The sequence below is a fragment of the Strongylocentrotus purpuratus genome, unplaced genomic scaffold (genome assembly GCF_000002235.5).
Source record: "Strongylocentrotus purpuratus isolate Spur 01 unplaced genomic scaffold, Spur_5.0 spur5_scaffold_13, whole genome shotgun sequence".
In the NCBI taxonomy this organism is placed as follows: Eukaryota; Metazoa; Echinodermata; class Echinoidea; order Camarodonta; family Strongylocentrotidae; genus Strongylocentrotus; species Strongylocentrotus purpuratus.
In genome coordinates, this window is record NW_022145598.1 from 36,179,268 (window position 1) to 36,323,446 (window position 144,179).

Genomic DNA, 144,179 nt, shown 5'->3' on the forward strand with positions numbered 1-144,179 from the left:
TGGGGCGTTTCCAATACTGGTCTTTACCTTTAAACAAACATGTAGGAGCTTTGTCACGTAATTAAAGCTACTTTCGTTTTGATGCGCGCTTGCCGTTCATTTAGTTCACCGAAAACTGCCACGGTATTGAATATTACATATTCTGTCCTCTGAACGCAGCCTTTTTTATTAAACCTACATCACATCACACAATCTTCTTCTTCTACAAATAAGTCGGTAAATCATGCTCCTTTTATGTTTTGGGATGGGAATTGGTTGTACATGTAGGCCTATTTTATAGTCTACAATTTTTTAAATTGTTTTGTTTTAGTTTTTTTTTTATTTGGGGGGGGGGGCCTAAACAATGGTCTTGGTTCAATAAGGCTTCTTTTGATCTGTTTTTCACATTTCTCAGGAGAAACATAAAATAACTTTATGAACAAATTCTAGTAGGAATCAGGGGGCTATAAACTTGGTAATGATTCATCCGTATACTGTACTACATGTAAATCAGGTCCCTTATGTGTGATAAGGCGGTCTGTACTATACTGGAAGAAGAAGAAGAAGGTAGAGTGGTCTGACAAAAGACATCACACTGGAATCATGAAAAAAGACATCTGTGTAGTGTGTACACATAAATACACATATTGTGGAGGAGAATATCAAAGCAGATGTACATTGTATGTAAAAAAACCTTTGTTTTTAGAAGGAAATGTTATCAAGGTGCGGATAGTCTGGCAGGAAAATTACCAGACTTGTAAGTCAAAAACAACTCTAACCAAGATAACCAACAGACTGCATGGGGTGGGTATGCAAAAAAACAAAAGAAAGATACTAGTACCAGCTGCATTTACAATGCAACCAAAAATCTGGTGTTTCACCTGCAGTTGCATAGTCCGGTAGTCGGAAACTGGACGAATAATACAGATTGAAAAACCCAGAAAGAGGCCATTCAACCCCAGCCCCTCCCCCTTTCTCACCCACTCCCCAACCATCAAATCAATACAATGCACACTAACTAGATACACAATTTCTTTATATTTCAACAGGAACGGGAACAATAAGCTCATGATTAGATGTTTAATGGCTCATGTGATTGTAGTTTGGAATCAGATATATTTTCAAATCACAAAATAATTAGTGTTATTGTGACAAAATGTCTTTTTGTAGGACCATTTCTAATCAATTTAACACTCTCCAGTACCTCTGATTCTTCTTCTCAATCCCACCTTTATCATCAACATTAACTGTGCCGTCCTTCTACCAACTCTGACAAACGACCAATACACCCAGGGACCAATTAAAGTTCTGAGAAGATCATCAATTAGACAGTTTATGGGATCTAATTGAGTGTTTTGTTATTCTCAGCCCCGTTATCTCTTAATTCCTTGACCTTTTCAACAGGAATTGGATTATTTACAAAAGCTGAGGTTGCATGTCTCTTTAGATTCTAATCACTATAGCTGCATTTACACTGCACGCTAAAATCATCAATTTTCCTCACATTCAGGGACCCTTTTCACAAAGTTTTTTTTTTCAATGACAAATCACAAATATCAGTGAAAAATCTGCTGATAACCAATCAGAAGCAAGGATTTCAGTAGCTTATAACAAAAACTGTCATTTGTCACTGATGAAAGTTTTGTGAAACAGGGCTCCGGCGCTTCATCTGTGGTTGCTACCCCGCTAATCAACTACCGATAAAAGCAACTAAACTACAAACCAAGAAAAAAATCCATCTCTGGATCGTGGTTTTTGATACGCCGGCAGAAATGTTACAGATTTTTGCAGTGTAAATGCCCGCCCTCAACACACTGTTGAACGATGCCGGTTCGACTCTGCCTACTTCTGTATGATGGCATGCAGAGCAGCGGCAGGTCACGCATGCACACTAATCACCCAAACATTGGAATGAGCAAACACAGACATGTTTTGTGGGTTTTCCCCAATAGTGTAAATGACACCCCCAAATTCTATGATTTTTATTTAATAGTGTTTTGGTTGTGTAAATGGCCTAAGCTTACTGCCTCTAATAGGATTAAGGCATGGACAATGATACCTATGGATAGTGGTAGGGTAGAGAGATGAAAAGCACCAATTAATAACAAGTCTCATTCTTTTATTCTTGTGATGTTCCTCTAGCCTTTATGGCATGGACTGACAAGGTAATCCTGATCCCAAATAATGGGTCCTGAGCTGAATCTCTAATCCCCCATTAAATGTCCATTAAAGCTACAGTCCCATATACGTCCCGGACCGTCCCGGACCATCCCGGACCCCATCCGGGGTGATCCGGGATTCGGTCCGTGTTGACACCGTGTTGGCACCGGGGTGGTCCTGGATGGTCCTGGATGGTCCTGGATGGTCCTGGATGGTCCTGGGCGGTCCGGGAGTCGACCCCGGATGTTTTTGACGGTCAAAAACTGCCGGGGTGGTCCGGGACGGTCCGGGACAATAGTTTGATCCGGGGTGATCCGTGTAGCCACCGTGCTGGGTCCGGGGTCATCCGTAGTGGCGCCGGGGCGGTCCGTGTTGATCCGTGGCAGTCCGGGAGTGAGTTATTGACCGCCCAGGACCATCCAGGACCATCCAGGACCATCCAGGACCATCCAGGACCACCCCGGTGCCAACACGGTGTCAACACGGACCGAATCCCGGATCACCCCGGATGGGGTCCGGGATGGTCCGGGACGGTCCGGGACATATATGGGACTGTAGCTTAAAAGCATCACACTTTTTTTGAACAAAACATCCCGGACCATCCCGGATCACCCCAGACCATGGTCCGGGATGGTCCGGAGTGGTCCGTGCTCGTCCGTGCTGGTCCGGCTTTATATGGGACTGGGGCTTTAGAGGTTGAAATCTGACATTTTCTCTTCAATAAGGTGAAGATTAATCAAATGTGTGGAACCTTCAAAAGTCATTGTAAAACCAACTCTAGTATCGGCATTAAGAAAATTGAGGTCAGCGGTTGCATGGGTCACACTTGTATCTAGAAATTCAGATGGATGTACTTGCTTGCTTGCTTGCTGTCAACTTTGACATAAAAAAGAAATTGTCTGCTGAGAGCAAGATGGGTGTTTTTAAAGGTATAGACGAGTTTTGGAAACACCCCCCTCTCAAAAAATTACATGGAAACTCTTAATACCAATCCTGTAAAAGAATATGTTTTGACTAATATGTAATGATACAAATACTAATTGATATATTTGATAAATTGTTATATCTATCTATCTAGGACTAGATAGATATCGCGTAGTCCCATACATTTGTTTGTGTACAGTGCTTGTAACTTTACCAAGACTGGCCCAAATTTCTTATCATTTTGATGATTCCAGAACCTTGTAGTACACACCAATATTTATATGCTAGATGATCAACCTTTTCTGATCGATTCCACACCGTTTCTTTCACAATGCAATCGCATTACTAGAACTCACCTTTATCTTTAAAGACACAACTCCAACTTTCACACTTTTTAGAGCATTACTACCTTCCAAATATCATCTGTTTGGACCCAGAAGAGCATTAACTTGTTTCGTTTTAATACCTTCTGGCTCCAAACAGATGATAGACAAATACTCGTAGAATCCCCTTCACCATGCCACATTGCTTTTCACTTTTATTTATTACCATAAATAATATTGTTATACTGTTCTAATGTGTTCTTCAATATGCATTTTGTTTGTATCTGTAAAAAAAGATATATACAATCCAATATAACGGCTGCATGACAGATTTTCAATAAATTTTGAATAAATATCTATTTTTCTAGACATTGAATAGTTTCTAACGTATGACTACAGCCGACTACAGCTTTGAAGCTGGCTTTTACTTTTGCCTACATTGTAGATTGTTTGCACGATATGTTTCACAGGTGGTCATCAATCCAGCCAACATTACAAACCAAGAGAGAGATCTAGGCTTGCTAGATTTAGGCCAGGCCTTGAAGATCAGTATCCCTGGCCTATCTTTGAACTTCATGGCTCGTTTTGAGCTCTGGTATGATATCTGCATTTCCAGAGAAACTAGCAAGTCATTAGGCCTGTCTTCATCAGCTCAAGATTGCCAAATATCCCGCTTGAGTAGACAAGTAGACGAGTTAATGCATGTATCCAATATTCAAAGATGCAAGACACGTGCCACAAAACTACATTAATAACAAAGTCAACCGAAGAAGACCAGAGTCAAATATTTTGAGGGCCTAGACATGAAATCATTTTTGCTTTTATGCTCTGTCATTGTTTACTCCAGATGACAATGTCTTATAAAGTGTAGGGAAAAGATTCTATGTCTTCAAATAATAAACAAATAATTATCCTTTGCTTAGACAGAGATCCCCTTTAAACGTGATCAATCATCTCCTTGACACAGACTAAACAGCTTAGAAAATAAAGCATAATTGGGAGTAGGTCAGCAATAATGACCTCCTTTCAAAGTGCTTCTATCCCCTTGAATAGCAAAGTCATCTCAAGGGAAATCGACCACAAAATTGAAAATGAATGAAGAGCCCCCTTTGTGACGGAATAGGGGTACAAGATGACCCCCTCCAGTCTCCAATAAGCTCCTTAAAAAGTTTAAAGCAAAATATATGACAGCCATCAAATCAAATACATGCATATATCAAAATCAGAACAGAAATCAATTGTCAGTATCACAAATTAACCAAATTACTATTCAATCCTGATCCAAACCACAAACCCCTTACCCCAATCAATCCAAACCTGAACAAAAACCTAATTGCAATTGTGACCCCTAGCCTAAATCTTAGAGAAAATTAAAGCCTGGAGCAATAGTTGCTATTAAAAGCAATTGTAGCTGAAACAAACGTAGGGTCACCATTTATCGCATGCAGATCAGGGCAAGTGAGACGTGCGCACAACTCACAACTACAACAAAATTAGCAAATACCAAAGATTTGTGTGTTGTTGTTTTTTTCTACGGGGGGAGTTCCAGAAGGGTACAGGTAAATGGTAGTTCAAACTACCTGATGGTTTTTCAAATTATTTTGTGTACAGCTTTAAAGTGACCTACTTGAAACCCTTTTATATTCTACTGACCCTCCCTCCTCTTTCAAGGAATAGACTTCATAGAGGCCTGTGGTTTGAAGCAATAGTCTGTAATGTCTGCCCCCCCCCCCCCATATCATATTAAAATTTCCAAATTCATCCAGAAAAATAAATACTATTGATTAGGCCTTCAATTTTTGTTATCTGGAAACATCGAGCACTCCCTATGTTTTCAAACAGACTAAAATAATTGTCATTAATGTCTGAAGGATCATTGGTAGTCCTATATTTCTCTGGAGCTATTAGGGTTCATGGTTATATCCTACGCCTATAGATGCATGCAGCCAGATCAAGAGACATCTGTGCTGTACTATCTCCTAACTATATTAGGTTGCATCAGGATATAGCAGTGATTGGCCCCCTGGGCTCTACCAATTACGCTGACTGCTGCATACATCCGTACACAGATTCACAGTCCAAATTCACTGGGTAATAGTTCCTAATTCTAGCTTTAGAAATGTACAAATTAACAAATTTCTAAATCAAACAAACACATGTACAGAAGTGTCTCTTGAGAGCTACAAGGTTGTTATAGCAGTCTAAATTCATATTTTAACATAGAGTTATCGCCCTTCTGGCTCTGACAAGATGGCAGGCCTTTATTCAACTAATGACCCGTTCAGACTGTAGAAAAAAATCGTCATATAAGAATCGTTATATAAGAATCTTGTATAAGAACTTTCAAATATATTTTATCTTAAAGAGAAGGTTTAGTTCTGGGAAGAGGTGAAAAATAATTTGTGAGCATTACTCATTCTTATTATGCAAGTGTGGAAGAACATCAGTTAAGACATGTTCCCTGAAAAGCATGGCTCTTCAAATGCCTTCATATTCTAAATATGCATGTAACATCGTAAAAATCGAGGAGGGGGCGGCTTTTTACGCCACGTGTTCGTGTAGTCCCATATACATCTTTCTGTGCAAGTGTTTGTAACTTTACCAAGACTTGGCCAAATTTGTTATCATTTTGATGATTCCAGAACCTTGCAATACACACAAATTCTTATATGCTAGAGGATCAACCTTTTCTGGTCGGTTCCACACCGTTTCTTTCACAATGCAATCGCATGACCAGAACTCAACTTTATCTTTAATTGCCCAGCTATGCTCCATCTTATAAAGAGTTGATATTAATCGCAACTTATTTGCAATTGATATCAATCGCAGAGATAGGTGACTGCAAACTTGTGATTGGAGGACTTACATGTATGATTGATTTGGATCAATCGTAACTCTTTATGAGACGGGGGGGGGGGGGGGGGGGGGGGGAGAGCAGCAGGTCTTTTGTCATTCATACTAGTCATCACCTATGACCTACTGGTCAGTGGTCACCTGTATCGCATACCAGGCTAGCTTTAAGTACTTTAAATTCAAGGGCTTCGTCAACACTTGAAAACCAACCAGAGAGCCCTGTGGAGTGGCTAGACCATACTTTTCTTCACAAAAGCAAAGAAAAGGAGCACTTTGAGAGTACTTGGTTCAGCAGCACAGGTGTATGAGGCAGTATCATCATGAACTGTCTAGCAACTAGCAATATTCATATGTATTATCGTTATGACATTCACACATGAACAGTGTGAATTATTACATGAGACGTCAAATAGCTTGCTACATCTGAACAAGGGTTGGCCACTCATGTTACAAGTCCTCTAATGTTAGAACAGAAGTCTGAACCTACAGAGAGACCTATATCACACCATGGAGTCATGGACCCACCCCCCTCCCCCCTTTATGATCATACAGTGCTTCAAAATATAAGAGTAATTCAAGCCATCTGCCTATAGCATCTCACTACAGAGAACTATAAATCATTTGTTCGGAGCATGAAGAAAGTAAACATGGTGTTCAAGTTAATTGAGCTAATGTACTTCTGACTTCAAAGAGGTGAAATATTAACTAAAAGGAATAGTATGGCCAAAGAGATATCTTTGGCATGACAAGCTCTATCAAAACTACACAGCAACTGGTCTGCACAACATAGCAAATTTTCTGACTAATCCAAGAATAACAATGGACAAAAACAACAGACATTGTAAATAGAGACATCCAAATCCTAACAAGTACTTGTCAGCATTCAAAGGCCAATTGTTGATACTGATGCCTAGCAACCACCAGAGTACTTGAACTGATCCTAGAGAAGACACTTGAGGTCAAAGGTCAAAGCTAGGAATGTTACAGTCAGGCTAGGTGGGGTAAATAGATGGAATCAGACAGTCATCACAGACTAAACAGTGGAATCTTGAATTTCTGAACTTCTTTCAAAGGAGTTCATCCAGTCAGAATTCATATTTATGATGTTTTCTGTTCAGAATTCTCATTTATGACTAAATATATTCATATACAATTTATAATTAAGTCTTATTTTGTTTTTCATCCTAATACAATTGTTTTGTTTTGCTTGGAATGCTACAGTAAGGCTAGGTGGGGTAGATAGACAAGATCAGACAGTCACAGACTAAACAGTTGAATATAACCTGGGTGCTGTGCTGTGGCACCCTGGTTGAAAAAAATTGGAATAACTGGAATATTATTTCCTCATCAAGATACCCAAAATATATAAACATGTGCATTTATTTCCTCGCTCACTCGCAAAATTCAGAAACTGGATAGTTTCAGGTAAATAGGTCCATGAATATAAATTGGTGATAGTAAATTTACGTAGCAGTTTGAAATAAACAATGATGCATGGATCTGCTACAGCTGTCGATTGCGTCAAGACTATTTTATGTCTGATTTTTCAGTTCATTAAACAAAAATCAAATGAATTTGAATGTAGCTACATGTATATCACTTACCTGTTATGAGAAGCCATCCAGAAATAGTAGTCAAAGATCATCAGAAGGTGAGCATGAGGAGTAAAAAAAGGAAGGAAAACAGAATGAGTTTTAGAATTTAATCATAATCATCAGAAAAGAAGAATTAATATTTGCTTTTAAAGTGTGCTGAAATAATGCCCTTTCCAAGCACATATCTCTCTCTCTGACAGCCAGAAGGACATTACATTAATTTGGAACTAAAATCATTTTGGGGGAAATAGTTACTATAACTTGTATCATTTAGGATAGAGTTTAACAGAGCAGCTACTGCCCTTCTTGCTTTCAGTAGATACAAGGTGTGAGGCATGATGGCTCAGTGGTAGAGCAGTGGTCCTTTAACCAGGATGTCCCAGATTCAAAACCAAGTCGATGCGCTAGTGCTCTGTGGGAAGGCATTAATCCTCATTACTAAACCCCTCTGAGAGGACTTATAGCTGTTGGTCCCCTAGTCGCTTAATTACAAGCATACACATGCTTCCTTAGCAGTCAGGTAAAACAAACCATCAAACCAAACAAACGTGACAATAACAGACTTCACTACTGCAATGCAGAATACCAAACAAAACTGTCTCTTACACAAATACACAGATTTGTTTTCATTGCTTTCCATATCTTTAACGGAATGTTGTAAACCAACAGCTTATATTTACATTAAACTTATCTCCAATACTCTATCTTGTCCTTAATTTGAACAACAATCATTTCTGACTTAATCTGACACAATAATAACACATTGCTTTTGAATACACGCATATTGAATTCATCAATAGAACACCTGTATTAATTGTCTGTCTATCCGCATCAGTAAGTCTCTGTACATGTAGCATAATAAATCCAATTACACTTACCATTACACCCTAATAAAAAACATTTCTTTGGGATCTTATCTCTTCATAAAGCTCTAAATGCAATACAAATATCAATCATCGCTTATTTGTTCCTGAAGTTGCACTTGTGTCATTCAGGCTTATGTAGTCCAAAAAGATTGGAACCATCACAGACTTATGGCACAAAAAGAAGCAAGTATTCTTACACAGTTGGGAATTAACTTGCAATTTGCAAATATTGACTTATAATGCTGCAAGATGTTGATATCACAGATAATATTTTTGGGTCATCAGACTGTATCTGACCTTATAATGACCTTACAAACTGAAATTCAGTCTCAAAATTACAATTGCCTGCTATGAATATGTGTTATAGTCTGTAAGCACAAAATATCTTTCTTCAATGTTTATGCACTGCATATGAAACAAGGTCCAATCAGCAAAAAGTGAGGCCGGAATTGTTGTTTTTGACAAACGCCTTTTTATGGGCTCCTCATCACAGATAAGCCATCCTTTTCACAGGTCATCACTATATCCAGGCATTGATATAGGAAACATAGGAAGGCAACACTGATAAGGGTTTCACCAATGGGGGTCTAGCCCCCCCCCCCCCCCCCCCCCCCCCCCCCCCACTATCGAAACGGAGGGACGGCATTCATGATCCCAAAATCTCTGGTAAAGGGGTACTTTTCACGCAACAAAGTCTGGCGCGTAATACACCCCAAAATTGGCCTGTATTGACTTTACACACCAGACTTTAATAGGGGAGTGCTTTCAAAGGGAGGGAACAACTGAGTTGGGGGGGGGGTTGCAGGGGTGTGACACTGCTCCTCCCTTAACAATTCCTCTAACGAATTTGAAAACTCAAGAAATCTCTTTACTCTTTGTTTGCAATTGGACAAATGTTACAGGCCTAATCTTTGGTTAACCATTTCTTGCCAGATTTCCCTGTTTTTGTCTAAGATCTTAAGACATTCTAAAGCCTTTAAAGTATACCACCCCTCCTCGGTAAATTTCAAACCATTGTAAAATGGCTTAGAAGTTCAGTTCTACCACTCACATTCACACATCTATATACAGAAGGAAAGAGGTCTGTAACTGAAGATGAAAATATTGAATAGGAATTGGTCACACCTCACAGGCTCAATAAAGAGCAATAGTGTTGTTGAAATATCTAATAGAGGGATTGAGCACGAAAGAGAAAGAGAAGGAGACGGACGGAGAGAGAGAGAGAGAGAGAGAGAGACTGGACGAAAGACATCTATCGTGGCCAAATCAATAGAGGAAAGAAAAGAAAACAACATTCTCTTGAATGAAATAGGTTAATTGCTACTTTCAGGAAGAAAATTGGTTTGTTTAGTTGTTTGTCCTGTGCAGGCCTATATCATTTTCCATTATTGATGGACCTTCAAGTTCAAGGGGTCAGTCCACAGCCCTACATGTACATGTATATCACATCCACCCCCAAAGAATATATTACAGAACTCTAGAAGAAGGAAAACTGGATCCCTTATAGTTACGGGCATGTTACAGGGCAGTTTTTCTGAAGTTGATGGAAGATGAACTCAAGAAAAAAAATCTGCACCCCCTTTAATAGTTACGGGCCTGTAATACAGGGCAGTTTTTCTGAAATTGATGGAAAATGAGCGCTTTATCTATAGACCTACACCTGTATGTGTCTTAAGATAAATTGGCTGTCACCATACAATTTTGCTTCTATGAACAAAGAGAATGCTACAAGTTCAGTGGAATTCTTTCGACAAACATTTCAATAAACCACAATCCACTCAATATGCTACACCTGAGCATACATGCTCACTAAGCGACTAATAATACTAATAAGCAACACCTGAACATGTATACCTGCAGCATCTTCAAGATGTAAAATAATCAAGGAATGCTCTTGAGATCTGTACCACCTGCAATCCATGAAGAGGTGTTTGAGTGTCTGTTTACTCTTCCTTGATGAGTCCACCATGGTGTTAATCAGTTTTACCAAACTACATCCATAGTGTTTACAAGGAAAACAAATTATACCACCCAGTCTAACACAATCCTTGTGCATTTGTTCAGGCCACTGCTGTATCAACATTTCCAAAAATTGAATCATTTGTTTTTTGTATCAAGACTTCTGAGGGTTTGCATCATTTTGAAGGAAATACATGTATTGTTCTAATCAAATTTTGCTACAGCATGTTTAATAGTATAGTCATCAACACTTGAAATGTCATGCATTTCTACTGGAATCTGTAAATGATTGTGCTTGTATTTCTTAAAAGTTAGCTAATGATGATTGCAAATATAGAATGTAAAGCACATATATTGTACCGGCAGTTTTGATATGTTGGGCAGGCCTCAGGCAAACTTTCTCACAAGATCTCAGTGCATCATGAGCAACTTTGAATTTTAATTTTTAAATATCTGAATAGTACTTTCTTTGAAATTCTTTCTAACCCGAGTAATATCCATTCACCCTTTGGTTTGCGAAAATGAAATCTGAATCTCATCACAGAAATATGTTTTGACTTGAAAAAACATAATCTGCCCTTAAGCTTCACCATCCCCTCCCCCTGCCCTGGTTGACCCTATGGCTGCCACTGCCCCCTGCTCAGAAGCGGTCAATTTTCAATAGGGACTGGGTCTTTTCAATCACAAGGAATAAAAACACATTTTCTTTAAAATAAATTATACATTTGTAGGTCTGGCACTTACATGAACATGCAATAATTAATGTCATGCATGGTGTTCTTGCTCCATACAGTATTACATGTACATGTACTCCAGCTAAAACACGGCTACCTGTTTGTGTTCATCATTTCAGCACTCTTTCACTGAAAGAATCGCTTCCTGATGGGTACATGTACAAATTTACTACTCACGGGTCGGGAGTGGCAAATGTATATGTATGTAGCTCTGCCTTGAAACAGGACGTGTATGTGCTAGGCTAGAATGCAAACCTAGGACCTTTCAATTATAAAGTCAAGTGAATGAACCACATGGTCTAGAAAACAATATCTCTGAATTTGAACCTGTGATATCTATTTGTTTATAAAAGTTTGTTATTAGTTCCAACTGCTTAATACATGGAGTTCTCTTCAAATTAAAAAGATTTGACAACCTTGCATCACTGCATGTTTCATCACTTTGGCCCCTTCAAACGAACATGCATGAATGAGAAAATGTTTTTGTGTAGTTGCAAAGATATCCAGTAAAGTAAAGCCAGTTAGGCGTTTGCGTTTAGTCTCCAGAAAAACCAGCCTTGATATGGGTCAGTGTGATTAGGTTAATGCATTACTCGATGACAGTTTTAGTGAGAGATACCTTGTTTACAATTAAACTTCTATTGGCCCAATAAAACTAGTCAAGATCATTCCACTTCTACAAGGACATGGCCATGTAGGTTCAAGAACAGCTTCAGTGAGGCTCATACTGTAAATGTAATATTGATGAAGCTCCTTTACGTTTTTAATCCTTTTTTTTTCATGGAAGGGGGTGAAACCAGTAGGTCCATCGAAATGTAGCAGTGGTGCACGAAACGTCTTGATCCTTTAGATCCCTTGTTGACCATACATTGCAAGACAAACGAATGTCACTAGCGATATTATTTTCAATAAGTTTTTTTGTTTGTTTGACTGTCAGCTAATCGATAAAGGTGGGTTTACAACAGATTACAAAAGATGAAGGTATAGATGAACATTAGAATTAGTTCATATAGGAAGACCCTGTCCCATTTACGGGAGACCTTGAACGGCCAGCTAGGTTTCTGTTTCCTTACAGAGGATGCAACTATCAGCTGAATAAACTATTAGAGACCTTGAGGTCTACATTCGTACCTACAGTAGTCTGCTTTATCTTTTTATCCGTTTTCAACTATGTTCTTACATTTAATAACAACAATAATAGTGGGTTCTTGTATAGTGCTCATGTCTGTCAGACTTGACACTCCTGGCACTCCCGATTATTACCCTGGCTTTAGCACGGCTGCCATACGGTGCTCTAGCATTTCAAGGAATTAATTCCTGCCAGGTACCCATTTACATCACCTGGGTTGAGTGTGGCAAATGTAGATCAATGTCTTGCCAAAGGACATTAGTGCTGCCGCGGTACTCGAACCGCGGACCTTGTGATCGATAGTCTGGTGACATGTCCACTCGACCACGATACCTCTAACTAAAACACTAATGATTTGAAGACTAATGATTTGAATGTTATCATGGATCATTGGGGGGGGGGGGGACATGGAGACCTATTTTGCCTCTTCAGCTGCCTGCTAGTCAACTACAGTGTACATATTCATTGTAGCTGGACTGTTTCTGTATAGCAGCCAATCAGCTGAGAAAATAACACACCCTCCACGCTGGAAAAAATTTACAGGGGGGGGGGGGGTTTTCGGGGGTAGCGCGATCTCTCCAATCAGTGGAGACATCGCGCTGAGTGGGGTGCGTGAAAGGGATTCATAATATAGTTAAAAGATAAAACTGCTTCTCATCATATAATTTCATTCAATCCCTAAAGCAATTCAAAGGAAGATTGAACACTATGAAAATGTAATATACATTTAGCACAATCAAGCATGGAGTAGGTCCATGAATCAAGTCACCTTCTATCTGGAGGTGGCACAGAGTCAACACCTCGCTATCAAGAAAGCACAAAAGACATGTAGCAAACAAGTGGGTGTATCATTGTAGCAAGAACTGTGCGATACCTTTGTTCCTACATTTCAAATTTTTCACAAAACACAAGGAATTTTGTGAGAATCGAACAGGGGATGGAGAGAAAGAGAGAAAGAGTACCTTGTAAAGATTGAACTGTCAAGAAAGATGTTGTTTGTCACTGCTCATTTCATTTGATCCAAACATGTACAAAGGAAGTTAGAGCATTGTAACCCACGATCAATTCATCTTTCATCTCAGGGCGACACTGAGTCAACATCTTCCTAGCCAAAGACCACAAAGGACTCTTTCAAAGGCATCATGGTGAAGAATTGTGGACAGAAATGTTTTAAAGTTCTGTGATACAAATAAGCTTTCTTTAGAAAAGATGCGGATATGTATAGCTGTGACTATTAATTGTGGTCGCTTCAAATTGATTTTTATCCCAGTTTAGTGTCAGAGGAAAAGGGTAAAGAACAAAAAGGTAGAACCATTTTGGTTTTGTGGTAATACAGATCTTAGCTAAAGTCATGCATAATACCTGTTGAACCATAGTTCATTTAACTTTGTCCAAAGGCACCACTGACTCAAACCTCATTGCTGTCTGACAAACACAAAGAGATCCAGATGTGATTCTGTGGCTCTTTACGAAGAGATAATAACCACAAATATATTTGTTATCAGGTGATTCATCAACTGTGTCTTCTTATTGTGACACTGCAAGTCAAAAGTTCATATGAAAAAATGGCACTTGTTGTAGATTCTGTATCTAACAAAGAAAACTTGTTTAATAACGTGGTAGCCTATATCTTGGACATTTTAATTGCAGCAATGCCAGGAGAATCAAGACTCTGAATTAAGATTGATGTCACTCAATTTCCTCCCTATGATATTTCACTCTAATGATCCCAAAAGAACTTTGTAAAAAAAAATCAAGATATACCCGTACATGTATTGTTGTACAAACTACAAAGTAAATCTGAATGCTTGAACTCAAGCAGGTAAATAGTGTGTGCATGTTTGGGCTACAAATTGCTACTTTAATCTTCCTGACAGAGTCTAAATACAAAGGTGGACCCTAGATTGTTAACATACATGTGTCTCAAGTTTAATGATGACAGATACGTGTAGATTAGGGTTTGACTCATGAATGTTTATCTATGATAACTGTTCATAAAACTTAGTGGCACCGGGGGATGTTAAAGTGACTCTGTAACATTGTCTCAAATTCTGAAACAAAATCCTGGATTTACAGTAGCTCATGCTGCAATGATAATTATAAACCTTTAGGTCAGTCAGGAATCCAATGACATATACAAGCAGATCACCTGTCTTATTATCTAGATATTTATGATTGGAAATCGACATTTCATTTTTTTTGTTTTCCTAACTGTTTTTATAACACTGCAGTGACTATTGGAGAACATGAGTATGGTAAAACCAGTCACTCAAAGATTGTTCATTTTTTGAGGCACTTCGTGATCATTTTGAAGCACAATTTTTTAGGGCTTCATATCACAGACACTGATAACACGTAGGGCCATGCATCTCAAATTTAACATTGTTAACGATGCCTTTAAGATAAGATACCATGATTCATGAATTATATGACACACTCGCTGACACTTCTCCTCTAACAAAGGACAACAAACAACAAACAAAGTACTTCTTAAAGTCAGTCCGATTTAGAGGGGTTTATTTTGAGGTACAAACATGTTTGGTTGATTTGAGGTTAACCAGACTTAACCATTGTCTGGATAATACTCTCCTTTTCCTGCATGACTCACACATTAAACCCAGGGCAAGCAACTCTTTGTCCATTGTCCTTTCCCCAGGCCCAGCCCAGGCAAGAAGGCAGTAACACTAAACAGCAAGAAGCTTGAAGTAACTACGAGTACGAGCCTGGTCTTAGCTCCTTCCAAACGCTGCAAGAGCCACATTCCAACAAACATGTGGGCATCCATAGATCTACATTGTACATGTACATGTAGATCTATAACATCAACATGTAGACCTATAACATGACAGCCCTGTATTCATTTCAGTCTACCGAAATTCATACCAGTATATGACAATCGTATAACTTTACAATAAATCTGTATAAAAATATACTACATAATGCTTGCATTTCAATGTAATATTTGGCTTGATATTGGTTGCTTTTAGTTCATGAATCTCAAGGACTAGCTAAAGGAGTGGCACCTAAACTCTACATTCTACAAAATCCTCATTCTGTGGAGGCCAGAGCTACATGTACCATCTTTCAAAACTAAGATGTATACGAACAACTATTTTATGATCCTCATGTCACTATAAACCTGCGTCTGCTTTGGACAGCTGGTGTATCGAAACCTCTCTGATCATCATACAATGATTGTCTGTCACCTTTTGGATGGTGATGGTGAGACTTTTGGGTCAAACTTTCAGTGAAACTATTTGGACGAACAAGCATTACCCGCCCCTTTCATCTCACTTCTCTTCCTCTCCCTCCCCTCCCCTCTCTCTCTTCCAGTCAATTATGTATCCTTCACTTCATTTTTGTACAATGTACATTTTGTGCTTCCTTAAATTTTGTAAAGGTTTAGATGAGAACACCCCCTTCCTTCTCCCCAAGTTCCGTTTATCAACCTCCCACTTCTTCCTCCACTAACCCCCTCTCAATGGCTATTCCACAAGTGCAGGCCTACATAATCGTTTGATGATGCCCGGTCTTTTATTTTAATCTAAATCGGTGAACATAATCATTTCACACTCTTTCAGTTCAGAACACCATATTCAGGGTTTAATTCACACAATTTATAGGAGTTTTCTTTTAAGACAATAGTTTTGTTTAAAAAAAGGGAAACAATTCAATCAATACAATCATCATGGAACATTTCAAGCAAAACCATAGCTGTCTTATTTTTAATCATCTTTGCTCAACCTTTCACTGACCTGTTTCTCTTATTTTTCTGCTTCTATTTAAACCAACTTGATATCTTATCAGGTGGTCAGTCTAGACTGAAAGAGATACGATCTCACAGTCTACTCTCACTCTCACTCTGCCTGCCTCAGACTATATCCAATTTGGTCAACCAAACACTATTTATTTCCACTTTCCACTTTCCGGTATGGGATGATTTGTAAATGGACATTTCTCCCTTTATTCTCTCTAACACCAAGTTCAGAGTTCAACTTCACAATACTTTTAAAAAGCCTGGGTTTTTTAAGAGAGCTGAACTTGAAGTTTGTGACACTATTTATAGAAATAGTAATAGTAATAGTTGCAAAACTGGCAATGCCATAAAACATCAAATATAGATTGCATAAATGTTTAAGAAGGCTAGATTTTGCCCGTTTGGTTCTCACTTCTCAACACACATTATTTCATTTGTATCAAGTTTCTTTAATTCTTATATAGCCTTATACATGTAGGCCTAACATTTCTTATGTTCTTTGACTAAATATCAAAATAAAAGAGAATGAAACAAAGTAATATAGCCTTAGGCTGAGCACTGTGAGATGACTTCCAAATCTGGAGTTACCTGGCATGACTTCTAACCTCTATCTAACAAAGTGTCTACAGTCTCAAATTGAATTTCAGATGCATTCAGTATCAATTTAACACAAGTGCAAACTGTGTCACACAGTTCTCATACAATTGGAGCTTTATTCAACGCTTGAAAACCACGGGTCTAATTCATTCATTTTCGTTGATTTTTGGCTTCTCAAGCAACCTTTCGATTCAGGGTATGCTAGCAGGCCACGAGCTACAAACAAATTAATAGCAAATAAGGCAGGGAGTACATGAACCATTATAACGCAAATCCTAACCAGTTACAGTTTCCCTTTTATTGTAAATCCATCACAATGCGGGACAATTGAGACTATTTCAAGTCTGACAATGTATCAAGGGGTCATACATACCATCATAGTTCCTAACATGACACAAAAAGAGAAGCAAACAGCAGTAAACTAATATCTTGCTTTCGTGATCTGGGGGCAAATGCTGTTGTCCTAACTCATTCTCTTATACTTCCTGTCCCTTTGAAAAGCAAGCCAGCCATTCACAACTAAACTATCACGATGGTTCTGCTTCATTTTAAACACATTGTCTACTTTTCTCTCCAGTGATCGCACTAGGTTATGCACTATTCAGCGTCTTTTGTTTCTACTGCTAGGGTTTCTTTGCAGGCTGAACAAAGTCTTACCCGGTAGATTAAAAGTCAAAGTAGGTTATTTACAGCGTGTTGTCGACAAACAAGTGTGTCAGATGAGCGACAAACAGCTAAAGCTGGTCAAATTCTTTCGAAATAACAGGATGAGTGCTAAAATGTCTGCAACTTCTGTCTGCTCTGTTGAACAACAGACTTGTAGCATTTAATAACTCCTGGTTCTGATGAAGGAGTTCCAAAACACTGTATCATGAACAACAAACAATGGTCAACTTAACGAACAAGTCAATATTGGGGACAAAATATGTACAATACATTGTAGGTTTATTGCCGTTTGACCCAGTTCGTCTACTATTCACATGGTCTAATACTCATTTTGTCTACATCCAGCTCATCTACATTTGTACATGTACATGTACTATCCACACGGTCTAATAATCATTATGTCTACTTATCATTTGGTGTACCGGTAATGACCATTTACTTTAGTTCTATCTGGTCTCATCTCTAATGAGTCTAATACCCATTTGGTTTATTGCTCATTTGGTCTAATCACCAGTAGGTAATCCAAAGTGATCTAAAGTGAATGAAAGAATTATGGTTTCCAGGAAGAATTTCAATAGAAAACTAAATGAACTTCACCTGCACCTCTCCTTCACTGCACAATTGCAGTAATGATTGATCAAGCTAACCAACCAGGCATTCAGTATTCTTTTCACAATATACAAGACTACTCAATATACAAGTAAGACCAGTAGGGGGTTTGAAGTAAAGGCTGAACGACTGTCTGACGATAGCAGGCAGTCCATTCACATCAAGGTCTATTTCTTATTGAACACCTATGAGGCTCTGATCAAATAAGAATGACCCCTATGTAACCTTCCTGATTCTCTTTCAAATGTTTTGATAGTTATCTTACTCACACAGAATACATGTAACTTGATACTGGTATATGTATGATCTATTGTTAAAGTGTAAACACAGGAAATGTCGTGCACTGAAGGGAGAAGTATTTCACACTCATGAAATAATAAAAATGATTTCGGCCCATAATTTTTTAAAGAGAGGGTTCTGTTAATTATGCCCTCATTTCTTAATTTAGAAACTTGTAACAAAATCCGAAAGGGCCTGAATGAACAAAAAGTTCCACTATAAGGCCTTAAAAAAAACATGTTGTATTGCCCTTTAAGGTGCCAAAACATGGGTCGGTCGGTCGGAAATCTTTTTTTTTTCTTCAACTTTTTCTTTTTTTCTCTCTCTTTGGCTGATATTTATCAGTTTTGAATGTTAGATTTTTGTCTTCTAAAAAACGGTAAAAAAAATCAAAAAATAAAAAGCCAATGGTAGATTTCAAGATTTTGGGGTCAGCCGCAAAGGGCAATACAACACATTTTTAAGGCCTAATTTAGCCTTCCCATCAATCATCATCATCATCTCTAATTTTAGTTTTACACTACCAGTACACGCATCATATCCAATACCATCATCAATATCATAAACATGCCCGCCCTTTTAACCATCAACATATCCTTACCATCATCATTCATTTTCTTCTTCCAGTGTATTAAAGTGCTGCTTTAAAGTTCAAGGTGATGAAGGTAAATGCTCATCTCATCTTAATCATCATCATCCTTTACAACATTTGGAGTACACAAAATCTACTAAAATAGGGAGTTACACCAATTAAATGTTTTAATGTTGGTACATGTACCAGGGAGATGGGAGTTAGGATCGGAGTGAGAAATTCCAATCTCCCTTGTACTACTTCATCTTGCAATTGCCTGACTTACATGTACAGTATCAAAGTCAAGTACATTGTAATATGCTTTATAAAAAATTCAGGAAAACATGAAAAATAATGATATGCAAAGTGGCAGTAATATAATCCATCTGAGCTGGAACTGATAAAACATCTGCAAAATTAAGAATACATATAGGCCCTACCTAAAAATACACAAAAACAGGACAAGCATGCAAGCTCAAAAGGTTTTCAACTTCTTAAAAAAAGGTCTGCAACTTTCAGAACTTCACTAAAATAATAAATCAAGAGGCAAACAAAAGACTCAGGATCAGAATGAAGGAAACTTAAGATTTGAAATCAATCACTAAACACTCAAACAATTTACCTCTCTCACTGACACCGAAATCAGCGCTTTTTCGTTGCTTGATTGAACGGTTGAAAAACTTGATAAACTTACAATATCTGAGTGTTGGTCGGGACCGTCGTTGGAATTCGGCGCATATCCAGGTGCATACAGCGAACAGTGGTCCGAAAACACAGGCAGCGGCTCGGGCAAGTCGCCGACACCAAGAGGGGTAAGGTGATAGCCACAACACCGAGGAGGAGCACAAACGAGGCTAGGAATTTAGAATCCATCATGATCCAATATCGTGACTGTTACAGCAGGATAATCAAGCCAAAAATCCTTTAGAGTAGAGCCAAGATGTGGGTGAAATTTGGAAAGGAAATTCCTAAATGTGATCCGAGCTTCTGTACAAGCCAGAAAGCTCGCGAGCTAAAGCCAACGCATACCCGTTCTAAGTCACCGCCGGGAGTAGACTGATTGAACTTCCAAAAATTTTTGCTGTGTTTTGCGCTTGTCGCTTGTACTGTATTATGTGCATGCACCCCAGCTAGCTGCGTGCGGTGCGGTACTCGATTCGACTTGAACAGCTTGCTTTGTCTCGCAAGTGCGGGCAAGTGGTGGGGGTGGTGGTGGTGGAGGAGTTAGTTTTGTTGCTGTTGGTAGTGGTGGTGGTGGTGGTGGTGGTGGTGGTGGTGATGGAGGAGTTAGTTTTGTTGCTGTTGGTGGCGGTGGTGGTGGTGGTGGTGGTGGTGGAGGAGTTAGTTTTGTTGTCGTTGTTGGTGGTGGTGGTTGGGTGGTTGTGGTGGTGGTTGGGTTGTGGGTGGTGCTCCTGATGGTGATGATGTTGCTGGTGGTGGTAGATGGGTGGTGGTTGGGCGGTGGCGATGGTGGTAGTGGTGGTGGTGGTGGCAGTGGTGATAGTGGTGGTGGTGATGGTGGTGGAAGTCACGTTGTAGCATGTAAAGTAGTTTTGGTGATTTGGGTGTGGTGTGCTTTAGGTGGTGGTGGAGGTGCCCCTGCAAAAAAAAATCATGTAAGGGTGAGTTGGACGGGGGCGTCGTCCCATTGTTACTGCAGGTGGTATGGGTAGTAGAGGTGCATGTAGATGGTATAAGAGGAGATGGTGGTGGTGGTAGTGGTAGTAGTTGTGGTGGGGATTATGGTAGTATGTAGTGGGTGTTGTTGGCGTGTGTTGGGTGGTGTTGGCGTTTGGTGGTGGAGATGTGGATGATGGTAGTCTGTGGTGGCAAATATGATGAGGCTGTTTGCAATCCAATCCAATCAAATCCAAAAGATATTTGATAAAGCACCTTTTCCTTGCAGTTACAAAGCTTATTACCCCCTCAAAGAAGCAGGATTGATCAATAAGGCCTTTAAAAAAAGATGTTGTATTGCCCTTTAGGTGCCAAAACATGGGTCGGTCGGTCGGAAAAAACTTTTTTTTTTAATAACTTTTTTTCTCCCATTTTGGGCTGATACAGTCATTTTTTAAACACGATTATCAAAAGTCATGCAGTGACTTGGGTCATTTTTCTCAGTACATGATTTTTTTTTTGTTAATCCAATCTCTTATTAGTGGAAAGAGAAAAACAAATTTGCAGGAAAAAAAGTCATATCCACGATGAAAAAGATCTTTCCCTTCATCAATACCCAAGAAGAAAGATGTTTTCTATTTTACTTACAAGTTAGGCAAAATATTGAAAGTTTTCTCGTACGCAAAACTATAAACATATTTTAACCGATATACTTCTTTCTTACAAGAGTTTCTAAATATTCACATATAAATTGGTTTCTCTCCATGTCTAATGTTATTAAATTATAATATTCAGAGTGGACTCCACCTTTATTCAGCAAAGCATTTGCCATGGGCATATTGTTGCCTGAAACTCAACATTAAAAATGCAACATTTATTTCTAAAAAATGTAAATTGTTATCAAGAGATGGCGGTCTAAAGAAGGGCCACATTGAATGGATCGGCTTTCCTATAGTTCTCGAGTAAAATGTGCTATGTTTGACATGTTTGATAAAATAAGAAAGATTTTGTTTCATACCCTATTTCTAATTCGGGGAAGAGAAATTTGAGTTTCAGTCCATGACATGTCACTCTTCTCTTTTCATTTTCTACGAAGCCTTGAAATGTTGACTTCTTTGGTCATTTCTTGGTTCAAATTAATCGATGATTCAAGTGGCGTAAATATTTGCGGTAAATACCTATCAGATTTAGATGACCCGTCATCTCTCAATCTCTCTTTATCTCCCTTTTCCATCTCTGTCTCTCTCTCTCTCTCTCTCTCTCTCTCTCTCTCTCTCTCTCTCTCTCTCTCTCTCTCCCTGTCTCTTTCTCTTAAAAAAGAGAGAGTGACAGGGAAGCCCATTGTAGGTTGGAAACAAAATCTTAATAAATTAAGTTCGGACCTAAGATCGATAAATGTGGGCTAGGAGGTGAATGACCTCCTAATTGGAGTATCACCTCCCTTTCTCTTTATTTTCGGTGAATCGGGTTCGATTTTAGCGATCCAGTGTTGGGAATATGTCTATTGTGTTTCGGCCAATGTCTGCATGTCGTAAAGTTCGAAGCTGTTTTAATAGATAGACAACGACAGAAACTGTTATCTGTTATGTTGAGAGCATAAATCTTTTAACGAGAGAGAAAGAGGGAAAGGGGGGCGATACCAGGGAAAACACCTCCCTGGCGAGACTAAGAAGAGAGCGAGAGAGAAAGCAAGAGAGAGAGAGAAAATGAAAGAAATATATATATATATATACATTTCCTTCAATTCAAAATATATAAGAGGAAGATAATGAAGCCGTTGTGGTGATTGTGGTGATTATTAAGGTTCACGACAATGATGAGGATGATGACGGTGGTGGTGGAGATGTTGATGATGATGATATTTCTGGTGATGATTATGATAAGGAAAGTGTGTAGAAAGAGTAATTGAAGAAGTAGAAGAAGAAGAAGAAGATGAATTCGAAGACAAAAGAAGAAAAAGACGAAGAAGAAGAAGAAGAAGAAAAAGAAGAAAATGAAGGAGAAGGAGGAGGAGGAGAGGGATGTAATAAAGATGAGATAGAGAAGGATAGAAAGGAGGATTCAGAAGAGAAGGAGCATAATGATAATAGAAGTGTTCTTGTCTTCTCCAGGTTTCGACCCGATCATAATATTTTCTTCGCAGAATTGCACTGCGACAAAATGGATTAAGCGCTTAATGGGTTCGTCTTTCTACATGCATCATTTGATATTACTGTGTATTTTGTATGATATTTTCCAACCATTGTATCATCTGATACGCTTTAAAGCCCCACTGTCCTACTTGTAGCTACTTACTCCCTCTATATACTGAAAACTTCCCCAATCGGTACCTGTTGGTCCCCCATGATCCTCTATTTCTTATGTTATTTGAGAGCTGAGTTGATGAGATAGCCACCTGTCAGTGACCTCGCTGTGTGGTCTAATCCCTCCTAGCCACGCTAGTGTTGATAAGCTTTAAAGGTTTACGAACCTACAAGTCTGGGTCCGACAATATTTCAGATTTGTTTTCATTTTGATACGCTTTGCGGTAATTTTCATCCTAACTTATACACATTTAAACTTGTTGGCACTTCCATAATTCGATTGCCAATTAAATACTGCTGATTGTTCTTTTAATATATTTTCTTTCATCATAAACCTCAATTCGATTGATAAATTCGATACGAGTTTTCCCGACTACCCTTCAAAACTATTTTTTTTTTTATTGTGTTATATCTGTTTTGTTATATCTTATACTTTTTGAAATAAAAAGCTCTCCTATAGTCGATGGTGTTAGAGAAGAGATATGACGTGCGCCCTCTTTAGTTGGGTCTAGTTAACGTGGGTTATATATAATATCTTTTTGTTTTTTGCTGAAGATGTTGTTGTTTGTTTGTTTGTTTGTTTGTTAGAAGTTGGGAAGGGGGGGCACCAGCGAAAAATTACACTTCCTGTTTAATAAAAAGGGTTAACCTCGAAGCAATAAGATATTTTAAAAATTAAAAATAATAAATTGTAGCCATAAGTATCCTAAACATCTTAATTAATATATTATCAGGAATGATTATTCAAGAGTTTCTTTATGTGGTCAAAGATTCTTATTCAGCAACATACATTGCAATTGTGAGTGATGATGTGAAGCGTAGTTTGTGAGCGAGTGAAGCGATTAAGAAAAACAAAGATTGGTGATGTCGCATTGCGCCGACCGATTTTATCTTATTAACGGTTTGATCGTATTAGCTTTAAATACAATCTAACAATGAAAGAATGAATAAGACCTTTGATTTGTTACTTAATAGAACAAAATGTAAATTAAAGCGGGTTTAACAAGCGAGTTTGGGGGAAATTCGAGAAAAAAATGCTCTCATTCGCTTTGAATTAGGGGCACATGATTGTTATGGAGGTTATAACAAATATATATTTCCGGTGGAGATGAGGGGTTACGAAAACATCTTGTTATACCACATATGGTTATTATGTCTCTAAATTTTGTTATGACATGAATGACAATTAACATATTTAATGTAGTTGCCTTGAGTTTGAAAACTCCTTTAAAAAAAAATTGTCTAAACCTATATGTTCATGATTACCTTGGCATTCTGTGACGTTAAAAACTATAGGGTTTAAATGGAAGATACCTCTTTCAACCTGCGCACCTCTGGTGAGTAGAATATGCCATGGTAGCTTAAAGGTACAATGTCCCTTTTGCAGCCAACCTCAAATTCTGTAGAACTTTGCAGGAATTATGAATATGTCATGTATGTCCTGTCTGTGAAATTTAAACGTTAGCAGTGTCCTCATATTCAAATTATGCAAGGAAACCCGTTTACTTGCTAGACTCCACTGTCAGACACTATTGAGTGACTGACTGGCTTTTTGTCTTCTTTGGTAATAACATACATGAAAAGAGTTGTAAAGGGTACATGAGAATTTGTCTACATCAATAACCCACTTCTTGTGATGGCCAAGATTAAACTGATTGAATCTTTGCGCAGCATAAAACGTATGACCATTCGGTACAATTATTGTCTGAAAATCAAGACTATTACTTTTGGGCTCTATAGCCCTAAAGTCGATTTGACAACTAATAGTCGTTATTTTCCAACTTGAAGACATTTTCAAGCCCCACCTTTTTTAGGGAAGATCTAAATTAGTATTATCTTTCAAATGCAGTTGGAATTTAAATTTTTCATTTTTTTTGGCCTGCAAATGGGACATAGTACCTTTAAAGGGACAAAAGTTTGAGCGTAAAAGGGGAGACTTTTTATATCAAATTGTTTAATTTTCGAGGGCCAGGAAATCCTGGATCCGCGCCTGGCTACAGGTCTTCCCGGCGTGGATCCAGGGGGCGGGGGGGGGGGGGGGGAGCGAGAGGGCCTTGACCCCAACCGCCAACAAAAACTTAAGAGAAAGAGAGAGAGAAAGAGAGGGTAAAGCGGAGAGTAAGGGAAAGTAAGACGAGGAAGAAGAAAAGAAAAGGGGGAAAATAAGGAGATCGGGGCGAAAGGCCTTCGCTATCCCCCCCCCCTTTTCAGCAAAAGAGAGAGAGAGAGAGAGAGAGAGAGAGAGAGAAAGAAGGAAATTAAAAAAAAGGAAAGGTTAAGAAGAGACAAAGGGAAAGGAAGAAGAAAAGAAAAGGAGAAAGAAGGAGATCGGAGGGGGGCGAAAGGTCTTTTCCTCCCAGGCTGTTGCCCCCCCCCCCAGCAAAAAGAAAGATAGAAGGAAGAGAAGGGAAAGAAAAAAAATGGAAAAGAGGAGATAAATAGAAGGAAAGACAAAAAAGGGGGATATCAGTTGCAGTTTTCCCGCTAACAAGTTGGGGATCGGGGGCGGCAAATGGCCCTTGCCCCCCCCCCCCTTCTACAGCAAACTTAACAGGGAGAGAAAGGAAGAGAAGGGAAAGGGAAAGAAAAGAAAGGTACGGGAGATCAATTGTAAATTTTCCAACAACGCAGTGTGGATCGGGGGCGAAAGGCCTTCACCTGCCCTCCCCTGGCCCCTCAGCAAACAAAAAGAGAGATAGAGAGAGAGAGAGAAGGAAGGAAAAGAAGTGAAAGAAGAGAGAGGAGGAAAGGAAGAAAAAATGAAAAAGAAGAAAAGAAGGAGATTGGGGGGGGGGGACCAAAAAGGGCCTTGCCGTCAATGCTGTTGCCTCCCCCCCCCCCCCCCCCCGGCAAAACAAGAGAGAAGGAAGGAAAGGGAAAGAAACAAAATAAGAAAAGAAATGATGGGCAAACTTCGCGATGTAAAACAAAGGGTCTTTCAATTCAAGTCTATTCAAGCCAAATATGGGCTGCACTGCATTTCTAATTTAGCTTCAACGGAATGTTACTTTCAACTGCATGTTAGTTTGAATGCACCTGTTTCAAAACATAACAATCATTAAATCAGCATCAGAAAGTGTTAACAACTAAAAGCGAACCAGGTAATCGCAGTTAGGTAAAGTGTGGATAGGCGACCGCCTAGTAATTGGAAGGTATCGGATTCGATACCCAGCCAGTCCATATTTTTGTTTAAATCTTGAAACAAACAAAAAACGTATGTTATTTTAACAACAAGAAGTGAACCAGGTAATGGCAGTGAGGTAAAGTGGTCTAGTGGATAAGACTGATCGCTTCATAATGCAAATGCAAATGTAAATGTACTTGGTTTGATTCACAGCTACTCCTATTTATACCCCATATGTTATTTTTACCATTTTGTTCGTCACCCCATCATATTGACTTGTTTATCTCTTTATAAGTGGACACCCCCCCCCCCCCAACCTCTTCAACAAAGGAGAAAATGACACGTGATACTTTTTCTTTAACAAGCGACTCTCTGATTTATTTAGAATACCTCCTTTGCTACACATACAACAATAAGTATTAACAGGGAAAAACTCATGCTGATTGGCAGTTGGACACATTAGTCTCGTGGATAGGCGATCGCCTGGTAACTGGAAGGTTTCGGGTTCGAAACCCAGCTAGTGTAACTTTTTCCTTCTGTTTTGTTTTACTTAAACAAAAGCTAAAAATGATTTTAACCCATTTTTATGTCACTCAAAGTACATAATTATTGCTATTCTTTTAATCGATCGATACAATGAGCTTATAATGAACTTGTAAACAAAGTAAAGTATTATACGAAGTACACAAAGGACAGCAATATTATTCTGTTTTATCCATCAAACATAATCATATTCAATACCTTTTCAGTCTGAATGAGAAGGTGAGATAGAAAGAGAAAGAAAGAAAGAGAGCCAGAAAGAGACAAGAAAAGAGAATCCAATACCCCCATTAATCAAATAAGGTCTGAGAATCTCAATCCACATATTTACAATTAATTCAAATATTTTGGCGGGAAAGCCAGATATTAAAAGTTAATAATTGTCCAATTTTGGGGTGATAAAATAATTATTGTTGTTGTTGTTGGTGTAACGGAAAGGGTTCCAAAGCACAATATGTCAATGGATTCCTCAAAAAGAACAAATGGGCCTTTGGTGGGGGGAGGGGGGGGGGGGGGTGTGTAGAAAAAAACTGTTGAGGAGCCTCTTTGGGGGGCACCAGGCACGGATCACGGATGCAGGCCCCGCTGAACGTTTCTCTAAGTAGGTTGGGGGAGAGGTATTTACGATAAGGCAGAGCGTAGCGTTAATTGGTGTGGGGTCTAGGGCCTTTTGGCCCCTCTGAACTACAACTTGTTGGCGGCAAAATTGCAACTGATATCCCGCTTCTTTTCTTTTCTTCTTCCTTTTTTCCCTCCCTTTATCTCTTCTTTTCCTTTTTCTTTCCCTTTTCATCATTATCTCTTATTTTTTAATGGTGTGGGGGGGGGGGGGGTGACAGCTGGGATCCAATACCATTTCGGCCCTTGGTCTGCTTCTCCCCCCCCCCCTTTTTTTTTCCTTCTTCTTCCTCTTCCTCTTTTTTCTTTCCCTTTCTCTCCTCTTTCCCTTTTCCTTCTTTTCCTTCTCTCTCTCTCTTTTTTTGCGGGGGGGGGGGGGGGGGGGCAAGGCCCTCCCGGCCCCTGGATCCGCGTCTGCCTTTAGGGGGTAGCTGCGCCTGTCGTCAGCTAGCTGAAAGTGTTAACAACTAAAAGCACAGTGTTAACAACTAAAAGTGAACCAGGTAATCGCAGTGAGGCAAAGTGGTCTCGTGGATAAGCAATCGCCTATATAAGTGGAAGGTATCGGGTTCGATCCCCAGTTAGTGTATTTTGTTTTAAAGCCCAAAATCCAGATATTGAAAGTCCTATTGTAAGGGGGGAGTAGCTGAGTGTAGGAAAATACTGTTAGGGAGCCCCTTTGGGGGGGGGGGGGGTCTTTTTTTTTGGGGGGGGGGCGTCTTTTTTTTTTTTTTTTTTTTTTTTTTTAGCTTGCGGTCGTCAGCTAGCTGGCGGTCGTCAGCGTAGCCGGTGGCCGGTAGCGTTAGCCCCAAAGTCATGTCCAATTTTTAAACTACATTCAAGAGTCCCTTATTGCCAGGTTAAACAAGTTTTTTACATTTTCAGTACTACTTTCTTCCTTTATTCAATCTGTACGCTCCCATGCTATCATTTTCCAGTCTGTAAACAACTTTACAACATGAATTCAATGATGGGCAAGGTTTTACTTCTCATATGAAAGCGCCCAAACTTCGCGAGGTGAAACAAAGGGTCTTTCAATTCAAGTCTATTCAAGCCCAATATGGGCTAACAACTGGCCTGCATACCCGAGCAGAATCATTTTGTGCTCGACAAAGACACACAGCCTTGGGTGAAGAGGTCCATTATTATTATTTTTTTTAGTTATATTTTTTCATTGACAGTATACTATTTAAATGTCAGGAATATTGGATGCTCTGTTTCAAATACAGTCAAGATTGCCGAGCAATGAATAAATTATCTCATGCTTCTTGTCCAAAAACCATATCTAACTGGTTTTTTTAAAAACGGTATCATTTTAATTTCCATTTCCCAGCATTATTTTGAACTGTCTTGAACTGAAGTTGTTTTCCTTTCTTATATTTCGATACCATTACGTCATCTTTCATACGCCTTCCCGGCATGCACCTCGAGCATTGTATACGTTTCTGTACATCAATGTAATGCGCATAGATAGCAATGTACCTTAGCTTGCCACACAAGCCACCTCCAATCCCATATAGTGTAGTTGACGCAAATTAGGCTCCGTCTTATTTCATCTCTCTCGGAGCTTCTGATACCAATCATGTCCAATTATGATGTTTGGTTATTTTGTGCACATCTGCTCCTACTTCCATAATATTAAGTTTTGGTTATATACCAGGCTTATGTTTAGGAATGTCACTAGACGTGAAAAAACTAAATGAGAGAGAGAGAGGGGGAGGGAGGGGGCGAGTTAGAGCGCGAGAGAATTATCACAATCTTTTTTCCTAGATCGTGTAAGGGATTTCTTGACTACTTGCATATTTTGTAATGTTACTAATTTTTACATAAAGTTTTCACAATCTCTACTCTTTACCAATATATCAGATATAATGTATTATAAAGTACCGAAATTTCACGTCATACTGGCCAAGTTATCAAGGTTGCCGGTTCCAAACAATCTTGTTCTTAACAATGGTGTGATGATCACACAAGCCCCATACCTACTATGTTTCATTTTGATGAACTTCGGTTAGTGTTCTCGCTCATTAATTATTAACTCCATAATATCTCCTAGCATGATTTCATTTAAAATTGCCTAGCACCCCCTCCATTGAGCCTTAGAGATATTAGCCCAATCTATCTCCTTGCATGATTTCATTTAAACTTGCACTAACTACACCCAGCCTAGCACCCTCTCCATCTAGCCTACCACCCCCTCCATTGAGCCTTAGAAATATTAACTCCATTTCCTAGCTAGTTTGCCATTAATGCTAGTTTTCAAAACTAATTTATGTATAATACACCTACGTCTTACTTTCAAGTTGCCTTTGATACCAGGTAAGGAAGTAATGTTCGATAATGTCAAAGTCTTCTGCAATATTTTATCGTAAATATTGAGATAAGACTGAGTATATGCAGTGCGTCCCATAAAAAAAGAAACTGAGAATTATCGATGTTTTATCATAACTTAATCACAATTATAAACAAAGAAAATGCAATAATTTTTCAATAATTCATTGCATTTCACCCCGGTCCCCAACAGGAAAAATTCCTCTGTAGGGCTCTGCATTATGGTTAATGGAATGCCCACATAGAGGATTCCTTTATGTTGGGGTCGGGGCAAAATGCAATGAATTATTGATAATTAAATGCCTGAAACCCCTTAGCTTACTGGGACTCTGCCCTTGACCAGTGGCGGATCCAGGGGGAGCCCGGGGAAAATAAATCATAGAATTAATGATAGATATGATTCTATTGATATATTATACAGGTAGAAAATCTAATGATAAGCTTGCTCTAAATAATAGAATAAATTTTTTTTCTACAGCGAGAAAGACATGTACAAAGTTCCTTGGTGTCTATACCATTGAAAAGACTGCAGCGACCATGTAAAACACACCGTTACATCAATCTCCAGAAATATTGGCATACTGTATAGAATAAAATGTTTTGTTTCTGATAGAATATTAGTTATGCTTTATAATAGTCTCATCTTACCACATATATCCTATTGTAATATTTTGTAGGCAACATCCAAGTGTGTGACTAATAATATTCTTTTGCTGCAAAAGAAATCAGTACGCTATTTTGTACCCGAGTTGGTTATCGTGACCATGCTACCCCACCATTTGTTAAACTGAAATGCTTAAAGGTTGATGATATTTACTTCCTCCAAATTTCCATATTCATGTCCCGGGGGTCTCAGTCATGTGTCGCGCACGTGTGCGTAGTCCCATTAACATATTTCTGTGTACAGTGCTTATAACATTACCAAGACTGGGCCAATATTTCTTATCATTTGATGATTCCTGATCCTTGGAGGACACACCAATACTTAGCCTATGTGCTTGATGATCAACCTTTTCTGATCGATTCCACAACGCCTCTTTCATAATGCAATCGCATGACCATAACTGGTCTTTATCTTTAAGTGATTCGCACGCTTCGCTTACTCACCACCGCCCCCAAAATAATAATCTAGCTACGTGCCTGCAGTTAAATATATAGCTCAAGCCCGTACAAGCTTTTAAGGAGGGGGGGGGGGTGGGGTTCTTATAGGGTTGCCACTTTTGAGCCAGAGGTGAGAGTGAGTCATTGCGAGGGGTGTAATGAGCACTTCATTTTTTTTTCGTGAGAAAAAGTTTATCCGCGAATTAGCCGGCGAAAAGGCGGGGGGGGGGGGGTGGGGGAGGTGGTGGTGAGCACTAATTTGTACGGGTGTAGCTACGATGTTGACTATGTTAACGAAATAAATCTTAATATATTTATGTTGTCGAGGAAAATTACCATGTGCCCATATCGCAAGTAGGCCTACTATACAGTGCGTCCCAGAAAAAACGAAACCGAGAATTAATCACAATTATAATTAATAAATGACACATATTTGTAAAGCATAGATCCTCCTCTTCCATTTGATGTAACTCATATGATGCATATTTCACGCATGAGTGATTAAAAACAAATTGAAGAGAGGGTATCAAAAAGTCATTTGGCGGGCGTTATCTGAATTTCAAAGAGAAAATCACATTTCTAGAAAGTTTATTTTCTGCCCTTTCATACGACACCTCCATCAGGAATAACAAAGTTCTGTTTATTTGAATTGGTTTTTACTGGTTGCCTGCCATAGCAACGAGCAGACTTGACAAAAGACTTAACTCCGTTTCGTTGACAATCAGCCATGCACAAAGAGGACGAAAGAGCCCCCAGAAGCTTAGGGGTTTTGGGCATTAAATTTCCATCAGATTAGCATCCAGTGGACCGCCTCAGGGCCCTAGATGGGGTCCAGGGGGGCAAAGCCACTGGATGTTCAGGGGTCTTGTTATGCCGACATGTTTTGATCGAGTTATGAAATAAAATTATTTGAATTTAATGGAATTGAATGACAATACGCAATCGAAGACTCGAATCATATCACATCCCCAAAACGACCAAACATAACTTTAGTGTCGATTTGATTTTAAGTTATCGTATCGCAGAGAAATTTATTTTTAATTTTTAAAGATAACCAGATAGAATGATTAAAAAAAATTATTGGCTGCCATCAAATCTGAATCACGAGACATTCTCGCACTTCCCATCCTCGATATTACACACACTGAGCTTAAATGTGCTAAATATTACTTTGATATACAAAAATCATACTTTCCCTGCGCGTCTCAAATGTCTGACGGACAATCTGTGCGGAAGAGGTCTCGCACCAATAGTCCGCCTGCCGCACCGAATGTCCGTACTCTAGTCCACACGTATACATAGTCAATACAAGTATAATTATACTTAATGAATGAAACGACTGGATAACCCATATTCAGCTTTGCGAGCTAGCTAGGGATGACACTACAGGTCTTCCCGGCGCGGATCCAGGGGTGGGGGGGGGGGGGCAGTGAGAGGGCCTTGACCCCCAACCGCCAACAAAAAATGAAGAGAGAGAGAAAGAAGGTAAAGCGGAGAGTAAGGGAAAGGAAGAAGAGAAGAGAAAAAAGAAAAGGGGAAAAAGAAGGTGATCGGGGGGGGGGGGGGCGAAAGGCCTTTGCCTCCCAGGCTGTTGCCCCCCCCCCCCTCCCAGCAAAAAGAAAGAGATAAGGAAGAGAAGGTAAAGAAAAAAGGGAAAAGACGAGATAAAAGGAAGGAAAGGAAAAAGGGGGATATCAGTTGCAGTTTTCCCGCGAACAAGTTAGGGATCGGGGGGGGGGGGCAGCAAATGGCCCTTGCCTCCCACCTTCTACAGCAAACTTAAAAGAGAGAGAAAGGAATAGATGGAAAAGGGAAAGAAAAGAAAGATACGGGAGATCAATTGTGTTTTTTTCCCACCAACGCGGTGTGGATCGGGGGCGAAAGGCCTTCGCCTACCCTCCCCTAGCCCCTCAGCAAACAAAGAGAAAGAGAGAAAGAGAGAGAGAGAGAAGGAGAGAAAAGAAGGGAAAGGGAAAGAAGAGAGAAGAGGAAAGGAAGAAGAAAGGAAAAAGGGGAAAAGAAGGAGATCGGGAGGGGGGGTCGAAAGGGCCGTGCCGCCCATGCTGTGCCCCCCCCCCCCGCAAAACAAGAGAGAAGGAAGGAAAGGGAAAGAACCAAAAGAAGAAAAGAAAAGAAGGGATATCAGTTACAATTTTCATGCACACAAGATGTGGATCGCGGAGAAAGGCCTCAGTGCCTCTGCTCCCCCCCCCCTCCCCGCCCCCCCCCCCCCAAAAAAAAGAGAGAGCGGAAAGAAGGGAAAGGGAAAGAGGAGAGCTAAAATGGAACACAAAAGAGGAAGAAGAAAAGAAAAGGGTAAAAAGAAGCAGAGATCAGTTGCAATTAATCCCACCAACATCATGTGGATCGGGGGAGGGGGCGAAAGGCCCCTGCCTCCCTCACCAAACTTAAATGAGAGAGAGAGAAGTAAGGGAAGGGAAAGGGGGAAAAAGAGGAAGAAGAAAGGTAGGGGAGATCAGTTGCAATTTTTCCCGATTTGTACCCCTCCCCCCCCCCCCCCTCAGCAAAGAGAGAGAGAGAGAGAGAGAGAGAGAGAGAGAGTGTGAGAGAGAGAGAGAGAGAGAGAGAGAGAGGAAGTGAAAGTGAAAGAGGAGAGAAAGGGACAGAAAACAAAGAGGAAGAAAAGAAAAGGGGAAAAGAATTAGGGAAGATCAGTTGCTTCTTCTATCATCATTGTACAACTATCGTACAAATCATATTGTACAAATGTATTTATATATTCATTTAGTTATTCCTGTTTGATAACAAAAATATGAATATAAACTCATAACAGCAACAAAATTAAATGCAGAAGGAAACTATCTTGCTGGCAGCAAGGGGCGCAAAAAAGATCATGCGAAGGCTAAATTGTTATGCGCAAATGGTCATTTTCGTCGACGACATAAATATACAAATTATTTCGTCAACTTAGTTAGCATCATAGCTATATATTTTAACGCAGGTGCGTAGCTAGGATCTTATTTTAGGGAGGGGCGGTATTGAGCAAGCGAATCACTTAAAGAGCGCGCTTGGGGGAGGGGATGGGTGAAAGGCCTCCCGCGCGAAGCGCGGTAACTTTGACGTTTCATTAAGTTATTATAGAAAGAAGACGATTTGTTGTATACCGTTCTCTACTCTTAACCCTAATTGTCTGAATTCAGTTTCACCCCTCTCGCGCGAAGTGCGGGAGCTTCAACGTTTCATTAAATTATTAGAAAAAGAAGACGATTCATTGTACCGACTCTAAATCATTGTCTGAATTTTCAAAAATGTTTCTTTGTCCGATAAAAAGTCACAGTTCGAAGGGGAAAAAATTGCTGGCCGACCGACATAAAAAAAATCCCACCGACTTCAACCCCACACCCCCCCCCCCCCCAGGCGCGTGCACAGGGGGGGGGGGAGGGGTTAAACCCCCCTTTGGTATTTTTATGTGTGTAACCCCCCCCCCCCCCCCATCACCCCACTAAACCCCCCCCCCCCCCTTTGGATTTTTTTTTTTAAATTATTATTATTATTAAAAAAAAAAAAAATATTCCCACGGCTGACCTAAAAAGGTTACCTTACCCCCCCCCCCCCCCAACGGAGCCAAATGTCAAATTTTCAAATTTCGAGACCAAAAAAAAAAAAAAAAAGTGTCCATCCTTATTTCATGATTGCGTGTGTGTTGAACTGCCCTGGACTTTACAACTTTAAACCTCCAGGGTTTATTTTGCATATATAGGTATTTATCAAATATCATAGGTAGCAAATTACATTTATAGGAGAAGTAAAACCCTGTTCATTGATTCCACGGCTGCAAAGTTGTTTACAGACTGGACAGGAATAGACGGGGCAGTATAGAGAGTGAATAAAGCGAGGAAACTGAAAATGTAGAAAACATTGTAAACCTGGCAATAAGAGGCTCTTGAATCCAGTTTTAAAAAGGAACAGTTTTAAAAGTTTTAAAAATGAACTGCCAGCTAGCTGACGACTGCCAACTAGCTACTTACACCCTCTATAGCAAACTAATGCCTTATCGGTGCCTGTTGGTCCTCAATGACCCCCTTTTCTTATGTTATTTGAGAGCTGAGTTGATTAGATAACCACCTGTCAGTGACCTTGCAGGAGGTATAATCCCGCGGGCCAAACTAGTGCAGACGAGCTTTGAAGTAACAACAAAATAATTGTTTAGTATGAATATAGGTAAAAGGCAAGAACACAATTTTTAATTTATTAATTAAAAAAAAAATCGAATAAAAACAAATCAATGGAACAGTCATATGATTATATTTGTTCGTGATAGGAGGGGGAGCCCCTTCAAACTTCCGATTTACAAGTTGTATTATTGTCATCGAACTTCTTAAAATGTAATGAAATATAATTATCAAAATGTAACTCTAATAATGACGCCTTAAACTACGCTAAATAAGGCAACTTTGGAGACTCCACTTACGATGCAGAGTACGATTCTATTGGCATCATTATAGATCTCCATATACTTTTCAACGGTAGCTGGCGCTATCACCAATATCATTACATCCCCCTTTCTTTAGTTTGAAAACATTTGAAACAAATAAGTGTCATAACCCCGGCCCCCCCCCCCCACTCAGTGTTATTTAGGGTACGCATATGCGTGTTCCAACCGACCCCCCCCCCCTTTTCAGCAAAAGTCCGGTGTGTAAAGTCAATACGGCTCGACCTTTTTCTTTTGTATACGAGCCTTTTTCAGCATCCCCCCTTTTCAGCAAAAGTCCGGTGTGTAAAGTCAATACGGCTCGACCTTTTTCTTTTGTTACGAAAAGGACATTTTGGCAACACGCATGCGGTCATTTTGAAACCTGAGTGGGGGGGGGGGGGGGGGGGGGGCCGGGGTCATAACTCAATCAAATAACAAGTCTTTCAAGGAGTCTGTTCATATGTCTGTGTTCTGTGTCCCACCATCTTTCCTTTTGTACGAGTACTGCTATTGTTGAGTTAGTAAGATGTCATGACCATCCAAATCATGAAGCAATACTGCTTCCTTTGTATTTGCAATAATTGGTTTTATCATTATTTTCATGTAATATGACGCCTTACACTACGGATGCTAAACAAGGCAACTTTGGAGACTCCACTTACGATTCAGAGTATATAGATCTTAAAATACTTTTCAAAGATAGCTGGCGCTATCACCAATATCATTACAGTAACGTTTGTCGTTATCCGGGGGTAGTTCTGTATTAGTATCTTCTGCCCCACTGAGCTACGCTCTACGTTACCTACATGCGTCAGTCATGGGTCCCAGACAATGATCCCAGGTTGCCCCCCCCCACAAAAGTGATAACTTTGGCGTTTAATTTTGTATTGTTCGACACACACAAAAGGAAAAGCGTTTCAATTACAACATCAACAAAATTTTCAACCTATTAGATTTTTGTACCGGATCTGATTGGGGGGGGGGGGGGGGCATGCATGGTAAAGGAATTATGTTTTGATGGAGTGCAATATGCATGGTGCCTTTCATCAGCCTTTGATGGTGACACGACATTTGCTCCTGCGACAATTGTTTATTTCGTCTAAGATGTAGGGTTAGGGTTAGGGTTTCAATAGGGTTTTATGTTAGGTTTAGGGTTAGGTTTAGGGTAGGGTATTGTAACAAATCAGTGTTTTAGTATTGGACGAAGGTTAAGCATTTTCTGTTGTACGAGCATGCGCTATAGCAATATGGTGCATCGTTGATTTAGCAATTACCAAACTGAAGGAAAATGAGCATAAATTACATATTTTGATCATGTTGGTGCAATTATCATGTTTCTTTTGGGGATATTACTTGTATAGTAGTGATCTAATCAGGAATAAGGGGTTATACTGAAGATTATATGTGAAGATTTTATGGGATTAGCAGAAATATTGTGTTGAAGTGTTGTTTTACTAACGAGGACATAATTGTTCTTTTACACGTTTATGTATAGGGAAATTGTTACGATGGTCAAGGTTGTGCATCTAGGGCTTTCCACTGCACTGTATCCGATACAGGCCAGCCTCACCGAGGCTGGCCTGATAGTTGGCCTGATAGTTGGCCTGATAGCTGGCCTGATAGTTGGCCTGATAGTTGGCCTGATAGTTGGCCTGAAAGTTGGCCTACTTGTAGGTGGCGCTGGCCTTAGTCTTTACTTGAAGTCTTACTTCTAGTCCACACTTGTACTTGTTGAACGAGTTTACCCCGAACGTTGATTGGTTTGCATTAAAAGAATTCGACATGCAACTCATGATTGGTCTGATTTCTTAGAACAGTGAAACCGTAGTTAGACATTGAGATCGAGAATCAGTGACAGGAGTTGACAAAGCATGGTGATTGATTGATTGCTTATGCTCGAAGGATGTTCAATTGACTGTTGCTGTGCACAACGATTGGGGTGACCGATTGCAGTCGAAGGATGCATGATTGTTAATACGCCCTCTGACGTGAGCAGTGAAAGAACTCCAGCCATCAAGCTACGGGCATATATTTTGTCCAAACGGACGGAGAGCGCCTGGCCGACACGGGGCATCCTGACAAATATTCCGTGTCAAGCCAAGGTGGCGAATCGTGTCCGCCACAGTATAGTGTTGAATCCAGGGTTGAAGTTAGCCATTCGATTAGTGTATGAAATTTACAGCGGAGCAATTGTCGCCGGAGCAAATGCCCGGCCCCCCCACTCAGGTTTCAAAATGACCGCATGCGTGTTGCCAAAATGTCCTTTTCGTAACAAAAGAAAAAGGTCGAGCCGTATTGACTTTACACACCGGACTTTTGCTAAAAAAGGGGGGATGCTGAAAAAGGCTCGTATACAACAGAAAAAGGTCGAGCCGTATTGACTTTACACACCGGACTTTGCTGAAAAGGGGGGGTCGGTTGGAACACGCATATGCGTACCCTAAATAACACTGAGTGGGGGGGGGGGGGGGGGGGGCCGGGAGCAAATGTCATGGAATCCCTTTGATACCATATGCTAAACTGCATCGGAACCACTGTAGTTTAGTCGAGATCAGTTTTTATGTTAAACTGTTTTTTTGGTGTTATTGGCGTTTCATTCTTTTTGAGAATATTTACGCCTATTGATCAGTGATAGGAACTTTTACTCTTATAGGATCTGGGTCATGGGTCAACACACTTCCAGGGCGCGCATAGGGCATGTGTTTTAGGGGATTCCCCGTTTGCCGTTTTCTAGATGTTGTTACGTCACAATATAGCTTTGAGGCATTGTAATTATCAAAAGAAAGAAAGAAAGACAGAGAGAGAAAGAGAGATTATTGATGTTGTACGTTGTTTTTATAATCATTATTGGTGTTGCATTAATGAACCTTAACGAAAGAAGAATTTAAAATGCCTGATGAATCGATGAATACAAACATGAAGAAAAAAATCTCTATTTGATATGGTAGGCGATATGCCTGGAAATAATCGCCTTTCTGATTTACAGAACTTTCGATTGTGCACATGTGACAATGTAGTAAAACTATTTTTAATAATTTGTTTTAAAATGTTAGATAAAGCAAAATCATGTTTTCTTCTGAAGTTTTAACGGCCGGGTAAAACATTGATAATGATAATTTTGGTCAGTTGATAATTAGCCTATAGTTTCCAAATAAGTTATTGAACTTAATTAACTGTTGATCAGTTGGCAAAAGCCTGTCTTTGGAAGAAATCTGAAAGAAAAAAAGTGTAAAGAATTAAAGAAACCATGTGCAAATCGAATTGTCTGTTTTGTTGGTAGTTGATGTTTTGGAGAGCTTTTGTCCGATGACAGTTTTTCCTTTGTTCGACAGCACATGCATGAACATCGCAGCCCAGGCACTCGATTGCGAGTTTACGTCGTATGCAAATTAGTTCTCGGTATTCAGAGGTCAATTATCTCATCTAAAGGTCAACGGTTGTCGCAAAATGGCGGATAGGGAGTGAGAATTTCTGCAAGGACAATCGACGATGTTTTGAAAGTTTATTACACTGTTCATCCGTATCTTGCGCATTTTAAGCGCTGGAAAATATCCTGAGGTCATGAAGGATAGGAAGAGGCGAAGCAAAGGGAGAACATGGGTCGAAGCAGCGCGCATGGTAAGTTTTAGTAAAATGTTTTGAGGCATCGCCTTGCATTGTTTTGTGTCTGCGGGCGCGGCTTATGTACAAAGTCTATGGGAGACAACATGCAATGCGCATAGCATGTTGATGATAGAGCTATTTTCCTGTTAAACGAAAAATGTGTTCGTAATCACCCATTCTTACACCCGGCCCGACGTATATTGCAAGCTACCTTCAATTAAAAAAAAACATTCTTATTTTCCTAGTATTCCTGCTCATAATGAACCAAGATGTGATTTACAAATTATAAAAATGCTGACTTCTCTCGGTCTCGCCTCTCGGTCTCACAAGAGTTTGCGAGCCGAATGTGATATTGATTCCGCCGGAAAACACAAATACATGTCGTGAGATCTGAGCTGAAATTTCTGATTCGCATTGCTGATTTGATGCTAACTTTACGAGAATGCCGATCAGTTTAGTGTTCATACTCAATTAATACTAGGCACGCTCAATCTCTTGGAGGCAATTTGGCTCAGTCGATAAAGCGTTCGCCTGTCGAACCAAAGATTCCCACCCAGACGGATGACTGCAGCCTGTGTTGTGTGTTAACGTGCCTTGTTCATAGACACAGGTTATGATAAGTGGAAAACACTCCGTCCCTCGGATAGGACGTTAAATGGAGGCCCCGTGTAGAGAAGAGTCACTACCTTTGCACGTTAAGAACCCACTGCACTATTCGTATTAGACCGAAAACTTCAGTCTCTCTAATCGTCGGTTGTTCCACTAGACCTCCGATTATAGAGACTGAAGTCTGGGGACCTCTTTCTGTGAGGCACTGTACAGAACAAATGGTTCGGTTCGACCGGACCGCGATGAATGAGATATGCAACGAGATTTTCACTCTTTACATCCTCATAACTGCTGCAATTACAACACAAATTAAAAATAACATATATATAGCTTATTTGACTTACGATAGCTTGCTCATTTAGATCCTAAATTAATGATTAATCCGAGAAAGTCTCGTCGTCAACATTCTCGTCTTGGTTTTAGTTGATGAATATTCATTTTTTCTCTTCGAGCGTCCAATAGCTACCGTAGCTACGTACGAGTCGGCCCAGCTTGACCAACGAACTCCCACGAAACGAGTGCTCTGATTGGCCATTGGTTATGTTTTGGTAGGTGGACCCGGAAATATATCGGCCGCCGGGTAATATTTTGAATGCATGAACGTACTGCTTTGCGGATCTGAGATACAAATTGGATAATTCATATAAGTAAGTCCGTAAATTATGTATTTAATATTAAGTTATCAAATTTTGATAACTGTAATTAGGACAAATGACATACCGACCTAATTTACATCTGATTTAGAAATCAGAAAATTAGATCTAAATAAAGAAAATCGGGGAGAAAATGTTTTGACAGAAAAAGCTGCCATTGTTGGCTATAGCTACCCCCACGGTACGAGATCTCTGGGTTGCCATCTGTATTGGGGAATGACAATAAATGTCAGTTTTATTAAAGAAATGACCCAAATCAGATGGTTATTGCTGTCTATATTCGTATAAGAGTAGGGGAAACCCCGGTGTAGTGGTCCACCTGCACACCCCCTGTATAGTACGATAATACTCTGTAAAGAGGTATGTACTCTAAAAGGAAGAAGGAAGAAGAAGGAGAGTTTTCTGAATTTGGTGCTCTCCAAAACTTGGCAAAAGTACCCTTCTTTACTTAGTTCTTAGTACATTATGATGTCATTTTTTGTTATTGTTATTGAGGAGGATAATGATGGTGATGATGATGGTGGTGGTGATCGTGATGATGGTGATGGTGATGGTGATGGTGTTGAGGATAATGATGGTGATGATGATGGTGGTGGTGATGGTGATGGTGTTGAGGATAATGATGGTGATGATGTTGATGATGATGATGATGATGATGGTGATGATGATGATGATGATGATGATGGTGATGGTGATGGTGATGGTGATGGTGATGGTGATGATGATGGTGGTGGTGATGGTGATGGTGTTGAGGATAATGATGGTGATGATGTTGATGATGATGATGATGATGATAGTGATGATGATGGTGATGATGATGGTGATGATGATGATGATGGTGATGGTGATGAGGATAATGATGGTGATGGTGAAGATGATGATGATGATGATGACGTTGATGATGATGATGATAATGATAATGATCGTTTTCATCAATGACCTTTTTTTCAGGTTCTAGAGAAGCATCCCAAGACTCCCATGAGTTACAAGGAGATCCTTCGTGATATCCAGGAATACACACTCAAAGACATCAAGTAAGTTATTCAGTCAATCATCAAACATCAGTGATCACTCGTTTTGCTTCTACACGCACGCCCATGTCTTACATGTCAGCCCATATCAGGAAATGATTTTTGAATGTCTAAATTTAATGATTTGTCTTCTCAAATTGGCAACACTTTTGTTTTCATTTTGTTGAAGTCTTTCAAATGAAAAACGCATACCGGTATTAATAATAATAATAATGAAAACGGTGCTTATAAAGCGCTTACAACCGAAGTCTCTTGAAATGGACCTTGGACAGAAGATATAGTTGGAAATAAAAAACTGCTATTTTGTATGGAAAAATAATTGATATTCAACTTTTATTCATGTTGCCAAATTTTGTATTAGTTTAATGAAAAAGGATTTTTAGTCGGTTTACAACTTATCATTCAGATCACTCTGGACCTTTATCTGATGATGCAGGGCAATATCCACACACATCAAGCATGACAAACTTGAATGTCTACTTAAGCTTGGCTGTCATATAGATCTATATTTTTAAAAGAATGATTGATGTTGCTCCCACTACATGTACATGTAGTTGTCCTAGTTGTCACTGACATGCACTTCACCTTTGTTGTTATATACCCCTCTTCCAGTAAATCCCTTGCTTGCTTTGGCAGCTGCATATTTGCCAAAAACAGTTAAGAAAAAGAAACTACATGTACATGTACACATTCATGTATGAAGGGGATTCCCAAGATGTTCAAATATGTGTACATTGTTAAGACTTGTACTATAACATGCATTGTAGAAATGATTTTCTTGTCACATTTGTGCATTCTATAGAAAAGTTACTAGTATGCATTGTGGCTTGCATTTACAGTGTAGTGCTTCACTTTTCGAAACATTGTGTCTTGTCTTGTATCTGAGTACCAGTAGCCATTGATCATGGCTCGGTAAAAATAAGAATTTGGCACTGCACTTGTCTATCACATGTATACATGGCTGTTTAAGATTGAATCTATTGGTTACGGTATATTGTCACAATATGTTAAAAATCTGCTATGCGGTAACAGATGTTAATAAATTTACATAAAGAGCATTTCAGGTAGTCAGGAGACCTACACAATGTGAAACAACGGAAAGTACATTGTAGACATTGTCTACAACCTAACTGTACATGTACACTGTACATGTATTGGAAAATTTTTGTGGGACATCTGTGAGGAAAAAGTACCTGTAATTTAATCTTCAATACTACTACACAAAAATTATTTTAAAGATGAAGTTGAGTTCTGGTCATGTGATTGCATTGTGAAAGAAACGGTGTGGAACCGACCAGAAAAGGTTGATCATCTAGCATATAAGAATTTGTGTGTATTGCAAGGTTCTGGAATCATCAAAATGATAAGAAATTTGGCCAAGTCTTGGTAAAGTTACAAACACTTGCACAGAAAGATGTATATGGGACTACACTTACACGTGGCGTAAAAAGCCGCCCCCCCCCCCGATTTTTACGATGTTACATGCATATTTAGAATATGAAGGCATTTGAAGAGCTATGCTTTTCAGGGAACATGTCTTAACCCTAATAAGGCCGGGCTATTTGAAGTCTTAGTAGGGCCGGGGGGGGGCCATTATGGCCCCCCCTCAAGATCTCGGCCGCGAAGCGGCCGATCGCCGCGAAAATTTGCACGCATGTCAAGTAAAGTGTAAAGAATAATATGATCATTTCAATTTTTTGAAAAATTCACTCATTTGCATATTTATGGTAATTTATGCAAATAAAGTCATAAAAATCACATTTTTACCAATAAATCATATATTATTCATATTTAAGCATTCTTTTTCACTAGATATATTCATTAGACCATTCTGAATAATAATAAGACAAAAAAATTGGAAGAGCCAGCTTATTTCTTATGTTATCCCTTGTTTTGATAATTTCTTATGTATTTCATTGTTTTTTTAACTTATGTATTTCATTGTTTTTGTTGTTTTATTTTATCTTTTACTACAATTCAACTATTTTGACTCCCAAAACAACCACCTAAGCTTTAAACAAGACCCAATAACCCATGTTTGATCTGCTTTTAGGAAAAATGACTTTGCCATACGTTTTGTACACAAATCACGAAAATGAGCGATTTTCAGGCTGACATGCGAAGACAAAAGGTCACGTGACCTTGTAACCGTAGGTCCGATTTTCAAAAAAATTATTTTAAAAGTTGCGCAATACTCGAAAGAAAAAAGTCAGCGAGCGGCGGGGCGCCATCCATATGCGTTCCCGAGCAATCGAAAAAATTGTGGAGGGGGGGGGGGGGCCATAATGGCCCCCCCCGGCCTTATTAGGGTTAACTGATGTTCTTCCACACTTGCATAATAAGAATGAGTAATGCTCACAAATTATTTTTCACCTCTTCCCAGAACTCAACCTTCTCTTTAAGAGCTCTAATTGTTGAGATTACATATTTACATTTGTTTGTGTGAAAACAGTGAAGTATTTGTCAGCACCTTTGTCTAGCACTTTAAAAATGCAATACGCCTGTACATGTAAATGCATCACCGAAGCAATGTTGTTTTCTTTGTTTTTATCCCCCGCCATTTCTTCTATGTGCTTCTGCTTCTGCTTAAAAGAAGGTAAGAAATTGTTTATTTTGCATGTACTGAAGAAAAAAAACATCTCGATGTGAATATGTTTATAAGGATGTTACATTGTACATGTAAATAAAAATGATGTTTCAATAGTCTGTAGAGTGTATCTCCCATGTGATGATTTAGGGGCTTCCCCAGTTTTCCTATTTGATAGTGAATGACTGTTGAAATGTGTTTTTTAATACTGTAGACTGTAGTAGATTTAGCTGTTGACATTTAAAGTGCAAATTACGTTGTATATAAATATTTCACTGTAAATGTTGGACACCTCCACATGCATATTTTACTTCTGCAATTATTCATGTTGAATTTTTTGGTAATGCAATACCCTTTACATGTAGTTGATTGGTTGGTTACTTGACATGAAGGTGCTACACTAGTACTGAATAATATACTGTAGAGTGCAGTGAACAATGGAACTCAGAGAAGAATCAAATAAATTTAAAGTACTCTGTACATGTACATGTACAGTACATGATATCACTGTAATGAAATCTCATTATAATTATAAATACATGCACATGTACTGTACATGTGTACTATGGACCTTGTGTTAGACTAGCTGTGTGCTGATCAAGAATAATGAATACATTCTAGTAATACTAGACAATCTAATAAGAGCTCCCATAACAGTGATACACTTGATCTCAGGGTTCCAGTCCACCCCCCTCCCAATTTCACTCAAGATCCTGTAAGTATTAGGATGTGAGCATTGGCTGTTGTATAAGGTTCCTGGCCTAAATATTTTTGCTCCACACTGAGCACACACCATTGAAAGAAAGGTTACCGGTACTGTCGTTTACCCCTGCTTGTTAAATGTTTCTGCATCCTTTTCTACAATAAACATGTACGATCATGGCGATATGAAAACATTTGTTTATACATGCAATACCATAGAAATACATGTAGCTACTAAACTATTTACTTGTACAGTACATGTTGTTGTGCCAGTATAACATGTACATGTATGTAGCTTTGGAAGAAGACTTTATGAATAAACTTTGTTCTTCCTTCCTTGTGATTGATTTGCAGTGGTACACAGCCCCTTGCCTGCCTGAATGCCATGCTGCACTCAGGATCCAGAGGAAAGGACAGTGCATTCTACAAGGTGGGAGGCTTGATGGGAGTCTATGGGTTAAAGGTGAGTCAAAAGAACATATTTTCATATTGCATCTCAAAGTAGAAATATTTCTTCTTATTCCTCATTACGTGCTACTTTATGCAAGAAAGATTACGCACTGCAGTGTGTACCATGTCCAATATGTGTGTAGGCAACTGGGCATCAATCCAGGTGCAAAATATATACATATACAGTGATGTGCTGTTAAAAACGTGGACAGCGATGTGCTGCCATCAGTTGGACGTAGACCCTGAGGTGTACTGTGGCATTTTTGTGAATTATAGGCCCAAAGACGTTTGCAATAGTTGTTGCTTTTGTGAATAACCCGCAGTCATTAGATTTGTGAAGTTTATAACTCTGAGAGAGACTGAGGTTTTCTTGCTATTTCAGTAATATCACTGAGGGTATACATGTAATTATTGTTTAACGTACATGTACGTACATTTTCATCTGTGTCATGCCACTACCTGCGGCATGTGGCACTAATGTCCTTTGGCAAGACATTGATCTACATTTGCTACTCTCCACTCAGGTGTTAAATGGGTACCGGTAGGAAGGAATTCCTTAAAATGCTGTGAGCGTCGAAATCAGCAGCCTAGCATAGCCGGGTAATGTTGGAGCGCCTTGAGGACCTTGCAAGGTCGATACGTGCGCTATATAAGAATCCAATATTATTATTATTATTATTACCTGATAGGAAGAATTCTTTGGTTGAGAACACTGAATCTTACATGGTTGATTGTATGAACCCAGGGACGAGGTCCAAAGGCCTACTGAAAGAACCCTCTCCTCCATGCGTGCAATCAAGGAGGCTGTTCACACCGGCAGAGATAGCGCGCGCTAGACTGCGCTATCTCTGCGGTGTGGGAGGTACAACGTCGTTTCGGTCCACCCAACAGCGAGCCACGGCGAGCCAAAACGGCGTGCCACTAGAGCACCTCTTGAGGGTGGTCCATGAGAGAGAGCGCGGTCTAGCACGCGCTAGAAAAAAGGGGGTGCTACGATAGACCGCGCTATCTCATTGCGGTGTGAACAGCCTCTAAGTTCCAACTAGTTTTTTTGCGTTATCAATCTATTCTGAATTTTTGTATGTTTTAAATGTTTTTATGAAGAGTGTAAGAAAAAAAACTTTGAATTTAATTGAATTGAAAAGCCAATCAATGAATAATACTGACTGTAATTGTAACTATTTAGCTTCTGAACAGGAAATATTTTTGTTATTATCACTTTACTTCAGACTGATTTGCCTAAGGAAGCTGCAGCCATGTTAGAGATGCAAACTGAAGACGGAACAGATGTCTTCAATACTCAGACATCTGATGATACCAACGCTGATGGATCTGAGAAACCTTATGTACCTATCAAGAAAAGACGTAAGTAATCATCGCTTCTTGAATTACTCTGGATAGAGTCCATGGAAGATGTGTGTCTTAATACCGAATCAAACCATATCTTGTGGGTTAACTGTATTAAATGTCTTGTCCTCTATGGGTTCTTTATCCTGTGGGAATTCCATCATTGCAATAACTCAAAAGACTACTAAGAAACTGAAAGTAATTAGTTGTAAAATTAATAGTTAATGCTTTATACTGGTGGGTAGTAACATTTTGTCAGTGGTGGTATATCCTGTTGAATATCCATTTGGTCTACAAAATCATGTTATAGGATTAGGACATGTTTTGTTTTCCTTATGTTCAAAGGGTGTCATCCTGGTTTGTGGTTTTTGCCTTTGTATCAAAATGTCATATTCAAGATTCAAGATTTAATTCAAGATAATTGATGGTCTGATTTAAAAAAATACGGAAATTTGTCCTCCACTGGTGAGTGACATACATATACAAGCAACATAAACAATATATACATACATTCGAGGAAAGAAAGAAAATACAACAATAATAATAATAATAACAATAATAGCAATAACAAAACTGACATGTAAATTTGAAAACTGGCATTAAAAATTGAATCTCGACAATGCACAAAATGCATGAAATAGATGAAAACTACCTTAACAAATAGTCATATGTCTTAGTAGAAATAGGAAAATCAAGACTACTGTTACTAGGAGGTGAACGCAAGAACCGGGGGTGTCTCACAAAGACTAAGATCGACTTGAAGTTGGACTTAACTATGTCAGGCCATTCATGCCACTGTTTGCTCTCAGCATTCACTGGCATTGGGTTCTCAAGATACGTACTAATCATGGTCACAATCTACAGAATTAACATTTATTATCAACAGATCACAACGATGAGAGCAATCAGTGGCATGAATGACCTACCATAGTTAAGTCCAAGTTAAAGTCAATCTTAGTCTTTTGTGAAACACCACCCAGGAGTGGAATGACCCTGTAAGAGTGTACTGGAGTGACAGATAACAGAGATGTGTGGAAAATGTAGCTACATGTACAAACCTCTGAGCTACATGTAGGAGAAAATACCTTGATAGATAGAATATGTCTTAAAGCCCATCTGTACTTGTGTACAGGAGGGATTATATCACCCTGCAAGGTCACTGGACAGGTGGTTATCTCATCAACTCAGCTCTAAATTAACATAAGAAAAAGAGGATCATCGGGGACCGATTAGGAATTGTTTGATATATAGAGGGCGCATGTAGCTATACGTAGTGCAGTGGGGCTTTAAGAGTGTACTAGAATGGCAGAAAACAGAGACGTGGAAAATGTTCCTACAAACTTCTGAGTTAGGAGAAGATACACCTGTACCTTGATAGATCATATGTCTTGGTATAAACTTAAAATGTGTTTATACGTTTATTTGATGGTAAATGCATTCCTTTCTTGCAGCTGTGTGTGTTCTCCCAGAGAGGGCTCACTTCGCCATCCCATCCTGCGAGCGTTTCAAGCGAGAGGGTGGCTTTGACCTGGGTAGTGGTAGCAGCAGTACGACCAACGGCAGAGCAGACTCCAGGTTAAAGACTGAGAGGAAAGAGGAGAAGGAGGAAGAGACCGGACAGCAGATGTTCCGTGTTCATAGTCCCCCATCATCATCATCATCACATAGACATAGACGGAAGCAAACCATTATACCACGCATCATACTTAAACCATTGAAACCACCTGATAAAGCTGACGGTAAGTACTGTAGCTTAGGAATAAGGCTTATGATTGCCTTCGTGCTATTTACCACATAGAATTAAATAGGTTGGGCAATCAAACAGTTAATTTGTCTCAATTCTGCAATCCCATGTTATGCTATGTGTAACTAGGATGTTTCATATCCATGGACCGCAAAAATCTATTTTTCAATTTTTATTTTGAATGATAAATGTAGGAACCAATTCCATAGAATCGCCCTGCATTGGCCTGGCTGGTGACTGAAGTATCTAATAAACTAGGTAGTTCGTATCATGTGAATTTTACACTATTTACAGTAAATAAACAAAGTTGAATTGAAAATCTTAATGATTAATTGCCAAACAGGCAACCAATATAAAAAAGTTCCCCTGCTGCGAGCCCAGTTTAGGGCTCATACATCCAGACCCTGCAGAATTCCACTTTGGAGGTCTGATAAAAAGTAAGTGTGGAGCCCTCGTTAAAGCATACACCATCGTAGTGAAATCCAGTTATGAACACTTAACGACACTATGATTGTTATGCTTTCTGTGATTTCATTCTTGTTTGTAGGGAGTTATTTTCTACATGTTCCTTCCCAAAGTGACAACAGTAAGCAAATCTACTTTATCAAAAAATGCCATCTTTAACAACCATTTGGTTTATTTCATAACGGAGTTGAAACATTTAAAGAAATACAAAAAAAAATTCATAAATCTGTCAGATATCATGGCACAAGCTATCGCTTATACGATGCCAGCATCTTACACTGTGTCAATGGGAGAGTCAGGCTAGGAGATAATCATGAGTGCAGGCGATGCTGATATTAATGCTTTTCATTCATTCGTGGTTAAACAAATACAAAAATAAATATTTAGCCCTCCACATGCTACTTTGTTGGATAAAGTCAAAATAACAACGAAACAACCTCATAAAAGAAAAAGGACTTTTGTTTCAGTTGTACATGAATAGCATTTATTGCAGATATTTAACTTATTTGGTTACAGGGTGGTTTGAAATTTAATTGACGGCCACTTTCATACATAAATATATATCTTTTGTTTAGGATCATACTGTAATATGTGTAAATTTACATTAGCAAAATATGACTGTTTTCGAAAAACAGCTGCTATACGTGCTATTCATGTACAACTGAAACAAATTTGCTTTTTCTTTTATGAGGTACCGGGTACTTATTTCATTTAGACATTTGTTTTTGAGATTGTAAATTTAAATTTATTATTAAAAAAAAAAATATTACTTTGGCTTGTCAGGTATAATTTGGTTGTATTTTTGAAATTTAGTGTCAACTTAATGTGTTTCTCATCAAAATGTATTCACTAACATCTCCAGAACTTTTGATTTTGTCTCTGCTTTGAGTGATAATTATCATCTGCATGTATCATCCATCTGCATTTTGTTTTGTAAGGGAGGGGGGTGGGAGGGGGAGGGGGGAGGGGGGAGTGGGATAGATATGTCCTGCTTATTAGAGTGAGCAATGAGTTGCTACGGAAGACAGGTGGTCTTAATACAACAGGTTTTGCCTGAGAATGTATTTTCATCATTAAAGGGGAATTCCACCCTGATATTAAGTTGGTTTTAATAGAAGCAGAACAATGAGAAGAAAAGACAGTGAAAAATTGAGCAAATTCTGATTAAAAGTACAAAATTTATGACTTATTGAAGTTGTGATCGATCAAATACAAATTGGCAACACTGACATATCCCGAAAGCTCTTCTACAATTTGCTCTGTACATGAAATTTCATGAGCACATGGGAAGAGAGCATGCAAGATACGTCACAGAGTTGCCACTTCATGTTTGATTGATTGCAACTTTAAAAATTCAAAATGTTCTTATTTTAAATCGCAATTTGCTCATACTTTCACTTGCCTCTTCCTCTCATTTTTCTCCTTCTATTAAAACAAATTGTATATCAGGACAGGATCCCCATGAACAGATCTTATAATCTTGTGAAAAAGAGCTCATTGTACACAGTATACACTGAACATCATTGTTCCCGGAGAAAACCCCTGGGTGCTACCTGAATTTTTGTAATACCAGGGATAAAAACCAGTTGTTTTTAAACTTTTTATGTATTTTGAGACTTGCCTATCATATATCACTAATCATTGTTACGGACTAATCCATCACTAAAAAACATATTTGCAGCATTAATATATTCAAAATCTACCTTTATGGTATACATGTACCATCATCTAAATATAATACCATTTGCATTAAATCTCGTAAGATATATATTGCATTTTTGAGGAATAAGGATTTGTTTTTCATTTTATCCCAAATTGAAGATTTGATTTTTTTAAATAAATCAATATTTCCTTTAAAAAACTCAAATTTGACTCAAATTGACACATTCTTTTCATTTTCATTCATGCTTGCTGTATCATTTGTTTAGCATTCTAACTTAAAATAAAGGATCCGAAAAACAATTGCACAGACTTTGAAGAAATCAATTCTAGGATTATGTCTTGAAACATGTGATGCTTTCAGTCACCTCTAAAGTAATGCAAACATTATTTTTGTTGTCAATACAAGTAACATTGTAAATTAGCCCTATACCAGATTTTTTCAAAGTCCTTGCATTACATGTAGTTTCCAAAGTCCAGCAATAATGCATCGTGGTATGAGATAGGCTGATTAACATGTTACGCATCTTATTTTTGTGTATGACAGCAGATAGTGCGATGAATATTCATGAAAGCATCTAATTTTCATAATTGAAAGTAGACAGTGTGATTCATTTTTTAAAATGCATCTAATTTTCATGATTGATAACAGATTGTCTGATTAATATTCATTTTGCATCTAATTTACATAACTGAAGCCAGATAGTCTGATTAATATTCATTTATGCATTTTATATTCATAATTAAAAGTAGACAGTGTGATTCATTTTCATGATTGAAATTAGATAGTCTTGATTAAATATTCATTTGTGCATCTTATTTTCATAACTGCAGCCAGATTGTCTGATGAATATTCATTTTCCCATATTTATTTTTATATTTGAAAGCAGATGAAGTTGACAGTGCCAAACCAAGTCCCGATGTAGATCATAGACTTCACATGTTACCAAGGTCACAGACTATTAGTGAAATCCTAGCCTCCCTTCCAGGCTTCAGTGGAAAGGTCAGTTTCTATCGTAGCTGAAAAACGTTTTGCAGTAGCTGCATCAGAGACTTGGAACAGCATCCCTCTTTCCATAAGGGAAACTACCTGTCTTGCCACATTCAAACGATCCCTCAAAAATCACCTTTTCCCCCAATGATCTATGTGATATAATTCCTGTACTGTACATCTTTGTCCTCGTTTCATAAATTTGTATTTGTTAGGGCTATGGTACTTATTGTTTTTATCGCTACTAAATGTTTGATATTATTGTTATTATTATTATTTTCAAACAAGCTCTCTATCTCTTTCTTGTTACATAGAAAGTTTGCTGCAGGTAAAAGCATATTCAAGACGTGAAGCAGGAGACTTCATAAAAAAAGAAAATAATAATAGTGGGTTCTTGAATAACGCTCATGTCTGTCAGACTTGACACTCCCGGCGCTCCCGATTATTAACCTGGCTTTAGCACGGCTGCCATTACAGCGCTCTAGCATTTCAAGGAATTAATTCCTGTCAGGTACCCATCGAACCACGACCTTTGAATTTCAAGTCAAGTGCTTAAACCACTCGACTACCACACTTCTATGTAACAACATTGGTTTGGTAAAGTGAGAGTCAGATTCATTTAATTTTTTATAAGTTGATTTTCTGTGATTTACTCGGTTGCAGCATTGTTTGTTGCCTATTAATTGGATGCTAATACTTTTTTTTTTTCCCTCCCTTCTGCAGCCAAGACGGAGACACAAGAAAAACAAGAAATATGGCGCATGTAAGTTGAGTAAATTTCAGAATATTAACAAAAAAAAATTTTTTTTTAGTAGACTGAAGTACTATGATATTTCAAGTTCAGAACTCTTCCACAGAGTGCAAAACTTTCTTGTTGGATTTATGTTGGCTCTCTCAACATTTTGCTTAGTTTTGTTCAGTTTATGTTGTAAAAAAGTTGTTTAAATTTGGAATCAAGGCAATTCATTTTTTTCTTTCTCTATTGCATATACATTGGTTTATGATACAATATAAATTAAACCTGCTTACAGCATACTGCAAAAGTTTTCTCGCATGTCCACTTTTCAAATGAAATCACAATGCGTGCATCACCAGAATTGTGTGATATGCAGATTTTAATGAGTGCAAGGGCTACAATCACTATGAACATGACGGACAAAGAAAGCGGACAAAATATACAGTTCCTCATTCTACCCTCAACAATTACTGTGGTAGACAAAGGAACATCTCTTCACTGCTATTATGTAAAAATGTGTAGAACAGGTGTCGCATGCATATTCACCTGTTCTACACATTTTTACATAATAGCAGTGAAGGGATGTTCCTTTGTCTACCACAGCAATTGGTGAGGGAAGAATGAGGAACTGTATATTTTTTCCGCTTTCTTTGTCTGTCATGTTCATAGTAAATGCATTGTAGATGGATTTTTGCAATATATGTGGTATGGAAAGTTCTAATTTGATAACTCTTTTTATTTTTTTTCTTCTTGTTTTGCAGCACCTTTCCTGGACTTTAGGAGGAAACCACAAGTTGACCTAGAAACCCCCAACTCTGTTCTTGCCAATGTTAATTTAAAGGTAATGATCACTACGTTATATCATTTTATATGTAAATACATTCCTCAGTGAATGGTGTATTAGTAAACACTTGAACAAACATTGTTAGAGTTCTTTGATTTTTTTCTTGTGCAGTGGAGGAATTAAAGCCCCACTCCACTACCGGTACTTGTAGCTACTTGCTTCCTCTATATAGAAAACCATGCCTAAGCTGTGCCTTTTGGTCTCCCATGATCCTCCTTTTCTCATGTTAATTGAGAGCTGGCTTGATGAGATAACCACCAGTCAGTGATCATGCTGGGTGGTCTAATCCTCCCTGGCCAAACTAGTGCAAACAGGCTTTAAAAGTTAAAAATGTTCACTATTGCCTTTTGTTGTAAATCTTCTTTTTCCTCTATTTCTACACCTTCTCTTAAATTTGTACAAATGATGTTCTTGATGTTACCGGTATCTCTCAGACATAATCTTACGAGGTCTAGACTCCTTCCCCACCAAGTACATATGAATACTATGTGCTTTTATGAAGCAATGTTACATTCTAGTTGTGACCTTGTATCTACCTGTAAAAGGAAAAAATATATATACATGTATAGATTTCATACAAACCTGTAGAAAGTATAGTTGTTTTTATTTATCACTTCTTACCCTTTTCAGAATCTGATAAACAAGCACACATTTGCTAGCCTTCCCCCTCATCATCAACATAAACTCTTAAAGATGCTCGCTACCAATGACAGACATAAAGGACCTGATAATTGTCTAAGGTAAGTTCCAATTGGCAACACCAGGGAACCATTTCACAAAACTTGTCATCAGTGACAAATGAAAGTCTTTGTTATAAGCTACTGAAATCCTTGCTTCTGATTGGTTATCAGTAGGTTCGTCACTGATTTTTGTCATTGAAAAAAGGCTTTGTGAAACGGGTCCCTGGAGTGGGGGTCTGTTGATCAAATAACAGTTTAAGCTGAGTTATGGCGAGTGCATTGCATTACTAGGTGATCAGCCTTGAAGTAATTCTGTATGTGTTCATCATGCAGGGAAAAGTTGCATCTGTAAGCAAAATATGAAAAAAAATATATTACAAAAATTGCTGGGAATCCCAGTCAATGAACAGTAGACATGGTCTGGACTGCCAACTTGAATTCCTCATCTGTCTCTTTTCATTACAAATGGCCATTTTTTTTTCTACCAAAATTATTTTGCTGATATAAGGTATGTGTAGGCTTAAAGCATCGAGTATTAGTTTCTTCTGATTTAATGTTAATGTTTTTCTGAACTTTAACGTGACGATTAGCTTTTTGTTTATTTTCTCATGTTTTGTTTTGCTTCTTTAGACCTGTAGGCCCGAATTCACAAAGGAGATTTGTCAACAAATCTAGGTTTATGTGCGTCATATGACGCACATAAACCTAATTTTGTCGACAAACCTCGTTTGTGAATTTGTGCCATTGTATTTGAACTGAACTCATCATTTTTTATGCCCCTTTTTTATGCAGACGATAAACTGAATAATTCTAAACTGATTTTGATTTTGTTAGATTGGGAGCTTCAGCATTGGACAATGAATTCTTTGCCCGGGCCTGTACAAAGTGGCGTGAGCGTCTAGCCAGCGGGGAGTTCACACCTGAGTCTCAAACCAAACTAAAAGCTGAACTGGACAAGGAGAGGGCCAAGGTAGATCCTTGGAAGGTTAGTATCAAAGGCTTCTCCTTGACCCAACTATTACTGAATGGTGAAAGATAGTACAGTCAAACCTGTCTATAGCGACCGCCCAAGGGAAAGATATGGATTCCCCACTACCCTTCCCCCCCCCCCAATATGGGATAATTATACAACCTGTTGGAGAGGTAGTAGGAGTGGCTCAACGTTTTGAACAGGTTGACTATCCGTCGTCAGGAGTGGGGAATAGCTGACGATGGATAGTCAACCTGTTCGATACGTCGAGCCACTCCTACTACCCATCCTCTCCAATCGGCGCTAAAATTCTCCTTAGAACTATATGCTAAGAAAGATAGCCAACAGTCTTTTTCAGGACTACACACACTCAAGAAAGAAAATTACAGAGAGTCCTTTCCAGGTCTCCCCAATCCTCCCCCTCTCTCACACTGTGCAAGCCTACTGTATATTGTTATAGCTGCCAACCTTTCCTATTTTGGAGGAATGTTTCTTATTTTCGGCCTTCAATCTATTATTTTGAACCCTAGATTCCTTTTTTTCCTGACAGATTCTGTGTGAAAAGTATACAAGATAGACCACTTCCTATTTTGCCTTGAGAGATTTCTATTATTAGCTCTTAAAGGTTAGCCAGGTATGCATTGTGTTAGAATTAAGCTTGCTTATATCATGTACATGTACCATTACCACCCTCATACCACAGTAATAATAACAATAGGCATTTATATCACACCGTCTATCTAGACAAACCAATTCCGAGGCGCACAAGAAAAATAGAAAGAATAAGAGAGTTTGGATGGGTGCCAATTACAGGTCTTGTTAAAAAAGATGAAATTTCAGCTTGGATTTAAAGGTCTCTAAGGAAGTTATGATTCTCAAATTAAATGGTAGAGTCACATACATGTACTACTGCCCCTTGAGGTTGGAGTATTGATGATATATTGAATTACCCAATATTTTATTTCTTTATTTTTTATTTTCTAGACTAAGCACTTTGAACCAGTGTGGGGCCAATCATCTGTACCTGAACTTCAGTCCAATTATTCCAGTCCTACAAAGTCTGCCAAAACACCACCAAAGATACACAAAGCCTCGTCCTCTTCAACGTCAGTTTCGTCGACAGCGTCAGCGTCCGTGTCAAGCTCGACAAAATCTGCACCGACCAAGCCTCAGAAGCACATTGTTAATCACAGAGTACAAGAACCACAAGCAAAGATCATCCTTAAGATCTCCGTACCCAAAGACGGCGTCGCAGGAGGAGTGTCTATCCTCAAGAAATTGTCAAAGACTATCGGTAAAGAGAGGAGTTCAAGCAGTAGTAGCAGTAGTGTGATAAGTGGTAGCAGTTCGTCATCGCAGAAAGCAAAATCATCCACATTGACTACAACAAGTATTGCTACTGCAAGTCCTGCTCAGTATTCATGCAGTACCTTGCTGTCGACGATGGCCGCTGCAAGTCAGCGTCAGCAGGCTGCAGCCGGAGGACCTAAGGTCGGTGAGGTCAAGAGATCTGGTCAGCTGATACCACCTGATCTGTCTGTCAAGCGTCCATCAGATTCAGAGGAGTCGCCCGAAAAGAGACAGAGAGTCGACTCTGATGCTTCGCCGAGCGGCTCGTCCAAGACCAGGACTCTGGCTCAGATTAAGAGCCAGGCACAACTCAAACCGGTCCAGTCTCAAACAAGAACGCTCGCGCAGATAAAAGCTCAGATGGCCGTCAAGGCCCATCAAGGACAGACACGGACATTGGCGCATATCAAAGCACAAACTTCAGCCAAGGTACATGCAAGGTTGGTGCCTGGTAATGCACAAGGTGCTGCAAGACCTTCAGTACACTCACCAGCCATTTTAGGTCGACCTCGTGCTACATCGCACAACTGGATGAATCTTAAATCCATTGTGCCAAGCAATGCTACATCCGTAACAGGAGGTGTTGGTGCCAGGATGCACATAGAAGGGTTACAAGGACAATCTAAAAGTGGCTCTCCAAATAAAGTCTTGACCGTCACAGTTTCAAACTCCACCCCCGGCCAACCCGTGATACAGACGGTCAAACCTATTATCATCAAGACACAGCCTGGATTGAGTGTTGTGCTAGTCTCACAGTCAAACATGAGTCTACTACCCGGCAATGCTTCAAGAGTAGTGCAAGGGAATAGTCAGCAGTCGAGTCTAAAAACCACAAACTCTGTAGCGACATTGGTTTCAAGTAAAGTAGGCAATAATTCAAAAACAGTGACATATATAACGCTACCTTCTAGCAAAGCTGTAGCTAGTGTAACTCCGCCCAGTACCGTCACCAGTGGGTCATCCAATGCCTCGCGAGGGAATCAGAGCTCAGTTCCTACTCCTGGGAAGGTGGCGCAAATATCCTCTGCAAGCACTGAAAACAGAACAGTCAATTTAGTTCATGGGAGAGTAAGTATAGCTAATGGTGCGATGCACACATCCACCACCGTTCAGCTCCCGGGCAAGGACTCCCTCTCAACGCACAGTCAGCCTACGGTCGCTAAAGTGGTCCCCCTCTCCAACAACAACTCAACGGTGCAGAACACCGTCTGCTCCTGTCAGAGCTCCGTTGTCATGTCTGGCCCGACCACAAGTAAGAGCAGTATACTGCCCTCTGGTGGCAAGGATAGTCCAGACGGCAGCTCCAGTCTGGCAGGTAAATGCACCTGTCGTCTCAAGGCTATGGTTATGTGTAAAGGCTGCGGAGCTTTCTGTCATAATGATTGTATAGGTCCTTCTAATCTATGTGTATCATGTCTAATAAGGTAACAAGATAGGTATTTATAGTTCTTGTTGGTAGATAAGCATTCTGGACACGGGGCTGTTGTATTTTCATGAAATTTGTGATGCATTTTTTCAAAAAGCATGTGTTCCAAAGTAATGATAGGAAAAAATCAAGTAGGGATAAAAACCTTTTAATGATTAACTGGATACATTTCCTTGTTTGAATGATGTCTGGAAGAGTTTTAAGTGTCCTTTAGGCTAACGGGCACGTCATGAACCGCCTTTGGCTGCATTTTGAAAGAAATTGTAAAAGGATCAGTAATGCAATTACAGAGATGAAATTTCTTGATTAAAGGCCTAAATTGTAATATGTTTTGTAGTTAAAGGTAAAGATCAGTTTTGGAAACGCCCCCCTCTCAAAAATTGAAATTGAAGCTCTTATTACCAATCATGTGAAAGAATATGCTTTGACTAATACGTGGTGATACAAATTTTGCTGAGAAACCGCCTACTAATTGATATATTTGGTAAATTATTATATCTATTTGGACCTGATAGATATTGTGCACGTATTGCTCACATGTCGCGTAGTCCCATATACATCTTTCTGTGTACAGTGCGTGTAACTTTACCAAGACTGGGCCAAATTTCTTATCATTTTGATGATTCTAGAACCTTGCAGTACATCCCAATACTTATATGCTAGATGATCAACCTTTTTCTGGTCGACTCAACAACGTTTCTTTCACAATGCAATCGCATGACCATAACTCACCTTCATCTTCAAATTTGCAATCAATGAGTGATTCGCGAAATTTGCAAAAAAATAATTGCTTATACAGTAATTTTGATTTTTGAGAGTCATCTACCAATGTGGAACCTGTTGCTATTTCCCAAAATCCAGTCACAGTCTTCTCGTAAGTTATCCAGTGGCTTTTAAACATTTGATGTACATGTACGTCAGTAGGTAGATCTTTTTTACACTTCAATCAATTACATCATTGATTATAAATTTTTTCAAAAATAAACATTCTTTTTTGCTGCAGGTGTTGGTATTTAATTCTTTATATCATCTTGAAATAAATCCCTCCTTGTCATATTTTTTGAATGTTCAATACACTATTTCCTTTTATATTCCTTATAAAATGTGTACACATCAAATGCTTAAATGTTGGTACATAATGGTCATACATGGGGATGATTGGTTTTAAATTGGAAATGTGTGGCAGATAAAAAAAGTTTATGTTTTTTTCTTTTGGTTGGTATGCTGTTATGTTTGGAATAGGTTAAATCTTGTCTACATGTATGTCATCTTGTTATTTTTGTAGTGCGATTTGTTTATTTCTAAATTTTATTTGTGGATGAAAAATTAGTTACCTTGATTTAGAAAGCCTCAATGAACTCTTTCCTGTCAATTGAAATTAGATTTATAATATCATTCTTACAAAAGTATCAAGAGATAATGAAATACAATTAATTTCTATTTGAAATACCAAATCCATAGCTTTATCTGATTATCTTTGAGGGTTGAAGTCTATGCACGTAAGTTAACACTTACGGGACTAAACCGCCCAAAACTGCCCCTCCTTTTACTCACTGAACCGCCTGACCGTTTTCAATGCACTGTAGTCTCCTTGCTGCATATCAGAGGTGGGAATACCAACTATATTTCTCTGTATTTAATTTAAAAAAAAACTATGTTTGCAGGTAATCATGGTAACTGAATTTCAAAGACACACTCCTTATGTGCACCATCTCCCCATCCTTTACGATGTTTCTACATGTACCATGTATTCAAATTTTTGACAAATTCACAATTCCAATGGCTTTCTGCAAGTACATATACACAGATTTATCTCTTTAGCTGATATAGAGATTGAGGGGAATGATCAGAAAGCCAAAATACTGTGGTAATCATGATTCTGTTATAGATGATTGAACCAAAGTGTTTGCTTCTTGAAATTTAGAATGATGAATCTTAGATATTTAAATATATAAATTATGATTATTTATATTATAGCTCTTAAACTAGAAGGACTAATGAGGTTTCTATGTATAAAAGTTTCTTTTGTGGGAGCGTTATGACAGGGTTAATTTCGAATGAAATTTTATATTTTGGTATTAATAAGGCTCAAGGTTTGATCAATTTTCTTGGCATCTTAAATTAATTAGGTGATGGACATGGATGGTTTTTATAGTACTAATGAATTACTTTTTATTGCTAATTGGAATATATGGAATATGGGTTTTGATGTTTGAATGTATATGATGTGCTCATGCCTTTGTGTGGATCCACAGACTGGCAATGTCATTCTAAAATTGGAGAGCGGGAGTAAGAGAATAATAATTTTGTGAATATTGTGATATTTTGTAAATGAAAAAAGTATAACAGTAATATATTGTCATTTCTATTTCTGTCTCCTTCCTAAATGTTTTTTTTTTCTTGGTGAATACTAGCATTGTTGCATTTATTGTAGAATTTAATGCAAGTTTCTGATATTGTAAATATTATGAAGGTATGCGGAACATCTCATCGAGTCATTTTCCTCGTTTCTGTGAATGAAATAAAACAAGCAAAAATGCTCTGCATATGAATCATTGTGTGTATTTGATTTGTTATTATCCATGGATTTAGTAAAAAAAAAAGAAGAAGGAGCTCTTAACCCTTACTGTACTGGGCTATTTTGAGCACCTCCTGACTGGGGGGGGGGGGGCCTGGGAGGCCCCCCCCCTATGATCTCGGCCGTCCGATGTCCGATGAACACGAAAATTTGCATGTTTGTAGATATTTACGTAACGAACAAGATGGTGTAATTAGTTTTTTGCGAATATGCAAATTTTTGTCGTTATAGCCTAATTAATTATGCAAAATGCTAATTTTTTGCATTTTACAGAAAACGTGTCAAACTTCACTTTTTGAACGTTGAAACTCATTATTCATATGAAACTTCTTTTCTAACACAAAATATTTATTTGGATGTAATTAATAATGATAATTTATGCAAATTTGATGCGATTTTCAAATAATTATTTTCTTATGTATTTTATTGTTTTTTTAATTTCTTATTATACATGTATCTATTGTTTTTATTTCTTATGTATTCTTTTGTTCTGAAATACATCAAGTTACTTTGAGAAACACATAAAAGCAATTCGATATCAATTCATATCACCCACTTAGGAAGGAATACATCTAAACCTGTATTCACATTTCTGCTTGTACATGAATATATGCAATTATAGCATATTTTTGATGACATGCGCATACTAATTGTTATGTAACACCTCACAGGTATATCCGATTGCGACGAAAATGGTATCAAAACGTGCGTAAGACTTGAGGGAAAAAAGTCATGAAACGACAATTCAAAATTTCAAGCGGTTGCGGCGCAATCTCCGAAAATGTTGAGGGGGGGCCTCCCAGGCCCCCCCCCCCCCCAGTACAGTAAGGGTTAAGGGTGTAGTACTGGTAAAACAGAGTGAAAACTACATAGTTGCATTGAAGAGGCAATTTATACATGAATATAATCAAGTTCAAACCAAATATGAATTTTTTCTTGAAAGATATATTGTAAACTTTGATTTACATCAGTTTTGGCAGTTTTGCATCTGTTTACATGCATGACAATTTGCATAATTAGACAGAAATTAAAAAACCAATGAAAAACAAAGAGCAAAATTCAAATTCTATCTACTCTGCCATTTATCATTCTTTTTATATAAAATATGACACATATATGTAAAAAGGGTTTCTCTATAATGTAATGAGTGAATTTTGTGATATTATGTCTCAGGTTCATTAATTAGTTAATTATGCTAATTAGCAGATTTCACTTCATTTTTCTTCAATAACGTAGGTATGGCTACCCTTATCACTAAAAGCCATCATTATTTTTAAGAAAATGACATTCAGCACGCACTGTCCGAATTTCATCCGAATTGAGTGATTAAATCAAAAGTTATTACAAATTATATGCCAAAAATGAGTTTTTCTGTAATTTGCGTGTAAAGATACCATAATTAAGAAAATATAAGAACAAGAAGGCTCATTATCCAGATTTTGACAATAAAAAGGGTCGCGAATATCTACATTCACTTTGTGCTCAAAGTAGATCCACATATAGGGCCTGTGTGAGAAATATGCCTATATGTACCCTACCAACAGATGGCGCTATCATTTCCTTAGTTTTCTCAAACACTTTTAGGTATTTTTCATGAGTTTTGGGTCCTTATATTTGGGCTTAAATAAAAAATGTTATTCAAAATTTTCGACTTCCGGTTTGCAATAATTCTACTTCCGGTTATAAATATTCATTTTTTTCACATATAGGGGTATTTCCAAGGCTTTCAGTGCCCTGGTTCTTGTCAATAAGGCTACACAGAATAGTTTAAGGGAAAAAAAGGAAAAAAATTGTTTTTGTTTTGTTTTACCAGTTAACCAGCATAGCTGAATATATTTTGTATAAAAGCTGCGCTATATAAATTTATTATTATTATTATTTGATAACATAACAATATGTGATGTAAGTATTGACAGTTTAGAATAATGCCTGAGTCACACTTATGCGTATTGCTGTGTATTTATTAACATTTATTCCTATTTCTCGACATCAAGAAATGATTTTCTGCTGTAAAGCAATGGTAATTTTTGATGTCAAGAAATACAAATAAATGTTAGAACAGCTTGCCATAAATACGCAACAATACGCAAGCCAAATATGCAAAGGTGTGACCGAGGCAAATTCCTCTGAATTAATTATTTCTGCCAACATTACCAGGGCCCATTTTCATAGAACCTTACTAAGCTTGTTTTGAACTCATTATATAGGACTTATGTTGTGCACAACTACTTTTGTCATCCTTACTTGCCAAACCTCTTTGTACACACAGGCACACACACACACAACTAAAAACTCCTGCAGGTTAATTACTTTTTTCCCCAATACCTGAACACTTGGGTGCATGCATGTCATGTGAAGCATATAATTGAATTTCTTTTAGGGGATGACCAAATTTGAGGGCATTTTAAGTTATAAACCCATCCTTTTAGCTTGATATTGCTCGTCCGAATTTGGGGGAATGGGAACCTCGATCCCCCTCCCTTTAAAAAATCCTAGATCCTTTTCTCATTTACATGTACCGGTATTAAACGATTCACATCTAGTAACTAAAGACCAAAACACACTTGAATATAAACAAAATAGATTGGAAACATACTTCATAAGATTTGTGAAATATATAATTAAATCATTTCAGTTACAAAACTATTGCTTTATAAGACTAAACTAACAAAATATATATGATACCCTGCACCACTATATAAACACATAATGATTTCCTTTTGTCTGTATTTCATGTTAAAGTGTACCAATCGCCTAGAAAAATAATTTGTGTGTAGCATGAATCTTTGCACATTTAATTTCAGGTCCTACAAATCCAGAAAATCTGAATATTCTGGAATATTCGGAAGGGTTGGCAGGTATGCAGATATGCAATATTTCTTTATAGATTTAAAGTTTAAAGCTCTTATTTTGAATATACATGTAGTAAGGAGACATTGAACCCCTAACGTACAGAACAAAATATTTTTTTGTGATCAATACACTTTAAACAAATCGGGCAAAACGTAAGTTATGTATACGTATCCATTTTTAGTCCATAATATTTCATACAAAATGCTTGGTAATGATGATGAACTTGTCTTTATAAAATGTAAAAAAGTGTACATGTATCAACACTGATAGATGAGGATGACTATTACAGATAATATTAGTCGGCCCTTTTGAATAGGAAGGAAATGAAAGAATATGATAATATTGTAAGAAAATGAAAATAAAAATTACAACAGCATTATCGTGTTCTTTCATTTTCTTTTTATTATGTTCTTTCAAAAAATGATTTAATGTCAGATTTTATATCATCTTAAAATGAAATAAAATGATAATGATGTCATAATTCCATCCATGAAGACAGCAGGGAGGCCAAACTAGAGTTGGCGACAGGTAGACTGGGAATGATATAAAAAATACCTGCATTTTCCATTTCTCCTAATGAGGCAATAATGATGATACACATGTATGTAACACATAATAGTTAGCACATCCAGAATGTTGACTAGGTAATTGCATATATTACAAGTATCTTTCCAAAGAGACTAGCAGTGCACTTGTTTAAGTACATGTATTGAAATGGTGGTAGCACTGTTCCCTGGGGTACACCATACATGTATGAGTAACTGGCAAGTGCAATGATTAATCTTCACAGAAAATATACAAGTGTATCTGTATGTATATCCATGCCTATTCTAACATACACTAAATTAATCTACATGATTCGTCTTTACATTACATAAACTTTGCAAATACAGGCCATGATCTACATATCAGTTTGGCAAAGAACAGAGGCAGTAAAGGGCAATATTATCATGGCTGACTTGGATACATCTTTCTTCACTTGTCTTTAACAATCTCTATTTTTTTTAAAACAAGGTTTAGAATTAATTACATATTTCTGTTAACAAATAAGCACTACGACCTAAATTTACAGATACATACTTTTTCAAAAAGTCACAATTATTTCAAAGGAATTCTTACAAGTAAATCGGAGAGAGAATACAGTTTATATTAGTATTTAGGAAGCCTATGAAAAATACATTAATTTTCTTCAGTACAGATTGAAAGAGCTATAATCAACTAATGTTTGCACTGAATTTGATCCAATCATGAAGAATTTATATACATGCTGAAAGAATACTACTAACTGATCACAAGTATTTCATTTTATAATTCATTGCTAGTTTAACCTAATATCAACGCTATGTCAACTAACAAATATCTAACTAACATGTAGGTACCCTGATCCTCTACACTTCTGTAGCAGGTGTAGGCACTACTGTGTAGTTTGTGCATCAAGACTTATATCAAAATTGCTATAATCCTCCTTTTAATGGTATGTCGTTGATTAGACAAGGTGGATTCCCAGTCCAAGACCTATTAAAGGTATGTTTTGGAGGTTAAACAATAATAATAATAATAGTGGGTTCTTGTATAGCGCTCATGTCAGTCAGATTTGACCCTCTTGGTGCTCCCGATTATTACCCTGCGATTGTGTTACTATGTACAGGAAGATGTATAAAAAAAACTTTTAAAGTAACTTTTGTCACATGTATATATGTAAAATCACACTTACTGGCCCATTGAATTACAAAAACAAACATTGTTTAAATTCTTGATAGAAAAGACTAGGTGCTCAAGATGCACTATGTAATTCAAAGTTTGTATGTATACATAAATTTACTGTTAATTGAGTAAGTTCCACCCTGTTAAATTTACACATACCTGTCTTTTGGTTTACTCTGTTACAATCCCTGAGTGTAAGATACGTGGGTTCCTGCCCTTGAAAAGTCACATATATTGAAAATCTAGACATCTGAAACAGTTTGCATACAACAGGCATTGTGGTGACGTTAAATACATTCAATAGATTATTCATTACATCATTATATGGAAGCACATGTACCTGTACATGCATGACCAAGTGAAGTATTAGGCAATTATAAGACAAGAACCCCAAATACTATCCCTTCATAGGTAAACAACATTGAACAAGTATACCCTGGACGACTGTAATACCCCTTAGGACAGACAGCTACCTCTTCTAAGACAACTCCATCCTACATGCAGACAACCAACCCTAATTCATTTCCCCTAGCCCTAGGTACACTTGTCCGAGGGAGGGTACCTGGGGGGGGGGGGATTCTGCCCTTCTAGGCCTGGGCCAGGGCTACAGGATACGAGCTACCCAGCTTATTACCCATGAAGTGCACAACGATCTCTACATCGTAATCTTCAATCTCAAGCTGGTTGGGTCCATTCTTTCCCAGGTGGTACAGAATGGTGTACAGCGCTATCTCAAACTCTGGACTGGTTCCAATGAAGGAGCTACCTAGTGGCTTGACTGTATCCTTCCACTTGAACTGCAGGGTAACCAGCTGAGATGTGTTGTCAGCCACTCGCTTCTTTCCCTGGTCACAAAGAAAAAGAAGATGATTAGAGCAACAAAGTTCAAGTCGAGGGTTCAGTGACACAAGATATAACTCCATATCTTGCCAAAATGAGTATCTGATATCAAAATGTTCAGAGAAATGTGGGCTTTCCAGGAAATACAAAGACCTAACTCCACCCAACACCCCATTGAAGTCAATGGCTAGTGAAAAATAGACTTAACTCCTTAAGGCCCAAGTGCTCAGTGACACATAAACCACTTATTCTCAAAATGGCCAAAATGGAGTTACGTCTTTGTGTCACTGACCCCTCAAAGTATACCTTTGAATAAAGACATACTGAAGGTTGTCACCTCATAGTTTTCAGTGTTAAAGTGCATTATCATGTTTGTGGAATGTATGTACATTTTTAGCTTTATAATCATTTTTGTTCACAAAGAAAATAACTAGTTACCTATTCAACATTCAAAAAAGATTTTTTTGGGGATGCCAGTTGATTTTAATAAAATAGCATGACAAGTTCTAATCAAAATTTATGAGCCCTTTATGTTCAATACAACACAAGGCATGAAACAGAGAGACAAGAGAGCCTGAAAACTGATCATCATTTTATGAAACTAGCCAACATAAATGAAACGCAGTATTTGAATAAAGACTTGTCTCAATGGGATATCAACAAACTTGTACTTGTGATGTTTCGTGACACAATGTCCTGGCATCCCTTGCTCGCTTGCTAGGTGCCTTATCTAGACATTGGCAATCAAAACTTTCCATCTACTTCTATCTCTGTTTCTTTGTATTGCAACCTTGCTTCTCTTACCAGTCAGCCCAATGAACTTATCCATGTATTTGATTCACTGTCTCCCTCTGCTTCTCTTACCCCTCAATTTTCCAGTCAGTATCCTGTTTTCTGTGCCTTCTCTTCTAATAATATGCCAAACAAATTGATGTGGTCTTTTCCTCATGACAATAAGGAGGGATTATCGACACATGCCTAGTAATGAATGTAGCTTCATTGGTAGTGGGTGGGTTTTACAGACTTTTGCAAGTAGAAGGGTAAAATATCTATAATTTAGACCTACTGTGTATTATCGACACATGGCTATATCGTAATGAATGTATGTTCATTGGTAGTGAGTGGGTTTTGCAGACTTTTGCAATTGTAAGGGTAATTGGAAGGGGGATCGGTCATTTGCACACGCTGGACCTCACCTATGGAATCAATTGCCACAACATATTTGTTATATTTCAAGTGAACATTGCTTTAAACATGCCCTCAAAACTCATTTGTTCAAAGCGGCTTTCCAGTAGATTAAGATTTGTTTTCACATTGTTGTTGTTCATTTTTGTGTGTATTTTGTGTACTTATAGTTTTTCTTCTCCATGCGCCTCGAACACATTAGTCATGTGGAGTTAGCGCATTACAAATACTCTATTATTATTATTATTATTAAAATATCTCTAATTTTTTTTTTTTTTTTTTTTTTCTGTTTTTATTGTTATTTTTGAAAAATTAACAGAGTAAAAGCAGCAATATAAAATATAATATCATCTTAAAACTACAAAACAGGCACGCACTCATGCACCCATAAACATACACACACACACACACACACACACTCACATACTTTCCCAGAGGGCAAGTTTACATTTCAAAAAGTCAATGAAGATGTTAATGACAACAGAGCTTTGCAAGACTACTCCTAAATTTCAGTTAAACTTGATAGACCATTTCTTAAAATGGACTTGTAACTTATTTTTCTTTTGGGCAATTTTATATTCTATTTTTTGTTTGAACTTTACCATTGAAACAAATGCTTCGAAAATAAGTTCTTTTCCCTGAAACCTACATGAGTAAATATAATATTTTAAACATAAACAGAGAAAATTTATACAAGAGGCGTATTTGTCCCTTGACTGTATCCCAAACAAAAAATTAAATTTTGACAAAGTCAGATTATAACTGTGATCAGTGCCAGTGTTAATCTTATCCACCAATTTTTCCCACAGTGGTACAACTCTCCTACAGTCACAAAACAAGTGATCTAAAGTTTCTGGAAAATCTGAACAAAAATAACAATTAGCAGACTCCTTTCTCCCAATCTTGAACAAAAATGCATTAAAACCAATAGCATTATGGAAAATTTTGAAATAAAAACTCCTTAACTGAGTCTCAATCGTGCAACAAAAGTTACTCGTATGAATAATCGACCAATCCTTCTCTTTGGGTTGATGGCCAAATAGTTCCTCCCATTTACTCTCCCTTTTGGCATTAGTACAACTATATTTCTTCAGCAAAATATTATATGTATACTTAGACATTTTCTTTTGACTTAATAGATCTTTAAAAATTTGATTAAATATATTCTCATCCACATTAAGAGAATTATCAAACCACTCCAAAAATATGCCATTCATGAGGGAGTCATATTTTTTTTGGTCTCTAATAGGAATGTCAAACTCAATTACGAGGTCTTCAAATGTTTTGGGATTACCAAAACCATTATGTAATTGAAAAATGGAATGAATACCCCTTTCATACCAAACTGGATAGAAAAAATGTGTTCTATACTGCAATCTTACATTTCTATTCCACCAAATAAAATCTTGTAAATGAAACTGACATAAACCTAGTTCTCTTTTCATCTCTTGCCTATATAAATACCATGTCTTAATAGACGCTGTTAACTGGCAATTTTTAAGTTTTGCCAAAACCGAATCAGGGGCATCTGCCTTAAAAAGGGCAAGATGGTCATCACAAAAGGTAGAAAGAATATATATTTCTATTGTTTTCCAACAACTTTCATATTTATCGTCTAATAGTTTAGCCATCCACAAAACTTTCTGCGCTTGTGCAAAAACTAAAGGATTAATCATCCTTAGACCCCCTTCTTCATAATCATTGCATAATATATCTCTCTTAACTCTGTCATTGCCATTGCTCCAAATGAATTTAAAAAGCAAACCATTTAATCTTTTAAAGAAAGAGTTTGGCAGGTCAATACATAATACTGAAAACAAAAATAACATTTGGGGGAGTAAAAGCGACTTTACAACAGCAATTTTGCCCAACAAGGATAGGCTTCTATGCCGCCAACAATTTAAAATCTGTTCTATAATGACAAGTCTGGGAACAAAATTCAGTTCGTAAAGCATTTTTGTGTTCAATGAGAAAACCACTCCTAAAGCCTTAAACGTTTTTGATTTCCAATTCAACCCTAATGCATCTTGTGGAATAACTGTACTGCCTTTCAGCTTTCCTATATGAATTGCATCTGACTTACTTAAATTAATGCGACAACCTGAAAATTTTGCAAACTGAGTCAACGTTTCAAATAAATGTTTAAAGGAAACTGTTTCCCCATTCAAAAAACAAGTTGTGTCATCTGCAAAAAGACTTATCTTCTGTTCAAAGTTGCCAACTGAAATTCCCTTTATCCCCGGATTGTGTCGTACTGAAATAGCCAGAATTTCAATAGCTAGTATAAATAAAAGAGGGGATATTGGGCACCCCTGGAATATTCCTCTTTTAATTGCAACCGGATTGGACATAAAACCATTGTTTAACACACAACTAGTTCTATCATTGTAAAAAGTCCTTATCCATCTTATAAAATTGTCTCCAAAATTAAAATAGTCCAAGACTGAAAATAAATAATCATGTTCTATTCTATCAAACGCTTTCTCAAAATCTAACAAAATAATTGTAGCTGGCTCATTCATATAGTCTGTATATTCAATTAAATCAATTATAACCCGAATATTGGCCCCAATGTTGCGTCCCTTCATAAACCCTTGTTGATCTGTATGTATCAAAGAATTTATACAAGACTTCAAACGGGAGCTCATAACTTTGGCTAATAATTTATAGTCAACATTCAGTAGAGAGATAGGGCGATAATTCTTCACTAACAATGGATCCTTACCCTTTTTTGGAAGAAGCGTGATTATTCCACTTCTTTGAGATTGTGATAAAATTCCTTCTTGAAAGGAATAATTATAAGAGTGGAGTAATAAATCTATGATATCATTGAAAAAGGTTAAATAAAATTCACAAGGAAGGCCATCTAGTCCTGGACTCTTATTTGTTCCCATATTCTTTAAAGTAGTCCAAAGTTCATTTTTGGTTAAAGGTCTGTTTAGAGCAGAAATTGAATCATCTGATAAGGTAGGTATATTCAAAGGGGCGATAAAATCCTTGATAGTGTCCCTATCCTCAAGAGATACCTCTGAAGAGTATAAAGCTTTATAAAACGAATGAATTTCCTGAAGTACTCTTTTAGGATCAGTGATGATTTGCTCATTGTTCGCCTTCAGTTGGCGTATAGTTTTTCTTTCATAGGACCGTTTTTCTAAATTGCAGAAGTATTTAGAGCTTTTTTCTCCGTGTTCAGCCCATTTTAATCTAGACCTTACTATAGAGCCAGCAGTTTCAGTATCCAGAAGTTCATTCAACTGTGCTTCTTCAACTTCTAATTTGCTATATAATTCTTGCAGTTCTCCATTTGAACTATTATCCTTTTTCAATGAACCAATTTTTTCTTTAAGTAAGGATATACTCTTTAGTAAATTATTCTTAGTCAAATTCTTTTCTTTTTTCTTTCTACTGCAATACTCCATACAATGACCAGCCATTGTGCATTTGAATGCATCCCAAATAATATGTGGATTTAGATCACATTCAGCATGAAATTCCTTAAATTCCTTAATTTTGTCTTTAATGAAATTGCAAAATTCTGAATGTTTCAAATGTGCAGTGTTCAGTTTCCAGTATCCCTTGCCCCGAGGTGAATCATTTAGTGACAGTGCTAGTGTTACCATACAATGATCAGAACAAATACCAGTCACAATTTTAGATTTCTTTACGCAATTCAACAAATCACTAGAAATAAAAATATAGTCTAACCTGGAGGAAACAAATGGAATTTTCTGATGGCGTGTAAAATTCTTATCATGAGTATGATCTCTTCTCCATACATCTACAAGACTTAGTTCTTCTACATACATATTAAAAGCAATTTTGGCACGAGCATTAGAGTGGGTTGCATTAGAACCCTCATAATCTAAAGGGCCTACCGCAATATTCAAATCTCCTGCTAAAATAACATGAGAGTTACCTATTTCATCTAACTTAGCAAAAACATTAACAAAAAAATCTGGTGAGTCTTTGTTAGGACCATATAAGTTGACAAGAATAAAGTGTACATCATTAACATTAACATGGAGGATAATATATCTTCCCTCAGGATCCAGGTGAAAAGATAAGACTGATATTTTCAAAGAAGCTTTAAACAAAATAGCCACACCTCGGCTATTGGAACAATAGCTGCCAAAAACTGCCTCCCCTCCCCACTGAGTACGCCACAGCTTCTCATCATCTATCCTAGAGTGGGTTTCCTGAAGAAAGATTATATCATACCCAAATTCTCTTAAAAAATTAAAAACTTTCTTTCTTTTAAAATTGTCATGCAGACCTCTGCAGTTAAAAGTATTAATCTGTAACATCATATAACAGTAAAAACCTAGAGTAGCAACAGTGAGTTGACAAAACAAGTAATATCCTAAAAATGTACACAATTTGATTCATGATAAAGGACCCCTGGGAAAAGGGCACACACCACACACTCAGTGAAAAAAGCATACGCACAAACACCCACCAAAAACAAAACAAACTGGAAAGGCAGCCAACGGTATGAGGCAAGAATGAGAAAACCTTAGAGCCTCATAATTAATCATAATGAACCAGTACCAACAAGGATAAGAACAATAAAAACTATTATCCCCAATGGTGAATCGTGGGTAACCAAAAACAAGGCACCTCCAGGGCACCCCGAGAATTCCTAAAAAAGTTTAAGTGAACAAAATATGTTTAAAAAGACCGACATCACTAAACTAATCTGGTGTCCAGCAAGTTAAAACGCGTTAAGTTCAAGGCATGTTATCTTGTAAAATATAAAAGTTTTCTGTGAAAGTCAGACGGTTTGTACGAGACAGCCACTATGATAATCACAGTGTTTTTATGGTGTACTACAGTTGCAATTCAAACACCTGGCTTGTGAACCTTCAGCTGGTGATCTTGGACATACTTAATTGTCGCAGGGTATACAAAGAATGCTCGCTTTCCTTGTTGCTGCAACATCTTTAACTCAGGCAGGAGAGCTTTACGGCGAGCCTGAACGCGATGACTGAAATCCTCTGCAACAAACAACTTTGATCTCTCTTTGTACTTGAACCCCTCCTTGAACGCAGCAACACATGCCTTCCGGACCCTCACTCGATCTTGAAACGAACTGAAGCAAACATGAATTGGACGATCCTTCGGCTTGTACTGGCTGCCATTCTGGGGATGTCCACGAGATGATGGTGGACCTGGCGGCGTGCGGTGAGCCCTCTCGATCTGAACATGCTCAAGATTCTTGTCAATAGAGGCCAAAAAAGATGAAATCAACTCACTGCATCCACTGGCAGAATCAGGCTCCTCACCTTCAGGGAAGTTGAAAAAGATTAGATTGTTTCTTCGAGATCTATTCTCAAGGTCGTCAATCTTATCAAAAGCTGCAGCCAATTCCTTTTCCAGATGTTGGAACTTTTCTTCACAAGCAGCTTCATGAAAATCCAGTCTCTTATGCAGGTCATCAAACTTTGAATCCAAACGCCTTTCATATTCTATGAACCAAACAGGGGCTGCAGCGGCCGCGTCACTCACCCGGGAGCTGCCGGGGCCGGCTGGCGGAGACATGGCGTTGGATCGCTGACAATCAACGGGCAACTTTCTTTGCTTTTTCTCGATCGATCCACCGTTTTTGGACGGGGAGTTTAATCTCTTGTCCGGCATTAGGAAACACTAAATCAAAGAGCAGTAAAATCAGAGCTGAAAAGGCCTTCAAAAGTCCTGTTGGATCAAAACTTTGCTAAAGAGAGGCTCGTGTGTTATTTTCTAGAAAGGCGCCATCTTCCTTTTTCAAAATATCTCTAATTTTGACCTACTCTGGTTCTTGGAGGGATCCATCCCTTGTAGTCTACATGGCCTCTCTTCTCCTGTAGGTAGAACTGGATCCAATTATGGAACCCAATCACATCCGTGCCTCCTTTGGTCTCACCAACAAACACATGCTCAAACCCAGAAGAATCAGCCTCACCTCTCCTACAAACATAAATCGGTTGTAAACAAAAAATAGTAGCAACATATAGTAGTACAGTGTAATATATATATATATATATATATATATATATATATATATATATATATATATATATATATATATATATATATATACTTCTACTTTTACTTCTACGACGATACTCAGCAGGATCCATAAGTCAGGATGTAGTGCTGAGGATGTGCTAAGGATGTAGTGCTAAGGATGTAGTGCTGAGGATGTGCTAAGGATGTAGTGCTGAGGATGTAGTGCTAAGGATGTAGTGCTGAGGATGTGCTAAGGATGTAGTGCTAAGGATGTAGTGCTAAGGATGTAGTGCTGAGGATGTGCTAAGGATGTAGTACTGAGGATGTAGTGCTGTAGTGCTGTATATATATATGTATATATTGTAGTAATGAAGTGAATGTATATATATGCACAAGTTACCCCCAACCCATTTGCTTGATTTATACAGAGGATATATACATTTCTGTTCAATTGAATTGAATTTAATAGATTGATTCATCTATCATATGACAGAAATTCTTCTTCCATTGGTTGAACAATAATAAACAAAGATCACGTCACAGCAGAATTATACATAACAAAGAAGTGTACAATGACAAATACACATTATGTGATCACAAAACAGAATAGGAGCCTTAAAGCCTCACTGTACTACTGGTTGCTACTTGCTCTCTCTATATAAAAAACAATGCCAATCAGTGACCATTGGTCACCCATGATCCTCTTTTTCTTATGTTAATTGAGAGCTGAGTTGATGAGATAACCACCCTAGGTGGTCTAATCCTTCCTAGCTAGCCAAAACAGTACAGACGGCCTTTAATTTCACAAGATTGAGAATTAGTTTCTTGTGAGAGAGAATAAAATTCAAATTTCAAATTTATTCATGTTTCCAACAGAACATTACAAATCAATTATAAGCATTTAAAACAAATTTAAGAAATACATGTTGGAAACAGAGGGGTCCACTAAAAAGCAATGCTTGTACAAGTGTGAACACCTCAAATGAAACTTAGGAATAATAAGTAATTAAATTAACTGATCTGTAAACTCACTCCATGCCCCTTGTTCTTCTGTAGAGTTTGAACCAGAGGTCATAGAGGGAGTGCTTGAACCCTCTGACGTCTGGCGGTACCTTACCCTTCTCTGAGAGCTGTTTGTGTGCATACCGCATTACCTAATGGGGGAGAACAATCAGAAAATTTGGATTTCTATAAAGTGCTATCAACATACCTGCCAAACTTCCATGGCAAGATTTATGGAATATCAGAGGGAAAAATGAGGAAATACAGAGCATTTAACATGCCTATATACTAACCCTGTAACCGATCATTGGATCGGGGTTGATTGTTCGCCGATCAGGTGAAATCGAATCATAAATTTCGATCGTCGATCAATATTTTTTTAATGCCGAAAATTTTCAAGTTTTGGGCTATCACATGCTTTAAAAAAATGCAAAGCTGGGATTATTTTGTCATTTAGAGTTGTTGCAGACCATGTTTGTTGATATTTAGTGCCTTTTCAAGACTTTGAAATTGATACAGGGGTGACAGTGAGCACTAAATTCCCCCCCCCCCCCCCCCTTGAGTAAAAAAAAAAAAGAGAAGAGGACTCGGGGGAAAAAATGGCATCTTACAATATTCCCCCTTTTGAGTAAGAAAATTTGGAAAAATAGCGAAAATCGGGAAGAATAGAGAAAATCCGGGGGAAAAAGAGAAGAAAAAATCAAGAAGAAAAAAAACATTGGGAAAAATAAATAAATCAAGTAATTTTCAGGCCGGTTGATAATACAGTCAAACCTGTCTATAGCGACCACCCAAAGGAAACACAACAAGTGGCCTTTGTAGATAGGTGGTCTTTGTAGACAGGTTTCTTTAGTACAAAATTATTCAATGAGAAACCATTTTGAAGGGAAACAACAAATGTGGCCTTTGTAGACAGGTGGTCAATAAAGCAGGTTTGACTGTATTAGATAAAATAATCCCAGCTATTCCTTTTTTTTCGGCATTAAACAAAAACAATTTATATATGTACCGATCAAAGGTGCGAGGGTGTCGCTTCGATCTTCCGATCCGATCAAAGCCCCAACTTAAAGGCCTACTTTATACACTTATTTTTAGAGGAACAAGAGGAATAAAGAGATATAAGAGTTGGGCTTTCAGATTAAGAATAACTTTAAAATATATCTTTCTGATATTAAATTTATAACCCATTCAACATAACATGACAGGTCTCATTTACATAAAATATAATGAGCAATATTCAAAGGGTTAAAGACCTCACCTCAGTTTCCATGATGCGATCAATAAACATCTGGTTCTCCTTGATCTCTTGGGCTGTTACTTCTTCTGCTACTCCCGTCTCTGTTGCATAGTTGTCTAACAAGGCAACAAAAGCTACAAACAAACACATTTACATGGATTATTACTGCACTGGATGATTATAATAATACTGTTTGGGCCATGGGGGGAGGGGGGTGTTGTTTAAACAAGATTGCATTTGTTTGATATAATACTTGCAAAACCATCATTGGTATTTTGTCATATAATGTTAGCACTTGTTATTGATAAGAAGTCTCATAAAACAGGGCCTAGAACTCGATTTCATCTTTGAGAGACAAGTTTACCTTTGAAGGTTGGTTTTTGTAATGCTTCTGGGGTCACCAAGGCAAAGAGGGGGTACAATCTTTGAGAGATAGTTTACCTTTTAAGGTTGGTTTTTGTAATGCTTCTGGGGTCACCCAGGCAAAGCGGGGGTACAATCTTTGAGAGATAGTTTACCTTTGAAGGTTGGTTTTTGTAATGCTTCTTCGGTGACGAAGGTAAAGAGGGGGTCCTTGGCTTGATCGACCTCGCCCTTGTTATGGTAATGAGTGTAACGTTGAAGATTCATTTTGTAGTCTTTATCCGGTTCCAGCCGGTTCTCATCCAGACCCCATAGCTTGTTACAGATCTCAGACAGCTCACGATCAGGGTTGAATCTAGCAAAGATAAAAGGAAGAATGAATGAATTAACGACAGAAGGCCCATTTACACAGCCCAAACAGCATTTTGAAAATTCATCCATTTTTTTTTTTACTGTCATGCACACTACTGGAAAAAACCAATAAAAACTGCTGGTGTTTGCTCATTTCGATGTTTTGGTGAGGAGTGCACATGCGCAACCCTTCCCTTACACTATGAACATGACAGACAAAGTAAGAGGACAAAATATACAGTTCCTCATTCTACCCTAAACAATTGCTGCTATTATGTAAAAATGTGTAGAACAGGTGTCACATGCATATTCACCTGTTCTACACATTTTTACATAATAGCAGTGAAGGGATGTTCCTTTGTCTACCACAGCAATTGTTGAGGGTAGATTGAGGAACTGTATATTTTGTCCTCTTTCTTTTTCCGTCATGTTCATAGTGTCACCTGCATGTGACGAAACAACAGAATCATTCATCAATCTTTCAAGAGTTGACATTTACACTGCTAAATCAGTGATATTTCTGCAGGCATAATTTTCAGATTTCATTATGTTTTGTTGTGTTCGCTGGAATGCGAAACACAGGAATATGAGAAATGTTTCTTTTTTTTAAACAAGAAGAATTTTCCATTTGCATTCTGTCAACATCCTATCCATCTTAGAAAAAAGACTTAAGGAAAAATAGAAAGTAAATGATAGAAAATTTTAAAAAAACAACGACAAAGAATAACAAAAGGAAAAATAAAAAGAGAAGATTATAGAAGGACTAAGATAAATAGAAGGACTAAGATAAAGAGAAGGTGAAAGGAGGAAAACAAAGGATAGCCTTTATAGAAAATTTAAGAATAACATAATAAAAGGAGAAGAAAAGAAAAGAAAAGAAGGAAAGAAAAACAAGAAATAACATGAATTAATGGATAACATGTAAAAAGAAAATAATTTAACAGAAATTACAAAGAATAATGCAATGGATGATTTTTTAAAAGAAGAATCAAAAGGATAAGATAAAAACATGCTAAGGAATATCATGAGAATTTTTTTTTTCCAAGGGGAGGAAAACAAAAGACTATAATACAGTAAAGATGAAAACAGAACATTAAATGAGGAAAATAAATACCCGGTAGTCATTTTGTGAGGGAAACAAAACAAAACAAAACCATGACTTGAACATCAGGTCAGCAGTACAAACATTGACCTGTGCTAGCAACTGGAACGGTTCTTGTTATGGCATCACAGGTCTTATCAGGGGAGAATTTTTAATGAGTGTGGAGGCAAATGAACTGTAACTTGATCTGGAGTGGTCCAGTTGATTGATTTTACTTTTAGCGTAGACAAGTCCAACAAAGTGAGTGAGAATGTGGTCCTACTCTTTGAGTATGTAAGCACATAAACATTCATTCTAAAAGTAGGAACTTACCCTCCTTTACCAGCCATTCTGACTATGGGTACTGTTACCAAGGTGGAGAGTGTAAAAATCTGAGGAAAATAAAGAAGATGAAATGAAGCATTACTACAAGAAAAATCACATTTCAAAGAAAGTTGGATTGAAGGTACATTGTAAATGATGTAAAAGCATAATTCCTGAATTTCATAGAAAAAAATAAATACAAGAATAAGATGAAGAATTTTGAATTTTTAAATACAGTAGTACAGCTGAAGCAATTTCATAGTCACACTAGGGGTCATATAGGCATTCTCAAGGTTCTTGTTTTTCCATTCCATGGTTTGGAGCCCTTTCTCTTTCTCTTTCTCTTTCACCGTAGCACCGAAGGCCTTTCCTCATCAGCTCGAGATTGCCAAATAACCTGCTATTTTAATTATCCTGATTGCATATTATCCAGCTAATTTGCGTCTTCATCAGCCCGCAGTACGTTGCAATTAGCGGAATATTTGGTCGAGATAATCATCCCAAGATATCTTGGGCTAGTTTGCAAAATATCCCGCTATTTGTCTGGTGCGTCTTCACCAGCCTGAAGACTCGCACTATGCGCGGACGCTGAGCAAAATATCTCGAGCTAATTTCTCGAGCTCGAGTTTCGAGGTCGAGTCTCGAGCTGATGAGGACGCGATTTGTAACTTTGGGCTTATTTCCCCAAATCAGAAAGGCTATTTGGCAATCTTGAGCTGATGAAGACATACATACTGAGAGTTTTACAGAAGCAAATTCCAATAAATTTCTTGTTTATCCAAGGTCTTTCAGGGCTTAAATTAATCCAAGGCCACCAAGGCCATGGCCGTGGATGCCCCTTTGATTGGCCTCAATGCCCCTCTCATTGGCCTAGGAGATTTTTTGTGCCCTTTCCAATTCTTCCTATTTGTGCTGTAATATAGGAATGTGCCCTACAGAAAAGTGGCCTTGCCCTAAAAATATTGAAATTTAAGGCCTGGTCTTTGGTATCTGAACCGTGCATATTTTTGTCATTTGACATTTGATCATTAAATTTAAATTTTTCTTGTTTTTTAGATCAATCACTTCTCGTTCGATTCTTAATCACTAGTCAGGTCTATATATATATACCTAAGTCTAAGTCCCAAGTTAGCCAGCTAGCTAGCTTTGACTTCATTCAACCCCCCCCCCCCCCCCTTCCCCACACACACACAAAAAAACTTCTATCTATGTTCTAGTAGTAGTAGTACTATAGACCTCTACTTTATAGCTTAGATGTCTATCTTTTGAAGTTCTACCAGTGCACCCTGCCAAACTGAAGAATTACTAACATGGAAACATGAAAAGAAAGTTGCGAAATTAAATTCTTACCACTTCACGATCTCAGCTCAGATGATTACCACCAAACTAACAAGCCGAAACCTAATACGTGTGATCTTCAATGCAGGTCGCTAGAGATCGGCGTCAACATCAGCAAGCAAGCGAGTGGGTGGGTGGGTGCGGCTTTCCACGCCTTTCACGTAGGCGTTGTCCAACCTAGTCTTTTCCTATTCCTCTGAATATAAATTAAAAATATATCATATTTGTAAAATTTTCTTTTTAATATTTTATGCATCAAATACTTTTGAATAATCTGTTTGTATCAGTTTAAAACAATATTGGATACCAATTCATTATCGTTACTCGTGAAAATACAGTATGACAAAACATAATTTACTCAAATGTTATGAAAAAAAAACTACTCAAATCGCACGATTGATTTTCACGTGTGCAAGAGCTACACAACTCGGCCAAAACAAACTCGAACAATTAATATTATATTTTTGAAGATTATAGGCCTATAGCTATCATTCAAGAATAAATTTAGGTTAAATCAAAGGAAATATAGAGCATTTAAAAGGCAGGGGCGGATTCAGCCGGCGGCAAAGGGGGGGGGGGAGGGACCCAATCTTGAGAAAATATTTAGCGGCGAATAAGGGGAGGGGCAGGGGCTCCGGAGGGCCCAAAAGTGCAGCGTTTAGACTAATAAAAATGCAAAAATCATGCTCGGTCGCTGTAGGCTCCCTCGCATAATATCGGTTAAGGTAAGGGTAACGGGGGTGGGGCTCAGATTTGGTATTAAGGGTAATTTGTAATATTTTGGTTAAAAATGGGTCAGATGTTTAGGGATTTCCTGTGAAAAGTGACCCAATAGAGCGACACACCCCCGTTTGTCTTTATATGTGAGTACCCCCCCCCCGAATAATATCCCTCAAAATGTATGTAGGTAAATATTGTAGAAAATCTGCACTCCGTTGGTATACAGATTCTGGCCCCTCGCATTTCGTCCCCCCCCCCGTCATGTAAAGAAATCGCCGCCCCTGGGGAGGGCTAAGGAGCACTTTTTTTTCTTTTTTTCTCCCAATTCGTGAGAAAATTTTCAGCCGCGAATAAAGGGGAGGGGGGGGGGGGGAGGAGAGTGAACAATCCTATTTTTTTAAAAATCTCAGCACCCACCCACTCCCCTTGAGCAACAACAAAAAAAGTTTTCACTTCTTCTTTTTTTTGCCGGGGGGGGGGGGCATTTTCATATTTTGGGTAAAAAAGGTAAAAAAAATACTGACGATACCATCTTTTTTTAAACCTGTTTTTTAGCCAGGTGGGGTGGCCCCGTGCCCCCCCCCCCCCCGCCCCTTGGATCTGCGCCTGTTTGATGGGGAAAGTGCCAAGTTGACCCAGTTGCCACCATGCAGAACGGGGAAAGAACAAAAATATATACTTGCTGAAAAACTATTGTGTTCTCTAATTCAGAGTCATTTGGCGCGTTGAGCAAATAAACAAAATCGCACCATACCTAAACATGTTTGCTAAACAATTTCTTCGGGTTTTTATTTGCAGGTGTTATCGCTTATCGGTAATTAATATACAAATAATACACATCAGTGAGGGCATTAGTAAGAATTACCCACACGAGGTACCTATGCATGGAACAGTCGCGTTTGGACTGTTTTGAAGGTACCAAGTGTGGGTAATTTTACTAATGCCCGAACAAATGATGTTTATTATTTGTTTTATAAGATTATGTTTTATTTGTTTTATAAAATGATGTTATCTAACATGATTTTGATAATGACCGGTCATTGCCATTGGCTAATGACCGGTCATTACCCAAATTACCCGCGATTACGCGTTAGGCAAAATAAATGCCTGGTCACGTGTACGCTTTCAACCAATCATTTGATTAGGATCCACGTCATCATCTTATAAACCAAGATCATAGAACCAAAGTTTGTTATATAAATAACTATTACAGAAACTACATTGTAGATCTCGCTGGAGGCAATTCCTACATTATGCTCACCGTGAGGGCAATATGGCAATTATAACACAAGGCTTTTATCAACCCACCAGGTCCCCGGATGGCCATTTCTCTCCTGGGTTTAGAGTGACAAATGCAGGCCAGTTAATGCCGTCCAAAAGGACGTTATAATAATGCGCCGTGCCGTGTCAATTTATAACATGTTTATAAATTAGTGTCTACAGACACGTTAGACGCCCGAGTAGCAAGGATTGCCCACCCCATATTTTTAAAATCATTAAAAAATCGCTCAAATTTCATATTGTTTCAACACTGCCTACTGATTACCTCCATTAAATTCATACATCATACGGATTTCATTTTCCTGCGTGATCATTGGAAATGTGCTAATTTAAGGCTTAAGTCCGAATCTTTACTGTTATTGATGACTTTCCGTCTCTGTCTCTGTGCCCCCTATACAAAATACGGTGCTTAATCTGTAGGGGCGTCGTTTGGAAGACAGAAGCTACAGTCGTTTGGAAGACAGAAGCTACAGTGTCGTTTGGAAGACAGAAGCTACAGTGACTCACTGTGTGAATTATTGTGAAATTGTCTTTTTCGAGGGACAGACTGGTGGGATATATTACCCTACAGACTGGTGGGATATATTACCCTACAGCACTATACATCCTGACTTATGGATCCTGCTGAGTATCGTCGTAGAAGTAGAAGTATATCACCCCCATTTCCCGCTTGCAAGTGTTGAAATTGCCGCCCCTGCCTCTCCTAGTCACACCCCGATCATTGCTCTTGAAAGGCTGCACGGGCACCGCCCCTCCCCCTCCCCCTCCCCCTCCCCCTCCCCCTCCCCTACACAGAACGAGAAGAACGAGGTGCGATTTAGACTTTGGACAGTTTTGACAAGAGGTTTCGTGACGACTCGACACGCGAACTTTGTTTGTGCGAACCGTTTGTGCGACAAACCTAAGTAGGGTCTAGCTAGCTTAGCTCGGAACTGGACTGCTAAATGTCTGCATGGAAAACTGTAATACACATCTATCTTCAAGAATATTTAGTACATATCAGTGATATTAACGGAATAAATCAGAATGGCTGTCAAGTATCTAAACAAAGACCATATCAACGGATTTGATAAATACAAGGTAAGCTGAGCTGCGCGTGCACCTCTTTCTTTATTGCAATATTTGCATCGTTAATGTTGTTGGCTCATTCGTCATTGAACATGAGTAAAATCTAGAACTTAGAAGTACAAATTGGCTGTCCAAAATTTGACCCATTACTCCGGCGTGGAGATACCCTACTAAAACATACCCAAAATGAAGTAAATATTCATGAAATGTCCAAATAAATATCATGTAGGTATGTTACAATGTGTGTGCTTTCGCCATAAAGGTTTCTGCCATGGGGCTGTAGTGTTATGCACTATTGGAGACCAATTTGGATAGCCTAGACCTACGTAAATGTGATCTTTCGATGGGCTGATTAGATTTTTGTTTCATGATTTCTATTGGATGAGAAGAATGACATTGTTATCTTTCATTTCATACTAAACTTTTTATGATTTATGTTTTCGGCAGGTTGTTTTGCTGCACTGTTTCACATGAGCCGTGTTTAGTGCCATTCTGTACCCTGATCCCACCTACAGGATTTGAAAAAAAGTATCTAGGATGATTGGTTAACATGTGAATTTGCTTTTGGTGAAATTTCAGCAAAATCTATCGATTAGAAATATGTTTTTTTTTAGGAGGAATATGAAAATGTCATGCAAAAATGACGGCCCGATTAGGGTTTTTTGTGTATTTACAATACATGCATTTTGGGGTAATTTTATGTAATGAAATAGAATCTTTCGGTCACATTTGAGATCACAACTTTTGGTTTAAAAACAAAGGAAAACAAAGCAATTAAATACATGATTTCCGGGCATTTAAAATTGGCATAACTTTCTTATTACTGGGGCTATTAATTACGATGAATGAGGCATCAAATAAAAGGTCTTATTAAGCTCTGTCTAATGGCATAAAGCAAGAGCTTGAATTCTGAGATTTAATTTTTTTGTAACATCCCTATATCATGAGTTAAAAGTTGTTATGTTTATTAAACTAATTATTACCTGTTTTGTGTCAATTTTCTTGTTATTTTTGGAGTATTTTTCGGAAAAACAATGATATTAGTAGGCCTATACACATTTTCTCATATTTCACGGTAAACCACTACAGAATACAAGTGCATACCGATGCTGGGTTGCTGGCTGGCACGCGCCTGTGTGAAGTTATCTACCGTAATGTCTCAGAATTAAAGGTAGATAACTTCATGTCACAGGCGTCCGCCCGCAACCCACCATCAGTAGGTCTAGGCTTACATCGAAAGGGTGCATTACGGTGCGGTGTGGTGAGTTCAACGCACCCATTCAAGAAAAGCCTGCTTTTCTCAAAAGGGTGCGTTGACTAGTCTTTCACATCAGTTGTTTAAAATTTTAAAGGAATAGAAATGTCATTTTACAAATTGAAATAAATAAAATTGAAACTACTTTTTACGTAGCCTTGCAGATCAGGCGTTTATTACCTTTACCTTTACCTTTACTGCAAATACTGGAAGAATGCTGAGACAGCAGTCGAGCTTCCAGGTCTATCTTCTTGGTCTATCTTCTTGCACTCATACTCTTTAATAATAATTCTCATTATATGCAAGGGAGGCAGAGGGGCAAGAGGTTGTATCTTGACTGGACAATGTACCATGTACAATGTCCCAGGAGCAAAGAAATTGAAAAAATTAGTTCGAGTATTGAGAGATATGCATTGTTCCTTCCAGCAACGATCAAGCCTGGTTTTGAAGGCGTCTATGGTGGGAGCCTGAACTACTACTACTACTACTATTAGAATTAAATCAGTTAATAAAAAGAAACACAATGAAATGATTAACTTAAATATTTTTTAAAATGTCAAATATTATTACTGTGCTTGCATATTTGTGTTTAACATTTTTTTTCCTCTCTGTTTCACAGTATAGCAGCAGGGATACATCACCTGTAGCTGTCTATGTTATGCATCCATTTTGGAATGCAGTTGTCAAGGTAATTTAGAAATCATTCATTATTTTTGTTGGGTGCCTTGCAGGAAGTTATTAGCAGGGAATTCTTAAAGGTAAAAACCAGTAATGGAAACGCCCCAATTTAAAAAAATGAAATGGAAGCTCTTATTACCAATCATGTGAAAGAATATGTTTTGACTAAATACACGATGATAAAAATTTTGCCGGAAAACTGCCTACTCATTGATATATTTGGTAAATTAGTTTATCTATTGGCCTGTGAGAGATAAACGCACATGTCGTGCATGTGTACATAGTCCCATATACATCTTTCTGTGTACGGTCCTTGTACCTTTACTAAGACTGGGCCAAATTTCTTATCATTTTGATGATTCCAGAACCTTGCAGTACATACTTGTATGCTAGATGATCAACCTTTTCTGATCGATTCCACAACGATTCTTTCACAATGCAATCGCATGACCATAACTGGTCTTTATCTTTAAAGATAAACTTGAGTACTGGTAATGCGATTGCATTTTGAAAGAAAAAGTGTGGAATGGATCAGAAAAGTTGATCATATAGCATGCAAGTAATGGGGTGTAATGCAAGGTTCTACATTGTATAGTCATCAAAATCATCATAAATTTGGCAGAGTCTTGGTAAAGTAACAATCACTTACACAGGAAGATGTATATGGGACAACGCACATGGTGTCGGGGCCAGTACTACCCCGATTTCCTTATCTTTCTATGCTCATTACTCGGCCAGTATACATTTTCTTCCAAAATTGTTTGGCACATGACATTTATTTGTAATCTTGAACATTCAGTGTTAGTTTCGTTAGATTCTGTGAGAATTCATTTTCTTTTTTTACCAGAACTCAAGTAGTACAGCGGATAAGCTCCCAATATAATGAAAATTGTGCACTTTTTGATAAAAGCATGAAACTTCTAGCACAGTTAGTTTAGACCATAAGATTTATTTTCAGATGTGGAGGGAAGTCAGATTTGACCTCTGATGACCCTGAGAGGTCAAATCCAAAATGGCCGCCAGTCCGTATGGTCTAATGTACAAACACGCTTAACTTTTGAACCAAATAGTCCAGAAAAACGTTTAAGGTGTCATTTCCAACTAACTTGGGGATGCCAATTCATTTGGTAATACTTTTGAGATCGCCTGAAGTCAGGGTTTTGCATTTAGGTCAAGGTCAAGGTCAAAATTGACTTAAAATAGCAAGTTTTGAATGGTTACAAATGAGATTTGTCATTTGTTCTCAAATTTCTTTAGGAATGGTTCCCCTGCATAGTCCTCCACCTTAATCCTTTTCAGGTAGTTTATTTCACATTTTGTTTTGACCTCTAATGACCCTAAAAGGTCAAATCCAAAATGGCCGCCAGTCCGCATGGTCTAATGTACAAACGCGGTAACTTTTGAACCAAATAGTCCAGAAAAACGTTTAAGGTGTCATTTCCAACTAAATTGGGGATGCCAATTCATTTGGTAATACTTTTGAGATCGCAAGAACTCAGAGCTTAGCATTTAGGTCAAGGTCAAGGTCAAAATTGACTAAAACAAAGCATGTTTTGAATGGTTACAAAAAGTTTTCCCATTTATTTGTCATTTTTTCTCCCCTGTGTTCTCAAATTTCTTTAGGAATGGTTTAACTTTTGAACCACATAGTCCCAAAAAACGTTTAAGGTGTCATTTCCAACTAACTTGGGGATGCCAATTCATTTGGTAATACTTTTGAGATCGCAAGAACTCAGAGCTTAGCATTTAGGTCAAGGTCAAGGTCAAAATTGACTAAAACAAAGCAAGTTTTGAATGGTTACAAAAAGTTTTCCCATTTATTTGTCATTTGTTCTCCCCTGTGTTCTCAAATTTCTTTAGGAATGGTTCCCCTGCATAGTCCCCCACCTTAATCCATTTCACTTAGTTTTTTTTCACATTTTGATTTGACCTCTGATGACCCTGAGAGGTCAAATAGAAAATGGCCGCCAGTTCGCTTCATGGTCTAATAATTGTACAAACATGCATAACTCTTGAACCAAATAGTCCAGAAAAACGTTTTAGGTGTCATTTCAAACTGACTTGGGGATGCCAATTCATTTGGAAATACTTTTGAGTACGCCAGAACTCAGGGCTTTGCATTAAGTCAAGGTCAAGGTCAAAATTGAAAAAAAATAGCAAGTTTTGAATGGTTACATACAGTTTTTCGATTTATTTGTCCCCCTATATAATGTTCTCAAATTTCTGTAGGAGTGGTTCCCCTGCATTGTCTCCATCGTAATCCCTATCAGTTAGTTTATTTCACTAATTATAGCACCAAACCATTTATCTTGTAACTGACCATATGCATAGCATGGTCAGTGGGCAGCTAGGCAGTATACGGCAAAAACCTCAATTCAAGTCAGGAAAACTGCTCCTTTTCATTACTGCTCAATAATACTGGTAAGATGTTTTTTAAGTTACTTTGTGTTTTATTTGGTGCTAAGTACAGGGCTCGAATTACCCACCGGCAATCGGCAATTTGCCGCCATGCCCCTCTCACTGGCCGGAATGCCCTTTTCAAAATCAAACCGTTTACGGCCACAATATTTTAATCCACAAAAGTTTTGCCGACATTATAGTCATCGTAAGCCAACCCGACTTGTAATGTTCAAAAAGGTTTTGTTGCCCATACGGAGCTCTAAAAACAATGATAGTCGGCAAGGTTTTGTTGCCCCTCCGGAGCTCTAAAAACAATGATAGTCGGCAAGGTTTTGTTGCCCCTCCGGAGCTCTAAAAACAATAATTACCGGAAGGTTTTGTTGCCCCTCCGGAGCTCTAAAAACAATGATAGTCGGCAAGGTTTTGTTGCCCCTCCGGAGCTCTAAAAACAATAATAGTCGGCAAGGTTTTGTTGCCCCTCCGGAGCTCTAAAAACAATATTTATCTGCAAGGTTTTGTTGCCCCTCCGGAGCTCTAAAAACAATCATTACCGGAAGGTTTTGTTGCCCCTCCGGAGCTCTAAAAACAATGATAGTCGGCAAGGTTTTGTTGCCCCTCCGAGGCTCTAAAAACAATAATTATCGGAAGGTTTTGTTGCCCCTCCGGAGCTCTAAAAACAATAATAGTCGGCAAGGTTTTGTTGCCCCTCCGGAGCTCTAAAAACAATATTTATCTGCAAGGTTTTGTTGCCCCTCCGGAGCTCTAAAAACAATAATTACCGGAAGGTTTTGTTGCCCCTCCGGAGCTCTAAAAACAATGATAGTCGACAAGGTTTTGTTGCCCCTCCGAGGCTCTAAAAACAATAATTATCGGAAGGTTTTGTTGCCCCTCCGGAGGTCTAAAAACAATAATTACCGGAAGGTTTTGTTGCCCCTCCGGAGCTCTAAAAACAATGATAGTCGGCATGGTTTTGTTGCCCCTCCGAGCCTCTAAAAACAATAATTATCGGAAGGTTCTGTTGCCCCTCCGGAGCTCTAAAAACAATAATTACCGGAAGGTTTTGTTGCCCCTCCGGAGCTCTAAAAACAATAATTACCGGAAGGTTTTGTTGCCCCTACGGAGCTCTAAAAACAATAATTATCGGAAGGTTTTGTTGCCCCTACGGAGCTCTAAAAACAATAATTACCGGAAGGTTTTGTTGCCCCTCCGGAGCTCTAAAAACAATGATAGTCGGCAAGGTTTTGTTGCCCCTCCGAGGCTCTAAAAACAATAATTACCGGAAGGTTTTGTTGCCCCTCCGGAGCTCTAAAAACAATAATTACCGGAAGGTTTTGTTACCCCTACGGAGCTCTAAAAATCAATAATAGTGGGCAAGGTTTTGTTGCTCCTCCGGAGCTCTAAAAACAATATTTATCGGCAAGGTTTTGTTGCCCCTCCGAGGCTCTAAAAACAATTATCGGAAGGTTTTGTTGCCCCTCCGGAGCTCTAAAAACAATAATTATCGGCAAGGTTTAGTTGCCCCTACGGACCTCTAAAAACAATAATCGGCAAGGTTTTGTGCCCCTCTGGAGCTCTAAAAACAATAATAATCGGCAAGGTTTTGTTGCCCCTACGGAGCTCTAAAAACAATAATAGTCGGCAAGGTTTTGTTGCCCCTCCGGAGCTCTAAAAACAATATTTATCGGCAAGGTTTTGTTGCCCCTCCGGAGCTCTAAAAACAATAATTACCGGAAGGTTTTGTTGCCCCTCCGGAGCTCTAAAAACAATTATAGTCGGCAAGGTTTTGTTGCCCCTCCGGAGCTCTAAAAACAATAATTACCGGAAGGTTTTGTTGCCCCTCCGGAGCTCTAAAAACAATAATTACCGGAAGGTTTTGTTGCCCCTCCGGAGCTCTAAATACAATGAAAGTCGGCAAGGTTTTGTTGCCCCTACGGAGCTCTAAAAACAGTAATTATCGGAAGGTTTTGTTGCCCCTCCGGAGCTCTAAAAACAATAATTACCGGAAGGTTTTGTTGCCCCTCCGGAGCTCTAAATACAATGATAGTCGGCAAGGTTTTGTTGCCCCTACGGAGCTCTAAAAACAATAATAGTCGGCAAGGTTTTGTTGCCCCTCCGGAGCTTTAAAAACAATAATAGTCGGCAAGGTTTTATTGCCCCTCCGGAGCTCTAAAAACAATAATTACCGGAAGGTTTTGTTGCCCCTACGGAGCTCTAAAAACAATAAGAGTGGGCAAGGTTTTGTTGCCCCTCCGGAGCTCTAAAAACAATAATTACCGTAAGGTTTTGTTGCCCCTACGGTGCTCTAAAAACAATGATAGTCGGCAAGGTTTTGTTTCCCCTCCGAGGCTCTAAAAACAATAATTATCGGAAGGTTTTGTTGCCCCTCCGGAGCTCTAAAAACAATAATTACCGGAAGGTTTTGTTGCCCCTCCGGAGCTCTAAATACAATGAAAGTCGGCAAGGTTTTGTTGCCCCTACGGAGCTCTAAAAACAATAATAGTCGGCAAGGTTTTGTTGCCCCTCCGGAGCTCTAAAAACAACAATTACTGGAAGGTTTTGTTGCCCCTACGGAGCTCTAAAAACAATAATTACCAGCAAGGCTTTGTTGCCCCTACGGAGATCTAAAACAATGATAATCGGCAAGACTTTGTTGCCCCTACGGAGATCTAAAACAATAATTATTGGCAAGACTTAATTACCACTATGGAACTCCTAAATTAATTGGCGGGACTTAATTGCCGATACGGAGATATGAAAGAATGTCTTCATCCAAATGACTGAAACGTTTGGCACATAAAACGTAATGACTCAGGCTAAGTTTTTCAATCCATCCTTTTTATTTGAACCAATCAATATCGGGAAGTTTTGTTTACCCATCGTTGGTTCAACATTTTTACTTCGCGTTGTGACCTTTTTTGGTGCGTTTTCACAGTTTTTAATCAGTGAAAAACTTGGATTTTTCTCGGGAGGAGGGTCTGGAATTAAATCAGAAAAGGATTAAGAGTCGAGATAATGGTACAAAGAATCGTCTTCTTTCCCATACGTTTTAATTAAAACGTCATAGCTTCCGCCCATTGCGCGGGAGGGGTGTGAATTGAGTTCAGAAAAGGATAATACCTGTAGTCGAGATCGAGACGAATCGTCTTCTTTCCCTAATAATTTATTAAAAACGTAAGCTTCCGCGCTTCCCTTGGAATTCAGAAAAGGATAAAGAGTCAAGAACGGTACAACGAATCTAATAATCTCTTTCTCTAATAATTCAATGAAACGTCAAAGGGGGAAACTCCCCCCCCCCCCCTCTCCAGCTCCCCCCCCCCCCCAAATTTTTTTTGAAAAGCATTTTAAAGAGAAATAGAAAGAAAGAGAGCAAGAAAGAAAAAATAGTTAACTACCAGTTTCTCAACAAAATAAAGTATCAAAAATTGCTCATCCGATCGTAATTAAATGCCTAAAACCCCTGAGCTTCCGTGGGCTCTGCCCCCGGGACCCAACCAAGGGCCCTTTGGCAGGCCTCTTGATACTCATCTGACTGCAATTTAGTGCCTAAAACCCTTGATCTTCTGGGGGCTCCGCCCGCTGGACCTCACGCCAATCAGTGTCCTGCCAGTGTCACAAACAAAGTATAAAAACATGTTCATCTGACCGTAATCAAATGCTTAAACCCCTGAGCTTCCGGGGGCTCTGCCCCCTGGACCCCACTGGATGCTAATCTGACGGTAATGTAATGCTTTAAACCCATGGGCTTCTGGGGGCTCCGCCCGCTGGACCTCACGCCAATCAGTATCCTGCCAGTGTCACAAATAAGGTATAAAAATATGTTCATCTGACCGTAATCAAATGCCTGAAACCCCTGAAATTCAGGGGTTTCCGCACCCTCGACTCCACCAGGGGCCCTGAGGCGGGCCCCTGAATGCTTATCTGACCTTAATTTGCCTTCAACCCATGAGTTTCCGGGGCGAACAAGGTATCAAAAGATGTTCATCTGACCGCAGGCACGTAGCCGGGGGGGGGGGGGCAGTGGGGGCGCCCCCCAAAAAAAGCCAAAAAAAGAGAGGAGAGAAAAGGAAGAGGACGTATGAAGAAAAAGGAGCAGACAAAAAACATTTTTGAAATTCAGACAAGGATTAAGAGTCGAGAACGGTACAACGAATCGTCTTCTTTCTCTAATGATTTAATGAAACATAAAAGCTTCCGCGCTTTGCGCGGGAAGGGGAAAACTGTATTCATGCAGGCGAGGATTATTTTCGAGAACGGTAAAACGAATCGTCTTGTTTCTCTAATAATTAAATTAAATGTCAAAGCTTCCGCGCTTCGATCGCGCAGGAGGTGGGGTAACTGAATTTAGACAAGGATTAAGAGTCGAGAACGATACAACGAATTGTCTTCTTTCTCTAATGATTTAATAAAACGTAAAAGCTTTCGCGCTTTGCGCGCGCGGATGGGGGGGGGGGAGAACTGAATTCAGACGAGGATTAAGAGTCGAGAACGGGACAACGAATCGTCTTCTTTCTCTAATGATTTAATGAAACGTAAAAGCTTCCGCGCTTTGCGCGGAGGGGAACTGTATTCAGACGAGCAGGCACGTATGCAGGGGGGGGGGGCGTTAAACCCCCCCCCCTCGGTTTTTTTTATGTCTGTATTTTGGAGCAACCTCCCCCCTTTTTTTTTTTTTTTAAATGAAACACACACACACACACACACAAATTATGCCAATGGCTGATCTAAAAAAGGTGACCTCACCCCCTCCCCAAAGCGAACAAAATGTCAAATTTTCAAATTTCGAGACCAAAAAACAAAAAAAAGTGTCCTCTTACCCCGCCCCCCCCCCCGCTTATTCAGCGGCTGGCTGAGTCGTTTTTTTGAGACAAAAAAAAAAAGTGGGCCCCCCCCCCCTAAGGAAGAAATCCTGGATCCGCCCCTGGGTGCACATATCCCCCCCCCCCCACCTTGAAAACAACGGTGTCCGGTGATTTTACGCGCACTTTCCACGTTGGCCTTAGTGCCCCTTAGGATAGATTTGTGCCCCTTTCAGTGGATTTGTGCCCTCTCAAAAAAGTGGCCTTGACCCAAATTTGATGTAATTCGAGGCCTGTAAGTAATTTAAAGGATCACTACAGAGTTTGAGGAACAGGCCATAAAGCAAAATAACGGTTCTGCTAACACTAGACAACATCACCATGACCATGCAGCAACCTGGAGTGCAGGCAGCATTCTTGAGGGATGGGAACTTCTGACAGTACTGAAAGAGATGGGGAATCCATTTCTAGAACAAAGTCAAGACCTACTAGTCATTGGCAGTGTACGACACCTGTCACACAAACACTTCATACGAACAAGTTGCCATTTTTCAGTCGGCAGCCGGCGAAGGTTATGTTAAAACAGTAGGCACAGCTTGCAGCACTGCAGCACTTAAGCCTCAAGAAGGCAGGAAAGGGCACCAGGAAAAGGGTGGCTCTTTCTACTGTGCTGCCAGAAAGCTGGAAGGACTTCTTTCGAGTCAATGAGAACAAACCCGAATAGTTGGATTTCATGTCATGTCGTTCATCTTCCTCTACCACAGGGCAAGGAACTGTATAATATGCAACAGATGGAAGTGGAGTACTCTGCTCTCCTGCTGAGTCACACTGTCTTGGCAGGCCTTGCCCCATGGGTGTAAAAGGGTAACCATACGTACTGGTGGTACTGATGCGGTTGAACTGGCCGAGGCTTCATTCAGCAAGACAGCTCCTGATGCTGTGGATTGCTTTTGGTGTCAGATCAAGCTTTCGGTACATAGCTTTTCACAAAATCATGATGGTTGCCACCATGAGTCCGACACAATGTATGACTCTCCCAATCTTTCATGCGTTCACCGGGTGTCAGACTGTTTCTGCATCCAGAGGAATAACTTAGAAGTCTTTCCCAGAAGTGAATGATTCCTTCAGTGAACTCCTGTGCATGCCTAGGGAGGTCAGTGAAGGATCAATGTTACTGCCAGAGCGATTTGTGGTGCTGATACGACCGAACCAGTGAGAGCATGGTAGTGAATGATGCCAGGAAACAGCTCTTCGCACAGAAGTCTAGAAACCTGGAGAACTTTCCTCCAACCCAGACAGCACTCAAGCTGCACATCAAGCGCACTTGCTACCAGGCCAATTGTTGGAACCAGATATTGGCCAAGAATCCAGAGATGCCAGAGCCATCTGACTTGGGCTGGACAAACGAAACAACTGGGTGGCAGCCTCTTTGGATCACTCTCCCGGAAGCATCAAAATTGTGCCATGAATAATTCACTGTCGCTGCAAGAAAGGATGCACTGAACTGTGCTTTTGTTCTGGAGACTGTTAGATTTTGATCGTTACCATTAGGATAATTCATAAGTTGTGGATAGTGCTAAATTCATGGGGTAATGAACAGGTTTTAGGTCGTATTTGGAATAGCTTTTTTGGTCTTCTGGGCCCAATTTCTTAAAGCTGCTTACCGGTAATCAAATTTTCGTGCTACAACTGTAGCAGACAAATTTGGTTAGCAAGAAAACAAGGCGTCCAGCTTGTGCGTTCACAATGGATTTGCATTGTTACAAAATTAATTTTCGTCCAGTAAGCAGCGTAAGGTTAATGCATTTTCGTGTGCTTACGGTTAGCAGTGCTATGAAGTAGAAACTCATACGTAAGCACAGAACCAGCCGATAAGCAGCTCTATAAAATATGGCAGGGAAAAAATTAATATTTATTTTTCGGGGGCTACTTTTCAAGCTTGCCTTCATAAAAATAACACTCTAAAATTTGTTTTGCATTGAACTCTATGCAAATTTACTGGGGCTCTTTTCTGATTTTCGGGGGCTGTTTTAGGCATTTCGGGGGCAAATTCGCCCTGAGCCCCCGTTGGCCCTGGATAGTCAAAGTGGTGGTACACGGGTCTTTTATTGATTTTTTTAAAATAATGACCCCTTAAGTGTCAAAATAGAGGCAAAGTTTATTTTAAAAAAGAAAACATCACTTTTGTTGGCCTAATATGACCTTGAACTTGACCTTATTGCAAATCCCTGAGTTCTGGTGATCTCAAAGTATTGCGTAATGAATTGGCATCCCCAAGTTAGTTGGAAATGACACCTAGGTTAAACGTTTTTCTAGACTATTTGGTTCAAAAGTTACCACGTTTGTACATTGGCCATGCGGACTGGCGGCCATTTTGGATTTGACCTCTCATGGTCATCTGAGGTCACATCAAACTGTGAAATAAACTAACTGAAAAGGGTTAAGGTGGAGGACTCTGCAGGGGAACCATTCCTTAATAAATTTGAGAACATAGGGGAGAACAAAATGGGGATTTAACCTTTAGTAACCATTCAAAACTTGCTATATTTGGACAATTTTGACCTTGACCTTGACCTAAATGCAACACCCTGAGTTCTGGCGATCTCAAAAGTATTACCAAATGAATTGGCATCCCCAATTTAGTTGGAAATGACACCTTAAACGTTTTTCTGGACTATTTGGTTCAAAAGTTACCGCGTTTGTACATTAGACCATGCGGACTGGCGGCCATTTTGGATTTGACCTTTTAGGGTCATTAGAGGTCAAAACAAAATGTGAAATAAACTACCTGAAAAGGATTAAGGTGGAGGACTATGCAGGGGAACCATTCCTAAAGAAATTTGAGAACAAATGACAAATCTCATTTGTAACCATTCAAAACTTGCTATTTTAAGTCAATTTTGACCTTGACCTTGACCTAAATGCAAAACCCTGACTTCAGGCGATCTCAAAAGTATTACCAAATGAATTGGCATCCCCAAGTTAGTTGGAAATGACACCTTAAACGTTTTTCTGGACTATTTGGTTCAAAAGTTAAGCGTGTTTGTACATTAGACCATACGGACTGGCGGCCATTTTGGATTTGACCTCTCAGGGTCATCAGAGGTCAAATCTGACTTCCCTCCACATCTGAAAATAAATCTTATGGTCTAAACTAACTATGCTAGAAGTTTCATGCTTTTATCAAAAAGTGCACAATTTTCTTGCTAAACCGCTGCACTAAAGTTTATCTTTAAGAGTAAGACACTATTGCTATGAGGAATGTCCAATGGCTATGCATAATACTCAAGATTAAATTTAAGAGGTAGAGCTGTTTCAAAAGAAATTTGATCCTAATTTGAAATCGGCAGGGCATATATTTTTTGTTTGTGAATCCAGTGCATTTCATTGTTTATGATTCCAATAAGATTAAGTAAATTTGTTATAATTTGATGGTGCCTAAAAAAAGCGTTTTAACATACACTAATTACAGGAATCAACCGAGTAACTGCAAGACATTTTCTAGCTTCCTTTCACAATAGAATAACGTGACCATTACACGACTCATCTTTAATTGTGCAATTTTTTTTCAATGGTAAAAAGCTTGTTTTTGTTCCTTATTTTTGTCAGTTCTATCCTATGTGGTTGGCTCCAAACCTACTAACCTTTGTTGGGTTCCTGTTCCAAGTCTACTTATTCCTGCTCCTGGCCTATTATGACTGGGACTACTACAGTGGTAACAGGACCAAGGCTGAGTACCCAACCATTCCTAATTGGGTCTGGTATGTAGCTGCTGTCTGCCAGTTCCTGGGACATACGTTAGGTAACAATGAAAATGCTTTTATATAATAATCATAATAATAATATTAATATTCCACTTTTGTATAGCCCTTAATACATCTACAAACCTGTACGATGTCTCTAAGCGCAATTTTCCATAACAATTACCTGAACAGCATGAACAGTGTATAATCTCTGTTTTGAAAAATGGAAACTGACTGATAGTATGGATACTGATTGACAGCTACAGGTGCATGTATGTGTACATATGTGTATGTATGTGTAAAGTTCAATTATGAACATCATTAGCCTCAGTCACAAATGCCATTACGAACCACTACGAACACCGTACAAACAATTTTTAGACCATGAAAATTTGGGAAGACCATGGAAAAACGGAGATTCGTACAAAACTTTGTGACCCTAGCTTTAATAATATTGGATACATCATTTAACATTCAACATCTACCTTCTTGATCGCCAGATGGTACAGATGGAAAGCAAGCTCGGAGAACTGGCTCAAGCACGCCACTGGGGGAGCTGTTTGACCATGGAAGCGACAGCATCCTGTGTGCTCTCATGCCTCTCGGACTCTTCTCCATCTTTGGGAAGGGGATGGATGATTATGGAGGCTCTAGCTGGATATTCTTTGCGGTACAATGGCATGTTATCGGATGCTTCTTCGTCTCTCATTGGGAAAAGTACCTGACTGGTGTTCTCTTTCTGCCCTGGAGCTATGACTTTAGTCAGGTGGTAAGTTATCTTTTCTTTCTCCATCTGCTCGTGCTCCTCCGTCTCCTTCTGCTTCTTTTTTGTTATTTATATGGTTGTTGCTACTGTTGTTGTGGTTGTTTTACTATTATTACTTTTTTGAATTATTATTATCATTATTATTTTTATCATTGTTTATTGATATCATTTGAAAACAAAGTTTAGTAAAAGACTTTATATTTTGTTATTCCCTGTAGTCCATTGTTATAGTCTACCTGTTGACTGGGACGTTTGGCTTTGAAGTCTGGAAAATTACCCTTCCTTATGGAATTCAGTTCAACTACTTCTTTCTTGGGCTAGTATGTGGTAAGTATGTCATTTCTGATTAGTGCTGTAACATCACGAATATCTCCAATTCCGTTTAACCGCCAGTCAAAACCGGACGGTTTTCGGGTTAAACGATTTATATAAAAAAAAAATTAAAAAAAAAATTTGGTTTTTTTTTGGTTGTTGTTTTTGTTGGCCGTGTGAAAAAGCGGGAAGGACTGCAAGGTTATTTAACTGAAGGCGCCGATTTGTGCTTGTGAACTAGTCACAAATAATAGTAACAATGTCGTTTTAGAATAATGTGTAAGATCATTAATGTAAATTAAAAACAGTAGAGGACCTAGGATAGAACCTTGTGGTACACCATGTGTTAAACTTGGATGAATATATATTGAGATCTATTACAAAGATTACTTTCAAACCAAGATGACAGACAAATTGGAGTGTTGTTCTAGTTTCCAAGTGGTAAGTCATCACACCGATTACTGAGCTGGGAGACATTGCCAGGCATAGTGCCAGGTGGAGGGGCATAAATCGAAACTTAAAAAAAAAAACAAAAAAAAAAAACAGGAAAACAAAACCGTCCAATTGAAAACGGAATCCGCCATGGGCGGTCGGATACCGGACAGTTAAACGTTTGACTACAGCACTATTTCTGATCAATCAAAGAGACTAACCTAAAGCCCTCTTTACACACAATGCGGTAAACCACCAAAAATACCAACTGCAGCAAAGCTGTTGTCAATGAATAGTAAAAGGAAGAGCTATTTACTGTGTGCCTCAGGGATCCCTATGTGAAGCACATCATGTTTCTCTTTGCACACAATGCGGTAAACCACCAAAAATAAGGATCATGGGGGACCAACAGGCACCAATTGGGGAGGTTTTCTATAATGTAGAGGGAGCAAGTAGCTACAAGTAGGAGAGTGAAATCATACTAATTTGGATTTAGTTTGATTTTATTTATAAGATACAACATACTGAACACATTAAGGAACTAATCTCGTTACTTTTGTAGCATCTTCTAGATTTTCACTTTTATACACAGATACAGTGTATTTCTATTTCTTGGAAATTTTCAATTTGAAGGCATTTATTTTCCTCTAAACTTAAAGGTAAAGACCAGTTATGGTCATGCAATTGCATTGTGAAAGAAACATTGTGAAATCGATCAGAAAAGGTTGATCATCTAGCAATAGATGTACTGCAAGGTTCTGGAATCATCAAAATGATAAGAAATTTGGCCAAGTCTTCATGAAGTTAGAATCACTGTACACAGAAAGATGTATATGGGACTACACACACGTGCGCGACACGTGCATTTGTATCTCTCAACAGGCAAGAGGTATACTAATTTACCAAATATATCAATTAGTAGGCGGTTTCCCGTCAACATTTTTATCATCATGTATTATTCAAAACATATTCTTTCACATGATTGGTAATAAGAGCTTCTATTTCATTTTTTGAAATTGGGGCGTTTCCAATACTGGTCTTTACCTTTAAACATTTGACTGCATTTACAATGTGTTCCTATTCTTTCCCCTTTAGAAACAGAAAGAAACACATTCTTCTGTTTCTTTTCAATCTTAACATGTGGTAAGCTGTTGTCAGTTCTTTTTTCCCCGGTTTCCTGGCTCCTGGCCTAGCTAAAAGAATTTTCCCATCTCATTGTAAATTAGTGTTGAGGCAATACAGCTGTACCTTACTAGATACAGTGTAAACATGAACAAAAGAAGTGGTATCAGGGGAAAAAATACTTATTTTTTAAAAATTTATTTATTTATTTATTATTAATATTATTATTATTATTATTATTTTTTTTTTTTTTTTTTTTTTTTGGTGGGGGGGGGGGGGGGCTTCCTTTCAGCCTTGCTTGCATGAATATAACACTCTTTAATTTGTTTTGCATTGCACTCTATGCAAATTTTGGGGCTCTTTTATGACTTTCGGGGGCTCTTTTGGGCATTTTGGGCATTTTGGGGGCTAATTCGCCCAGAGCCCCCATGTATTTTTTCACTGAGTGGTATGTCCTAACCCACTGAGTACCTTATTGCATTAGCATTGCATGTTTTCACATATTAGCCCATTTGAAACCCTTCTTTTCATGGTGTTGCTTGGGGATTTCTGTTGCAACTGTGGAAACTGAATGGAATTTTGTGAGTGGGCATTGTATAAAAAACATACAATGCTTTTGTGAACAGGTGGTCAGTTGATGGAAGGGTTACATCAATGTTCATCTATTTTCAATTTTCAATTTCAATTTATTTGCTCATATATATCCGTACCTTAATTATGGTATTCTTGTCTGGGGTAATGCAAGTAATAAGCACATTGATAGATTGTTTATTTTACAAAAACGTGCAATACGAAATATGTCTCATGCACCTTACCTTGCCCATACCAACCCTCTATTTATTGAATCAGGAGTTTTGAAATTTCATGATATGTATGTATTTCAGGTACTTATATTTATGTACTTATGTAACAATCACCTATTGCCAGACTATATTAAAACATTCTTTCAGTTCAATAATGAATATCATGGATACAATACAAGAAATGCTAATGATTTTCATTTACCCAAACCGAGGCTCTCATCTTTTAAAAACTCAATATTATTTCAAGGACCCCAAATCTGGAACTCTCTTTCTTCAGATATTAAACAAGCAGTTTTGTTAAATGTTTTTAAGTCAAAATCTAGGCACTTTATTTTAGACAGGTATTCACCAAGTTTGTTTGTTTAAATGTATCTATAGGCATACTCTACATTAGCTGACTGATGAATGACTGGCATGATGATGTCACAAAAGTCATTTGCTTTTAGAGATTGTTTTGTTAGGGATGGAGCTTAGCTTAACAAAAGTAATAGAAACAAATAAAAATAAAATATATGACATAAATGTACATCAAAAAGTCAAAAGATATGTGATGTATACATCTTTGCAGAACCAACAAAAATCAACATGAATTTGTAATTTAGTCACCCTTTAAACCAATTGATTACCAAATTCATTCATTCCCATAAGCTTACATGAACCACCTGATTCCCATCGTGAATGGGTTAATTTCTTTATATTGGTTGCAAGTAGGCATGTGCAATATTGAATGTAGACAATTACTTGGGATGCCAAATTCACCCATTGGTACAATGGCTAATTGACTCCACACACATAAAATAGGAATAACCTGGATAAGAGTATATAATGTGAAAAAGGAAAAATAGGGGCAACTTGGTCAACTGAGCAAAAAATTGGAAAAGGGAAACTGATTATTTTGATTTCTTTCTCAGTGAGTGATGCAGACCATATTCATTTATATTTTTTGCATGATTGTAGGATAAAAAGGATGGACAAGGTTATATGCATGTACATTGTACATGTATATGTATATCATTCTTAGGGAAAATGTTACATGATGAATGAAACCAGAATGAATGAAATCTAGATATTTGTGGCTTATTTCATAAAAGATTGCAGATGGCTAAGAAAGGAATTATTGGTGGTGAGCAGGGATGTGAAAGTGCTCTATAAAAGCTTAAAGGTACTTAAATGTCCCATTTGCAGGCCAAAAAAATGAAAAAGTTAAATTCCAACTGCATTTGAAAGATAATACTTATAAATTTAGAACTTCCCTAAAAAAGGTGGGGCTTGAAAATGTCTTCAAGTGGGAAAATAATGACTATTAGTTGTCAAATCGACTTTAGGGCTATAGAGCCCAAAAGTAATAGTCTTGATTTTCAGGCAATTGTACCGAATGGTCATACGTTTTATGCTGCGCAAACATTCAATCAGTTTAATCTTGGCCATCACAAGAAGTGGGTTATTGATTTAGACAAATGCTCATGGACCCTTTACAACTCTTTTCATGTATGTTATTACCAAAGAAGAAAAAAAGCCAGTCAGTCACTCAATAGTGTCTGACAGTGAAGTCTAGCAAGTAAACAGGTTTCCTTGCATAATTTGAATATGAGGACACTGCTAACGTTTAAATTTCACAGATAGGACATACATGACATATTCATAATTCCTGCAAAGTTCTACAGAATTTGAGGTTGGCTGCAAAAGGGACATAGTACCTTTAAATGACTGCTTCAAATGACCATGCTTGGTTATCTTTGCTTAGAAGTATTTCATTTGTCCTTTTTGCATTATTATTGCTGGCATTTGATCAATGCTTCTTTTGAGTTGGATACAAAAAATGTCTATGATTTGGTTATAACATAGGCTTATATTTTCTGGAATTTAAATCAGAAATTTTTGATATTTTACCACATGCATTATACACTGTATACTAGGTAGAACACTTTGAATGGAGAATGATATACAGGTATGCTCTACCTGTATTTGCTTACCATTCCCATCTTTTCTGTTATGAACGATCATTTTCAAAGATCAATCATTTTTTGTGCGGGCCACAGAATGGAATATTATATGCCCTGTAATGAGTTTTCGCCCTTTTAAATAAATCTTACTTTTAAATATTAAAAAAAAGGATAAGTATTTGATGGCTTACATTGCAGTAACATGTGGGTAATAATTATTCTCTGGAGTATTTATGAGTTATACATACTCCAGTATTTAAGCATTAGTGTCAGTTGTTATATAAATGAAGAGTCTTCACTAACACGTTTCGCTGGAGGTATGGATAAAAGCATTGGGAATTAAACTAAAGTGCATCAGGCCCATGTTTACATTTTGGTTTTACTATTAGGCCTATAAAAAAAAGATATTGTATTGCCCTTTAGGTGCCAAAACATGGGTCGGTCAGTCAGAAATCTTTTTTCTTTTTTTCTCCCTCTTAGGACTGATATTTCTCGGTTTAGAATGCTTTAATATTTTTTTTTCTCTAAAAAAAACAGTAATTCTTTTGTTAAAACCAACCATAGATTTCAAGATTTTTGGGTCGGTCGCATAAAGCAATACAACATCTTTTTTTTAAAGGCCTTATTGGTATCCTGAGTGTAGTCTAGGTATATATGTGTACTGTATTGTTGAACCCTATATTATTGTCAGTTTTCACAGTTGTTTGATTTTTGTATGTTTTTTCTATTTCCTCAGCTGGTGCAGTAGTATTTTCATTACCACAAAGCATCTACAATATAGTCAGGTAATTTGAAAATCAATTTTATTTAGAATTAATGTATTTATAGAAATTGTCATGCTTAATGTTAATAAACTTCTGCTGCATAATATCTGAATAATCTTGGTAACATTGTTCAGATGGAAAAAATAGTGCTGAGGTAGTGAATACAATGTCAGATGTACAATTAAAGATTATCTGAAAGTTTCATAAAAAACAGACCATTATTAATGATAAAAGCCCAGTCAATGGCAGATCCATGGGGCACCCAGCTGAGCCAAAATGTTAATACATTCACTACACATCACAGTATTAAAACAAAATGATATCCTGTCCCCTGTCCAGTCCCCCCTTCTTCATTTTTACCAAATTAAAATGTTGTGGATCTTTTTTGAATGATCAAAGGGAATGTCAAATGTGCCTCGCACCCCCTTTGCTATTAGGAAGGAATTCCTTGAATTATATGAGCACTAGTAGCTAACAACACTAATAGTAGGGTTTCTTGTTAAGAATTATCTTGAATAGTGAATAAGGAGTGCTTTACAAGAAGCCATTATTATTACAATCTACATAATATGTACTAATTCTATTTCCACACTCTTATAAAAAAACCTGTACAACTCCTCTATAATTGTTGATAGTCTAAGAGAGCAGTGCCTTGTTAACCCCTGCACAGTTAACCCCTATTATTAATAAAAAAAATACTCGCACCCTGTTCATGGTCGACACCTAAAGTATTGCCCGCACCATCGAATAAACGTGATACATGATACCCACTGAAGAGGAAAAGAAACAGCGCCATCTAATCATCAGTGATGAACAACTAAAAAAAAACAGCACAGCCAGGCAGAAATAATCTTTTTAGACTGGTCAGCCTTAAAACCCAAGAACAACAACAACAACAATTGTATCCTTTGGAAAAAGGTGCTATATAAATCCAATTATTATTATTATTATTATTATCATAATTATTATTTCTTACATGTAGGTCATTCCAAACTGGATCTGGGAAGAGGCGTTCATTGAGTGAAGCCGCGACACCTCTCATCTCCATGCTAGCTCTCTTTGGGATCTCAACCTTCTGGGGTCTCTTCTCACCGACTGATGTCTTAGAGTATCATACCAGGATATACCTACTCGCTGTCTCCACTGTCTTCTCAAATATAACGGTAAGTCAAGACTTTTCACTGATATGAACCTATAGAGGAGGCGCGATAGATCAGTCGGTAGAGCAGTGGTCTCGTAATCTGGTGACCCGGGTTCGAAACCAAGTCAATGCACCAGTGCCCTTTGGTAAGGCATTAATCCTCATCACCAGGTCCCTCGGAGAGGACCTAAAGCCGTCGGCCGTCTGGTTGCTTACTAACAAGCATTTATGCTTTCTTAGCAGTCAGGTAAAATAAACACCACCACAATTCATGTATCAGAAACAATATACATCACACTTGGTGCTTGAATTGTAAATGATGTCTGTTTTAGAGTTGAGCAACTCTTTTTTAGGGGGGATGCGATTATAATTAAGTGTGTTCTGATCATGTATTTTGCTGCATGTATTTTTTCGGGTTAAACTTTAACCTTTCTCAAAATTTGTGAAAGCTTCTGAAAAACCAAAGTCAGGTAAATGACCTGAATTGTGTTATGTGATAGTGATGTCGTGAGTACATTGTAGATTTACAAAACGATCTTGATGCACTTCTATTCAATTCAATTCACTTTCAGTTTTACTAGATTCCAAGTATTGTAATTCAATTGTTAATAAGTATAACAGGTTAATTGAATAACTTGTCACTAGGTCCCCAGGAAAGAAGCATCCATAAATGTCTATTGCATTTAGAAAAATTTGAATGAATAAGGGAGAATTTCTTTGTATGCACAAATAAAGAAGAAGTAGAGATATGTTGTAGAGATATTGTGAGACATGCTACATGTATTAATAATAGGACCTGTCAATCAAAGTATGAAGGGGGTCATAGTATCCCCTGTAAGTAGGTTTTACAGTAAGATTATACCTACTTGAGTAGATATGCTGGATCATAGTAACATACGGCATGTTCACACAGCACAATTAGTGCAATTTGGATTGTGATGCAAAGTCAGATTAATTTTTTTTGCGAACGTTTACACATGTCAATTTAGTGCAAATAGGATCGCGATGCAAAGATTTTTTTTTTTGGTGACCATTCACACACGGAGAGTTCTTGTTCGACGGCAAGAACGTCCGAACTGCGCATGCCTGAATCTCAACGATGTACATATATGCGCGCTTGGGATCCTGGGATTCAATAAATTGATTTTTTATTCTCAATATCATTCACATAAACAGCGCCCGGCAACTATCACGATTATTCTAAAAAATTGCAAGACTTACTGCCAATTGGATTGCTATTTTAAATTTCACCTTTGTCTGTAGGTGTGAACGTCCTATGTAAGTAGGTCTTACTCTAAGATTATACCTACTTGACCCACTGGAAGAGATACATGTATGCTAGGTCCTTTATGAACAAATATTGAATCAAGGATTCAGGTCTGATAGTCGAGGCATGTTGTCTGCTTGCAGCTTATTGTAGCTGGGATAGCTATTCTCATATGGACTACAATATCAAACAAAATTGAGTACACCCCTTACACAAAATTATAATTTCTCAAGTAACCACTTTCAAAAGTGTACTAAAAGTATAAGCTTTGGAGCAATAGAGTAGACATGTGATACATGTATCGGAACAAAATATTTATTTCATAACAAGAGTATAGCAAACTGAGAATATAGTTGTCTCACTTGTCATTACTGCAATAATTTGAGAGCCATTAAACTGATTTTAACAAAACTTGGAAGGACTATGTTTGATCATGCAATGATGAACTAGTTAGATTTTGGCCGGGAGCCCCAGTTAAAATTATCCAGGGCCCCGTTTCCTAAAACTTGTTATCAGTAACGAGTTAGTCAAACCAGTGTTACAAGCTTCTGAAATCAATGTATTTGATTGGCTGTTGGCACATTTGTCATAAATGTGACAGTTGTCAGGGATAAAAGTTAGGCTTTCTGGGAGAAGTTTCAATTTTTGTAAATAGATTTTTGGCTTGCACCCAGTAAATAAAGATCATGTGCTCGATTGTAATTTAAAACAAGTCAGAAAAAAATGATGGAACCAGGGGGATTTGAACCTGCCATCTACTGCTTGCAGGGCAGCGACTCTACCACCAGGCCAGAACTGGTCCATGGCACAGTCATGATGAACGTTGATTGGCCGAATACATTCCTATCGGTAAAATGCTTCGTGTCTGTACATTCAGCTAACCTACCTAAATTTATATTTTTTCAGTGGTCTTTTTATTGTGTTTGCAAACATGTATCATGTAATCTTCTGTATATTATCTTATCTAGGTGCGATTGATTATAAGTCAGATGTCTGATATGTTAGCGTGTGCACACAACTTTCTATTGATGCTGGTTATCTTTTGATGAACCTCAATATTCTGTTTATAAACATATAAATCAATTTACAATCTTCTGTTTATTATCTTTTCTAGGTGCGATTGATTATAAGTCAGATGTCTGATACCTTAGCGTGTCTAAACAACTTTCTCTTGATGCTGTTTGGAGGGGCAGCCGTTGCAGTGTGTGTATTAGGTATAGCAGAGCACGAGGTTCTCATTCTTCATGGTCTGTTTGCTATCATACTACTCCTGCATTTCCATTACCTGGTGACAGTGGTGAGTATATATAATCCAGGGGGTGTTTCACAAAGTTCTTAAGTTGAACTTAACCCTAAGTTGGACTTCAAAATTATGGAGAGCCATTTGTAGTCTAAAAATAATATATATTAAAAAGCGAAAATTGAAGTATTTTAGACTTTTTATAAATTCTACATCAAGAACATGAAATCTCCTTGATATAGAAAATATGAATGATTTGAATTAAACCTTTATGCCTTTTAAAATAACTTTTACAAAATATTTTCATAGATGCTAACGGCTTTCCATAACTGTTCAGTCCAACTTAGAGATAAGCTCAACTTAAGATCTTTGTGAAACACCCCCCTGATCCTTACAGGGGAAGTCCGCCCTGATATCAAGTTGGTTTCAATATCCTTCAATAGGTTTTAAAAAATCAGAGAAAAAGAGAAGTGAAAGTTTGAACAAAATCTTATTAAAATAAGAAAGTGATATATTTTCGAATTGGCAACTATATAATGTATGCTAAATATATTAATAATGTATCTGTCTAGGTCCTTTCCCATTCGCTCTGTTACTTATAAATTTATTTATTTCTATTTTCTCTAACAAAATATTAAAATAGCCTTCTTCTTCTTCCATTGGAGTACATCCCTCTAACAGAGTTTTCCTACCTATAATAATTTCACATGTTTTTACTAATGTGAAGTGTATTACACTTCATGTCATCATTGATAAAAAACCACTGAGGTTTTTTCTGCATCATCATTTCTGATTCTGCAAAGATGGACAAAACGACACTGTTTATTTTTATGTGACACATTATGCCAGAATGGCTTTGGAGTAGGATAAAGACTCGTTTGTAACCGTATATCGTTTTATCATTTTCCCCTTTATCTATTCTTAGGTTAATCAGCTAAGTGATCACTTCAACATCTATGCCTTCTCTATCACCTCGCGTCCTAGACAAAAAAACCATGTCAAATGAGCTGAGACAACGTCTGTGATTGGTCAATACTCAGGTGCCAAGGGCTATGTGGCAATCAACTGCAGACCTATAGCCAATCAGAAACGAGCTTTCTGCAGTCACTTTTTAACATGTGTTCATGATCAAGGTTGCTGCATTTACTTTTTAAAAAGGGACTGTACTTGGTAAGAGGTAGTTTCGCATGGTGAGAGAGTTGAATAGCCAGCCACACCGAAGGTTTCTGTTGTAACTCGTTTAAAGGGACACTTAAAGCAAACCAGGAACAGTGTCTCTTTAATTAATCTCTTCAAGAAGTTTTAATGGAAAACTTATCATGATCATTTTTGTTGTTGTTGTTGTTCGTACAAGCCGATCACTATCAAGATTTCTGCATTTACATGTACTTGATAAAAAGTTGCCATTTGCCAATCAAGAACAATGTTGGTGCATTTCATTAACAAACTAAAAGAAGAGAGCCAATCAGACTTGAGCTTTCTTCTGATGATTTGATAAGAGGGGTTCATTGACCAATGAGGTTCAGGGTTTCTTCTGATAATTTGATAAGAGGGGTGCATTGACCAATGAGGTTCAGGGTTTCTTCTGTACATGATGGAAAGGGGTTACATTTGCTTTTTGTGGAACAGAATTTGCAATTAATTACTTTGTAAGGTAAAATTTGATCAGAAGTATTTACTGGTAATGTTTTTATAGTCATATTCATTTACATTAAATGAATAACACTTGATATCAATATAAATGAATATAAAGACATTACCAGTATTTATTTCACGACAAATTTTAACTTTAAGAATTTTTTTCTTGTGAAAATGATTTTCGAAATTCAAATTAGGGGTTGTATCTTTTTTGTCCATTGTTGCATGTGAGTTAAGGTGACTTTCAGGGTAACAACCTGGATCTGCCACGTGCTGCTGAATCTTTCCTCGTCACCTAGTGTTAGTCTGTTTTTACTTTTGTATCTAGCTGTAGTTTTATAGTTCCCTGATGGTAAAATGCCTAAATCATTCAAGTTAATTAGCTCATCTTGATTCTTGTATCATCGCTTACAGTATTATGTTAACGTGTTGAGCAGTATCCCCTTTTTCTAAAGCTTCTTATTTAAATTGTTGTATAAACCGTCCAATTCTTTGTTTAATTTATTTTCTTCTTTTTTGTTGGGGGGGGGGGGGGGGGGTGTAATCATAATAATCTTGGAGGTTAGGATGGTGCAATGTTTGTATTTTGTCTGTCTGTGTGTATGTCACAGTGATGTATTTTTTATGTTTTTCATCAGCTATGCTCAAAGTGCATGACTTTGTTTTTGTTCATTTGTACCAAATAATTTGTTTTTCCTCAAAGAAGACAAGACAAGATAAGATCGATAGGTAGCTCTTTTATAGTGTGTTCTTCACTTGTTTGGAGGTGATTTTTGTCCAAGTTTGAATTGGTATCTTATTATACAGTTGGTTGTAGGAATTGACAATGAAACCAAACCATCCGTAATTCCATGTTTTGATGTTTCGCAATGTTTATGTTCCAGTAAAACTGGTTATCCCTAGATTTAATGCAGATACATGATACCGGTAGGGAGGAATTCCTTAAATGCTGTGAGCGTCGAAACCGGCAGCCTAGCATAGCAGGGTAATGCTGGAGCGCCTTGAGGACCTTGCAAGGTCGATACGTGCGCTATATAAGGATCCAATATTATTATTATTATTATTATTATTATTATTATTATTATTATTATTATCATTATTTGAATAAAAAAATGCTCTGATTGCCTCATTCGCATGCTGCCCTCTCTGCAATGCTTTAAGTGCCAACTTGTACATACTTCAGTTTACTAAAATTGCTGCTACATATGAACTTTATATTCATGTACTAATGGACTAATGCCACAGTACATATACCTTTGTTATCGTACTAATTCCATTTTTAAAGATATTTAGTGCTTCTAAATACATCGTCTGCTATGTAATTTTTCTCTTAACTTCAGTTTTAAAAATGAATGTGATATTCCTTTCCCAGCAATCAATGAAATGCAGTAGGCAATAGGCAAATCAAAATAGTGATGATTGATATGGAAACAATGCAGTCGTATGTTTCTTGGGAATAAGGACAATTGAAAAAACAAAAAAACAAAAAAACAAAACAAAGCTGAGCTCCATAGAGACTGTTAAAGCATGTGATAGTGTATACAAACACAAAAAATACTGTTATTTGAAATCATGGCCAGAGACGTAATTATTTAAATCCCGTATTTGCTCAATTTCCCACCCCAAAAAACTAAATTTGGAGATTTTTTTTGTAATGATGAACTGAACTCATAAATTGTGTTTTGGGTTTACATTTATCTGCTAGATTTTTCTCATTTCATGTTGGACTGTAATTTGGCCTGATTGTTCTATGAGCTGCTGTTGCATGATTGCATGTGGCTTTCGCTGTATACGTGCTTTCAATAAAAGATTGAATTTTTGGGATAAAAGACAATTGTAAAAATAACAACCCAAAGCTGAGCTTCGTAAAGACTCTTTAAAGTAGTATAATAAAACCGTGACTCAAAGAGAAGGTTGAGTTCTGGGAAGAGGTGAAAAATAATTTGTAAACTTTATCACTCTTATTATGCAAGTGTGGAAGAACATCAGACATGTTCCCTGAAAAGCATGGCTCTTCAAATGCCTTCATATTCTAAATATGTCGTGTAACATCGAAAAAACTTGGGGGGGGGGGGGTAGGTTTTTTACGCCTCATGTTCGTGTAGTCCCATATACATCTTTCTGTGTACAGTGTTTGTAACTTTACCAAGACTTGGCCAAATTTCTTATCATTTTGATGATTCCAGAACCTTGCAATACACACAAATTCTTTTATGCTAGATGATCAACCTTTTCTGGTCGATTCCACACCGTTTCTATCACAATGCAATCGCATGACCAGAACTCAACTTCATCTTTAAGTTATTTTATTCTTTATCATGCAACTGCTTATTGCACCTGCACTTGCACTGCACCCACTTGATCACTCAGTTTACCCCAAGAGAGTTATGTCGCCAATTCTTTTTTTTTTATGAGGCCGCCATCCATCTCCAGCCTAATCGCTCATGCTGGTGGTCTCCTGCATTCTAAATTCCCTCTCTAATTTATTGAAAAATATTTACTATATATTTCTTATCATATTTGTATGCTTCGTACATGTTTATCGTATGATATAATTGTACATGATTTTTTCTATTTAATTACTTATGTAAACATTTTATTCATTGTATTTGTTATTATTCAAATTTGTGTACTTTGAATTTGAATTTGTATCTTTTTGAACGCAGAAATAAAATCAATCAAACAAAACAAACAAGTGTATACACCAATTGAAAATAAGGATATTTGAAATCATGACAAAAGACATGATTATTTAAATCCCGTATTTGCTCAATTTCCCATAAAGATTAAAACCAAATTTGGAGATTGTTTTTTAATGATGAAGTGAACTCATAGAACTAAGAAAATGTGTGTTTTTGGCTTAGATCTACCCAAACTCTACACTGGCTGTATGCTGATAGATCCTTCGGATTTCATGTTGGACTGTAAGTTGGCTTCATTGTTTTATGAGCTGCTGTTGCATGACTGCATGTGGCTTTCGCTGTATACGTGCTTTAAAAAAAATGTATCTAAATGGAAAATATGCTTGGAAAAATGTGTGTGAAGTGTTTGTTAGAAATGTGTAGTTCAAAAGAATGAATCCTACCGCATAAATTGTTATTATAATTAAGTCTCTATGGTCTGTATTCTGATTACCACTTTTGTGTGTAAAGGCTATTGGGAGATCGTATTTCATGATTCTGCATGATTTAATCTCGGTTTCCCTGCACAGCCTGAATGCAATCATTTTAAACTCCAAACAATGAAAGCAGAAAAAGCAACAAAAAAACGATAAACATCATTGTAGACTTTTGATAAATCAGCTAAAGGGCAATTTCAATACTTTTTGATTTTATATTCCATAGAATACTGTTTGGATTATGTTATAAGTCAGTGTAATGTTTGCACATTTGAACAGGTAATGAACACGAGTACTCTGTAACTACCGTACTCTGATTCCTCGAAAGTCTTTGTGATCGCATCAATATAAACAGTGATTTGGAAATGCATTGCAACTTTGTGGAGAAAACTGAATTCATTAAGAATTGCTATGTAATCACATGGGTTTCTTTTTTCTTCTGTCGTTTGCAATGATTTTGAATGTGTCGATAATTCCATGAAACCCGACTTAACACACATTAAAATCACTCTCCCCTTAATATTCTTCATGTACCTACTGAGTTCTTTTGAAAGACGTTCTAATTAGTGTTTTGTTAATTGGTAGTGAAAGACAATGAAGTCTGGGGGATTTTCTGATGCAAAATCGATAACCCGGTTTCTGTCTGTGAATAGAGTATAATGATGTTCATCGATATGTGTTGACTGTTGTTTTTCTTTCATATTCATGACAAGCTAACGTTGTAAAAATCGAACGTTGTAAAAATCGAACGTTGTAAAAATCGAACGGGTTCCTTTATTTTGGCTCAGATTTTATCAAGATTATTGACAAATGACTGCATAAGATTTGTTCAGCGTAAATGAATTATATGCATGATGATCAATTTAAAGTGAATTTTTAAATAAAAGTTTGTTTGAAGATTGAGTCTGTATTGTTCATATTTCTGAGACTTGTTTAGGGCCTCATTAGTATCGAATGCTTGAATGTAGCTCTTAGTAATAGTAGGGAAGGGGGTGGGGCTCTCTTAGGAGATAGATATACAAATAGATAGAAAGAGATATAGATAGAGGAACTATACATAGAGAGAGAGAGAGAGAGAGAGAAAAGGAGAGAGAGAGAGAGAGAGAGAGAGAGAGAGAGAAAAAAAAAGGAAGAGAAGTTATTTATAGAGAAGAAAAAAAGTAAAAGAAACAGAAGTTTAACAGAAAGGGGAAAATAGAAGAGAGGGAAAGAGAGAGAGAGAGGGAGGGGTGGGGGGAAGAGAGGAGGAAGGGAAGAGAGTGCACTAAGGAGAAGAAGAAAAAATTACAAGTTTATAGAGGAATTCTATCAGTTTTTGAAAACGGCAATTCCAATCGTGTAATGCTACAATATTACTGACAATATTCATTACGTTTTAGTCAAAGATAATTTTATTTTTTGTCACTGACGATAAAACCATACAGATTTCAATTTCAATTTTATACATTTACAAAGCATGTTTTCTCATAATTTTTTTCTGACAGCATACAACATGTATTCTTCATTCCTTCCAAATGATAGTGATAAGAGGGTAGGCAAAGGACAAATAAATAGAATTCTATAAATATTAAGATAAATAGATTGCATTGTAAGGTATTTCATTATATCTTTGTCATATATCATAATATTATGATTATAGTGGCGCTTTTCAACGTTTTTTATCTCATTTTTTCTACACCATTGACAGACTACGTTCATTTGAAATCACTTCATTGAAACGAAATGTTTCATCAGTAATTTGTTGCTCCTTTTTATTGTCAAATTGCACAGACTTGCATATTATTAGTTTCATTTAAAGAAAATTAAAAAAATATTTGACCGATTTATCATTCGCTGTTAGGGATAGGGATCAGGATAACTATATCCTTACCCTTTAACCTAACCCTTACCCTAACCCTAACATATAGTAAGATGCATGAGCAGGACCAATACTGTCTAGGATCAGCGGGATGTCACTTAACGATCCGATACACCATTCAAGTATCAAATAGGAATTTCGACTCCAAGGATTTATCAGGCAAGATATAGCCTATGCAGTATGTATATATTCGTACACGATTTTCTAGATTTTATAATTTTGAAATTAAAGGGTGTATAATAGGAAAATTGTTATTCGATAATATACTTATCATGACAACTCTGAGCCGCCAGTGTATAGGGGCAAATATTAGGCTCAATTATAAGCGATAGAGGGTGATAGTTGCTTACTTCACTAGTTGCAGTCATGATAAAAGATATATCAACCACTTCTTAATGTTGTTTACAAACAATCATCAATTGCAAAAGAAACCCTACGTATTTGGCTATAATTGCCTTTTTATGGATCACTATGGGTATTTGAGGCAAATTATATATATTATTCAAGAGAATGGTCATATATTTTAAAATCAGATTTCACTATCATACAATCACGAAAATATGAGCAACTTCAATATCAACATAAATTATAGACTCGGATAACGATGTATACATAATTATGATTTGAAGGTACAAACATTGTTGGTGTCTGATTACGACTGCAAAACTTGTGTATTGGTGAATCCCTGAAAAATTGGATCGACCTCGTATTTTGTAAAATTTTACTCAAATTGCAGAGTTTGACAAGCATAATTACTGATACAACATGTAACAGTGATTTTATAAAAGTATTTTCACACTTTCGATTTGATCTATACTGTAAAACAGCACTATATTTACATGATCATCAACAATATAATACATTATTTTGCGAATACAATATACATTTCATAACATACTCATAATCATATTAAATTTCCACGTAATATAGGACATTAATTATTTTGCCATTACACTTGTTTAAATTATACATGTAGGTTTCTAATAAACAACCGTAAGTTCGATATCAAATTCCACAGAACATAGCTTAATCCTTTGAACATTGTTAGCTTCCAATTACTAGTAGCAGACTTTTACCAACTCAACATTAGCATCATAAGCGGTATTATGTTTTCGATAACTCTCAACAGCGTTTTGCCCATTATATGTTAACCATTCGTACCCGGCATTTAACGATGAGAATTCTTATCATTCTTGTTGAAAATAAGCTAAGATTGTCCACCGTAAAATGTCAGGATTATTTACTTACATTCTGAACCAAATAAATAAACAATTCACAACAATTTAATGATCATCATGATCTTGTGAAAATGTTAAGTGCTTTAATGCATCACACTATATAAAACCTTTAGTTTAATATGCACATGTATGCAATAACTCTTAAAATAGGGCTTTGACCAACACGATTGGTTAATCTTGTGTAATGATATCTCGACATGATGAAGTTTAGCGTGGAATAAATTGATAAAATGAAATAGAATAGAATACATTGAGTTGGTGTCTGTTTGACAGACTAATTCATACACATTAAACAACTGATTACATCTGATCTCTATTAAAAACATTCATAGGAAATCCCGCATCCTACGCTCAGGAAAGAGTGTAAAACATTCTATAACCTACATCCTTATAAAGTTACCAGGTTGGCGCGATTATCAAAATAGTAGCGATGAGAATAAAATTATCCATTACCATCTCATAGTTTTTAAACCGCTTTCAGACATTTTCTGTACTTTTAAAATGAGTCATTATAGTACCTCTATTATGATCAATTATATCATACAATTCGTACACAAAATATAATCTCTCCCTCGAAATACTAAACCCTTTTTGTTTTATAACTAATTTAGTTAATATATGAAGACATTATTTAATAGGCGTAATCAATACATATTTGTTCAAGCATCGTCATGCTTTTTGTGGCTTATATATTATGATTGATTGTAATGTTTTACAGTATTGTCAATCATATACTCCTATTGTAAACTTTGATATTGCACTATTTTGAGTATTGGAACTGAGCGATATATTTACAAAAGGAGTAAACTACCAGCCCTAGTCATTCGATGATAAAGTGGAGAATAATAATTTTATACATAGAAAATATTACAAATGGCGAATCATTGTGACTTTAATAAGGATCATATAGCCCCTGTGATCTCAATTTCCTAGGGGACAGCCAGGATGTAGGATCTACCGTACCTAGCTGTCTACAACAAAAAACAGAATTCCATTTACGGGAAGTCAGCCCACACAGCCGTCAAGCCACCATCTTCTACTTGATATCATATTAAACATTGTATAAGCCTACTTCCGGAAACGTTTTAAAGTGGTTTGTGAAATTACAACAATGCTTTATAATTGAGATAAATTTTCTGTCAAATTACATGTACATTTCAGCACCCTCCCTCTGCCCCGAGGATGATGTCATGGCTGTTACCATCTTCCATAGTGAACGTGCCCCAATCCGACTGCGGTGTCGTTTTGCCCTGTTTGCAAGTCGTTTCGACATCGTCCTCGTGACCGCTGTCAGACGATGTCGATGGTGACACGGGAGGGATGGAAGATTGCGAGGCCGCTACCCATGAATCCACGATGAGTTCCGACGCTCGTTTATTGTTCTTGATGACGGCTTGTCGTTTGTTGAGCCGGCGGTTGTAGAGAACGAACGGGAAGGCGATGGCGATGATGATGACAACCGTAGCCAAGAGAATGAGCATAAGTGACCACCATGGAAAGCCTAGGAGTAGGAACATGGTAGAGGATGAAGAAATTAAAAGTTAAGAAAAGATGAGCCGAAAGAAAAGAGAGAAATTGTGAGTGTGTGTGTGGGTGTGCGTGTGTGCGTTTGTGCGTTAGAGAGATGTAGAGAGACACATGGAGAGGGAGAGAACTATAAAAGAGAGAGAGAGAGAGAGAGAAAGAGAGAGAGAGAGAGAGAGAGGGGGGATGACAGAGATGAGAAAAGGAAGAGGTACACGTGTACTTGCCCATAAAGTTGGAATATTTTTTTCTTCTAAAAAGCGATAGTTGTGTGAATGTATATAGATAGACCTTGCTTCTAATTACTTGGAATCAATTACGTACTATAGGGTTAAACTGAGTCACATACATGTAAACAAGGTCTTACCATTCTGAGCAGTAGATGTATTATCGTTGTTGTGGGTATCACCTTGATTAACGGCGCCCTGAGAAAGATCCGCAACAGCTCTTCCAACTTCATCGGCACCGTTCACATCGTGTGTAGGGGCGTGGTCGTTAACGTCGCTATCGAGAAGCCCTGAGACTGATGTAGCATCGTCATCGTCATCATCACCGTGGTCTGATGTGGAGGGATTAGGAAGGGGCGTGGTGTTCATTGTGTGTCTTTCTTCGCTAGGAGTGGCTGAAGTACGCACAAGACCCACAGATGCATCTTGATTGGTCGACACTTCTATGACGTCAGCTACAGTACTTGATGGCAGCGTACTGTGGGGGAAACCTGTCAAAAGATCGAAGGAAGAATGGTACTTAGTTTATTTGTATGAAATCAGACAAATATGATAAACAGAATCGCTAATTTTTTAAATAAACCGGACCAGTAGTAAGACTGATATGAATGTAATATGAGATCATTAATTGCATGCGAATATCAAAATGAGATTTTGGTCAGTGGACTGTGAAGTATTTGAGGATAACTGTCCCATTTTGCGTGGACAAAATATCATTAATTTGTGTTTCTTTCTCCTAAATGCCTCTCCCTGGGGCACTGCTCAGAATGTATTATGGATAGCATATTATAATAGGTTCCTTAAGGAGAAAAGAGCATCCCGAGTCATTCATTTTTGAAAAATTGTAATTTTAGTCATTCTGTGTAAACGCATGCACAAAGTATGCTGTTTTAATAATCATTGTATAATTGCTTTTATCATGTACATACATTGTAAACTATTGTAACCATTGCAATTCAGTCTTTGGACTGCGAGAATGGATAGTACTCAATAAAATCCTTCAATCGAGCAATCAACCCCTGAAAATAATTAACAGGAAATGATAAGAAGGAAGTGAAAGGGTTTAATAAAATCGATATCAAGAGTAGATACTTGTATTCCAGTAGCGTTTCCGGTTGATGTTTCCGAACCTTGCACTATTTTAGAGCTCATTATAGGATCTACTATTTTAATTGAAGATTAAGTTAAATGCAGAAATAAAAGAAAATTACCGTAGTTCACCGACGAAATCGCCGAAAGAATGACCAAGACGAGTGATACGCACGAAGTATTCATTTTTGGTGATAAACCGTGAAGCTTGTTCCAAAGAATCTGATATAATAAAGAGAAAATAACAATAAATAAACCATTGAAATATGATTAGGACTTACAATGGCCTGTGAAAAATAATTACAGCCTATAAAATGAAAGCAATGTTTGTAGAGGGATCGAAACTCGAACATGCAAACAAAAAAAGGGGGAGGGAGAGAGAGAGAGAGAAAGAGAACGTGACAGAGAGGGAGAGAGAGAGAGAGAGAGAGAGAGAGGAGGAAGAGAGAGAGAGAGAGAGAGAGAGAGAGAGGATGGGGGGGGGGGGGGAAGAAATCAGAACACGAGTTGAAAATGCCTCTTAAAGGTACTATGTCCCATTTGCAGGCCAAAAAAATGAAAAAGTTAAATTCCAACTGCATTTGAAAGATAATACTAATTTAGAATTCCCTAAAAAAGGTGGGGCTTGAAAATGTCTTCAAGTGGGAAAATAACGACTATTAGTTGTCAAATCGACTTTAGGGCTATAGAGCCCAAAAGTAATAGTCTTAATTTTCAGACAATTGTACTGAATGGTCATACGTTTTATGCCGCGCAAAGATTCAATCAGTTTAATCTTGGCCATCCCAAGAAGTGGGTTATTGATGTAGACAAATGCCCATGTACCCTTTACAACTCTTTTCATGTATGTTATTACCAAAGAAGAAAAAAAAGCCAGTCAGTCACTCAATAGTGTCTGACAGTGAAGTCTAGCAAGTAAACGGGTTTCCTTGCATAATTTGAATATGAGGACACTGCTAACGTTTAAATTTCACATATAGGACATACATGACATATTCATATTTCTGCAAAGTTATACAGCATTCGAGGTTGGCTGCAAAAGGGACATAGTACCTTTAAGACTTAGTATAAACTAAAGCAAGTAAAACTATCTTTAGTTCTATACTCGGTCATTCAGGCATTCTTACCAGCTTAAATTATTTAAGAACTGCACAAAACATCGTTATCGTTCTCAACCTGTTTCCTAACAGAAGTCACATATTATCATTGCAATGTCATGATAGAAGTCTGGTTATCATATAAGGTGATAAATACCGACTGAATTAAACATAACCCGTATGAAGGTTCGTGTATTTGACACACACAATATTCTGGGCGCACGCCACCATCCCAAACCAAAAAACATTTTAGTTGTCAAATTTTCCTTTTGTTGTGCTTGCTTAAGTGCCTTTATTAATTTCCTAAAATGTATCATGGTCATCGTATCCACCACCTACTTATTTCTGAATTGTACTAGCGCCCGTTTTAAAAGGGATGTATTTTCACTTTAATAACAATAAAACTTATTATTCTTTACTTTTTCTATATCAATTCAAGAAGAAATAGACGGTCATCCTATGCAATACTAACGATGAAGTGGGTCATTTAATTTGTTAAAAATAATATAAGTATACTAATTAAGAGGGATGACATGTTGCATTATAAATAGATTTAATTTTACTTTGTTTCTCTTAAAGACATCGTTTAACAATGTTAAATCTGAGATGCACGGCCCTACGTGTTATCAGTGTCTTTGATATGGTGTAATATTGAAGCCCTAAAAAAAAATTTATCAAGAAGTGACTCAAAAAAGTAAAAATCTTTGAGTGACCGGTTTGATAGACTGTAGTGTTAGGAAAACCGTTAGGCAAACTAATTTTGGTTTCGATTTCCAATCATAAGTATCTTGATAATCAAACAGGCGATCGGCTTTTAAAAGTCATGGGGTTCCTGACTGACCTAAAGGTTTATAATTATCATTGCAGCATGAGCTAAATCCAGGATTTTCTTTCAGAATCTGAGACAAAGTTACCGGATCCCTTTACATTCCCTTTCTCTTATTCGGCCCCGCTTTTCATCATGTGATATTCAAGGGATTCCCCGATCTGTCGATCCCCGAATTTAGAATCGCAAAAAGGTATTTCAGAGCTGATAAGATTCTAACTATTAAACATTGAATGAAAAGTTATGTCGTCATAGTTCAAACACATGAGAGTCATATGGCAGATATAGCGGATATCTGAGTGGATATCCGCGATCCGGCGGACGGATATAAGACAGCCAAGTGATCTTTTACATGTCACCCGCTGTTTTCTTCAAACTGGGTTATAGCTTCCAAGGTATTGATCACACAATCAATTAAAATATTAAACTTTCCTGAGGGGAGAGAGGGAGAGAGAGAGAGAGAGAGAGAGAGAGAACGAGAAAGGTCTGTTCATACAGTAGAAGATAAGAGAGAGAGAGGGAGAGAGAGAGAAAAGTCATATTGATATATCATTATCAGATATTGTATCTTGCTCCTTTTTCAGGTAAAATAGATAATTAAGCATTATTATTACCAAGCATATAATTTCCATTTCATTTGTTGCGCGTACCACATAACGAATAAGAAGATTGAAGAAGAAGAAGAAGGAGTAGAAGAAGAAGAAGAAGAAGAAGAAGAAGAAGAAGAAGAAGAAGAAGAAGAAGAAGAAGAAGAAGAAGAAGAAGAAGAAGAAGAAGAAGAAGAAGAAGAAGAAGAAGAGAAGAAGAAGAAGAAAGAAGAAGAAGAAGAAGAAGAAGAAGAAGAAGAAGAAGAAGAGAGGGGGTGGAGGAAGAGGAGGAGGGGGGGGGGGTGTGATATCTCTGTCAGCCAGCAGATAAAGGCTAAATAAGGCTTATAGGTATGATAGCGTATGTTTGAAGCCAGAAGGCCATTAACTCCGTTTTCAAGTGTATGAGGTAATACCCATCTGGCTCCAAACAGACGATAGGAAAGAGAGTTTAAAGTGCATCAAATTACTCTATTTTCTCTCACAAAAGAAAGGAAAAGTGTCACATTCAGATAAGATCATACATGAACGCAATTCACCTTTTATACCGATACAATCTCTTTGCTTTGCAAGCCTTTGTTTCCCATTTTGGCTAAACATTTGTCCTTCCCATTTAACACAAAGTTGACCTACAATATTCTAAAGGTCTTTTCATACAGTAGAAGATAATTATTAATCTAAAAATGTTTGATTTATTATTTAATCAAATTATTACTGAAAAAATAAAAGATCACGTCAGCAATTATATCTTTCATGGATCGTCTAGACAATCACATTTTAAAAAATTTGTTGTCACATTCATTCGTTTTTAGCAATTCGTGCCTCCATTAATACAGTGTTATACATCGTTCTCCACGTGTATGTATAAAAGGCAATATTAATCCGCGGCTGAAACTTTTTATTTAGCTTTCTTCAACCGTCGTCTTTGAAAAGAAATATTTTAGTCTATAATTATGTTTTCTCGATTATCTTATTCATCACAAAAAATGAATATAATAATTGTGTCAAATATTATCTTGAAGTATGAGCACAAAGATTACAATTGTATATCCTAACTATCAGAAGTTTCTATTACGGCGAATGTGATATAAAGTTCAATTGTATAAAAGCAGAAAGTGAGAGAAACAAATTAATGTGAAGTTTGAGAAAAACCTGATAAACGACAATAAAGGTATACTCACTCCCCAAAATATCGATTTAGATATGATCAGAAAACAAAAACAATGATAAAAGTGAATTAATTTGAATAGATATATTTACAGATTGAATCTGTTATATAAATGTGACTACACCTGTCAAAGTGACCAATTTCGGGTTTGAAATTATTTAGTAGCTGTTATATTTATTACAAAAAAAATAGGCTGGCATAAGAATGTCCGGATCCAGAGTTTTTATAAATCGACCACAAATTGAAAACTTGTTTGCCCTTAAATAATAAGACAAGAAAAGACACAAGAAGGGCCGATGCTTGGAATAATTTATGCATGTTTGCATACGAGTGGTCTTTTGCTGACACATTTATAAGCGCTTCAATGACTGATGCGGTCTATAAGGACGCACAAAGCTATTAACATTGTATAAAATATAAGAAGAAATGTAACAATGCAGACACTATATTAAATTACTGTTACACACATTGATTGACTTCTTAGCTTTATTATCGAATATAAAATGACGCAATATAAATTGACATGTGCAATAGGCATTGTCATTATTATGTTCCAGAGCTGCTATTCCCATCACTTCGTCGACAGTACAACGTCTATGACGGACACCCGGATTTGACAGCACGAAAATACAAATAAGGTATGGAGGTTTTAGATTTCTCAGAATATTAAAAAGTTATGAATTAAAACATATGAAATCTTATTGCCAGAATCTGCTGTGATGCCGAACAAGAGTCATTAGGGACTTTTAGATTTGCACGTAGACATAGTGGCCTGCTACGTGTGACGTCCTTTTAGGCACTTTAAAAGGACGTCACACATAGCAGTCCACTATGTCGACGTGCAAATCTAAAAGTCCCTATATTCACAAAATGTGGAACCGGCTTAGGATGGGCCTCTTGTTGATATAATTTGAACAATGAGTTTGTAAAGAACAAAAACAATTGCAATTTGAACGATGTTGAATCTAATTGAGGCAGAAATGACCGCAGTCTTCCTCAAAACATATTGTAATTTAGACTTCTGAATCAGAATTTGATTTCACAGCAAAGGTGCCTAACACTGTGTAATCCCTTTCACTTGCACATTTGTATTCTACTTCAGCCATACGGAAAAAAATCTTCGTCATTATATACAATGAATGCTTACCTTCTTATGAAAGCCTGATTTATTCAAAGTATCCGGACCTCTTACAAAAAAAGTGCCTCGTCAATGCTGTTAATAGGTTCCTCTGTCGTCCTGAGGATTCCGAAGATTTAGGATGATGAAAAATAAGTCATTCAGAAATGTGAAAGATCTGCTATGGAACAGATCTTTGATAAAAAAAAAAGGTGTCAGTATTGAGTTCGCGTCAAATTTCTTCACCTATCCGCATCCAATTAATCAACGATATATAACATCAATTTGATGAGATTGCTATAAAATATGAAGAGGATCGTCTAATGACTTCTTTTTGAAACTGCAACTGAACAAGCAACAGAGTATACAGCTTGACTCAAATGACGGTGAACAAAGTAAGGAAATATTCGCTAAGTCCGTATATGAAAGTTTCAATCAGTGTTGTTACCCCGGCGCTATCATAAACGTGTATGAAGCAATGCTGGATCAGGATGTATGATTTATATCATACCATACATGGACTTTTGTTAGATAGAGAAAGAGAGAGAAAGTTGTCGAACACGTGGTTTTTTTAGGTGCTTCCCGTCAGCGGTATTGCAACACGCTCGGATGGACCGTGACCGGCGCTTGCCATAGGATGCCCTTCCGCTTGATATAGCATTCATGAAGCTAAATGTGTACTGGATATCGTTGAGTCCTTAAAAGATAATGGGATAAATGTGACATAATATGTACCTGATTTAGTAATGTCCTAAATTGATTTGACCTGAAATGTACTCTTTCTTTAAAGTCCTCATCTTTTGGTTTAGTGAGTCAAAAGGGTTTGGTGAAAATATTTTGATGGAGTGCACCCCCTGCTCGAAAAAAGAAGAAAAGCTGTCGAAAATAACAAAAAAAGTGACAACAATGAGAAAGAAGATTCTTTTGTATAATCAGGAAACATAGGAAATATAGGCGAGGGACAGAAAGTGAAAGTGAAAGGGAGAGACCTAGAAAGAGTGAGATCGTGTGTTGTGTGAGGAGAGGAAGAGAGAGGAGGGGGGGGGGGGGGAGTAAGCCGAAAGCGAGTGAGATAGGAAGAAAATGATAGATAGAGAGAGAGAGAGAGAGAGAGAGAGAAAGTGGGTGTGTTTGGGTGTGCGCCTGTATATGTGCGTGTGTGCGTGCGCGCGTGTGTGTGCGATCTCGAGGCAGCAAACAGCAGGAAACTGTGTGAAGATTCACTTAGCTTGCGAAAGTCCATAGGAGTGGATGAGAGCTTGTCGTTCAAATACATGTTATAAGGTTGGTAGAAGCCTACATTACGTGTCATGGTCATTCCAGTTAATGAAAGTTTTCTGTTTGGATAGGTATTATAATCCTTGCTCTATGAAGATGGAAATACACGTATGAGAATACTACTATTCACATCGATTTTTCAGAACTTGCCTACAGAATCATTCAAATTCTTCATTATTTATTATTTTACCTTATGACTTATCTACATAGGTCAGTTTCTCACTGACTGTCCCAACTGCGTCATTTTTTTCTGCGGCACAGATTGGGGCTTTAAAAAAAAGATATCTTGATTTAACCCTAACCCTAACCCTAACCCTAAACTTTCCCATAGGCTCAACACGCACCTAACCCCAATCTGTGCCGCAGACAAAAATAACTGTCCCGACTGCGGGAAACAAATGAAGTTATATTTCTCGTCATTGACCACCTGGGGCGGATCCAGAGGAGCCGAATCGACCGCGGCTTCACCTTTTGGTGGGCTTTAAAAAGAACAAAGGGAAAAAGAGAGTGAGAGAGAGAGAGAGAGAGAGAGAGTGCGTGTGTGTGCGTGTGCGCGCGTGCGTGTGCGTGTGCGTGTGCGCGTGTGCGTGTTTGTGTGTGTGTGTGTTTGAGAGAGAAGAAAAGCATCAAACCTAAATGAATACATAAATATAAATTAGATTGTCTATGAAATTGTCTTTAAGACAGAAACGAGTGATTTGATAGGGGATGTGTTATTTTAAAGGTATTACAAAGTTTTGGCAAATTTTGAAAAATGGGTGGATAGTGATTCTTTACAAGTTTGATGTATTTGGATGCCCCTGTGAATGTATTAATAACACCAGAAATTTTACTACCTAAAACACTTTTGCTTTCGAGAAAAATTGAATATAAAGATTTACCGGTGCTCCCGGTAAATTTTCATAAATTTCAAATAGCTCTTACGGCCGTACAATGGTAGCTGCGACCATGAAAATCTCAGAGTATGTAGTTGTGGTATATAATTTTCGAACAGGAATAGCTAATCGGTCGATTTTACTCAATAAACATTGTTTTATAGTTTAATTAATATCTTGACCTTGAGAGGGAGCTATTCAACATAAAGTGTTTATTATTCAATTTTCATAACTTTATAGTCGATTTCGACCGCGACAACGATCACTAAATATTGTTGAATAGTATATGCTTCCAATATGTTCATGTGAACCAAATTCATGACCCTACACCAAAACTTTGTATTACCTTTAAAGGAGAAAATTACAATTTCTATCGCTCGTGACGGCTATCTTGAAGATTTTGAATTAAAACTAGGGAGCGTCTGGGGGCTCCTACCCCCTAGACCCCCCCCCCCGTCAGGATTCTCCCCCTGCAACCCCGGGCCCTTGGATACTATCCATACATAGAGAAGTGGCCCCCAAGACAACTATTACTTCAACAAATTTGTTCGAACTCCGAAGGATAAGGTGTGTGTGTGAAAGAGAATCGATTTTCCAACTAAATAAACCAATAGGTGCACTACAAACTGAAATCTGTAGGTTCTGAATTGCTAAAAACTCGAGAGCGTCTGGGGGCTCCACCCCCTGTACCCCCAGCAGGGGCTTTGCCCCATCAATCCTCAAGGGGCCCTAATGCATGCATTTGGATCCCACCCGTAATGATAGAAGTGATTCCCAAGACAACCCTTTATTGTATAAAATTGTTATTAGGAGAGATTGTGTGTGTCTTTCGCTCAAGACGGCTATCTTGAAGGTTCCGAATTGCTATAAACCCGCCCAGAATAGCTCGCGCTTATTCGCTCGCAGGGCGCTTTGCGCACACGTTGGCTCCCCCTTGACAAATATTGGATCCGCCACAATTAGAAAAAAACTCTAGACAACAAAGGAAACAAACTCAATAGAAACAAAAATAACTGTTTCAAATAAAGAAATTAATCGGTTTAACAAGATCAAATTTGTGAGACATTGGTTTCCTTATTCCCGGGGATTAAACGTCGCGTCACAAAGCAGCTTTTGAACTGAAGTGTCAGACAGCGGAGGAGCACTTGGATTCAGTGTCCTTTCATGTACCCCAGTCTGACGCATTTTGGGGGACTTTGTAACATTGTTCAGATGAGAGAAAGTGGTGCTAAGGTAGTGACTTCAATGCTAGATGTACAATTAAAGATGATCTGAACATTTGAGTGAAAAAGGACCATTATTAATGATACAAATTGGGAAAAACTGATCTGATCGATTCCTCAATTCTCCCAACTATATTATTACAATTAAATTATATTTTAGGTGAATGTAAATTGTCACAAAGCAAAAAATTGTTTTTTAAATACCATTCCAGACATTTAAGTGTTAACAGATTTTTAATAACCTGTTTTATGTCTTTTTTCATGGAAAAAACGGTTAGGAAACTTCAAAAATGGTTAAGAGAATTTACTGTTAATCACTGTTAGAGAGTGTTGCACAGTGACGCCTTCAAAGAAAACCATAGATATCGTCGTGGTTTGAGAATTTTTTCAGGATTTTTTTGCATGTCAGAGGGTTAGTACAGTAGAAGGAATATAATAAGTAACATTTTATACACAAATTAAGCAATTTTTTCATCAACCTTCAACAATGTTACCGAGTCACTTTAAAGGCCCACTGCACTACTTATTGCTACTTGCGCCCTCTTACAACAAAAAATGCCTTATCGGTGACCATTGGTCCCCCATGATCCTCTTTTTCTTATGTTAACTGAGAGCTGAGTTGATGAGATAACCACCTGTCCAGTGACCTTGCAGGGCGCTCTAATCCCTCCTATAAACTATGGCAGATAAGCTTTAATATGACATATGGAACTCCTTTATAATATTTGTTCGGAGTATTTGTTTCAACGGACTTTCTATTCATATCATTCCGATTGTACGTTCCGACTACAACTTTTATTGAATCATGTGATAAATATGAAAGAGTAATTGTGTAATGTATTTATAAATGTTCAATAACTACCCTTAATTTGTAGCCACATTGAGACAAATTTAGATGTTATAAACGTTGAATGTACTAAAGCGAAAAGTTACTATAATTTAATGCTAGAAAAAAAGAAAGATAGTTGGTTTCCATTTTTGGCAAAATATTTTAGGCCTACCAGAAAAATTTGTTTGGAAATATATATTTTAATTCAAATTTAATAAGATAAGAGATAATAATGTCAACAAATATAATTTAAAATGAATTCATAGGATATTGCCCTCTAAAGATAATCTTTTTACATGAAAAATCGTACAGTCTAACGAATGAGAAATCTGTCGTGAAAAAGAAACTATTGATCATTTTATATTTCGTAGCAAGAAGTTAAGAGTTATTAATAACGAAATAGATTCGTTTCATACGTGGGTAATTTACCATAATTATATTTAGTATGAATGTATGATTGACAATTTTCTTATTAAAATATAGTTGAAACAGATAACAGAACACAATTATAAAGATCCCTCTTTGTTTCTAGGTATAAATTGTGAAGTATTGAAGTGCCCTAAAGATGACATGTGTCCCTCTTCATTGCTACCCGATGGCACGGTCATTAGAGGAACTGTCAAAGGTATGGTCTTCAACCGATCATCATCATCATTGACAACACCATATCATGAGATAATCATATGCGAGATACCCCACTACGGTAAATATAATTTGTTAAGAACGATCACAACTTGTATTGTTTGGAATCAATAACAAAAATATTGGAAAAAACAAAAAACAAACTACTTCTTACTGACAACGTTTGGTGCATGGCAATAAAAAAAAAAAGATATTGTATTGCCCTTTGCGACCGACCCAAAAATCTTGAAATCTACGGTCGGCTTTTTAATTTTTGCCCCGTTTTTTTAGAGAAGACAAATATTAAAGCATTCAAAACTGAGATATATCTGCCTAAAGAGGTAGAAAAAACTTTTAAAAAGTTTTTAAAAAAAGAAGAAAAATCTGTGACCGACCGACCCATGTTTTGGCACCTAAAGGGCAATACAACATCTTTTTTTAAAGGTCTATTCACGTGCGTGCAACATACGCGAAACCGAAGCGCGAGAAGAACTTCGGTCTTTTTCGCGAACGCTATATAGCACCCGCTGGCCGTTAATCAAGTCCATTCGTTTACGTGCAGTTGTCCAAAAGTAGTCGTAGATGGCGTTAACCAGAATTTGCCATGCTACACCCCCTTTGAATGCCAAACATTTTTTTTTCTCCATAAAAATAACAGAGTGACGGAGGAATCGTATGTATTGCAGACTTCATGTGACGAATCCTAACCTTAAAACAAATCTACTTGGAAAAGACACATTATTTATCATTAACCCCATAAATTGACACCGAAACTTCATTATATTAATTCCAACCAGCTCTAACAATAAATGACTAAAATATAATAAGTAACGAGCACATTAACCCCCCCCCCCCCATAATCTTCAATCTTGCACTTAGCCAATAACAAAGGCCAAGCTAAATCTTTATCTCACACACTGGGCAAGTATCAGAATCACAGAAACGTAGAGCAGCAGAAGTGAGAGCAAGACGCCCTCACACACAGCCTGGCGGAAATCATCGAAGTCGATGGATAGCGCCAACAAACCCAATAACAACAACAACAATCAAACGTATACAGAAAATCCTTTACCAACAAGACGCAATCTTTTTTTCCCACCAACCTACTACATTGAAAATCCTCATAATGTGTGTAATCCAACCCTGTATAGACTATGCAATATCTGTATGGGGAAACTGCCCAGCCAGCTACAAGCTGCCCCTTCAGAGATTACAGAAAAGAGCTGTTAGATATATGTAACTGGTATCTCTGGCTATGAACTTGCAAGCAGCAACACGTTGATAAAAAACTGTCCTGGCAAACTATTGATCAGCGCCGTGATTGTTTTCTGGCTATGCTTATGTTTAAATGTATAAGGGACACTGCTCCACCTCGTTTATCAAACAAAATAGAAATGTATTTCGACCGCCATGGCCTAAATACAAGAAATGCAAACTCTCTTAATGTATACAGTAGGCTTGCGGGTGCACCATGTGTGAGAGAGAGAGAGAGAGAGAGAGAGAGAGAGAGAGAGAGAGAGAGAGAGAGAGAGAGAGATTGAGGAGTCCTGAAAAGGTCTCTCGGTAATCTTTCTTGGGGTGTGTAGTCCTAAACAAAGGACTGTTTGTGTAGTCTTGAAAAAGACTGTTGGTTATCTTTCTTAGCTTATAGTTCTAAGAAGAACTATAGCGCCTTGAGAGGATGAGTGGCGGGAGTGGCTAGACGTTTGTAGTATTGCCAAAACCCAACGTAACCTTATTCAAACAATATTTTAAGTATGCTGGAGCGGTTAATTGGAATAAGCTTCCCAATGATATCCAAAATGCCAATTCAGTAGACAGTTTTAAATACCAATATAAACAATCTTCCTTTAATCGATAAAATTTGTTCACTGCCGTTTCTCCTCACTACTACAACATTATAATTATGCAATAACTAAAATGATTGCTAACCTAATTACCTAGAAATTTCATAACTATTACGTCCTAAATTTGATATTTATCTTTTATAATTATGCAATACAAACCATATTCACAAGTTATTGGGCTTAATCTCGACATGAAAATGTGCATTAACTTCATTGTTATATATAATTCTAATGTAAAATGTCATAATGTAAATGTCATATTGCATTATCTTATCTTTTTTCCTCCTATTTTCGTTTTCCCCTAATCTTATTTTTCCTATTTGTGTTGTTTTCGTTTTTTACCATTTGTGTAAAACTGCTATTTTGTTTGTAACTACTCTTATGGTCAGTTCTTAAATTTGTATTTTCCATCCTTATGCAGGACCATTATGTTAAACAGCCTGCGAGCTGATCAATGTTATCCTGTTGAAAGATGGTTAAATAAAATAAAAATAATAAAATAATAAATAAGGTAAAAACATGTAACAGTCAAAATGTGGGAATACATATGGTTCTTGACCTCTTTTTGTCTCTCTTTTGTCTTTCATCGATTCATCATATTTCCTTCTATTCTTCGTTGTGCTCGTGAGTGTTGAACTTATCATGACCTCTGTAGCCCTTTAAACAAAGGAAAGGGCACTCTGGGAAAGAGTATCCTTTGTAGCACGGGCGGTAGAATATCAAATTAAATGTTGATGGTGCTAATAAAAAAGCAAACCGAATCAATTGCACATGTGCCACTATTTTACTCTTTCTCTAACATCCCTTCCAACTGGTTGGATGTTTAAAGTCTATCTATCCTTTATCTTTCATTTATTTAATAATAATAATAATTATCCTTGCTTATTTACTTCTTCCCTTCCTTTTTTCGTCAAAAGTCACCATACAATATTGATCACTATAACAAATAAAATAAAACTATTAAAAAAAAAAAGTTTGTAGGCCATTGTTCGGTTAGCAGAAGATTTCGACGGTAAAAAGAATGAGCGACTTTTCCCGCTCATTATCTGGAAATGACCGGTCAAATCTTTTTTTCATTTTGACCATACATGACATTGACCTTTCTGATCATTCAAACAAAAAGAAAAGAGATTGACCACCGGTTGTGACTTGACCGCCTTTCAGGAATCTTTGGTGAAGAATTAACAAGGATCCGGTTTTCATCAATCAGTTCTTTAAAACCATGAAATGGTGATCTGTAGACGGATTTCCAAGTTTTGGTCAAATTTTTGAGTATTTCCGTCACCACTTCCTCTTCGATATATTATCTTCCTTTTTGTCAAATGTATGTAGATTTATGAAAAGATCAGTTAGAATGATTGAAATAAAATGCTTAACGTGATAAATCTACACATTTAGATTACTACTTGTAATAGACGAGACTAAAATAATTGAATATAATTCACAGTTATTTTGAAGTCGAGATTTGATGTCGGATCAACGGAAATGACTTGCGAACTTACTTGGCGGATATTTATGACCGATTAAACAAAGATTGCCCAAATTATAATGATTCTCTGAACTATATATTTTGCAAAGTATGTGAAAATAAAATAATAATAGTTATGATTATCAATATCTATGATATTGATAATAATGATAATAGTGATATAATAATAATAGTGATAAAATAATGATGACACTTCTACTACTACTACTACTACTACTACTACTACTACTACTACTGATACCGATAATAATAATAATGTTACAGCACTGTGTTTTATAAAGCATTATATTATATTTGTAATTGGTTTCAATATGTTATATATTACAATTTGTATGAATTAATATTATTTATTGAGTGAATACAATAAAGAATATTACAAAACAAAATAAAGCCCTTTACCACTAAAGGACCAACGTGCTTACATAATTATTATCATCCTGGTCACGGGATTCAATTTCTATCCTACATCATAGTGCACATTCTGATGGCATCTTCAGATTACATTTTCTGAGACTCATGCAAATGTCAGGAAATACTGATCTCTTGTCAATGATTTCGAGATTTTCCTAGAAACCCAAGAAAAATGAGTTACCAAAATCATCCACTATAGTTCTACCAGATTTCGGGAGTCTTGTCAACATTGAGGGATAATGACCTACTAACCAAACGATGTTTGGTCTCGCTTTTTGTAAAACATAATATCGGTGGATCACGAGGTTCCCATTGAGGGGGATCGAGGGGGAGGGGAGGATAAACTGAGAGATGCGTCATGTACCGCTTTCATTCCCGAAAGCATAGTCTAGTGAAAATTATTTACGTCGGATTTTTTGTTTTACTGCGATGTCCCGATAAAGGGAATCTTGGAGGGCCAGCGGGATTTCAAAATCGTGTTTTCAAAATTTGTCCACCCTTCTTTCTGAAAATCACTGAATCCGCCCCTACAATAGACATTTGTCCATTTATTGGTCTTGGGTGTAACGTTACACAGTAAGGCGGATATTAAATAGGTGTGACCGAGTGGTAGATAAGTTTGTATCCCGATGGAATTGGTAGGATACAGGAAATGGATAAAACAGAGGTAATGACATACAATCATTATATCTCTGAGTTTCCGTTTTTTTTTTGACTTCCTGACAAAGATATACCCCAAATAAATAAATAAATACAATTGTTGGACATAATATTTGAAAGAGAGGAGGATTTTCATACTCCAAATAATCCTTAATACCACAGTTACCCCGCTTAATCGTCGCTATAGCGATGCCAACTCGACCGATTCTAAAGAAATGGAGTTAATGTAATTCTTTTGTTTGATCGTACTCACCAAGATATTTATCCTCACAAATAGTGCCCCCCCCCCCCCCATTGTACGACTGCTTCCTACACCTCCCCACACTCGATGGGCTCGCATTTCATTATGACATCATGTCCCCCCCCCCCCTTCACTGGCTAAAGCGAGGCTACGCCTTTGTGACACAAACATGTGTGGTAGAAATAGGTGCATACTCTGCTATTTATTGGCTCGTTACTCCTCTTCGTTTTAATGTATTTCTTTTTCTTTCTTTTTTCTGTATTGTATTGTATTGAACTCGCAAACAATTATTTGTCAAATTACTGCCGTCTTAATTTTAATTGTGTACCTCTCTCTACAGTAAACATTTTCTGTCCCTGTTATTTCTCAAGTCTCCCAGGAACCTATTCTTTACAAGCTCTGCTTTTCTGTAGGTTCCTGCACATTTCACAGTTTGTACTTTTGTCTGGGTTTCCTTCCCGTTTCCTTTAAATGATATTAGTTATCAAACAAATGTGATGATTACCTTGTCAATTAATATAATCATCTTTTTTAAATTATGAAACAGTATGTCTGTTATGTATATTTTGTTATCTGTATTATTTCGGGATGTGAAATGTGAAATCAATAAACTCAAACTCAAACTCAAACACCATGCATCCCCCTTTACTGACTAGAGCGAGGCTACGCCATTGCGGTAATGTGTTCTTTCTCCTGACAAAATGGAGCTATTCGATCCGATAACCAAACAAGCGGCACAGTGAAAAAACATTTGGAACAATGTGACGGAAGGTTTGGATTACAGCTGAACAACCCTCTATGTCCCTTTTCACCTCATAATATCCGTCTCTGTATTATTCCTTCTTAATTTTAGGTTCCATCATATTTCACGCAAAAAGCGCCAGAAAGAAAAGTGCAGGATACAGTTGCAAAGAGCTTCGCATGTTGAACTGTTTTAACATTATATTACAATGCGACAGAGTATCAAAATGATTTAAGTAGTTGTTTAAATGACTGTTATGAAAACATGACACTCGGCGACAATTAAATTGGTCAGCTACCTCAACCCACAGGGTTGCGGTCGCTATTCATAAGGAAAGCTATTCATAACCGAAGAAGAGGGTCGCTATACATAATACAAAATCGAGATCGTTATTCATAAGGGTCCCTTTTCATGAAACGAGAAAAGGGTCACTATTCATTATACGAAGTGATGGTCGCTGTTCATAATACGAGAAGAGGATCGCTATTCATAATGCGGAAAGGGGGTCACTATTCACAAGACGAGATATTTTACAAGCATACCATTTCAGCATGATAAATATGAATGTCCGAGTCGTCATCATAGGTTTATGAGGTGGGGGAGGGGGCACGTGGGCTGGGGATATTTCATATGTAATGATGTGTTTGTTCAGTAATTATCTATCTTGTTTCATGCAAATTCACGTCAGCCTTACTCCTCGTCTGTTTTGTTCCCTTTATTGACATTTGTTTTTGGTTCGGTTATTTAAAGAAATTGATTCTTTACAATAGTGTGTGAACCTGTATGCATATATAAATGGATTTGAATAATTATTACGTGTATTTTATTTGCTTGCTTTCAATTTTTCATGTCTCGTTTAAATTAATGTTTAACTTTATCTGAACGTGCAGGCATATTTGTTTTTGCCTTCAGTATTTTCCCCGTGTTTGTTTTGTATTTATCATGATATCCTGCCCCCTTGTTGCTACGAGGGCTAGATATCCCAACCCCTAAAATAAAAACAAAGACGAATTTCTCACAATATTTTAATTTTTTATTTTTGTTGCACTAGACCTCATCAAACCTCCTTTATCATCATCACCATCACCACCACCCCACCACAATTCGGATCGCATTACCTCTATGTTCGCTACATGACGCGAAAACCGAAAGGTCCGAAAGTGTTCAAGCCCTTATCCCCCAAACAAAACACAATTTTAAAGTACCCCCTCCAAACCCACCCCTATCCAATATTTCTCTTTCTTATTATAATTTTGTTTGCTTATTTAATTTCTATGAATGGCGACCCTCATTCTGTATTATGAATAGCGGTCCTTATAAGTAGTGACCCTCATTCAAGTTTCCATCATTCGCTTTCAAGGTAGACACAATCTCAATTGAATACAGAAATCGCGGTTATGTTGAATTATCAACTAATCTTAAATCAAAATTTGAGACAAATCATGTAAAATGTTCCTTTAATATTTATTTTCCCACGACTGAACTTTCATTCAGGGATTTCAGCCGATCAAACGAGTTCCTTTTAGCACCATAGGCTCTTAATCGAACTTACCGGAAATTGTTTCGAGTTAACGAGGTTTACAGTAAAAGTTTTGTCTCTCAGCAAATTTACGCTTTTTCCTTTCGTGCCATTGTACTGTGTGATCTCATGAGAGCGAGAAAGAGAAGAGAGAGGTAAAAATAAAGGAGAAGAAGAAGAAAAGAAAACGAGAAGAGAAAGGAGGAGAAAAATGAGGAGGAAAAAGAAAATCAAGAAGAAGGAGGATGAGGAAGTGGAGGAGGTGAAGAAGAAGAGGAGAAGAAGAAAAGGAGAAAGAAGAGAAAGAGGTGGAGAAGGAGAAAGAAGAAGGTTTAGAATGAAAATGATGATGTAGATAATGCATTCTGCTGTTGATGACAGTGAGAAAAAAAAATGAAATAAAATGAAAAAAGGAAAGTCTCTATTTGACCCTAAGAAACTATTAGTCAATACGACAAAGAAAACAGAGCAACATAATTCCTCCCTCTGGAAGAGGTACCTATCAGATGTTGATATGGGCACTTATAAGTATTAACACAGGGACAAATATAAGAACAGGAAAGAGGCACTTATGATCAGGGAGAGGTCACCTATTAGATAGGGAAAAGGGCACGTGTCAAAGTAAAAAGGGAACTTATCGGAAGTGAAGTGGGGCACTTCTCGCACCTGAAAAAGGGCATTAATCAGAGGTGAAAATGGGCGTTTATAAGAACGGGGAAGGAAAAGGGGCACTCAAAATGGGCACCTATCATATTTGGAAATGGATACATCTTATAAAGAAAACAGGGCACTTATCTGGACTAAAGAGGGGCACTTTTGTAATACTTCTAAAAGAGGGGATTGGGGGCACTTAGCCCTTAGACTATAAAGAAGAAAAAACAAAATTAGAGGTTATTAAACTAGCGGCCAATATCAGGAGCATTAACGCTAACAATCTCCCTTTACTTCCGATGAGGCACCCTTTGACCAGAAAATCTGAGCGGAGATGAGATGTTTTCTGAGCCTGGGATTTCGATACAATGATAGAGATTAACCTCGATTTACAGACCGGTAATGCAGAATTCGAATTGATTCAATGCAACGAACGAGTAAAATGGTGTATATACATGGACAATTTAACCAGGGGGAACCGACGTCCCTTTCCCGAATATAAATTTTTCAGTTTCTATAAAGGTTTGAGAGCGAGTGAAACAAGTGAGGAAAAACTTTGAGAGAAAGAGAGATGGTGAAATAAAAACAAAAATTAAAGAGAAGGAGGAACATGTCATCCTCATTAAAGGAAACCGAACGGAGAGATTTATTATATTATTGCCCATAAATCTACAAGATTCCCCACCAAAGTGTATGCGAGAGGTATAAAGCAAAAATAAAGTACAGTTTCTCAGCACGACATGGGCATCGCCATTTTCGTGATAATGTGACGTACTATGCGAAGTCGTTTATCAAGTAAATGTATTCTAATTTATGGATGCTGCTTTCCCAGACGTGTGCGGTAATGAGGCATTTCATTCACCTGCTATTATCCTTTGTACTATGATTGCCAGAACGCAAACTGCATAAATAAGTCAGTGCCCTTCTGGGGTGAAGGTTTCTCATAAATGAAATAGATTTGTCAACTGCTATAATGTAGTATTTATAAATGAATTTTGTTGCAATTGTGCCCCTGTTATTTATTTTCACCTCATATATTTTCTATCATCTCAGTTATTATTTTTTTCATTGAAAAGTAAAGGTTTCGTTGTTGATTTAAAAACTATTTCCAACTAAAACTTGCTGCATGATACATGTACAACTTCAACAGGTACGTCACATTTTTCAAGAAAATGGCTGCTCCCATATCATGCTGAAAGGCATCACATCATGCCAGGAATATCCTCATTTATATATATCTTGTACATTTTCGAAAGGAATATTGTACATCAAAACATCTCATTATTCAGAATACCTACACTTATTCTTTGGGTTTAGGTTTCCTTTAAGAATGAAAAAGAAACCAAATAAATTAATGAAGGGGACAATACCCGAATAAATAGCGGCGGGTAAACAGGGAGTGGGGGGGGGGGGGGTATAAACAGGAAGCGTGATAGGTGAATAAAGATTCAGAAAGAGATAGAGAAATACAAGAAAGTTGGAATAATAGAAAATGAACGTGTGCATGAGGGGTTGCGTGTGAGAGAGAGAGAGAGAGAGGAAGAAAGAGAGGGAGAGAGAGTAGAAGTGGAGATTGGGTGGAGAAAGAGACATGTAGAGAGATATAGTGAAAAATAGAGAAATGAAAAGAGCCAGAGACAAAGATAGAGTGAGAGAAAGAAAGAAAAAGATAGAGTGAGAGAAAGAAAGAGAAGACTTTTCGAACACTGTGATTTGTAATAATGAGTAAAAATTGCTCAAAGCCTAATCATTTCTATTTGCTAGCAGCTAATGGAATCGATGTTGTCACATGACTTTCTGAAAGTTTGTCAGATATTGATCATGTGATAGTTATAGGGCCAGGAAAACGTGCAATCGTAACACGTAGAGGTGTATAACAGGCGAGTGGTTTAATCCCTTGACTGTAAATGAAAAGGTCCTTGGTTCGAGTCCCGGCACGGCACTAATGTCATAAGAGCTAGGCATTTTTATCTATATTGCTTCTCTCCACCCAGGGGGCTAAATGGGTATCCTTTAGGATGAGAACGTCACTGTGGTTAGATTATCATGTGCGTGCCCGTAAAAAATGCGACTAGCTGGAATGTTCCCTAAAGATTGCAGAATGTGCACCAAATGTGCAGAATAGTAACTGGAGTGACAATACTACTGTAAGCAGTTTGGGCAGTTATATGTAAAGCGATTTATAAGAAACAGGTAACATTATTTTTGTTAGTAAAACCACGATGCCATGAGATGTATAAAGAGGCAAGTAAAAATGAAACAATGGAGATATCGCATCCAGCAATACTGGGAGTAGTGATATTTATCATACATAAGGAGGAATAGTTGTTTTGAAGCCCCTCCTTTATATCCGGGCAAAATGAAAGTCAAAGAAGATCAGGAGGTATAACATTAACAAACACACTTATGAAAGTTTATGTTGTTTTTAATTGGCTAAAAGCTTATATTCAATTTATTGAAGCAACTGGCATTTTTTAAATAGTTTATTTAAAGATGTACGGAAACACTTTTTTCATAACCATACTGCTAGGAGTATGAATATCAAAGACGCCACAATTTCCCTATAAATGCAAAATATATTCGTCTCGTATTATTAACGAATAAAAAGCCACTGTATTTTACCCTTAAGTGAAGCATTCGTTATCATTTTTCTTGCAGAGCAAATAAACAGATAAAGGGACTGTGCGCCCATTAATAAATGTAATAACTGTTGACAGTCCCTATAATTTTTGTTACACTTTCACTTTTTCGCTTCTGTGATTTTCATGCTAAGACGCAGGTCAATGTTTAACGGTTCAATTTCCCCTTTACCTATGAAAAGACACCGACCTAAAACTTGTAAGACCTGTGGAATTCCGTGGAAAACATTAAATCTCAACAAATGGGGACATTCCTTGAGACCGAAACGCCCACAAAATAACATCAGTCTGGTGAATCACACCCAACAAGTTGTCAAAAGGCACGTGAGATCGAAAGTATCGCAAATATATTCGGTCTGTACCTTTACCGAAATGTTATCAATCTGAAGAGAAGTACTTAAACTTAAAAGCAAAGCAGCTGAGACGATATCTCCCCATTTTCGTATTGATAATTACTTTACCATTCGATCCTAACAAAGTGTGATTTTCTTGGTGTAAACATGGGGATTATTATCACAAAAATCAGTGTTTCCGATCCGTCTCCTTCGATACAAAAAATACGGAAGGTTAATGTTCGTTTTGTTTCCTGTATCCCGGAAACCATTTTGTTGTAAGAGGAAACCATTCTGGATTAAGGAAAAAAAAGTCAACATTCGTTCATTCGATGAATGAAAAGTACAATCACCTTTGAAAGGTCGCGGCTACTTTAGTAATAAATAAACAGTGATTTCAGAAGTACAATACAATATAGTTTTTCAGCAATATGTTTTGATATTTGCCTGAAATAACTTACTTCCATCGAGAGGAAATCATGGAATTGTAATCATTTTTTTTTATTCAAAAAGAGGAAGGGGGATGTAGTTATCTGAATAGAATCATTTTTTATTCATTAACAAAAGACATAATAAGCGATAATTTACAATTTGGCAATCAGCCAACATATCAGAGGCCATGGCTGGCTTGAATATGGCGATAAGCATAAACCTTGTAAATTGAAACATATCTAAACGTTTTCATTTATCTTCTCCTTCTTTTTTTTTTTTTTTTTTTTTTTTACTTGACACTCACTGAGAAGAATTTTAGTCATGTAGACAAGGGGAAGGAAAGGAAACACAAGATCGAATTGTATGCATAATTTTTAAACAAAGACGACCGAACGTTTGCCCGACATAGCAACAAGTTATTTATGCAGACTGGGTTCCAATTACTGTGTAGGTCAATATTTGTCATTCATTTTCAACTTTGGAACCTCAATTTGGTATCAGACTAAGAGTTGAAGAGTCTCTGAATCAGGCCCATTTGGGTAAACGGCAAGAGCAAATTATATACATACTATAATTTCAACATATGATACCGAAAATACATTAACTGCATTCAAGCTATGTGGTAAAAATGCTACTTTTAAAAAGGCCCACCAAATATTTGTACTATGTCAGAAACTTCAGTTTTAAATGTATGGATTCAACACAGGTATGCACCTTTAAAAATAGGGATCATGTCGTATATAATGTGGCCTCTATCTGTACGGATTCGATTGAGCCCAAATGAGTGGAGAAAAATTGAATCTTTTCCAATTGCTAAGGAATTTATCTCATTGCAATTCATCACCGAAAGTGGTAGTGCCGTATAGTTAGAGTATCGGGTTACAACATTGCGTTCAATAGACCGGTTAACTTACATATTCAAATTGTATACATACTTCTAAATAAAAAAGGCTGTCCTTGACAACCTGATGCTTTAGACAGTGCTTCCTATACTTTTTTTGGGGTACCTTTTAAATAATTTCCTGGGGGGGGGGGGGGGGTGATCCCCCATAAAAGAGTTGAGGGGAAAGGAAGACGTGTCCCCCCGTCCCCCGTGATCGCCGCCCCTGTTAGAGGGGCATTTAGAAAAATAGACACAAAGGGTCACAGGGCCCGCATATGAGGTGGCTTGACCTCCAGTTGAACTATGTTGAACCACCTGTTTGCAAAACTTGGCACTTTTATCACGAAATGAACAGTTAGGCTTACATTTAACGCTAGGTCGCTTCGCTATTGGGACACGAAAGCTAAACATTAAGGCGGGAAATATTTGCTTGAGCACACCACAAATGCACTCTTCTTTCCCGAAAGATTTTCATGTTGTTTCGTGCACAATTCATCTACTTTCATTATTTGTTCACCTAAATGTAATATAGTAGTTTTTACAGGGCCTGAAGCTTCACTTATCTTATTGTTGTACACCAGTGAGTACTGTAACTGGGTAAGCGTTTGTTTTCTGTGAGGCTGGAAAGTGCATAGGCCTACCTCTTCAGAATATCGTGTGCTGATATTTCAATGTAGACTTCTTGTCGGAGCTGGCACTGTTATAATACGACATCCTGAAATAATCGAGTCACACATGAAAGACACAAGGGGCTTTAAGATTGAGTGGACGAGAACGGCGTGAACGTCCATGGCAAGCCGTTTTAACATTTGTTCCTATTTCTTGATATCAAGAATTACCATTGCTTTACAACAGAAAGTCATTTCTGGATGTCAATAAATTGAATTCTTGATATCAAGAAATAGGAATTAATGCTAAAACGGCTTGCCATGGACACGCATGATCCGTGGACGTTCACGCCGTTCTCGTCCACTCAATCTTAAAGTCCCTATTATATAGTAATCGCGACATAAACCAAGGTCAGATTAATTAATAATTAACTCCGCAATTTTTGATATTTTTTGAAAGACAGTTTTAATTGTCCTAGATTATTGTAATGTTAGTATATCGGATGTTTTGAGCTCACCTGCCAACCCTTATTCAGGGATGAATTAGAGCACGTTGAACCCACCTTACTGAACACTAATTCACAGCTTGATATAGCTTCCACTATGCAGTCGAGACGTGAAGACAATTTGAAAGCTCGCTATGCAATAACGTTTTGTGCTAAACTTGGCAAAAACGATACAGAACTTTAAAGCCCACCTGTACTACTTGTAGATACTTGCTCCCTCTATATAGAAAACAATGCCTAATCGGTGACCATTGGTCCCCCATGATCCTCTTTTTCTTATGTTAATTGAGAGCTGAGTTGATGAGATAGCCACCTGGGTGGTCTAATCCCTTCTAGCCAAACTAGTACAGACGGCCTTTAAGAAATACTCCATCATTGGGTCTCTGGTGACCTGTGGCGACAGCAGAATCTACGGTCATAATCCAGAGACCAAGAGAAAAGAGGGCCATTTAGGATGTGCCCTAGGTCCCCATATCCAAGAAGGTCAGACGAAACAAGTACGACGGAAAGCCGATGGTGATCCCGTTTTGCGACTGCAAGGGCCATCATCTACATTTAATGGGTTCCCTCTGGCCACACGGTCCACCGGGAGTTCTATGTAGAGGTTTTGAGGGAGTTCAGGAAGAGCAAAAACCTAAAGTTTTTCTAATCAGGTCGGTGGCACTCGCACTAAGACATGCAATGCACCAGTCCATAATTCCTTCCTGGTATAACTACAAGAGAAATTAGCAGATGATACAACAGGGTACTGGACATCTTCGCCTTAGAGGACTTCTATAGGGCATTCAAGAAGTGGCTGAAGCGTTGAAGTCGGACGATATCCTTCTTTGAAGGAAATAAGAAATTTGTACGGTTTTGATATAAAGAAATGGCTCTGAGACTCCTGAAAAGTCTCAAATTTCGTGTTTCTATGGGTTGTCCACGAATTAACACATATGACGCTTTCTAGAAACTGGACCCAGATTCTTTACACCGTCGTATGTAATGCACCATACATTTGAACACATCTGCGAGTCCAGGTTTCACAGTTTCAAAGCAAACATCTTACTGAAAATAAAGAGATAAAGTTAAATAAAATGGTGGTATTCTCAATATTAATTTGGACTTATCTAAGTCACATAAAAACAAATATCTACCTGTACCTTACTGAAACAATAATCAAAGTGAAGTTTCCATCAAGAATTCCTTGCTTCATATAATAAATGTTTTAACCACATTATATGTTGTGTCATAACAAACAGTTTAAAGGGAAAGTCCACCCTGAAATTAAGTTAGTTTTAATAGGAGTAGAAAAATGAGAGAAACAAGTCAGTGAAAGTTTGAGCAAATTCCGATTAAAAATAAAGAAGTTAGGATTTTTGAAGTTGTGATCAATCAAACACAAATTGGCAACTCTATGACGTATCATGCGAGCTCAAATTCCATTTGATCAGTACTAAAAAAAATCTAAAATTTTCATTTTTCCTCAAGAAAAATTTCAACCATACATGCACCCTAAATATAATAATTGCAAATATGTTTCTATACTCCCCCTGCAAGGAACAAATATATATTCCGTCATCAATAACGAAGAAAACATGATTTTATGGAATATTATGCACAAAGCAAATGAAGGAGAGCTCGTATAATAAGTCACAGAGTTGCCAATTTGTATTTGATTGATCACAACTTCAATAATTCATAACTTTCTTATTTTCATTCAGAATTTGCTCAAACTTTCACTCACCTGATTTTCTTATTATTCTGCCTCTATCGAAACAAACTTATTTTGGGGGTGGACTTTCCCTTTAAATCTCATCATTTATAACCCCTCTTCCCGTAATTCTAATTTATTATTTCTTCTACATCTCCGAAATTTTCCTGCCCATATACACTCATAATAATGTCCACCTCAGTAAGCAACCACTAAGGGGACTACTTTAAGTGATGAGACATAATTTGACTTTGACAATGCACATGAGTTAAACGAGTATATTTTACCCATAAGTGTTTAATATTCTCTTTCTTTCCACCATCCTAAAAGTTTTCTTTTTCTCTTTCAATTATTCATATCTTTTTCAAAATCAAAAGAAAAATGAACACCAAATATTCAAACTTGATGTATATAGGTTTCCATTTCAAGAAACCGATAGACGACACACACGCACACACACGCACACACACACACGCACACGCACATACACATACCCACGCACGCACACACACACACCTATTCTGCTTTTAGGCCTCATTAACATAACATTGTTTGTGTGGCGATTGTCTGCAGCTTCAGGACTAGTCTAGTTCTGGACCCTTATTATTGATTTTTTATGTCCCATTTTCAGGCCAAACAAAAATTGAAAAGGTTAAATTCCCACGGCATTTGAAAGTATATACTGATTAAGAACTTCCCTAAGAAAATGGGGGCTTGAAAATGTGTTTAAGTGGGAAAATAACCACTATTAGTTGTCGAATCAACTTAAGAGCTATAGAGCCAGTAAATAATGGTCTGATTTTCAGACCATTGCACCGAATGGTCGTATGTTTTATGCTGCACACAGATTCAATCAGTTAATTTTGGCCATAACAAGAAGTGGATTATTACTGTAGACAAATGCTCATGTACCCTTACTGCCCATTTTATGTATGTTATGACCAAAGAAGAAAAAGCCAGTCAGTCACTCAATAGTGTCTGACAGTGAAGTCTAGCAAGTAAACGGTTTCCTTGCATAATTTAAATATTATGACAGTAGACACTGCTAACGTTTAAATGTCAAAGATAGGACATACATGACATATTCATAATTCCTGCAATGTTGTACATAATTTGATGTTGGCTGCAAAACGGACAGCATCTTTAATAGAGCTTGTCATGGTATTCCTTTTAGTTAATACTGCACCTCTGTGAAGTCAGAAGTAGGCCGTACATTAGCTCATTTAATTTTAACACAGCATTAATTCTTGATACTTCTCAGTCGTAATTACTAAGGGGATGTTGTGAATTAGTTTATATTTTTGAAGCACTGTATGTATGATCATGAACGGGAAAGGGAGGGGATGGGTCCACGACTCCATGGTGTGATATAGGTCTCTCTGTAGTTCTACAGAATTTGATGTTGGCTGCAAAAGGGACATACAAGTAGTATCCCGAGCGATGGCGCAATCCCGAGAACCGGCCGGTCCGGATCACGCCATCACTCGGCTTAACGCTTATAGTCGGCGAACGGTTCTCGGGGATCACGCCATCACTCGGAGAAATCTTAAAGAAAAAGACCAGTTCTGGTCTTGCGACTGCATTGTGAAAGAAACGTAGAATCGATCAGAAAAGGTTGATCATCTAGCATATAAGTATTGGTGTGTACTGCAAGTGTGTGTGTATTAGGTTTTTACAGACACGTATCAATCAGATATGATTCTTTACGTCTGGAGACCGACCTTTAAACGTCACCATCCGAAAGACGTGACTTATTTTCGAACCTGCGTCCTCGGCTGAATCAGTTTGTAACTTCCACTGTTAGCTGGATTACAGGCGCACGCCACAACGCCTAAAGTTTATATAATGCCTTTCAGACTATCAGCATTTATTGAGAATTAAATCTCAAACCTCCACATAGAACAATAAATGTGTACATTCTTATTGAGACAAATATTGTCTGCTGAGAGTAAAAAAAGGCATTAATTCATGTCCTTCTGACTTTCATTTCTTCAGAATTAAATTTTGATTCTCAATAAACCGTCTGTTTTGAACCAGAAGGGTGTTAATAAACTCACATACTTTAACACAGAGTTAATGCCCTTCTGGCTCTGAACAGATGAGGTGCTTGTCTCACGTGGAGGACCAAAATTGAAAATCTCAACAGACAAACAGACAAGCAATCAAATACTTTGAATGCTTTCGACTTCGTTTCAAATAGTTTTTGCCTCCCGCTTAATTTTGTTTAGTTTTTCTCTATTTATACATCTTTTAGAACCCTTTTTGATTTGAGGTTGCTGTATCAATAAAATATTTATTGAATCTTTGTACGCATATTTTATTTGTTTTGTTTGTAATGGAAAGAGCTAAATGAATGACAGAGATTAGAACAAAATCATAATTCATCACAATCATCTCTCTTTCTCTCTCTTTCTCTTTCTATCTATTTATCTATCTATCTCTGTCTGTCTCTGTCTCTCTCTCTCTCTCTCTCTCTCTCTGTCTCCCTCCTCCCCTCTCTGAAAGTTCGTGAAATTGGAATTATGTGCTTCAGTGTGTTGTATTTCCGCATCGCGTTGTTGTTGTGTGTTTTTTTTTTAAAGGGTGTGGCTAAAAAGGAGTTAATCGCCGTAATCTTGGTATTCTTTTATTTTTTTCGAAAATAAATGATATTGAAAATATAAGAAGTGCAAACAATAACACAACAGACAAGAGTGATATTCCGTGGGGAGAGAGAGAGGAAGAGTAAGGGGTCGTTTTTCAGAACATGACAATTGAACAATTCATATGCCCGCTCAAACCAAGACCGGCTTTATAGGTTGATCAAGATATTTTACTCAAACCTGCTCTAAAATGGTTACATGCCATATAAGTTAGAGTGGTTGTTTGAATCAGGCGCGTACGCAGGGGGGGGGGGGGGGGGGGGGGTTTGGGGGTCGAACCCCCCCTTTAACTTTTTTATGTGTGTGTTTTGGACGAAACCCCTTGTCAAATAATAAAAAAAAAAAAAGCTGACCTTACCTTACCCCCCCCCCCCCCCCCCCCCCGCTTATTTAGATTGCCGTAGCAACAAAGAACATGCTCCGTTTCGTTGACGATCAGCCATGCATGAAGTCTTTCGTCTTCTTTGTTATTTGGGCAGCAATGAGTGGAACGGATTCGGTTAATAAAATTATGAAAATGCAAGCACTACTTAAACAAACAGAGCTTTGATATTCCTGGCTTATATTTCCTGGTTGAGGTGTCATATGAAAGGGCAGAAAATTAACTTTTTAGAAATGTGATTTTCTCTTTGAAAGTAAGATACTGTTCGCCAAATGACTTTTTGGTACACTTTCTTCAAATTGTTTCTAATCACCTATGCGTGAAATATGCATCATGTGACAGGCGCGGATCCAGGATTTCTTAGGGGTGGGGGCCCAAATTTGAAATCAATTTGAAATTTAATGTGCTGAAATATGAAAATCGTGCCGGCCAATGTTTTACTCATTTGGGGGTTGGGTGTGGGGGATAGTGAGCACTTTTTTTTTGGTCCTCGAAAATTTGAAAAATTGCACCCCCCCCCCCCCTTGAGCGTCAGGAGGGGGGGGGGGCATCTCCAAAAAAGGTAAAATTAACGTTAAAAATGTAAAAATACACTTCTTTTTTTCCAGGCCCCCCCCCCTGGATTCGCCAGTCATGTGAGTTGCATCAAATGAAAGAAGAGGATCTAAGCTTTACAAATATGTGTCATTTATTAATTATGATTGTGATTAAGTTATGATAAAAAACGATAATTCTCGGTTTCGTTCTCTGGGACGCACTGTAAATTCGTCGGCCGGGTGGCAAAAGAGCGTTAGCTCGCAAGCGACTCGAAAACTACTTTTCGAATTATTTGCATTTAAAGATTTATTTGATATTTAAACTGCTTTCCATTCCGAAAATTGGTTTAAAACATTAAAGACTAATATAAACGTGGTAGTAGAACACGGCCACAATTTCTTTCTTGGAAATAAGTCAGTTTTATAAAGTTTGAGGCGATTTAGTGCTACCGCCCTTCTGCTTAAAGTTTCATTATTGACCTGAAATTTGAGCAAACGCCCTTCTGCCAGCCAGGCGACGAATTACTGAGCTTATAGGATTAAAGTTCAGTTAAAGTCTCTTTATTTGGTGCTCCGCCTACAATTGATTCGGGCTTACTTCGTCAAAATTATATTGATGGAAATAGGTTTTATGTCAGGTTTAGGTTAAGGATTCAGAGTTAGAAATTCGATTGGTGCAGAAATTATAGTGAGCAATTTTTGCAGGAGGAAGTGTCGTACAACCACTTATTTTGCATCACATGAGTAAATGAAATATTGGCCGATCTGGCGAGGGAGGCAACAAAATTTACGCCCACCCATCCCCTAAATAATAAATAAGACTAAATCTTGTATACCTTAAGTATTCTTGAATTCAATAAAGACGTTCACCCTTAATGTGCCTTTTAAAAGGCGATAGAAAAAAGGAAGATAAAAGATAGAACAATTACAGAAAACCACAGTAAAAAGGAAAACTTAGCGTTTTACTTTGCTTTGTACACGACCGTAACAACTTTCATGAAATGATCTAAAGTGACATTTCTAAACCTTATACAATAGACTATAGACATCTTGACTGGGTAAAGGGATAGTTGAGTTCTGTTTTCAGACTGCAAATGCCTTCAAAGTGCATGGTTATTGCTCTTATTCTTATCTGTGACATTTTCTAGTGCCCTTTTAGAACCTAAAATTGCTATGAAGGTAATTTTAGACCCCAAAATGTGAGAAATTTAGCCAATACGAGCATACCAATTCACCAACACGGTGACCGTTAATTAATTATTTAATTAAAAATAACAGTACATGGGCCGGCTGATTGTGCGTAATATAAGCAACAAGAAAATGCCAACAAAAAAGCCAACATCGGCATTGGCTTGAAATACTACGTAAAAGGCGTTATTTCGTTTTTTTTTCAACGGCTTTTTCAAATTTTTAAAAATAGCTAATATTTGTGGTGGTACACAAGTATTAGATATTGTTATATTTTAGCCGTCTCTGAACCGATTTTGATCAAACAAAGATGATTTTGTCTTTTAAATAATATGTTACCGATTAATATACTGATTAATACACCGATTAATACACCAATCAAATAATGCAGATAACAAATGTATTCCATTTATGACAGAATGTGAGATGGCAATGAATCTAGTAAAGTTTTTTTTTCATACATTTTTCTTCTGAGTATAATTATATAGAGTGAAATCTAAATGAAGAATTTATTTAGAATTACTTCCTGTAGAATGATGATATATAAACATCATGTGAAAAGCTATTATATCGCTACTTCTCAATTCACTAATATCCTTTATACTACAACTCCTCGTCTTTTTCACAAAGGTATTTTTGGGGGGCACATTTTTAAATACCTAAATAAAAGAAAGAATCTTATGTGAAGGTGCAGGTGCAGCCCCATTTTCTTCCAAAGATCCTAAATGGATAGTTTTAAATCGTACATAATATACATATCCGTTCAATAGTGAAATCTCCTGTAAACATGTTAAGACTAGGGAGAGAGCTTTTCCCAACCACTTAATGTTACTCTTTGAAACTCATTTCAAATATTCTTTAGTTTGGAGGCTACATCATAAACAAGTAATTTTTAGTGGTGTGTAAATTAAAACTACTCAAAATCCTTCACGGATTTGCCCTTTCCTGTCGCAACTGAAAACTACCTTAAACATTA

General features: G+C 37.7%; 5 protein-coding genes across 8 annotated transcripts in view; 2 read left to right on the plus strand and 3 right to left on the minus strand.

Moving 5' to 3' along the window:
- The first annotated feature begins 38,478 nt into the window (after positions 1 to 38,478).
- On the plus strand, positions 38,479 to 57,304 carry LOC584010 (putative Polycomb group protein ASXL2). 3 transcript variants are annotated; one of them, XM_011685026.2, is made up of 13 exons: positions 38,479 to 38,688; positions 40,887 to 40,969; positions 43,560 to 43,562; positions 44,610 to 44,718; positions 45,935 to 46,070; positions 47,504 to 47,791; positions 48,344 to 48,382; positions 50,811 to 50,923; positions 51,635 to 51,674; positions 52,409 to 52,488; positions 53,122 to 53,231; positions 54,006 to 54,156; positions 55,126 to 57,304. In XM_011685026.2, exons 1-13 carry the CDS (start codon positions 38,632 to 38,634, stop codon positions 56,917 to 56,919), a joined length of 3,003 nt encoding a protein of 1,000 aa, XP_011683328.2. In that variant the 5' UTR covers positions 38,479 to 38,631; the 3' UTR covers positions 56,920 to 57,304. The 3 variants fall into 3 exon arrangements, with proteins under 3 accessions (XP_011683328.2, XP_030839309.1, XP_011683343.2); XM_030983449.1 differs by lacking the exon at positions 43,560 to 43,562; XM_011685041.2 differs by lacking the exon at positions 48,344 to 48,382 and having other exon boundaries at positions 38,481 to 38,688.
- A 7,313-nt stretch (positions 57,305 to 64,617) lies between these two features.
- Positions 64,618 to 84,695, minus strand: LOC583987 (poly(U)-specific endoribonuclease-A). Its single transcript, XM_030983451.1, has 8 exons — positions 84,691 to 84,695; positions 77,771 to 77,781; positions 76,430 to 76,488; positions 74,820 to 75,019; positions 74,323 to 74,435; positions 73,095 to 73,216; positions 71,864 to 72,020; positions 64,618 to 64,897 (listed from the first exon to the last, which is right to left on the minus strand). The coding sequence occupies exons 3-8, from the start codon at positions 76,444 to 76,446 to the stop codon at positions 64,640 to 64,642; spliced, it is 867 nt and encodes a 288-aa protein (XP_030839311.1). The 5' UTR covers positions 76,447 to 76,488; positions 77,771 to 77,781; positions 84,691 to 84,695; the 3' UTR covers positions 64,618 to 64,639.
- Positions 80,660 to 106,956, plus strand: LOC583967 (ethanolaminephosphotransferase 1). 2 transcript variants are annotated; one of them, XR_004063829.1, is made up of 10 exons: positions 80,660 to 80,839; positions 82,702 to 82,770; positions 93,566 to 93,758; positions 94,200 to 94,468; positions 94,684 to 94,792; positions 99,814 to 99,862; positions 100,824 to 101,004; positions 103,364 to 103,546; positions 104,415 to 105,009; positions 105,061 to 106,956. XR_004063829.1 is itself a non-coding variant. In XM_030983450.1 (9 exons), the coding sequence occupies exons 1-9, from the start codon at positions 80,786 to 80,788 to the stop codon at positions 104,493 to 104,495; spliced, it is 1,188 nt and encodes a 395-aa protein (XP_030839310.1). In that variant the 5' UTR covers positions 80,660 to 80,785; the 3' UTR covers positions 104,496 to 106,956. The 2 variants fall into 2 exon arrangements, 1 of the variants encoding a protein (XP_030839310.1); XM_030983450.1 differs by having other exon boundaries at positions 104,415 to 106,956.
- Positions 106,957 to 109,714: 2,758 nt separating this feature from the next.
- On the minus strand, positions 109,715 to 119,447 carry LOC100888513. Its single transcript, XM_003729133.3, has 4 exons — positions 119,007 to 119,447; positions 114,304 to 114,403; positions 113,233 to 113,583; positions 109,715 to 112,842 (listed from the first exon to the last, which is right to left on the minus strand). Exons 2-4 carry the CDS (start codon positions 114,365 to 114,367, stop codon positions 112,499 to 112,501), a joined length of 759 nt encoding a protein of 252 aa, XP_003729181.1. The 5' UTR covers positions 114,368 to 114,403; positions 119,007 to 119,447; the 3' UTR covers positions 109,715 to 112,498.
- Positions 119,448 to 143,493: 24,046 nt separating this feature from the next.
- Positions 143,494 to 144,179, minus strand: part of LOC584033 (squalene monooxygenase) — a 5,954-nt gene continuing 5,268 nt past the window's right edge. Inside the window, exon 4 of the mRNA XM_030983453.1 lies at positions 143,494 to 144,179. This exon is cut by the window's right edge and continues 553 nt beyond it. The gene's annotated coding sequence lies outside the window, so the exon portion shown is untranslated.

Coding starts and splice junctions, on each gene's coding strand:
- LOC583987 (XM_030983451.1), bottom strand. Junction 72,021..73,094: donor AGAAGAACAAGGGGCATGGA/GTGAGTTTACAG, acceptor TTATGTTTGTAG/GAGAGGTGAGGCTGATTCTT. Junction 64,898..71,863: donor GGATCCCTCCAAGAACCAGA/GTAGGTCAAAAT, acceptor CTTTGTGACCAG/GGAAAGAAGCGAGTGGCTGA.
- LOC583967 (XM_030983450.1), top strand. CDS start 80,786: ATGGCTGTCAAGTATCTAAACAAAGACCATATCAACGGATTTGATAAA. Junction 94,793..99,813: donor CTTTCTTGGGCTAGTATGTG/GTAAGTATGTCA, acceptor CTATTTCCTCAG/CTGGTGCAGTAGTATTTTCA. Junction 103,547..104,414: donor TCCATTACCTGGTGACAGTG/GTGAGTATATAT, acceptor ATCTATTCTTAG/GTTAATCAGCTAAGTGATCA.
- LOC100888513 (XM_003729133.3), bottom strand. CDS start 114,367: ATGAATACTTCGTGCGTATCACTCGTCTTGGTCATTCTTTCGGCGATT. Junction 113,584..114,303: donor GATTTCGTCGGTGAACTACG/GTAATTTTCTTT, acceptor ATCTTTTGACAG/GTTTCCCCCACAGTACGCTG. Junction 112,843..113,232: donor TACATCTACTGCTCAGAATG/GTAAGACCTTGT, acceptor TCCTACTCCTAG/GCTTTCCATGGTGGTCACTT.
- LOC584010 (XM_011685026.2), top strand. CDS start 38,632: ATGAAGGATAGGAAGAGGCGAAGCAAAGGGAGAACATGGGTCGAAGCA. Junction 44,719..45,934: donor TGGGAGTCTATGGGTTAAAG/GTGAGTCAAAAG, acceptor ACTTTACTTCAG/ACTGATTTGCCTAAGGAAGC. Junction 47,792..48,343: donor ACCACCTGATAAAGCTGACG/GTAAGTACTGTA, acceptor TCTTGTTTGTAG/GGAGTTATTTTCTACATGTT.